The 144179-nt window shown below is 41.1% G+C and overlaps 1 protein-coding gene across 1 annotated transcript; it reads left to right on the top strand.

The window, feature by feature from the left end:
* Nucleotides 1-39731: 39731 nt before the first annotated feature.
* LOC307038800 (uncharacterized protein) lies at nucleotides 39732-119604 on the top strand. The gene is made up of 4 exons (XM_079680476.1): nucleotides 39732-39826; nucleotides 53072-53177; nucleotides 79162-79350; nucleotides 119502-119604. Exons 2-4 carry the CDS (start codon nucleotides 53085-53087, stop codon nucleotides 119580-119582), a joined length of 363 nt encoding a protein of 120 aa, XP_079536602.1. The 5' UTR covers nucleotides 39732-39826; nucleotides 53072-53084; the 3' UTR covers nucleotides 119583-119604.
* Nucleotides 119605-144179: the final 24575 nt, after the last annotated feature.

Genomic DNA, 144179 nt, shown 5'->3' on the forward strand with positions numbered 1-144179 from the left:
GTGTGTGTGTGTGTGTGTGTGTGTGTGTGTGTGTGTGTGTGTGTGTGAGGCAGGTTGTTGCTGCCAGAGAGTTCGGAGAGAGTGACAGACCACCCACCTGCTCTGGCTCTTCCCATTGATGTCAGTTTGCCGTAAGTGGGAGGGCAACTAATGGGATTTCACTATCAGCACCTCAGTGTAGCCACCATGTCAGCTCTGCCTCCTCCGTAGCGCTACGCACAGTCAAGAAAGGTAAAACTGCTCCGATTGCTGAAGACTTACAGTGAAAAGCACACGACGTTCAACACAACATAATGCACCTTTCAAAACAGACACGCAAATAGTGAGCCAGAGACGATGGGGGCGAAGAAATAAACCCACTAGTGGGGGAACTGTCAAGGTCATCACATCACAACCTGTAGGTGAACGGTCGCAGGCTTAGGGAGGAATGGATTAAAGGTAATGTTATTACTTAATCAGGATACAGGAGAAGATAACTGTATTCCCTTACAGTTACATAAAAAAAGAAGTAATGAGATTTTGGTTACATTTCTAAAGATTGGAGATGACTAGCAGGATAAAAAAAGTATATAGTATTTGTTGTAAAGGATCAGACGTTATTTCTTCTCTGCAAACTGTACTGTTCTGTACACTGTAAAAAAAAAACTCGTAAAAAGACGGTCAAAGTACTGGCTGCCAAACAAAAACCCTTAAATTAAAGTAAAATACTTTAACTGAAATAAAGTGAATAAGCCATTAATTTACGGGAATTGTCCTTAAAGATTTTACAGGAAAACACTGTAATTTTACAGATTTATCCTCTCTTTTTACAGTCAATAACCTTTAATAAAAGTACAGCACTAATACTTCTACTGGCAAATACTCTAATTTTACAGATTTAGCCTCTCTTTTTACTGTCAATAACCTTTAATAAAAGTACAGCACTAAAACTTATACGGGCAAAAAACCCGTAAAAAAACGGTCAAATGACAGGCAGCAGCGGCTGCCAAACAAAAACCATAAAATTAAAGTAAAAATACTTTAACTGAAATAAAGTGCAAAAGCAATTAGTATACAGAAATTGTCCTTAAAGATTTTAGAGGAAACCTTCCTCTCTTTTCAAAATCCATTGTCTTAAAATGTTACATTAAAATACCTCAAATAAAGTTCTGATGAGAAAAACAGTTTTTTACATTTTTTTTTAATTAGATTTATCAAACACTAAAATAAATACAGAACCTAAAGTTCTACAGGGAGAATACTTTTATTTTACAGCTTTTTTCTAACATTTTCCAATCAAACAGGTTCAATAAAATGACATCACAAAATGTTCTGCAGGAAACAATTACTCTGAAAACTTAAAATATACAAATATTTGTAGAATTATAGTACAACTAATGAATACAGCATTTAATATTTAAACATCATACTTATAAACAGTAGAAACAAAAAGTAAGTTGAATTTTTTAAGATTACTTTTAAACATTCTCAACTGAAAATAACAGAAATTGCAAAATATGTTCACATTGTCAATTTGAAGAAGCAGTGTGCAGGATTTAGTACGTCTAACATTGGGGATGTAGGTTCCAACCAATGGATAACTTGTTCACTCCCCCTCCTATCCCAAGTTTGTAGGAGAATGAATATTGGCTGCAAAGAACTTGAGGCCCAATCATGTTTCCTATGTCCATTCTGCGCTACTGTAGACGTGGCAGTGCAACCTAGAGGACAAAAAGATCAGAATCAGAAACAGGTTTATTGCCAGGTAGGTTCACACGTACGAGGAATTTGACTAGGTGTCGTACATACATACAAATCAAAAACTAAAATAAAAAAAAGTACACAGATAGGGAATTATATTAAGAACACTAATACAAATATAGTAAGATAGCAATAAAATAAAGCAGTAATTTACATCGAAATAGAATGCAATAAATTATAGAATATAAAATATGTGCAGTAAGCTATATTTAAACATTGCATTATTTACCATCCTGTGATCTCCATTATGTAATGCATAGAGTCTGCGTTGTGGCTGAGCTAAAGTGTCAGTGGGGGGGAGGGCCTTGTTGAGGTGGCGAGTGGTTTTGATCCTGATGGAGAGAGGTTTTGGTCCTGATGGAGAGAGGTTTTGGTCCTGATAGAGAGAGGCTCTGGGCCTGATGGAGAGAGGTTCTGGTCCTGAGGTTCTGGTCCTGATGGAGAGAGGTTCTGGTCCTGAGGTTCTGGTCCTGATGGAGAGAGGTTCTGGTCCTGATGGAGAGAGGTGTTTGGTCCTGATGGAGCACAGCCTCCTGTCAGAGGGGAGGAGGGTGAACAGTTTGTGTCCAGGGTGGGAGGGGTCGGCCACTATCTTCCCGCCTCAGGGTTCTGGAGGCGTGCAGGTTGTGGAGGGATGGCAGATTACAGCCGATCACCTTCTCTGTAGAGCGGATGACACGCTGCAGCCTGCCCTTATCCTTGGCTGTGGCTGCAGCGTACCAGATGGTGATGGAGTATCCTCGGCTGTGCTTTTTTGGTGAGGGAGCTGATGTTCTGCTCCCGTTTGAAGTCCTGGGCGATGATGGTGCCCAGGAAGCGGAAAGAATCCACAGCAGTTACTGGGGAGTCAAACAGAGTGATGGGGGCGGGTGGGGCTGCGTTCTTCCTAAAGTCCACAACCATCTCCACTATCTTGAGAGCGTTGAGCTCCAGGTGGTTGTCCCTACACCAGGTCACCAGATGGTCCATCTCCCACCTGTAGGCAGACTTGTCCCCACCAGAGATGAGTCCGATGAGGGTGGTGTCGTCTGCGAATTTCAGTAGCTTGACAGACTGGTGACTGGAGGTGCAGCTGTTGGTGTACATGGAGAAGAGCAGAGGGGAGAAGAGCAGAGGGGAAAGAACGCAGCCTTGAGGGGACCCGGTGCTGATGGTCCGGGGGTCAGAGACGTGTTTCCCCAGCCTCACGTGCTGCTTCCTGTCAGACAGGAAGTCTGTGATCCACCTGCAGGTGGAGTCGGGCACGTGCAGCTGGGAGAACTTGTCCTGCAGCAGAGCCGGGATGATCATGTTGAAGGCGGAGCTGAAGACCACAAACAGGATCCTGTCGTAGGTTCCTGCTGTGTCAAGGTGCTGGAGGAGGAAGTGATGAGTAAACCATAATGATGGATGTTATTATCAGCAGCTGCCAATAGATCCCCTACATCTTGTATGATGGACCTTTGAAGCAGGGTTACACAAAACACACACACACAAAATTGTAAAACAGTTATTGAGAGCATCCCAAGGGCATTGATCCTATGCTAAACTTCCAGAACACCAACTTTCTAATACCTTAGAGACGACAACTAGCCATTGGCACGAATGTAACGCTTCAGCTTCCTACAACTTTAAAGCTGTGTGGACTTGGCTCTATGAAGAGTCGTTCATATTTTTCTCATTATTTCATAAGTTTAGAAGGGGGGAACATAGTCTAACAACACCTTTTGTTAATTTTACCTCGAGCCAAACTTGTGCGACTTGTTTCTGAAATCCCTTCCCTTAAAGTCAATACATATAATAAAAAAACAGTGGAGCTTACCCTAAAACTAACCACTGGATTGCTTGTCTAACATGACCTAGTCCATAAATGTGTTACGGGTGGGAACCATTAAACGCACTCTCCAAGGCACTGAGTGTTAGCGAAGTACAACTGGGATTTCGAAGAGGAAGATATGCTTGGTCAATTCTTAATAAAAAAGAAAAACCAACAAATGGAGCACTTGAGTTTTCATTAGCAGCCCCTACAGATGTAGCGATTCATTTCAGACAGTTTGAAACGCGAGGGCCGTGATTGGTACGTGATCTGCCCTCGCTCAAGGGAAAACCTCCAGCTTGACTTGAGACCGCCCCCGTGATAGATAAATGTAATTATAATGAAGCCAGCTGCAATGGATCATTGATCCACTAGGGGGTGCAGTGGGGTTCCACACTGGAGCTCATGTGAAATAAAGTCAGATACAGTATGCTGGATGTACAGCGGAACTTTGTTAAGATCCATATGTCACGGATATCATACTACTGTGCTAAATAAGAGACATGTAATCATTCACAAAACATCACCATGTTGTTATTTAACAAAATAATTTTGTTATTCGAAAAAAACGAACGGGAGGAAATGCAGCCCTGCTCTCGGTTTTTAATCCTAATTTAATCATCATCTTCACCACGATCATTTATGTTTATGTTCGCCGAATTGACATGAAATCACTGACACATATGAATATACTGTATTCAACTTCATTAAAACGTTATTAACGTGCCTAAACTCAGTAATTCACCAAAAATATGTATATTTTAATGGAGCTTCGTCGGTCGATCAGGATCCCAAAGTGTAGCGGAGGGATCCTCATCTGGATGAAGGGTGTTATTTTCCCCATAAGGAACAAGTCGCTGCAAATTATCCCGCTTATTACACGGCCACATTCTCAACAAAGTAACGACATGACTCCGAATATTAATTGAAATGCTTTTATGGATTTAGAAAATGTTTTTATTGTTTTAAAAAATAGTTGTGTGTATTGATTTAAATTGACATGCATCCGCTAAGAAAAATAGTCAGTTGTTACCATTTTTTAAACAGTCTGAATGAAACGGCAGCTCTCAGCTGTGTATTTACACAACTAATGGCCCATCAACCACAGCTCTCTCCCCCCCTCCCCCTCTGATCTTTCTTCTCCAGCAGCTAAATTAACAGTAGGTTACTCTGAGTGACCATAGACTGTATGTGACAAGCTTACAGTTAGTGACGTAACAACACCATAAAAGCTGGTGGGTTGAAAGCAATACGGGAGGTAAAAATAACTAGAATAATTGTGATTTATTTATTGTGGCTTTTATGTTTTTAGGTATAAAATGTTATGTAATTCAGGCTTATAGTTCATCCTTCTCTAAAAACCTTCAACAATGACAATATTCATTGTAATTTAATAAATCCTTCCAACACAAATTGTAAAAAATAGCCTACTGTAAGTTAAAAAATCATTTCAATATGTACATCTTCTGATGTAACAACAATAACATTATAAATAGTAACATAGCTGAACATGGTATTGCACATTTAGCTTTGAGTGTTACTGACCTGAGATGTTTTTATTACATGAATTAAGGTGACTGAGGCTTTTTAACATACAGGGATGCAAACTCATCAGGTATGAAAAAGGTGACAAGGATCCGAGCCCCCGGCTCCCCCACCCCACGGAATGACAGAGGATTTTAGCAGTCAGAACAACTAAACCAGCAGTGTTAATAATAACAGAAACGCCAAGGAGTCACATAATAGAAATATATAAAAGCATTTATTTTAAATTGTGTAGCAGTCAGTTTATAATTTTGGCAGCACTGTTGAGCATTTTGAAAATGTATTTTCGTGCCTCTGTGCAAGGCTTAAGTCTTTTTTATCTTTATAGCCACATGGTGTAAAGTAACTAAGTTCATAAACTCAACAAGTACTATACTTGGGCACAATTTTGAGATACTTGTACTTTATTTAAGTATTTCAATGTTTTGCTACTTTGTTCTTCTACTCCACTACAGTTCAGAGGTACATGGTGTACTTTGACTCCACTACATGTATTTAATACCTTTAGTTCAGGGGTGGGGAACCTTTTTCCTCTCAAGGGCCATTTCAATTTTTACAACATCCTTCGAGGGCCGTACAAATTATTGAACTCAACGTCTGCTTAAAAAACTCAAATCACAGCCCATTCATTTCGCGTTTCTTTCATGCTGTGCAAAGAAAAAGCAACCTCTTAATCCAGATATTTGACCATGACCCGCGCATTCATGCACCGTGGCATGACCACCAAAACAGAAAGATATGGACACAAGATGTGAGCAAATGTATTTAGTTTCATATCCATGTGGACATGATTTAAGTGGGGGGTGGGCGGATCTAACCTCACCTAGGGGGGTTTGGGGGCATGCACCACCAGGAAGATTTTTTTTAAATGTTGAGGTTAAAAGCATCAATCTGGTGCACCTTGAGAGTAACATGAAGAGATCTATGGATACATCTCTCAACACCCATATGAAACAGAACTGTAAGCAGATTTTTTTCTTTATGGATATTTTACAAATCACTTCCCTTTTAAACTGTATTCTTGTTTATTAATAACAACTTTGTTTTACTGTCATATTAGTATTGTATACCTGTTTACTTTATCCTCTTATTTTTCTATAACTATAATGATCATATAAAGATGTGCCTTTACCTCACTGGTTGGAGAAAAAGCTTCTTATATTCGTTAGCATAGCTAGCTAACCAGATGCTAATAACAACAACGTTATTGACTGTATGATCAGTATGACAGATGAACAGATCGCCACTGAGCTTTCAACTAAAGACACAGCCACGCAAAAACTGCGGCATGGGTACAGCTCCTTATGGGTATTGCAATTTGTGAAGTCCCGGCCCGGAACCGCATTCTGGTGCTCTCTGTTAGAACTACACTCCCGTCAGACGAGACATATACCACGTGATGACACGTTAGGCTCGTGTTGTGTTCAAGGACCCTGACCTTGGCCAGGAAAAACAAGCTTGTTTAATTATTTTGCGGTCTAGATTTCTTGAATTTTTTTCTTTCTTGCGTGTGTTTATAAATTACCTCGAGGGCCGTACCAAATGGTCTCGCGGGCCGTATACCGCCCGGAGGCCGGAGGTTCCCCACCCCTGCTTTAGTTACTTCACAGATCTGGATTAATTAAGTGAAATATAATCAAGTGTTAAATCAGACTTTAGTTCCACCTGGAGTAAACTCACAAGCTACCCTGCAGTATACAAAGTCATTCAAACTAGCTGCACCTTTACCAGCTTTGAGAACACTTTCATGATCAATCATTATAAAACATATTATATCTATTATTCTGAAATGGACCAATCTGCACAATGACTACTTTTACTGTCGCTACTTTCACTATATTTTGATGATAATACTTTTCTACTTTTACTTGAGGAACATTTTGAATACAGGACTTTTACTGTAACAGAGTATTCCTACACTCTGGGACTATTACTTTTACTCAAGTACAAGATCTGAGTACTTCTACTTTTACTCAAGTACAAGACCTGAGTACTTCTACTTTTACTCTAGTACAAGACCTGAGTGCTTCTACTTTTACTCAAGTACAAGATTTGAGTACTTCTACTTTTACTCTAGTACAAGATCTGTGTGCTTCTACTTTTACTCAAGTACAAGATCTGAGTACTTCTACTTTTACTCAAGTACAAGACCTGAGTACTTCTACTTTTACTCAAGTACAAGATCTGAGTACTTCTACTTTTACTCTAGTACAAGATCTGTGTGCTTCTACTTTTACTCAAGTACAAGATCTGAGTACTTCTACTTTTACTCAAGTACAAGACCTGAGTACTTCTACTTTTACTCAAGTACAAGATCTGATTACTTCTACTTTTACTCAAGTACAATATATATATATACTTATACCACCTCTGTTTATAGCCTATGAAAAAAACTATTAGAAATAGAAGGCTAAAGCTAACGTTAGTAGATAGTGACAATACTTCTAGCTAGCTAGCTCAACGATTCCTTAAATAATATTGCCACAGAAAAACTTTTCAGTTCACATCACGCTCTGCCGCTCCGACAGGGAGCTCTGCTCGGAACACCTGAACGGCCCGTTCTAACAGCTGTTCACCAGCGGTCCAGTCTGTGCCACAGTGACTCCGGACGCACAGTTAATATTAACGAACGCACCCGTAGGTAATGTAGCTGCAGAAGCTAGACCATCATCTCGGAGCAGCAGAGCCTTATTATACATCCATGATCAGAGCCGACAGGCAGGAAGACTCGAGCACACAGCTCGTACTTCATTATAATATATAAAAAAAGAACACCATGCGTGTCATGATGGCACATAACAGCTCACGGCCGCAGATTACTCCGGGTCCCAGCCCCCCCCCATACCCCAAAAATATTTGTATTGCAGATCTACATGAATCACACAAACGACTTATTTTGGATTCAAAACGGCGAATTTCGCCGAAAGGTGACAAGTTTGCATCACTGAACACAGAGCACAACTGAAACATAACATCTGAGATGTAAGAACATAATACACTTTTCGGGGATGCTTGGGATTTGAGGAGTGAGGGACACGGCTTAGAACGGGCGTGTCGCCTGGCAGGACAGGAGAGTGTGTGCACCAGTCTGCCTTGATCTATGAATTCATGTCCGTGACACTCACTGCTGCCCACAGCTGTTTTATAGAAGGAAATTCCTTCACTTCATGAAAGTGTTTTAACCACACACACCTCTACACACACATGACGGGTGTTATTTTCCCCATAAGGAACAAGTCGCTGCAAATTATCCCGCTTATTACACGGCCACATTCTCAACAAAGTAACGACATGACTCCCAATATTAATTGAAATGCTTTTATGGATTTAGAAAATGTTTTTATTGATTTAAAAAATAGTTGTATGTATTGATTTAAAAAATAGTTGTATGTATTGATTTAAATTGACATGCATCCGCTAAGAAAAATAGTCCGTTGTTACAGTTTTTTAAACAGTCTGAATGAAACGGCAGCTCTCAGCTGTGTATTTAACTAATGGCCCATCAACCACAGCTCTCTCCCCCCTCCCCCCTTGATCTTTCTTCTCCAGCAGCTAAATTAACAGTAGGTTACTCTGAGTGACAAGCTTACAGTTAGACACAACACTGTAATTGCAAGTGACCCTCAGTTAGTTGACTTTTATGTTCAACTGCTAAATTCGTTACTGATAAAAAAGGGCTTTTACTGTACCTAATTACCTTAACACTAGAACCGCCAGAGGTTTTTGTATAGGCCTACCTTATCCCGTCAAATCCCACTATTAGAATGCAATTTTTAACAACATAGGGTGCTACATAACACACTTTCAGGAAAAGTCATGGACTGGGAGACTTTAATATTTTATTGAAAAAAAGTTACATTGTACACACACAACACACATCACACAAATTGACCCGATTGGCGGTTCTAGTGTTAAATAAACTCACTAATTAATGAAACCAGTTCAATACGCATTATTCTTATTCTTATCATTCTTTATGAGCGCAGAAATAGTCTTAAAATCAGATCTGTTTTTTGCGCCGCACCTAATCGCTGGCCATTCAGCCACAGACACTGTTCGAAATGGGGGGGAGCTAGGGGGAGCTTGGCTCCCCCGAAGAGGGAGGGAGCTCCCCTGATGGCTGTCTTTGAGATAAATAGGGGGAGCCCAAAACAATTGTGGATATTTGTGTCACACAGATTAGAAATGTTGAGTTTCTGTAAATAACAGTTCTTGAAATAAATAATAGTTATTGTTCATTACAGTTTCTGAATATTTGTTTTATATTTTTGAATATGTCTGGGTGTTGCCATCTGTACGTGGCGGCGCTGCATTCTTACTTACGTTGCTATGGTTATGGCGGTGATGCCGGTGCAGTATTTGCAATGTTCATATTGATATTTTTTTAACTCTGGCTGTGTAATAAAAAGATATGGCAAAACGAAAACAGCCAAGCGTCACAGCTTTTGGATTCACAAGCAAAGAAGCGAAGGAGTCGAAAAATGACAACGTGAACGGAAAACAACTTTTAGTTGGCCGGCTGTAAGCGGCGTTAGGGTCGAGCTTGACAGCTCCACACCGAGGGAGAGGCCTGCCGATGCGGAGCCTGAAGAGGCTTCAACAACGGCCACATCCGCCGGCATAGTGACACCGTCTGTATTAGTAGAAGAGTGTTTTTATAGCAATTGATCGCATCCGCGCTGCTGCGCCAGTCAACAGAGCGTGCGTGTGACATATTTAGTAGCAGGATGTGCTCGGAAAAATAGGGCTCCCCGAAAGCAAATGGGTAATTCGAAAACTGACAGAGCTCCCTCTATACAAATCAAACTGTAGACGGTGTGAAAGCACCTATTGTTTTAAATAATGTTCGGAATGTGACCTGTGAGCCTTCTGAATTACCGTGGGACAGCACATTCTAAACTAAAATGTTCAATCAATAAAGTAACATCTTGTCTTATCTTAATAATATCTTCATATTAATAATAATAATAAATCATACAGTATGTGTCCGAAAGGGAGCAGGAGGAGGCAAACACAAAAATATACTGCATATTAAAGCAAACGATTGTATAGGTTAAAGTATGAGCATAACAAATAAATAAGTGTAATGTAAACATTTACATTATGATTATTTAATATATAAAGACTATATATTACTGAATTACAAGATTAGATATACTTTAGTTGATCTAAAATATTGATGTCTTCAAATGCTCTTCAAAACACAACTGAAAGTCCATGAAACTTGCCTTTCTGTTTTTGTGAATGAAGCGCCATCTCCTGGTTAAAACCTGAAATTGAAAATCTGGCAACGCCCTCTTGGAAAATAGTGGGAGGGCTTAACATTCCTCTATACTGGTCTTTGGCAGGTCGTAGGCAGGAAGCTGTAAGCTGGAGTCCGAAATGAAGTTCTACATCTGTAGCTACAGCTGTGGAGCTTCGGTCAATACCACTAACAGTCTATTTCCTTAAAATGGTACATATCGCTGAATCTATTTTTTCATCTTCAGGTGATTAAATCTGCATAATGTCCCTGTACAATAAGATTCGAGCATTTTGTAATCCAGTGAGGAAATTCAAGACCAGTAAATATTGATTGATTAAACAACACTAAATAACATTTTAGGGTTTTCTTCAAACTCAGACTCTCTGCTGCTTGTCTGATGATCTTTGTTGAACAAGGTCTGATTGTCCTGTACATGTACAATGTGGGGTATTTTGAAATACTTTACTAAACTACATTCAGTGCTTTCCCTACCATAGTCTTGGAGGGGAGCTGCGCCCCGCCAACGGAGCCCCGCGGCCCCCTCCATGAAATTCAAGGTGTTTAAAAAAAAAAAGTATATATATTTTTTTATTATTATTATTTTTGAATACTGTATATATAGCACCAAATTGCAACTAATCTATATCTACGGTCACTTTTCACATTGAACATGAGCTCTTTTATTACGCTTTCATTTTAAGTTGAGTTTAGCGTTTATGACCCTAAGAAACACTGATGCATTAATCAATAACAATAATCCACAGCTCCTCTCTCTGTTCCAGAGGATTTAAAGAATATATCAGCAGTAAACCTAGGGGAAACACTGACATTCAATATTATGTTTGACAAAAGTTAGTTATTACTCACATATCAAAGTCTTTTCATCTGCAAGATGGAAGAATAGCTGGGTGCTGCCTGGAGAGACTGATGAGGAGTCACTGGCTGGCTTCAGCAGCTTTCCACACAAAGCCATCTCATCTTCTGTTCCATAGTCTTCACTGTCCACTGGTGCTCTGTCAAAAGAGTGAACATCACAGCTGTCATGGTAACCCTTTGTTACACAACATACAACCAACATGTGTCAAAAGTGACCCAAATTAGTTTAAATTGTAAATATCTTTGCAGTAAATTACTTCCAGGAATTCCTCAATCAACCTGTTTTTGATCAACACCAATTGTAATTTTCATTTTAACTTTCTTACTTTTTTTAATAAAAATCATGTTTGTATCACTACACTTCTAAGGCACAACATTGGCAAAAAAGTACCCGTATTATTTTCCTATGTTATTTCATGCATGGCTGAGTGTTTCTTTAAATACATTGTTTTTGATTACCACAAATAATTATTTTAATTCTCCCGTTCTTATTGATGAACTAAAATAGTCTATGCCAAGTGTGATACAAATCCAAAAAAATAAAGATACTTTAATGATAATTTTGTTAAAAATAATAATTTTAGCAGAGATTTGGACCAAGCATGTATGATGTAGTAATACAACAACTATTTTAGTTCACACAGTGTGACATTAGCTAGTCATGTTAGCTTGTAATATATAGAGCAAGTTAGCCAAACGTTAGTGGTTAGCAGTTTATGCTATGCTAGCTGTTGGCTACTGAACATTAACAAACTGCAGGGTTCTTACACCTTTTCCAAAGTCAAATTCAAGCACTTTTCAAGCATTTTCAAGGTGCATTTTCAAGCTTTTCAAGCAGCGTACAGCTGTTGTAAATTCCATATTTATATGCACATACTTATACTCAAATGATTATTTCCCTACCTCACATTAAATCAGATGTTCTTTATGCTATAAACAACCAAATGTGTGTTTCGTAATAGCATTCTACATAAGGATGAAAAATTAAAGATAAGAAAACAAAGTTTAATATTGTAAAATGAGTGACCCATATCATATATAGTAGACTGGGCATCCCATATAACCTGGCTGAGCCAATATAAAACAATCAGCCAACTAACTTTTCAATAAATTCTTTATTAACATTTTTAACATTTTTGAGGTCCTTTTAGGGTGGCAGTAAACATACGGCTCTCCAAGGTTAGGACAAAACCATTGAAACACAAAGCTGATATAAAAAAAAGCGTGTGCAGAGATCCTCTTTCTGTGTAAGAGTTTTGGAGGTTTCCAGGGATTTTTTTTCAGAATATGAAACTTTTATTGCCAAAATCTCCCGATAAATACATGTTAGAAGCTTGTAAAGGGAAGATGACAGCTCTCCCTCGCACTAATGCTTTTACGTAGCGATGCTCCCCCCTCCCTCCTGCTGACATTATGAATGTATGTATAGTAATCATAGATAACACGGCAGGGTCCTTTAGTTTGTTTTCATCTGATTTCAAATAAACAAAGTCTTGGCTTTCAGAATATTAAACTTGTTTCGGCAAATTCAGATGATACAACTTTGAAGCTTGTAACGGCATAATTACAAGCGGAGAACGGAGTAACTTTACGTCAAAGCAGGCATAACAATAGCCGGTGTTTCTCGTGAGTGTTTTCCCTGGGAAACTAACACAATACACACAAACGCAAAAATACACAAACACACACACACACACTCGCGAGCTTCCCCCAGACCATTAATACAAACGAAAATATGTTTCCTCCATTAGAAAGCTTGGAATATCCTCTTTCCAACAGTGTATAACTCAAAATGTGTCTTCGGGTCAATGTGACTGATTTCAATGGAGCAAGTTTAGGCACGAAAAATACTACCAGTAGAAATACATTGCTTTTATGTGCTTCATCCTCTGAAAACCACAGGATGGCGACTGTCGCAAATACTGACATAGGTACGCTCCTTTTTATTATTGTCACCTGCATAAGCAATTATCCCACATCGAGTTTGCTAACGTTACTAGCTTAAACAAACGTAACATGCAACGTTAGCCTAATCCAAAATGCTCTACTACGGCTTACCTTTCATAAGACTTGTCAGCGCAGACTCTCCCATCGCGAATAATTGAAATTCTTTGTGGCAAACTGTGCAGAAGGCGAATCGTTGGGTTGATCCTCGTTTTAGCCACAGCTTGTATTTCTTTTCGGATAGCCAACGCTCGTTAAAACAGCAACCGCCTGGCATACTGTCATTCTCTCATTAGAATGCCCAGATCACACAAAATAAAACACTTGCAGGTCGCGCGCATAGCGCGGGAAGGCCGGAGCGGAGCTGTTTTATGTAGAAGTGAAGCAACTAAGGGCGCTCCGACTTCTTTATTTTCTTTTAATCTAAAAAGCGAACTATTCAGTCAGACAGCAATTTATTGTAGAAGTAAAGCATTTACAATTTCAAGCACTTTATCTCAAATCCAAGCACCATTCCCAAAATTCAAGCACTTTTCAAGTCATGAAAATACCTCGTAAAAATTCAAGCATTTTCAAGGATTTCAAGCACCCGTACGAACCCTGAAACTGGATTCCGCAGTAAAAAAGCTGTGCAACTTTACAATAAGATTGGCGACAACACTGTGACACCCTGCTGCACGTTTATGTGTAATCGTCCCGCGTTGGAGACGAGAGGGTGGTGGCAGCACTGCAATAAGCTGTAAGCTAACGTTAGCAGCCATCTTGTTAACCTGTGTAGCCCGATTGTCCCGCGGGTGGGACATCTTGCAAGAAACAGCATCTCAGGACTTCTTAAAATGTAACAACCTATTAATGATGCTTACCCACTTAACGGGAAGAAACTCAGCCAACTGTCGATATTAACCATTTTTAACTAAACGAAACACAAGTCTAACGGCTAACGGGGCTAACGCTACTTTAGCACATAACTGGCAAAAGTCTTTTTTTTTACTTCATGCTATCTGCAAAAATGTATCATATGAAAGCTGAGATTCCACAGATTCCCTTAAAGTATATGTCTCATCACTCAAAACTCACTGAACTAGAAGAAGAAACGTAACCTTAAATACACAATTAAACATTCACAAACTAAGGATTATCTAAATACATGTTTAACTCCATTAAAGTTGCTGGACTCACCAGATCTCAAGTCTTCTGTTCTCTGTTGACGTCCCGATGCTCATATTTAACGTGTAGATGTAAAACTATCCTGATATTAGCCCATAAACTCTCGAGCATACACACAGACAGCTGTAGCTCCAGCAGGAGGAGACCCGCTCAAACTGACATGGAAGTTTCAAATTGGATTGAAAGGCGCGGACAGTGCTCATTGGCAGGTTTTGTCGATGACGTTTATATCAACCAATCAGGAGTGTTGTGGACTCATTCCAATCCTGCTTGTCTTGTCTGCCGTTGTATGGCTGGATTCCATTTCAAGTGCCGTAGCTTTTTACATACATTTTACGTTTTTTTTATTTGCCACTTTTTTTTTACTTTTAACTATTTTAGTATAGCCTACTATGAAAACTACTCTATTTAGTCAAAATCATTTTTGGGTATTTCTGCAATATATTACATTTTTTGTGAAGATGTATACATTTATTTAACATTTTAGAGATGCTTTATAATAAGATTTCTTTGTATTCTACAACAGTACAGAATACGGTTATTTTTTGTTTTTTTACATTAAATTTAAGGTTTTACTGCAACAAAAAAAAGAAAGTTGCCTTCATTTTACATGCAGTAAAAATGATGTGTATTCTATGTGTTTTTACATAGAATTCAATGTAATTTAACATTCAAGACAATTAAACAATGGAATTATCCTGTAAAAAAACGATAATTTCTCATCAAACCAATTTACAGAATAAAACCTTTATTTATTTTAAATAAAAGTAATTTACTGTATTTTTATGGTATTTACACTTAATATAGAAAAACAAGAAAGGTCTGTAAAATAATACAGTACATTTCTGTGAAAAAACATTTTATTTTTTACAGTGCAGTCACTCCTCCGTCACAGTCCACTGTCACAACAGCAGAGCACTTTTAAAGCCTTGCCTCACCTTCTCCTTCCCTCTTTGTGCTTTAATATTTCCGACTTCTTTCTCTGTCTTTCAAAGTTTACAACTATTGTCTGGAAGTTCACACTTTTAGTTTGGTGGCAGTGTTGCACATTCCTTTTCTTCTCCCTCTTCCTTTTTTCTTCCTTTCTTCCTTGTGTGTGTTGCTCCACATCAGAGATGCAGAAAGGGGCCTTTTGTGTCTGACTTTGCCCCAAAGGCAGTCGTCTTGCAAGGCAGATTAATAATTACAGAGTACACAACATCGGGGAAAACAATTTCAACATCTTTGATGTCAAACATAAGAGAAACCAAAATTACAAAGAAAAAAAGGATGACGAGGAAAGGTCTTGAAAGATGGTCTTTCTTTCTGTCTCCGTCTCTCTGCAGTATTTCCTGTTATTGTTGCTTTCTACTGTTTCGCAGTGTATTAAAACATTAAGTAGAACGTACAAAGAGAAAGGCCTCTAACCCCCGAAGGGCCACATTTGTGAAGTGGCATGGCAACTATTCTTTGTGACACTGAAGATGAGAAGGAGCTATATATAATGGGTCATAGGATTTGGTCCATCTGTTTACATGTTAGCCAGTGGCGTAACAAGGTTGTGATTGGCCCTGGTGCAAATATTGTTTTGGGCCCCCCCCCCCCCCCCCCCCCCCGCCATCGCACCAAACATAAGTGCACGCTGATGCGCTCACACACGCACGGACATACACAACCACTCAGAAGCGCCACATGTATAGGCTATCAACAACAGCCTGGCCTCAGACCACCACAGCATGACAACGGCACAGCGAACTAGGAAGAGGATTAAAGCGGTTTCCTTGATGTTTATCTCTGGGGCCGGTAGGCCTACATAGACCGGTTGCTATAATACAGATTTGGATCTTGGCGTCGAGGGTCTCAATAGCGCCATAGAGTCCCCTATCGGTTGGGGCCCTTGGGGGAACTGTTGGACCACCGCCGGGCACAGCCAAATCTAGCCTCTCCTCCTGGCTGGCTGGAGAAGAAGGTTGCACGGATACAGCTTCACTTGTGGAGCTTGATGGCAATGATGGTGGTGAGGCAGCTGAGCTATCATTAGCCTCCGGCTCCATCTGCACATCAACATTGCTAACGTTAGCGCTCGATTTCGAGGACGAAGTATGACAAAAAAAATTACAAATTAATTTAGGTTGCTTGGTTACTTTGAATCGGTCAATGCCATTGGGGCCCCAAAAAAATATATTAAAAAAAAATATTAAAAAAGTATATATATAAAAATATATATATATATATTTTTTGGCATGGGCCCCTGGCCGGCTCTAGGCCCCGTCGCGTTGCACCGGCTGCACCGTCAATAGTTACGCCACTGATGCTAGCGCACATCAATAAGCTAATGTTGTTTAGTGTTGCATTAGGACCAATAGAAACCAGGGCCAAATATAGGAGCACAGCTCTGTCTGTCGTGGCGCTGAGTTATGAGTATGGGCCGTAATTGCAAGGTTGAGGGTGCTCTTTCCTTTTCTTCACTACGAAACTCCCTGTAACTGAAAAAGCCATGGATCATTGGAATGAGGATTTACAGTCTCTCCTGTCTCCTACTTACCAAACCATCACTTTATTTGTCTTGTGTAATACAGAATGATTGGCCTAGGGCGGCATTCCAAACACAGATGATTACTAGCCTTTTAATAATAATATTGAATGAAGATCAACAAATCCCATAAAAGCGACCGCAACCACGACTGACATTCCAACATGTTTCCTGAGAGATCCTGAAAATCCCTTCTGACAAAAAGCAGCCCTTACTTTGGTTTACTTGAGGTTGTGCTTCATACGTGTCTTGGTTGTCCTCGCGTAATTGAAGCTTGTTTTGGGATTATTAACATCCTCAGTGCCTGGATCATCTGCGGAAAAATGTATCAAAACTGTCACAGGGGAGGGAATCAGGACCCAAATGCAGAGTTAAAGAGATGAGTGTCAAAGCAGAAACAAAAGTCACTTTATTAAGTTAAAGCAAATGTGTTACAAATAAACACTTAAAAACTGGGGGAGCAGTCAAGGTCAAACAAACATAAAGGTAGCTGATAAAAACTAACTAACTTGGAAGACTTGGAGGACACAGCTGGGCAGACGAGGGAAGTACAGAATATTTGTTTTGCTCTTCAATCATGGCTATTAATGGCCACAATGTGGAGGTCAGATTGATATAGAGGATCTCTGAAGCATTAGGCATAGTTTCTCTTTGGTGCTGGAACTACAGCTGTGACTTGACAGGTGTCAGTATGGAAAGTGTTGGGTAGTGATACGCAGTGTGCTTTTACCGTGACAGCAGCAGTTGAGGCGTCAGAGCTGAAGGGACACAGAGGGAAAGCCACGTCGAACCAGTGTATTGTGACAGTGTGTTCCGTCTTCTACGGATGACGGCAGATGTACAGTGTTTGCTGCAGACACAACAGCCATCTGGAAGGGCTGTGGCAGTTTTGATGTGTGTTCTGGTTGTTGTTATTCTTTGTAATTGGGGAAATATAAAAACTGTTTTGTTAAATCCTGTCGTATGGACTCCATCTGATTGCAATATGTGACTTAGGTGAACGGGGTCATTGCTTGCTTTGTGAAATTCAAAAATGATTAAGTAAAGCTGGGTCAACGCTGTGTGTGACCTGGTCTATCGAAATCAGTCGGATGTTGCAACCGTGCATTCGGATATAAACAAGGACTCGTGTTTTCGTCCTTTTGCTAGATTTTAAACAAAAAAACTCTTGGCTCTCAGAAAATGAAACTTCTATTGCCATGATCAGACGAGAACTACATTTTTAAAGCTTGTAAGGACAGAGTTTCAGCGACAGCGATCACTGTTCCTCTGATCAGCATTGCTCCCCCCCTGCATGGGATTAGTTTTGTTTCATAAAGATAAAGCAACACATTCTCAGAAAAAAGCAAAACTAAGAGTTAAAGAGAGAAATAAAAATGAATTAAGCAAAATAAATGTAATTTAAAAATTAAAACTATAAGTTGCAAACAAATCATTTGTGTAATCATGTAAACTATAAGTCTTTTTTCTTTGTTTTAACATATCTTTTTGTTTGTAGTTCTCTTGCTTCTTTCTCAATGATCAGACTTTTGCTCTCGCTGCAGCACTCTCTTTTGCGCTCCTTCATTTTTTGTTTTCGTTTCTGACACAAACCTCCCAGGTGGGCGGGACTTTCAGGGGTGCGTCCCCATTGGCAACTCGGTTTTTGAGTGAGCTACCGGTGCAGTAGCTGAGTGTGGATAGAACACCCCCAGAAGAACCAGCATTTCAATTATTATAATGAGTGAAAATATATGTAAGTATTGATAATTTGTGTTGTTTGTGCTGTAATATACGGTATGTTTCTTTATTGTGTTTAGTGAGAAGTAAAGAAAAGCTGTGCTATGAAAGTTAGCTTTTGCTACCTTTAGTAGACCCTCCAGAAAAACGCGATTCTGCGATCGCAGAATTTACCGCATAATCAGCAAAATGGCGCAGATTTTTAAAAGGCCGCATATTTATCAAAAGGCCGCATAATCCCCGCATTTTTCCACACAAAGTTGAGAAGAAAAAAAGTTAACTCGTCTTGACGTGACGTCATCAGCTCGCGCATCACAGAATGTAAACAACACTGTATAGAGTGAACGTGTGGAGCTCACACGATAGAGAAAACACCAAGATGAACAAATCTAATCCATCTCATTTACCGACGAACATTTCTACTAAAGACAGGGCAAAAAGTGGGGGGAAACTATTCTGCACCCCGTGCAACTGTGTGTTGGAGTATAACAGAACATCGACGTGACGACCCACTTTGATTCATTCAAACATTCGAAAATGCTTTCTGCTGCTGCGGACAAGAAAGCCAAACAACTCACATTCACCGAGGCATCAACCTCCAAAACCCTTTAGAGGGCTATTGAAGCTGCAGATAACGAACGAGTAAATGAAAACAGAATGAGGCGGAGAAGTGTGTGTGTGTGTGGGGTGGGGGGGGGGGGGGGGGGGGGTGTGTGAGATTAAAATAGCCCAATTGCTTTTACAATAAATAAACATTGAATGTGTTTAATTGAATAGTAAAAGGGGTTTAACGTTAGTGGCAGGTTGTGTGTGAGAGAGAATAAATAAGACAGCCCAATATTAAAAAAAACATTTATTATTTTTTCCCCGCATATTTAGCATATTTCGCAACTTTCCGCATATTTCGCAACTTCCCGCAATTTCACCGCATAAAATCACATAAAAACCCTGCATGTTTAATCGCATAATCAAGGATTTTAGCCCGCATAATCAAGGAATTTAGCCCGCATAATCAAGGATTTTTGCCCGCGTTTTTCTGGAGGGTCTACTTTAGGTCCATAACAATGCAAGCTAGTAGCCGAACAGCAGGGAGAGTTAGCAACAAAGCTAACAGTGAGTGAGCGTTCAGACACCGGCGCAGACACTCAAACGGACTTGTGTGCCTGACTCTACCAACAGGCTTTCATGATTCTGTTTAGATATGCAAGTATAAGCCATGATAGCTTATTTTATTAACACACTAATTTGATATGAAATGCAATGGAGGCTGAGTTAACTTTGTAGGAAAACCTACCATCCATGATGCCCCTGAGCTGAGATTTAACTTAATATTTTTCATTTCCGAAAACATTTATTTTCCTCTCACATTAACAGTGTGGATCATTGAGACAGCGTGGCGTCCAGAGGTCTTATCCCGTTTTCCCACTTCCTCTGAGGGGACAGCATCAGATCCACGGAGGGGAGGGGGGGCATGAAGAAAGACCTGGGGCCTCATGTATAACGCCGTGCGTAGGATTGACGTGGGAAGGTTGCTAACGTAGTAGAAATCCGAAAATAGGTCCATACATTTTCCGCCACTTTCCGATTCACCAAACATTGCGTACCGACGAGGAAAGTGCGTATGGCACTTCCTACGCCGGTTTCCCTTTTATAAATCACACCCGACTCGAAATGCGGTGCAGCTTTTGCGGGCTTCACGTAATGCCCATTTTTGCCTATAAATAGTCAAAGAAACGCCCTTTCATTCATTCATTTTGACTGACTCTCTTGGTTTATTGTCTGGTCCTTTTCCCTGTATTTTTCCTGTCTATCGTTAGTTTTCCCTGGTGTGTCTAATTTCCTGATTGTTTTCACCTGTCACTTCTTGTGTGTCTCCTTTGCTCATCAGTGTCAGCCCTGCCCCTGATTGTTCCCACCTGTGTCTTGTTACCCTGTGTTTAAATTCCCCTGTCTCCCAGTGTTCAGTGTCAGTTCGTCTTGTCTATTGTCATGGTAAGGTCTATGCTCCTGGTACTCTGGAAAGGTTTTTGATTCCTCACTGCGTGAGCTCATTCATTTTTTGTTCTCTGTTTTTTGTCATCTCGACTAGAGTTTTGGTGGTTACCTTTTTGTTCTTTTTTTGCTGTCCATGGAAAAATAAAGTATCTTACAATACTTTACCTCTGTCTCCCTATCTGCAATTGGGTCCAACATCCTAAGTGCCTGAGTTCTTAACAGAGCGAACTGACCAAAATATGGACCCAGCGGATATGGAAGATTTTGAGTTAGATCTGTTAGATCTAGACTTTTCTCTTCAATGTTCTCATGCTGAGTGGAAAGGAACTTCTTCTAGAAAGGACAAAGAGGCTATTCTCGAGAGGGCACGAATGGAGGTGGCCGAAATGCCTTGGTTGAGGAGTTTGTTGCCGGAGTGGTTACAACTTTTCACAAGTTGTCCTGAGGACTGGTCCGACGCTTCTAACCCTTTCCTCGGATCCGACTACGGTCCTGTTGGAGGTTCACGGAATCTCCAAAGAGCCTCTAGGAGACGCAGGGCCAGGATTCCAGCCCGTGCTCCAACAGCCATGATCCCGGTGTGGGATTCCCGGCCTGCTAGCCCCAGGAATGCTAGCTCCCTGTCTCCCAATTCCCAACCTGGCACCATACGCCTCGTGGGATCCGTCTGAAGTCAACCCAAGCTTCTGCCCCAGTTCCTGCTCCTGTCCAGGAGTCGTATGCTGGAATTCGTCTGGCTCATGGAGGTCCACGGAGCCTTCAGGTGGCTGCTAAGAGAAGGAGTCGCAAAGCCAAGCTAGCAGCCCAAGCCCCAAGAGCCATGGCTCCTGCCCCAGTACAGGCCCCAGCAGCCATGGTTCCGTGCTCCAGTACCATCCCACATAGCCATGGTACCGTGCTCCAGTACCATCCTACACAGCCATGGATCCGTGTTCCGGTTCCTTGCCCAGCAGCCATGGTTCCGGCTCCAGTGCCGGCCCCAGCAGCCATGGCCCCTGCTCCAGAACCGGACCTTACAGCCATGTTTCCGGCTCCAAAACCGGCCAACACAGCCATGATCCAGGCTTCAGCTCCAGACCTTACAGCCATGTTTCCGGCTCCAGAACTGGATCTTACAGCCATGTTTCCGGCTCCAGAACCGGCCCATGCATCCATGGTACCTGCTCCAGAGCTGGCCCATACAGCCATGGTTCCGGCTCCAGCTCCAGCCATGGTTCCGGCTCAAGTACCGGCCCCAGCAGTCATGGTCCCGACTCCAGCACCTCGTCTCCTGTTGGCTCTCCAGCCGACGCCAGCTCCCCGAGTCCTGTCGACGTACCGACCGTCTCAAGTCTCCTCTCAAGTCCCTGCTCGAGTCCCCTCTCAAGTCCCCTCTTGAGTCTCCTCTCGAGTCCCCTCTCGAGTTCCCTCTCAAGTCTCCTCTTGAGTCCCCTCTCGAGTTCCCTCTCGAGTTACCTCTCAAGTCTCTTCTCCAGTCCCCTCTCGAGTTCCCTCTCAAGTCTCCTTACAAGTCAACTCTCAAGTTCCTTCTCGAGTCATCTCTCAAGTCTCCTCCCCAGTTCCCTCTCAAGTCTCCTCGAGTTACCTCTCGAGTGCCCTCTCGAGTCCCCTTTCAAAACACTTCTCAAGTCCCCTCTCGAGTCACCTCTCGAGTTCCCTATCAAGTCTCTTCTCCAGTCCCCTCTCAAGTCTCTTCTCCAGTCCCCTCTCAAGTCATCTCTCAAGTCTCCTCTCGAGTCACCTCTCGATTTCCCTCTCAAGCCCTCTCTTGAGTCCCCTCTCGAGTCACCTCTCGAGTTCCCTCTCGAGTCTCCGATCAAGTTCCCTCTCGAGATCCCTCTCAAGTCACCTCTCAAGTCAACTCTCGAGTTCCCTCTCGAGTCTCCGATCAAGTTCCCTCTCGAGTTCCCTCTCAACCCCTCTCTCGAGTTCCCTCTCAACCCCTCTCTCGAGTTCCCACTCAAGTCCCTACTCAAGTGCCGTTGGAGGTTCCGCTGGGGGTCCTGCCAACTCTATGTCCTATGCCGTTGGAGGCCCCGCCGACTAATCTTCTGCCGGGGTTCCTGCCAACCCTATGTCCTGTCCCGTTGGAGGCCCCGCCGACTAATCTTCTGCCGGGGGTCCTGCCAGCCCTATGTCCTGTGCCGTTGGAGGTCCCGCCGACTACTCTTCTGCCGGGGGTCCTGCCAGCTCTATATCCTGTGCCGTTGGAGGTCCCGCCGACTGCTCTCCTGCCGGGGGTCCTGCCGGCCCTGTGTCCTGTCCCGTTGGGGGTCCCGCCGACTACTCTTCTACCGGGGGCCCTGCCAACCCCATGTCCTGTTTCGTTGGAGGCCTCGACATCACCTGTCTCGCCGGGGGTCCTGCCAACTCCTTGTCCTCTTCCGTCCCACCGGCTCCGGTTCCTGTCCGGTCAACACCGGCCCCCTGAGAGCTGTGGTCCTCGCCCCTCCTCGAACTCTGCCTTGCCCCCGGGCCGTCCGCCCGAGACCCCCTTTTTAAACTCTGCCTTGCCCCCGGGCCGTCCGCCCGAGTTCCCCTTTTTGAACTCTGCCTTGCCCCCGGGCCGTCCGCCCAAGACCCCATCCATGGTCACTGCCTTACCCCCGGGCCGTCCGCCCGAGACTCCTTCCTGGTCCTCTGCCGTGCCCTGGGCTGTCAGTCAAGGCCCGTCCTCCGGACCCCCTCCACCCACCCTGCTGGACGTTTTGGATTTTTTTTTTGTTTAGGGACGTCTAGTATCCATCCCTTGAGGGGGGGGGGGTTCTGTCAGGATTATTATGTCACGTTTCTATGTCTAGTTTTAGGTGTTTTGCTATTCTCCCTGTTATGTTTTCCTCTTGGTTTATTGTCTGGTCCTTTTCCCTGTGTTTTTCCTGTCTGTCGTTAGTTTTCCCTGGTGTGTCTAATTTCCTGATTGTTTTCACCTGTCACTCCTTGTGTTTCTCCTGTGCTCATCAGTGTCAGCCCCGCCCCTGATTGTTCCCACCTGTGTCTTGTTACCCTGTGTTTAAATTCCCCTGTCTCCCAGTGTTCAGTGTCAGTTCGTCTTGTCTATTGTCATGGTAAGGTCTATGCTCCTGGTACTCTGGAAAGGGTTTTGATTCCTCACCGCGTGAGCGCATTCATTTTTTGTTCTCTGTTTTTTGTCATCTCGACTGAGTTTTGGTGGTTACCTTTTTTGTTCATTTGTTGCTGTCCATGGAAAAATAAAGTATCTTACAATACTTTACCTCTGTCTCCCTGTCTGCAATTGGGTCCAACATCCTAAGTGCCTGAATTCTTAACATGCTCGTATCTACAACCTATAGAAATGCAAAACGGCGTCAGTTTAGACGTAATTCTGTCCTCCTGCTTACCGCATCATTTATGAGAAAACATTTCATCACGTTAACACAACATATTCGAGGTTGTTTTAAATAACATATCCATATTTAATTATTTTCTCCCAGTTATGTTTTTGTGTGCACTGAGGAGTCTCAAACAGGCGTTTCTTAAATCATTTTAAGATTGGCTTTAATCAATGTTTGAAAATGAATTCTTATATGATAAATGAGAGGTAACATTTTATTTATGGTATTATTTCAACATATTTCTCTCCATTCTGTCCTTCGACCGGTGTCGCAGCTTCTCATCTCTCCCGTTTTTGTGCTTAGTGCGTACGCATGGGTTAGAGTTTGCGTGGAGGACCGCACGTTTTCCCGTCAAGTTAGTATTTTATAAATCGCAAACATTGCATAGAAACTGCCGTACACCATTTTTTGAGCGTATATGTATATCCTTTTATAAATGAGGCCCCTGCACCATCTTCACCCAAGCTGGGCATTGCTGTTATCACTGGCTCAGTGTAATTTTATTTGGCCAAATGTCTTTACATAAACATTTAATATATTTTATTATTATCCATCCACCTTTTTGTTTTATGTCCTTTTATTTAAAACATTCTTTGAGACTTCATCTTCTGGTTAAAATTACATTTTTTGTATAATCACTCTTGTCTTTATTCTACATGAAAATGTTAGATTCCATTCAAATATGTTTATTCATATCTTCCTCAGACTAGGAATAGTATGTCGAATTTGTAATGCTACATGTACGGTATATCAATTTCTCACAGAATATAGAATGAAACAAGACAGTGTTTATCCATTGTGTATGAATGCTTCAGCTCTTCAGGCCAACATAGTAAGACATGAGCATGTTCCTAATTGTGTTGGTATGCAACCTAGGTCTGTTTAACAAAGCCATTTGTTAAATTAAAGCAGTCTTTAATTGTTTGTCCTAAACATAGCCATATATGCTTTTGCAATGTAACATGTCTTCTTTATATTATGTATCACCTTATACATATACATAAAATACATAGATGTGTTTTTTTAATCTATAAAATAAATAAATGACAGACAGACACTTTATCAATCCCAAATTGGGAAATTATTTAACTGCAGCAGTGTGTTCAGGTATTAAAATATTTAAAGTTGGAATAAAGTATAAACTACACAACACAAGTATAATGCACAGCAATCCATAAGGTAAGTCCGATATGTTCATGAAAACTCCCCAGGAGACACCGACACTAACGTGGCCGAGTGGACTCCGGAGTTTGCTGCATGAGTTGCACTGTATGATCTGTGGTGTAGTGGGCTGTCACTCAAAAACTGAGTAGCCAATGGGGACGCACCCGTGAAAGTCCCGCCCACCTGGGAGGTTTGTGTCAGAATCGAAAACAAAAAATGAGGGAGCGCAAATGAGAAGAGCTGCAGCGAGAGCAAAAGTCTGATCATTGAGAAAGAAGCAAAGAGAACTGCAAACAAAAAGGTATGTTAAAACAAAGAAAAAATACTTTTTTTTTTTACATGATTACACAAATGATTTGCTTGCAACTTATAGTTTTATTTTTGGAATTAAATGTATTTAGCTTGACTCAGTCTTTTTTCTCTTAAACTTAGTTTTGCTTGATTCTGAGAAAGTGTTTCTTTATCTTTATGAAACAACTAATCCCATACCCCTCTCCCTTCGTCTACCTGAAATAATTAATGACAGGCTGATAGTAACCCGGCAGGGTCCGAGACAGAGGGTTTACATCAGATTTTGATTAAAACAAAGTCTTGTTTTTCAGAATATCTAAATATTAACACAGAATTCAGATGATAAATACAGCGCTGAAGCTTTCAAAGTTACAATGACAAGTGGAGAACTGAACAACTTAACGGCAGAGTCATTACAGATGTGTGAGTTTCCTGGAAAATTACAAACATTCGCAAGCACAAATATTTTTCTTGTCACTTTCCCTCATCCAAGTAAAAAAAAAACAATGATCCTCGATGTTATTAGCCCAAAATGAGCTAGCCTAATCGTCGTGATGGATGGAAAGTACACACATAAGCACAATTAAATATTCACACCCGGAAGTATTCTCCTTACTGTTGATTTGACAGTGATATCTCCACTACTCATCAACTCAAAAACACCAGATTACCTTTGTTAATTAAACGACATCGATAGGTTGAAATTGTGTGCAATGCTTTTGTGTTTTTTTCCCCTTAAATTCTGAGAAACAACTTGTTTTCTCTGAAATTTGGAGCGCCAAAGAGACTACACTACCCACAATCCCCAGCTATTGTTGTGAAGACGCATGTCCGCTTTGACAAACCTCGTGATAAGTCAACAAGCTCTGTGATTGGATGAAACATAAATTCATACAAAAAAAGTGACGTAGATTTTACTCATCTATTATTCAAAACCATTATATTTATTCTAACGTAAATTACATGCCAGTGTTTTATCTTTTTATTACTTATATTTGTATACTTTATTTGCTATGAGTTATATCTGAAGCAAATTATGTTTCAATTCCACCCTTCAAAGTAGCATAAATGTGAACTCTCATTACAGGAACAATACCGGAAACAGACGTAGCAAAGGTCCTCAGCTCGCTGATTGGATGTTTTAGCCGCAATGCGCGTTTTTAAAGATATTACTGATTTTCTTTGAATATAAGAATGTAAAAACTGAGTTGAGAGAATAGTCAGGGGATTTGGGTGATGGGAGACACATCTATGGAATCACAATTTCAATAGCTTACAATTAAATGATGGATATAACTTTCTGTCTGTGATGTTTTATAAATCAGATATTAATGTGTAGAAGTAAAACATGAGAAATAGTATAGCAATATCCTGTAAAATTATGTAAAAACATGAATAACACTAAATATCTTCAGATGTTATACATAAGTGTCTACCCTAATAATACATAGTTGTTATTATTAGTATGTGTGTACCTTGTGTGCACCGCCTAGTCGTTAAAGCACGTTATTTAATTATTTTTGCTGAATAATGTTATTTGATGAAAAAAATATTAAGAGTACATACTTTCATAGGGGGAAAGTAGATGATAGAAATGTATAATATAAAAAATTAAGAAGATACTGTAAGTGATCTCTATAAAACAGTTTAGTGCACGATGTACAAAGATATTAATATGAGGATGTGCAAAACAGACAAACTAATTAACCTTTATTAACACATTAAATAATACTTTAGGTTAAGGTCTTCTTTTAAATAAGAAAAAAGCTTTGGGGGTATCTATCTCCAATAAATATTAAGCCTGACAAAGTACTTAACGTCTAATATATTGCTTTCCTGCAATGTTAACTATGTGGAAGCACTTATTTAACTGATATTATACACATTAATTATACTCTTATGTATGTAGATAGTATAAGAAATGTGCAGAATTTGACAGTTTAATGGTGGAGGTATACACACATATTTATAAATGTCTTGTAATGCACTGTTGAGGAACCTGTGACCCAAGTTTTTCATTCATTGCATAACTACACCGTAGTTGTGTATATGATATGTCAATAAACCTTAGAAAATCTTGAAATCTTGAAAGGGATGTGCAAAATAGCAATTATATACAGTCTTTAATTAACTATTAGTAGAGAATAACGAGTAATGAATATACTTTATAGAGATCTGCAGATAAATGTTTAGTCTTCTCAAGCACCAACTATCAAATATCTCTCCTGATTGTTGGCACTTGACAATCACCTTCACTAAATTTGAACTGCATTTTTCCCCTTCGATTCGGAGAAACAAATATTTTTTCGGAGTAAAGGATGGCAGAAGACACTACACTACCCAGAATCCCCAGCTATCGTTTAGGACTACACCATGTGCTCTGTTTGACAAGCCCCGTGATCAGTTCTCAAGCTCTGTGATTGGTTGACCTCCAACTGCATTCCATTCATTCCAATGGCTGGCGTCTATGTCATGTGATCTTCAAATGTCTCCCTGCAGAAAAAAAAAACATGGCAGAACTTCGTTTTATTCTCGGTGGAAAATGCCTGTTTTAAAGTTAGTTAAGGCATGTTATTGAATTTCATTATTTGTGTTATTAGATATTAATAGGATCCCTATAAAGTATATTCATTACTCGTTATTCTCTACTAATAGTTAATTAAAGACTGTATATAATGACTATTGTGCACATCCCTTTCAAGATTTCAAGATTTCCTAAGGTTTATTGACGTATCATATACACAAACGGTGTAGTTATGCAATTAATTAAAAACTTGGGTCGCAGGTTCCTCAATAGTGCATTACAAGACATCTATCAATATTTGTGCATACCTCCAGCAATGTTAACTATGTTGAAGCACTTATTTTTAACTGATATTATACTTATGTATTATACTCTTATAAGATGTATGCAGATATTACATCTCCGGCCTTGTCAGGTGTTGAACAATCAATACATAAAGAACACAGAATTATTCAATATAAAACACAGAATTTGTGTGATTATACTAAATGATTTACAAATAAACACCACTGCATATTTAAAACTGTTACACATGCTGATGTAACGCAAATGTTTCCAACTTGGGATCAATAAAGTATATCTTATCTTAAGATGATCGATGGCTACTGCCATATTTGCAAAATTTGCCTCTGAACCTTGACAAGTGCATATTTCAGGCTTATCAATTAACAACAGGAGGGGTCACAGACATATGACCAGCTGTTAAAGCTTTTCTGACCTTAGCTGGCATGTGGGTATATATATTAATGCTGCCCATTATGGGCACAAGCAATTTTCACCCATTTATTAATTATATGTTTTAAATTTGAGTGTTTCCTATCCCCTAAACCTCCAGGGATGTACACAGTTTAATACTGGCAACTTCTTATTATGGGAAATACGAACACGTCTTTTAAAACTACAACTCCCAGTAGAGACGTGCCATAGATAGAGAACATGTTGCGAAACACAATAGCCAGCATGTGTAGTTCTGGGGACGGGGTGGGGGAGGGGGGGACGGGGTGGACCCGTTCAAATCCAGTTTTGGACAGTCTGCCGTGGTTCCATCCCATTTCAAGTGCTGTTCGACGCACGGCGTAACCCTCGGAGCACACTCTCCAATCACAGAGCTTGAGGACTATCACAGGGTTTGTCAAGCGAAGCAGAGAGAATACTTACTTCCGGGTGTAATATTCTCTAAAGCAAATGAGCTGGTCCGACCCTCGGTCCTGACGGACTCCAACTTGTGTTTATTAATCAAACAAATAAATAAACACAAGGATAATTATGTGTTATTGTTGAGTAAATGGAGATTGCACAGGGGAAAATAACGTATCTAGCAGCGTCCCTTGCAACCACCTTGGTAACAATGAAAACGTTGTATGGACACAATTTCCTGAAGTAATCTTCGTAATAACTAGTAAACTAAAGATCATGTACATCCACTGCACACCTAATCTGAAAAAACAACTCATATTTTTCGCATCAAATGACATCAAAACGCATTTTAATGGCCAAACTAACTTTAAAATAGGCATTTTCCACCGAGAATAAAACGAAATTCGGCCATGTTTTTTTTTCTGCAAGGAGAAATTTGAAGATCACATGACATAGACGCCAGCCATTGGAATGAATGGAATGCAGTTGGAGGTCAACCAATAACAGAGCTTGAGAACTAATCACGGGGCGTGTCAAACAGAGCACATGAGCTGTGTCCTAATTCAGCGGCCGCATCCTCCTGAGGATGCATTCGGAGACCGCATACGTTACTTCCGCCAAACGAAGGCTGTCCCAATTAAAAGAAAAGACAAGACTCCTCCGAATGCGGCCCGCAAATGCAGCCTTCTTTCCCCAGATTTAGAGGATACATCTGATGTACACTCCGCGGTGTACCATATCCCAGGATGCAACGGGTGACGGTGACGAATGAGTTTTAAAAAATATATATGGTTTGTATCGTCCCATCAACGGCTACAACTGGGGTTACGTAATGTAACCCAGCTTCTATGAGTATAGGCGCAGCCCTTTAAGGCTATCGCTATTGGGTAATCCCTCCTGCACGTGTGCAGCACTGACAGATTTAATCCACGCCCACCTATGACGTGGGCCCCACCTCCGGGCTCACTTCCGTATAAAGGAAGTAGGCCCTACCATCTACTCCCACACAAACAGTTTTTCTTCAGCTATTCGGGGGGGCCCGAACCTTAGAGGGCTGCGCCTATACTCATAGAAGCTGGGTTACATTACGTAACCCCAGTTCTATATCGTATAAGGCTTCGCCCTCTAAGGCTATCGCTATTGGGTTAAGGGCGAAGCAGGATGTAGTCTACGCCCCACTGGTTCCGTCCGTTACCAGAAGCACAAAACACACCTACTCAGTTAATAACCCATGTCCATTTCGTCCTGCGTATATGGAGCATCACATTCCCAGGGAATATAGCATTTAAAAAATGAATATTCTCCATCAGGGAACAAGGGTAGGCTTAATTAGGCTACCTGTCGTTTATAAAAGATAGAGACCGAGTCTCCTTAAATAAAACGATCAAGAGAGGGGAAAAAGGGCAGCTCTCTAAGTGCCTACAGGCAGGACAGAGGGCACGCAATTAAAAACCCCGACATTACTCATTCTGACAGGCTATTCAGTACTGAATGTGTCAGAGAGGAATGGGAGACATCCCTCAAATAAAAACGAATAAAAGAACAGGGTGAAGACCAAGATGCAGCAGTGCAAATGTCTTCCACTGTCATTCCTCCGTGCAACGCCGTAGAGGTTGAAACTCCCCTGGTGCTGTGCGCTTTAATGTTCTCCGGGGGATCCAACCCAGCGGAGACATACGCCTGTGACACCGCCTCACATAGCCAGTGTGACAGGTGCTGTGTAGATAGAGGCTGCCCTAATGAGCGCTCTCTATAATGTACAAACAGACGCTGGTTGCGTAAAGCAGCCGTGCGTGCAATATAGCCGGCCAGCGCGCGCACGGGACAGAGGAGATGAGAAGTGGCTTCTTCCTCCGATGTGTGAGGAGGGTGAAAGAAGCCCTTCAAGGTTATCACTCTTGATCTAAAAGAGCTTGTGATCACCTTTGGCATAAACGCCGGGTTCGGGCGCAATACAGCTGAGCTGCCATCTCCTTGGATCTGGAGACATGACGGAGCCACCGAGAGAGCAGACAAGTCACTCACCCTTTTAGCTGATGTCAGAGCTAAGAGCAGAGCTACTTTGGCTGACAAAAACTTCAGGGGAACCTGATCTAATGGTTCAAAAGGAGCTTTACCCAGTGCGCGCAACACTAAAGCCAAATCCCATTGAGGCGCTAAAGCGCGTGACACCGGTCTGAGTCTCTGTACTCCTCGTAGAAAACGTTTTGTCAGAGGGTGACTAAACACCGTGCTGATCTCAAAACCTACGTGGCATGAAGAAATGGCAGCGTTATATATTTTTATCGTCTATAGGCCAAATTCCTGTCCAGCAACAGCTGGAGGAATGACAGCACGTGAGGCAGGGGACACGTAACGGGGTCCAAGCCTTTCCCTACACACCAACGCTGGAACGCTGTCCATTTGGCTGTGTAAGACGCCCTGGTGGACGCGGCCCTAGACCCCTGAAGTACTTACAACATCTTTAGAGAGGCCAAGCCTCTCTAAGTGTTCCCGCTCAGGGACCATGCCCACAAACGTTGGCCTAACATTGGGTGACTGCTGATCGCTCCCTCCACCTGGGAGAGAGCATCCCCCCGCCACGGAATTTCCCACGGTCTCCCTGACAGCATCCGCTGTATGCAGGGAAACCAGGACGCTCCTGTGCGCTCCGGGGCTATTAAGACCGCTATCAGCCGCTCCTCCTGCACTCGGTCCAGGAACCGAGGGATCAGAGGGACTGGTGGGAAAGCGTACAGTAACACCCTGGGCCAAGGTCTGTGCGCGAACGCGTCCACCCCCAGAGGGGGGTGATCCTGCCTTCTCGGGGAGAACCAGAGAGCACATTGCGCGTTCCCGCGTGCAGCGAACAGATCCACCTCCGCTCTTCCGAACCTGCACCATACCTGGGAGACCAGCTCGGGGTGGAGGCTCCAGTCCCCTTGTCGAGGACCTCCTCTGGACATGAAGTCTGCCCCTCTGTTCAGCTCACCGGGAATATATACTTTTCTGACAGAGAGTACGTGTGTGTGCGCCCAGCACAACAGCCTCCTGGCTTTTTCCAGCAGCTGGGCTGATCGTACACCTCCCTGACGATTTATGTATGCTGCCGCTGCCTTGTTGTCCGTTCGAATCAACACATGATGATTCCACAGCAAGGGGGCGAAGTGCCGGATTACTCTCCATATGGCGAGTAATTCCAGCACGTTTATATGAAGGGACATGTGAGACGGCCACTGTCCCCCCACTGCCTGCGACATGCATGTTCCTCCCCACCCTGAGAGCGATGTGTCTGTAAACACCGAGGTGTGTGACGTCACTCTGCCAAGGGGAACCCCCACTGACAGGAGGTGGGGATTTTTCCAGTAGGTCAGATCTAAACCTACGGACAGAGGAATGTACACCATGCGTCTCTTCTGACGCACGGGGTCGATGCGCAGGCGAATAAACCACCTCTGAAGTCTCCTCATGTGAAGGAGACCCAGGGGAATCACCACGTGACCAGCTGACATCATGCCCAACAGATGCATCACGGAGAGGGCTGTCACCACCCTGCCGGGTGTGACGCGCCCGAGGAGAGCTGTCAGATCCTCCACTCTCCGCTGTGAGAGTCGTGCTCTCATGCGGGCTGAGTTGAATGCCACCCCCAGATATATGATAATCTGGGAGGGAAGAGGACAGCTCTTCTCCCAATTGATTATAAAACCCAGGCTTGACAGGTGAGATACAAGTTGTACCGTCTGTAAAGCAGCTTCCTCTCTGGAGCGGGCCAGCAATAGCAGGTCATCCAGATAAAATAACACTCTCATCCCTCTTCTGCGTAGCGGCTCCAGCGATGTCTCCACACACTTTGAAAAAGTGCGTGGAGCCAGAGAATATCCGAACGGCAGTCGATTGAACTGGTACGCTATTCCCTGGAATAAAAAACGCAGGAATTCCCTGTGTTTTGGGATGATGGTTACGTGGAAGTAAGCATCCTTCAGGTCTATGGAAGTGCACCAATCTCCCTGGTGAACACACTCCATTACCTGTTTGATTGTCAGCATATGAAACGGTCTTTTCATTATCACCCTGTTGAATGCTGACAGATCTAGGATGGGTCTCATCCCCCCGGTCTTTTTCGGGATAAAAAAATAACGGGAGAAATACCCCCGATTTTCTTTCCCCTGAGGAACCCTGGAAATTGCTTTCTTTAACAGGAGTCTCTGCAGCTCTGACTGGAGCGCAAGACACTGTTCTTGGGATGACAGGAGCGTTTCCTGAATCCCCTCGAACTGCGGGGGGGGGGGGGGGGGGGGGGTAAGGCAGAGGACCCTGCTGATCAGCCTGCTCATCCATCCGTCCATTAAACATAGCCGCCTCCACTCTGAGCACCGCTCTGAGAGCGGGCGTACCTGTTTTTGTTGTGCTGTGGTAGTCATGGTGACAAGCCATGCCAGAGCCCTTGCCGCCGTTGCATTACATTACATTACATTACATTACATTGCATTTAGCTGACGCTTTTATCCAAAGCGACTTACAATAAGTGCATTCGACCAGGAAGATACAACCTTTAAGAAAACAGAATCATATAAGTACATCAGGTTTCATAGAGCCAAACATTTCAAGTGCTACTCAACTGGCATTTAGAAAGCCAGCCCTTTATTAGTATATAAGTGCTTTGTTAGTAATTCTATCGCTCGAAGTGGAGTCTAAAGAGATGAGTTTTCAGTTTGCGTCGGAAGATGTGTAAGCTTGCCCGTGAAGCAACCCAAGGGGGGCCCCGCCCTAAAGGGCTTTGAAGGGGTCTCCACACGCTGCATCACACACCGGCTCTCAACCTGTCTCTGTTTAGGAGAAGACTCATCAACAGGACCCTGAGGCGGGTTTATGCTCCAACTCGTGGAGGTGTGTGCAGTGCTATTCACCTCGTGCGTAATAGCCGCTCTAGGCTCAATACGACTGTGTGTAGGCACAACTGGAACAGAGAAAAAACCGCGCTGCTTGTTACCCGAAAGGATAGAAGCAGCCGATTTAAATGTCAAGCCCTGTTGTCTTTTAACCGACTGGTTAAATACCGCAGGCTTATACAGCGAGCCTTGCTGTTTTCTAACCGACAGATTAGAAACAGCTGGCTCAAAGGGCGAGTCCCTCTGTCTATTACCCGAAAAGGAAAAAACAGATGGAATATGCAACAAGTCCCGCTGCCTTTTAACCAATAGATTAATGGCAGCCGGCCTGACTAGTGTGGGGGACATGTGAGACACAGTTGCTACAGACACACTGTTGAGATTTGAATCATTTTTATTAATAATCCTCTCTTCCCACATAACCCCCCCCAAAGAGTCATCTTCGGTTCTGTTTCCTCGGAGGTTCTCTCGGAGGAGCAGACCAGGAGCGGGGGTTCTTCCTTCCCCTCCGACTCGACGCCTGCAGATCCTGTCTCTGTGGCGGAGGAGCGGAGACCTGGGACGGAGCCCCTGCAGCTGCCGAAGGGCGATTCTGACGCCGTTGCTGTTCTCGCCGTTGCCCGCGCTGCCCTCGCTGAGACTGTTGCGGGGGCTGCGGGTGCTGTCGTTGCTGTTGCTGCTGTTGCTGAGGACGTTTGTCCTGAAGCCAGCTAGCGTGACGCCTTATGTCGTCTGCCTGCTCTGCGGCAGACTTCATAGACTCCACCATGGTGTGGAACTGTGGCCCAAACAGTCCGTCCGGACTGACTGGAGCCTCCAGCAGCTCCTTTCCTGCACCCTCCGGTATATTCCCATGCTGTAGCCAGAGGTACCGTTGAACCTGTGTCGCCCATGTCGCAATCCACGCCTGCGAGACTGCGACTGCTGCGCACAGGGTAAGAGCAGTACTAGCCGCCTTACCTATCTCCTCAGCCTCCACTGAGGACATAGTTTTAGACTGCTCGGATGTTTCCACCATGGAGTTTGACAGCAAAGCTATATTGTTTGCCGCCGCCGCCGCCTGGAACGCACACTGATGCATGCGGTCAGTCTGTCGGGCGACAAACCGATCTTTGGCGGCAGCCAACATGGGTTGCCGTCCGGAAACCGTGCTGGCCTGCCTAGCCCCAAAGAATGCCGTGAGGTTCGGCTCTAGAGGAGGCACGGTCGGGAATTTCACGTCCGTGAATCCCTCCACTCTCGTGAGGGGCACGTATGTCCCTATCGGAGCTTTCATTGCTCCAGGGTCCCTCGCTGCCCCCTCCTTCCTTATGGCCGGGAAGCGTGGCCAGATCGGGTCACTCCTAACCCTGTGCACCCGGGAGAACACCCCGGACATATCATCCGGCGGTGAGCTCTCCTGAGCTAGGGGAACGGGGAGATTTCTCCAGGCGGCCGCCTTAGATATAATCTCCGGAAGTTCTAGGAGGATCCCGCCAATCGATGGCAACGCCGTGGCGTCGGAGATAGGGATCACTGGATCGTACACCAGCCCTGCACCGGGCCCCATACCTCTCTCCTCCGTCCGGAGGGGAGAGATGATGGGGGAATCACCCGGTGATCCCTGAATGGAGGGGACGTAGTCGTCCGACTCGTGCCCTCCACTCGGATCCAGGAAATCAAGGGCTTTGTCCCCGGAGTACTCCTCCTGGACGGGCCAATCGTCCTTGGCGGCCGCAGCAGCGAGAGCATCCGCTCTCTGCTGTCTGAGGGCCAGCGGGAGACGGGCACAATGCGAGCAAGACACCCCGGGATTGAGAGCAGCGTTCGCATGCTCTAATCCCAGGCAGGACTCACACTGTGAGTGCCTGTCAAAACTCATAATGTAGCCCGTTCCGCATACGAGGCAATCCCTGACACAGCCTTGAATTTCCTGTCCAGTCTCCATTTTACCGGAAAACAGAAGCTTTTTAGGAGGAATGCTTGTTTTTCGGTAAGTAGCTCTTAACAGAACTGTTTTTGCCTGACAATGCTTCTGCAACGGAGTGCTGAAGAAAAGTGGGAGTAGATGGTAGGGCCTACTTCCTATTTATACGGAAGTGAGCCCGGAGGTGGGGCCCACGTCATAGGTGGGCGTGGATTAAATCTGTCAGTGCTGCACTTGCAGGAGGGATTACCCAATAGCGATAGCCTTAGAGGGCGAAGCCTTATACGATATAGAACGGTTTCAGCTGGATTCGTTTTTAAATGTACTCACCCAAATAGTAAACGACATGAAAGAAAAGTAAACCTATTTAATTTGTGTATTTAAATATACGGGCAATTGGAGATGTCTTCTTTATATTAAATACATAAAATAATATGAAGTGAAAATATTTCTAAACCCTGTTTGGTTTTCAAATTGTTGGGATTCATTATAAAGCTAATTTATTTATTTAACTGCTTTTGTTATACAAATCTTACTGCAACAATTTTGTTTTGACAGGGAGCAAGGAGCAGACTGCGCAATTTATCCAGATGCGCGGGGAGAATGAAGCCCTCTTCACGGGGGCCTGTTGCGACCTTGGGAAAATAATTTAAACATACAACAAAATAAGTACAGCTAGATCTGACTCCATATTGAACAGTTTTGAAAACAATTTTGAAAACAGTTTTGAAAACAGTTTGAAAACAGTTTAAAAACAGTTTGAAAATATTTTGCCGAGTGTCAGAAATTATTACCGGCACTTGTGACTGCAGCTGGTTGCTAGGTGACGGGGGCGGCAAAATGTAGGGGTAACTGCCGGTGACGTACAAGGACATGCTCCGTAGACCGTCTCATTTCCTCAGGAGGACCCAGCCTCTGAATTGGGACACAGCTATGGTGTAGTCCTAAACGATAGCTGGGGATTCTGGGTAGTGTAGTGTCTTCTGCCCTCCTTTACTCCGAAAAAATATTTTTTTCTCCGAATCGAAGGGGAAAAATACAAAAGCATTGCACACAATTTAAACCAATCAATGTTGTGTAATTAACAATGATAATCTGGTGTTTTTTAGTCGATGAGTAGTGCAGATATCACTGTAAAATCAATCGACAGTAAGGGGAATACTTACTTCCGGGTGTACAATTCTCCGTTATCCAATGGGAATGGATGCTCACATTGCCTTTAAGGGCAGCCGACACAAACGAATGCCGTGCTTCCATGAGCGTCAAATCCAGCCGCAGATGGGAATACATTGCAATCAGTTGAAAGCTATTTGCGTCCCTTTATGAAGCTGAAGGAGCCTAGGAGCATCACAACTGCACGCCAGGGGACCCTGACCAAGCGTCGCTCCTGGACGATTATGGAGTGAGAGTGTTTTGATAAAGTATTATCTTATCTTATCTTAAAATGATCGATGGCTACTGCCATATTTGCAAAATTTGCCTCTGAACCTTGAAAAGTACATGTTTCAAGGCTTATCAATTAACAACAGGAGGGGTCAAAGACATAAGACCAGCTGTTAAATATAGCTCTTCTATCATGTGGGTATATGAATGCTGTCCATTATGAACACAAGCAATTTTCACCCATTTATTAATGATATGTTCTAAATGTGACACACCAATGTGTTTCCTATCCCCTAAACCTCCAGGAGTGTACACAGTTTAATACTGGCAACTTCTAATTGTGGGTAATACGAAAACGTCTTTTAAAACTCCAATTCCCAGTAGAGACGTGCCATAGAACCTGTTGGGATAAAACGATAAAAACGCTGCTCAAGGTTAATCCATAGGTTAATCCACTGTGTCTGTGTCACTTTGAAATTATTACTGATAATCCATCTTCATATTTATGTCAATAACGGAGATTTCATATTAGTTCGGGGCTCAACTGTTTAACAAGGATAAACTGATTTTTTTAGTTGATGAATACTGCAGATATCATTGTAAAAACAATTGACAGTGAGGGGAATACTTCCGGTTTTACTATGAAAACTTTGAGACCGGAAATACTGTTTTCACCCCAAGCTGTTGCCTGGCAACGCAATGCTATTGATAGTTATGGCTGATAAGGCTTATTACTTATTGGCTTATTAATTATTACTGTTTTTATATTTTAAACCCCAAACCGATGGAAAGACCCCACAGCAACATAGAAAAGACGGTCATAACATGACCCGGCGCTCTAGTTAATAGACAAAATAATTTCATACATAATATTATAAATGACTTTATTTTGAAATTCAGTTCCTGACAGACGGCAAAAAAGCCAGACATTATAAAATTAAACAAATAAATAAAAACAAGGATAATTGTATGTTAATGTTGATTAAATAACAGTGTGTTATTTAGAAAAGAATAACAAATTAGAGGGAAAAAAAGATTTAAAAAAGATTTATTTCAGTATGAGGCTCTGAGCCCCATTTCTTTTCCTCACGTACGGCAAAACAATTCCGACATTCCAACGGGGTTCAGGGGGATTGGCTGTACCCGTAGGATAGAAAGTGACGTCTGACTCAGAGATCGTACGGCTGTGGAGAAGCAGGTGTTGCCCACATTCTGTTACTGATTTTAGGCTAGTTAGCTAGCAGGTTTATTGTTTTGGGTGCAGTCACTTTTGCCTCCACTTGCTGTTCAAATAAATGTTGAAAGAAAAAGTAAATCTGTTAACAGTTCTGTTTCATATGGGTGTTGAGAGATGTGTCCATAGATTTAGTCCCTAATTGTGCTCTCAAAGTGCACCAGATTGATGCATTTAACTTCAACATTTAAAAAAAAAAAATCTTCCCGGGGGACCATGCTCCCCGGACCACCCCAGAGGAAGTGAGGTCCACCACCTGGGCCATTTTCTCAAAATGGTTTCTTTGTTGCAGTAATGAGGTCAGAAAATATATTTTTGCTAAACAAAAACAATATGGATATGATCGGAAAGCTGAAAGTATCCTCTTCCCAACAGTGTATATAATTCAAAATGTGTTTCGGGGTTTAGGTAACTGACTTTTAAATGATAGAGCAGGTCATATATGATGACGTGGAAGGCTCCTGTCATCGTTTTTTTTATGTTCAAAAGACTTTCTTACAAGTAATCATATGTTAAATGGACAATGTTCTGATTCCTCTTTTCTATGGAGATTCTACCAGTTGAGGAAAACTGATTAAATCTTTGCACATAAGCATTAGCAGAGACAGTGTTTGGCCTTGGGTTTATTTTGTTCTACCATGATTTCTGAAAAACAGGAACCGGCTCCTGTTAGAAGTCAGTGCCCATCTCCTTTTGTAATATACTGTAAGAACATTTTGTCAAATGAGCACAAACTATCATGTGGTTTCAATTTAAATGGGTTTACCACAAATAGAAGAATGAGCCAACAGCAAAAATAAGACATAGTGTTTTCATCTGTTCAAATAAAAACCTCACAGCTGTTGGGAACAAGTTGAGGTTAGAGCTTCACAAGATATATCTTTCCATCAACAATGGGGGGGGGGAGTTATTTTGTGTTATGTGAATGGAGTTGCTTGCAGTTATAAATCCAGACATTTCGCCCAACTTCACAGTTCCTCTTATCTCTGCAGAGCATTTAACCGTTCAGTTAATAGTTTACCGCCTGGCCCGAAACTTAACTTAAAGAAGACCTATCATGCTTCATTTAAATGATATAGTGTATGACCATACCTATATAAGGTATATTTATACATTTTATTTTTCAAAATACCAAACAGATAATATTTTAGCCATGCCTCGTTTCGCTCATTTTCGCTCTATTCCAAGCCTGTCTTTGAAAATTCTGAGCAGCAGCTGACCACGCCCCCCTGCAGAAGATGGGGGCATGAGCCGGCAAGAGTCACGTTACCATGTTTGCTGTGATTACAAGTGTGGAATAAACATGTCATCTCAGACCAATGCATGTGTTCAAGCATTTTATCAATTTGATCCAGAAACTGACCCTGAAGCAGCGGAGGTTTTGGCGGAGGTGCAAACATCTCGGTTGCAGCAGGACGTTTCTGAATGGTTAGTTGACAAGCTGTTGTCCCTATTTAATTTACTCTGTTTGTTACGATGCTTGCTACTTATTCCGTTCATATTTTGGCTAATTGGCAAGAATAATGTGCACGGAAGTCTGTCCGTTTCGTTAACATTTGAATAGCCAAATGGACCGTCCTACAGTATATGCGAATGAGAGGTTTAGCAATGCACGTGGCCGTGGCTCATTCCCCTGATAGGTGGAGAGTTGACCAATAAGCGGAGCACCTCTTTGTGACGTAGAAAAGTGTTGAAATCTGGATCCGTTTTTTTCAGATCCGTTGCAGCCCCTTTTTTTTTGTTGAGATTTGGCTAAGGAGGAAAATAGAGAGGGTTGTGTTTTCTGACACTTGGTGAGTTCCCTGGAACACCGGGGACACATTCATGTATAAAAGACGTACAAAGGTGCATTTTGCATGATAGGTCCCCTTTAAATTATATTTAAATTGAAGTTTTCTGAGGTCCTTACGGGCCCGGCGCCACGAGGGGGCAAAAGGGGGCATTGCCCCCTCAGTTGTATTATTTGCCCCCTCACTTTGAGCATCTTTCATCCATCAAAAAGTACAATACATGTCACAATTATTAAATAACTTTAAATCCTTATTTTCCCCCAACACACGTTACTATGTTTGGATAAAATATGTGGGCAGGCAGTCAAGCAACGTGTAAAAACCCCTCAACCCCAAGTGAGCTTGTAGTCTTAATGTTAGCCTGTGTGCTTAGCTGTAAACACAGTCGGATGGGTGACCAAAACGTCCCCGTTTTCCGGGCAGAGTCCCCATTTTCGGTGGCTGTTACCCAGTTGAAACTCCCGAAAATGTTCCCGTTTTTGAACGTGTGTTAAAAAAAATAGAGCAAGGTGAAATCAAATCTTACATGTCAGTAAAAACAGAGTAACAGTGTTGTGCCTGTTTGTAGCGTTAGTGTATTTCTTCTTCGCCATGCATACTTTTAAAACACGGCCATGATGTAAATCCTACATGTCCTCTAAGAAGAATGTCCTTTCTTCTTAGAGGAAGTACAGAAACACGTAACTCTGGATTTGTTTTAATGTTTGAGGTGCAATAAACGACACAGCAGCTTTTTGGCATGTTAAAACTATTATGTTCTGCCTCGCTCATGAGAGTAACAGCTGGCGAAATTACAGCCTCGCCTACTGATTTCAAATGTGTGCTCTAAAATGATATTTATAAATGACTATTATCATTATCATAAGCAAGACAATAAATGGTAAAGATATGTAGAAAATAAACGTATTTAAGATACGTTCATAGGAAACGTAACGTGGGAGAAAATGTGTTTCTAGAAGATATGTAGAAAATAAACGTATTTGAGATACGTTCATAACGAACATAACGTGGGAGAAAATACGTTTCTTGGTAAACGTAATTGAGAATGCAGTTTAGTTCTGTTGGAACGTAATTTTTAGGAGACAGGGTTGCCATAATACATTCTGACGAAAAATGCAAATTATTATGAATACAAATAAAATAAAAGAAGCTTCCCGTGAGTTACTGCAAGCTATAAAGTAGATTTTAATAACGTTTTATAGTGATTGGCTAATGGTTACACAAGCCAAAAAAACACTATGACATCATAAAGTGGCCAAAATCTGATCAGCTCATTTTCAGACAGGTTTTTATATAAATGGATCAGGACAAAAAGAGAGACAATATTTGTTCCTGAAACTCTCACAATCTCTTTACACAGTAGAAAGTAAGAGAGAGAATGAATAGCATAGTATGTATTCTTCTAGATCAGGGGTCGGCAACAGGCGGACCGCGGTCCGGATCCGGACCCAGACGCCGACCTATACGGACCCGGACCTATACACAAGTTATTGAGCCGTTTCCGCTCTACATCCTGAACTCCTCCCTTCGATGCAATGCACTTCCGTTTTGGCGGACTGGGTTTGTTTTGCTAGCTAGCTCCGTTGTGCCGACAAAGCACTGATATCGCAGAGACAAAGAGGATATAACAATTACAACATGAAGAAAAGTGGTTCGGGAACTACGTGTGCGGTAGTTGGTTGCAATCACTCGAGAAAGCACCTGAACGAGTGGTTAGATAGAGAGTGCTACGACCACAAACCAGCACCCAGCACCCACCCATGTTGTTCATTAAATACAGATAAACACAACAAATACTGCATGCATTGTATTTTTTAATATTATATATGAATATTTTCATAGTGATGTAATTGTGTGGGCTGCTTTTATATTTTAATTTGTAATACCTGTTAGGATTAAACATGTGATCTTTCTTGTTGAAGCCATTTCTTTAGTTTCCTCTCAACAATTAATTAATTCAGTGTTATTTATGTACAGTATGAGCTTAATATGAATGATGAACTGTGTTAAAAGAAATTGTAGCACTCTAAGGAACATATGAAATGCAATAATGCAATAACAGTGCAATAATGAAATTAAATTACATCAAACTTTATTTTCACTCAAACAGTACAGGCACATATGATATATTGCACAGCATAAAGAGATCATGTAAATTGTGCATTATGTAAACAACAGACAACTGTTGGCTCCTGTGGGCATGACCTAAATAAGGTAGTTTATTTTGGTTTTATGCTGGGCCACGTCGTCATGTTATCCTCCCAGTTTTGCACTGAATTCGGGTGGGGGAGAGTAACGCCATCTCCAGTCAAAGAAGTAGAATCGTGTTCCCAAGCTAGCATCACTGTTAGCATCGAAATCGCTGTGTTTACACCAGTGCCCGTCTGACTGTTTACATCGGTTTACACCGACAGACGCTGTGCAAAAGACTTCCGGCGGAAATGAAGTGCATTTGTGTAGTGTCATGGCGCTACCCGTGTTTTGGCGCGTAAACTTGTCTATAATCAATACATTAAAAGGGGAATTCAATTTTGACAGGGCGATTCCATTTTAACCGCCGCCAACAGGGGGCGAAAGAGACGAGTGACCATTACAGGGAGAGAAACACAGAAGAAGAGACGAGCGAGCCACAGATAAAAGCGGAGAGGAAAGTGAGTGAGAGAATAATATAGCGATACAGGGAGAGAAGACGGAGAGGAGAATGAACGGGCGTGTTAGCGGCAGACAGGGAGAGACAAATAATTACACATGGCGCTCTCCAAGAAGAGGAAAGTGGACAGTGAGAACAGAGCTTTTAACCCTGAGTGGACGGACTCATTCATGTTCATCCTGCCCACTGAGAGCACAGAACCAGGGTGTCTCATTCGTTCAGAGACCGTGACGCTCATTAAAAGTGCCAAAACGCCACTGTGAGACAAAACACAAAGTGACCAAACATTCCCTCTCAAGTCAGAACTGAGGTCACAAAAAATAAGCAGTCTCAGAGCCCAATATGATAATTCCACCAGGATCAAAAATAAATATAAAAATATGAACTAAATATCGTTCCAGGGCAGGCTAACCAAGGCTAACCAATGAGCACCTGCATGTGTGTATGAGAATGGCCCTGCATGTGTGTATGAGAATGGCCCTGACACCATTTCAGCCCAGATTTAAACTCCTGGCAGGACAAGCTCAAGCTCAATTCTCGCACTGAATTAAAAAAAAGTTAGTGATGGACTGCAAAGAAAGAGAAACTTTAAAACTGTTCAATTGTTTTGATGTGTAAAGACTGGTATTGTTCTATAATTGTCTGAAACTGTTATGCCATGATGTGAAACGGTTAACAAAGAAAAAGGGAAACTCAAGCTGCTGCTACACATTTTATTTATGTAAAATTAAGCACTTTTAAGATGCACACATTTTCAAAAGCTATTTTATTTATTTTCTCTATTTTATTTTTAAATGCAGCCCGAGAGGAACATTACCCATATCCACATTATTCACTGTATATCTGTATAGTTCAATGTTAATTGACAATACATATTGTTTTTTTTAAATTGTACTTTCTTTATTTGATTGGTAGTCAGTTGTTAATTACATGCAGACGTTGATAAGTTTAGATACAGTTTTTAAGCTGTACTTTTTACAGCATCGCACGAAACCAGACTTTGTTTGTGTACACTGACAGAGCTGACTATAAAGCCTTTCAGTTCACATTGAGACATACAGTATCACAAAATGTACCCTGATGGTGCAGCAATAACAGTCAGAAGGTCTGTGCTTCAGATTGAAGTTGCTCCACTGAACACAACACTATACAAACAAAAGATTAACATGTGGGTATGTTTACCCAAAAATGAACCACAACAATATTGTAGAGAAGAAGTCCTCGTTAATTTTGAACATTTTAATTATGCCATTTCCTATAATTTTTTACCACAACAATAACTATGCTAGCCCACAAGGGCAATCATCATATCTGGTGAGAGTTTGTTGTCAAATACACAAATGGAATATGCAGGAATCCTGAAGTCAATTTAACACCTTTAAAGACCTTTTTTAAGACCCTTTCCATACATTTGAAGACCTCATCGATGACCTCAATGCAAGGTTTATTAGAAAAAAGAAACCATTAGAAAGTAGGCCTAGTAGTTGATTTAGAATATAGACTATATTTAGGGTCGATATGTGTTGACTTTACTTTAAAATAGCAGATCACTGTGACCGGATATATGGCGCGTTCACGCCGGAGTACTTTTCCCACAATAGTTCATCAGAACTCAGATATATTTGCGTTCACACCAAAAAGCCCACTGAACTAAATTAGTTCATCAGAACCATTTTTACCCCCTTTTCAGTCCCTGCAAGAGAGCAGGGACTTTCGTGGGAGAAAAAGGTTCCTATGTCTGATTGGCTGGGCGGAATGCAAACCACGCCCCGTAAAACTCCAACAAAGTTTTGTGAAGCCGCCATTTTATTATCTTTGCATTAGCATTATTAGCATTAGCCCAGCGCAGAAACGCAGAAAGACTAACTTATGGCAACACAAAAAAAAACACGGGAGCAGTGGAGATGAGGAGGTGTCGGCGTTTTGGCGATTTACTCGGAAGTCCCCAAGCCGGGGACTTTGGGTGGCAGTATAAGCCGTGAAGTTGTTTGCAGCCTGCCAGTAAACCCAAAGCAGAAGAAGAAGAAGTGACGTCAGCGGCTTCATTTGCCTAATCCTCCCTCAGGGACTTATTCCGGTGTGAACACGACCTGCTTTAGTTCATCAGAACTAAAATAGTTCTGATTAACTAAGTTCTCATTAACTATTGTGGGAAAAGAACTTGGTGTGAACGCCCCTCTTGTTTGGCTTAGTGAACGTGTATCTCTTTCTTGGAGGAGCAGCATCGGCCGGACTCCGCTGCTCCTCTGTGCAGAGAGTCACAGCGGTGTGTGTCAGCAACTTGCAGTCAGGGGAGTCACGGATTGGCTTTCTGGCTATTACTTACAGTAGCGTGGCGTGGAGAAAAAATTAGGGGAAGCCAATAATACGTCCTTTCTTTTGGGATGGGGGTGTGGTGGTCAATGTAATAACATAACCAGATGAGTGATTACAGCACCCGTTATCATTTTACACACATTTGTATCATACAGATGCAGGACTTACACACGCCTGTTATCTAACCAACAGGTCCGCACGCACTCTCCAGCCGAAACTCTAATAAGCATTCATTCACAAACTAAATCAGGAGACCTTTAACGTTTTACGTCCGTTTCGCTCCTTTTTTCCTCGCTGTACACAGCTCCAGTTTGGGAAATGGCCTGTCATCAGATTTTATTTGTTCTTGCTGCTGTAGCGGAAAATTATAAAAGTAGGGCAGACATGTGGATATTATCCGACTGAACAAAACGTGCATTTATCTAACAGGTTCGTTTTCCATTTAACTTATTTCAAGCTATTTTCCCAAATCCTATGGAGAAATCCATTGCTTTTTTGTCGATTTGTCTTATTATAAATACATGAGGGAAACCGAGCGCAGCTTACTTCCGGGTTTTATGACGCGTCACTGCAACACTAAATTGTCGCCTCTGGCTTCCCTTGGCATGGCCCTGACCAATCACAAGTTGGCAGGGGCATGACGTGAGCCTTGTCTGATTGGTCAATCCCTCAATTTTTTTTCACCAAGGGAAGCCAATTTCGGCTGGCCTCCTCTCGCACAGAGAGTGCAATCTACTATTTCACCATAACATCTAGAGGGGCGCTGTTTCACTCTTTGTAAAATACTCAATGAGAATGGGGAGAGACGGGCCGGCAGCAACACCCAACAGAATTTCCGAAACTAAACGAAGTGTTTTTATTTATTCATTGAAATTATAACTACAATCCGAAAAAACAAGGGAAGCCTGGCTTCCCTTGGCCTCCAGGAGAAAACGCCACTGATTACTTAGCATGTGGGACCGGACAGCTTTGATCCCCATCGACAGTGGCGATTCTAGAGTCTGTGGGCCCCTCGAACCAGCTTTCATCAACATCAGTGGCGCCCCAAAACACCCCCCCCCCCCCCCCCCCCCCCCCCCCCCCAGGCGGAGCAAGGCAACGAAACTTAAAATAAGAAGCAGAATTTTACGGCGCGCTATGCGCGCTATGCGTCGTTACTCCGGACCTTCTTAATACCTTGGAAAATGCCGTTTAATTCTTTTTAATAGCCTTAATTTTCGCTAAATTGATTGATCAACTTGTAATACCTTTTAAGACCCCGCGGACACCCTGAACCACAGGGCCCCTCATTTACAACCTTCAAAGGTATGCTGATACACAAAAACAGACCAAGACCCATTTGGTGCTTACCTGACTATAAAACTGTACTGTCCCGTCTGACTTAACTCCAAAAATAAACTCCCCTCCAGACAAGCTTTGTGATGGCACCCTAGGTCACAGGACTGACGTTAGGCAGCAGTGTTGACAGAAAGTGATTGAGTTTACAGACAGTGTGGGCAGCTGTTCACTCAGCAGGTAGGAGCAGCAGTGGAACGGGGGGCAGCAGGTGTGTGTGCTGGCAGGGGGGGGGGGGGGTGCTGACGGGCTGCAGCAGGTGGGGGGAAGACGTTCCAGACCTTGACTGTGAGCGTGCAGACAGACCCAGAGAGATCCTCTTTAACATCACGACCTCTCCTAAACCCATCCTGTCCTTTCATGGACTAATGACAGATCAAGGTTCAAAGCTAAGGTATATTTAATTTCAATGTCCTGCTGCTATTCACTGTTTAACACTAGAACCGCCAGAGATTTTTTATACCTAAAACCGCCACCGGGGTCAAATTGACCCGGCATTAGAATGCATTGATTTTTAAAGTAAAAGTATTGTTTTAAAAAGAAAAATGGTCCTGTGGTATTAGTATTTTGACAAGCAATTTTGTTAAATTGTTTAGTTTATTAACGTTACAACATAGCGTTTAGTGAGGTGGTTGTCGTTGTTGGGTGAAAAGCAAACAGCTGTTTGCTGCGGAGCGCAGCGCGAGCAGTCTCAACACTTTGAAAAATGCTTTGTGTCTGAACCTTCACCGTTACATGTTACTTGTTAGACGCTTTTGCGGTGAATTGTCTCAGGGACACAACAACATGCTGACTGCAGTGGGGTTTGAACCTGTGACGCTCAAACCCACTGCGCTAGCACCACTGACCGTAAGTGTAACAGACAATATCCAAAATTAAAATGTGTTCTGTAGGTTTCATGTCATGGTAACACTTTCTATGAGGAGCATGTCTATGATAAATTGTAAGCATGAAATAATCTTCTTATACCATTTATTATAGTTATAAGAAATTATACACCATAGTAAGGCTATGCAAGAATGAACCATGACACAGTATAAAGCATTTGATTTATAGGGTCAAGTAACATATTCCTTCATAATGTTCTTTGCTCACTGACATTTACAGGATCAATTTACGATTCCCACTTGTACATATATACAAATCCATATCAAATTAAAAATAAGCATGTATGCATTACAATGTTATTCAAACTCTTAGTTTTATAGGAGAAAAACAGTAAAGACTCCATTTATTAGAAATGAGCATATTACGATTTCTACCTGTGTAATGGTCATAACAAACGGTACCATCTTCTTTCGTAAGGGACTTGACAGACAGAAATATTTAATGTTTCCCCAAAAAATTACTTAAAACATAATGGTCTCTAAAATAGAAAATACCCGAAACAATTGTAATTTACATGTTTAATTTGACCACATTATAACTCATTTCAGGTATGTTTATGGTCGATATAGTCATGGTTATTTGCCTACAAAATAGTTGTGACATAAGAAGTGGCCTCTTGAATGTAAAAACAGCCGTCTAATGTAAAATGCTGTATATCCATCATTCTGCACAGTGACGGTTTAACATCCCGGTTAAGTAACATCAATCCGAGTAGGGGGGGGGGGGGGGTGGCCTTTAAAAATGCTGCGTCATTTAAAAATAAACTTGACAAACATTGCATTTTTTCTTTATGCCATTCTACAAACATCATCTGTTTCCAGTTAAAAAGAGCATCAGAAGCATGTATAAAGACGGAAAGAAGTTCCACTTGTGAAAGCTGACATAAACAAGTCGACTTCCAGCGGTTTGGTTGAGATATAATGGGGGCAATGAGGAAATGTGTCAGCAGCGTTAGTCACACTGAAGCTGTCTCTGCTGCGCGGATCAAACTGTGGCGCCGCTGATTGACTGTGAGCCTGACATCCACTTCCAGAAAAACCCAGGCTGTGATTGCAGAACTCCTAGTATTCCTGGTAATGGCTGACGAAGACATTCTGCAAAGACCCCACCAAGGACTTAGATGGGGGGGGGGGGGGGGGGCAGATGATGCCATGCAATCAGATGCATTGAAACAACCTCTGGATTTACAGCTCATGCAGAAGACCTTTGCCCTGGATCATGATGAAGTGTTTCACATCCTTTCCTTGGAAAGAGTGTGAAAAGCAGAAGAGAAAAAAAAGACCCATAAAACTGGAACAAACAACAGCTGCAGCTGCATTCAATTTCCTGTGGCATGCTGTTTCTATCACAAGGTCTTTTCAGATGCACCAATTGAGCGAGGGTTGGGAATGGCCATGAATCTAAACCAGTCGTTCCCTCTACACTCGGCTTAATGAGGGTTACATGTAGGAATGTCAGATCTAACCCCACACCTTTTCCCCATGGGCTTTTTCAGAATGATAAGGAGGAAACAATGCAGTCTTTAAATCATTTTTCTATCTAAAGAAAATGGTCTAGCATGGAATCACAGCCGAACCTTTCAACCGTGTAAAAAAAGAGAGACATTCCCGCTGACATCTCAAACTTCCGAAATCAGATCCCAATCATGTGACCTTCCACACTCTTACTGCAATAACTACCAAAGAAAAGTGGGACAGTGGATTTTCCATCCATGATATGTTCCATCTGTTTGCAGAAAGAGATTGTTTGTGTATGGCCACATGACATTGCTAATATCCCTGCATAATTATTTCAAAAAGCATCCTGTTTTGAATAACATTGTGCTATGAAGGAACGCTGGTAAATAGCAACATACTCCTCACATGGCCCTGCTTTTCCTATTAGAGGTCTTTATATGAAGTCCAGAATCTGTTATTGATCATATCTTGAAGAACGCTTTGTTTCGCTCCTGATGGTGAAACGGGAATATCAGCTGAACAGAGAAGAAGCTGTTACGGAGACGTTTTTGTGTATCCAATGTCCCTGGACCTCATTAGCTCATGTCCTTATTAAGAGTCTCATTGCTATCCCTGAGGGAAGCCTGACATGAGTCTTCCCATGTCCCCCCCCCCCCCCCCCTGCCTAGCCCCTAACCCCCTCCTGTCTCTCGCTCTTTCCCTCTGTTTCTCTCTTCCTTGATATGCCCTTTGAACTCCCCTCAGTCTCCAGTCCCACATCAAAGCTTTGATAGAAGCTTCCTCTTTCCTCTATGGAGGGGAGCTGGCTTCATGTGTATATGAGACTAAAATGGCCAAAAATGTTTTGTCATAATTGGGATGCAGTTGGTATAATAACCCTTATTACATGCTTAGTTGAATACTCGATTCTGATTTGTCAATTCGGACATTTCAGAGTTAAATATGACAGTAGTACAGAACGCTGTTAAGCACTATAATGACAGTTGCTAAGGAGGATCAAGAGAGTGAAAGGAAAAGAGGTTAAAATACGAAGTGCTGGACGTTAGATAAATCAACAGAATCAGACAAGCAAGTAAACACTAACAGGAAAACAGTATGGGCTCTGTAGTGTTTCAGGACTTGTTAGTGGAACAGACTTGGACAGCCACAGAAAAGATCATTCAGAGCTGTCTTCATTTTAAATTAAGACGTTGTGTTGAGTTTTATTTTCTTGGTGGAAGCAATACAACCATTTTCAAGTAAATAAAATAATTTAAATTTATATTACGTGTCATATCGTTAGTTTGTTTAGTATGTGGCTGTAATAAGCGGGATAAGGTGCAGCGAACACCCGAAAGACGTGTTCTCGCGTCGGGCTCGTTGATCACCCACTCGGGTGTTGTTTCTCCAATAATGAGCGTCTCACTGCACAATATCCCTTAGTTATAGAGTGGTGCAGTGACGAGTCCTAAAACCCGGAAGTGAGTTAGCATTTTACCACTTCCGGTTCAATTGTTTCATTTTTATATTTGTGGAGAGACAAAACTTTGGATACATGATGGCGAATATGTCCGCTGTAATGAAAATAAAAGCAGCACAAGAGAAGGAAAGATGTTAAAAGACAGAGCGCCGGATGTTAGAGAAATCAGCAGAAGAAGACAGACGGGAGGTAAACACTTAAGGGAACAGTAGCAGAACAAATACAGGAAGTAAACACTGAAGTGAACAGCAGCAAAAGACAGACAGGAAGTAAACACTACCGGGGACAGCAGAAGAAGACAGACAGGAAGTAAACACTGGCCGTTTCTCAGGTTGCGTTGCAATAGTCCATTTAGCTTAGGAACCTTCCGAACCAAGTGAAATGACCCGGAAGTCCCTCAGCGGCAGCCATGTTAAGTGCCGTTCCAATTCTCTAAATGAAAGGAAAGGAGGTTTCAAACTTCCTTTATAACCTCCTTTAGCTTAGGAACCACTGTACCTCCCTTACTGAAAGGAGAGGAGAAAATGCTGCCCCACAATGCCTTGCAGCAGCAGCATTTAAGGCGTGGAAATATTCGGTCGTTCACGGAAACAACCGATCATGATCACGTCGGATAGTAAAAGTGCATTCGGATTCTCTAAAGTACCGCAGTCTCTTCTCCTAAGTCCTTTTGAATTCTCCTATCCACTATCCCTTAACCCTGTGACGTTTCACTCAGAGGTCAAGGAATAGGAGATAGGGTTAGAATTTAGGAGCTGATTTTTGGATTATCGGAACGCAACCTCAATGTCCAGTACACATGCTGCAGAGCCACTATTTCAAGTGTACTACGTCATCGAGTGGCGCCGAATACTGGGCATTTAAACAACATTTAAACAGTCCTTCGGCGCCACTCGATGACGTAGTATACTTGAAATAGTGGCTCTGCAGCTGCTCTACTCGACATTGAGAAACGGCCACTGTGTGGAACAGCAGAAGAGGATAGACAGAAAATAAACTATATAATGTTTAAGATGTTAGTTTGTGAATCACATGACCACAATCGGGTCAAAGGGTATTGCCCATTGGTATTGTGGGTCAGAAGCAACATGGCGGTAGAAGAGAGTCCATGTATAACGGTGGTGTCAACAGTAAAATAATCTACACATGGTTCAAGAGGTGCACACGGTAAATGTTTCTCATTTGTTAATATACTGTATGTGTGTGTGTTAATATTTAATAGTGTGTTTTATATAGATTTGTATACTCTATATGTAAAGTTATTTTATTTGGTGAGCCACGTTTTGTTGTACTAATGTATTAGCAGTTCATTAATGGATATTACCTAAGAGACTGTAAAGACCCAATGTAAACTCAAATGCAAATGTGTTGTTTATTTTCTTGTAGTTTACATGGTGTCTTCAGAAAAAGAGAGAGGGAAATAAAACATTCAAATGCTTCAGTATGTTTCGTGACCTTATTCTTTTTTTTTTTTAACGTAGCCGTGTAACGAGTGGGATAACGTGCAGCACGGCGGTCAGTAATGAAAAACTAAAATAGAGGGTGATCATTGATCCTGACCGGGACCCTGCCGGTTACTTGTTGGACTTGACAATTCCAAAACCATTCCAAGACCAGCTACTTTTTCATTTCTTTATGGTGTTGTTCTCTACTTGTCCACTATTCAAACGGTTTTCTCAAAATTTCCCTGAGGAAAATACAGGGTTGCAAATAAACAATGAGGACATGTTTCAGTTATCCAATAATTCCCTCTGTTAAGTTTGAGGTTTGGTTTGTAGTGGTTTGCCTTTTTGTCAGTACAACAGGAAAACTATAGCCTCAGTTTCAGTGACCTTGATGGAAGGGTTAGACATGAGCCAAGGAGGAACCTATTAGATATTGGAGAATATCCCAATCACGTGGCAATTATTATTAAAGACACACACCGCAGTGAGGTCTGTGAAACGTGAAGCCAATGTCAACAAATCAGAAGTGTTAGATCTGTTCCTCACATGACCTGCCTTTTCTGACAAGGTTTTTTGTTAAGCCACAAACAACCATCAATGTTGGACATGGTCAACTCTTTAAATTCTTAAAGTCATCCCATTCTGCTGGTTTTAAAAAATGGTTGAATGACATTCAAACAGAGAGGCTTCACTAATTTCATTCAGAAAGAGTGCTTTGGATGTTTTAGGGAGCCTAATTTGACTATTAAGAGGAAACTGGTAAGTATTTTTGGAATATTTGTAGTGGGATAACGTGCAGCACGGCGGTCAGTAACGGTCCTACAAATTCAGTCATCTTTTATTTATGTATCATCATTGTTTTTTGAGAAATTCCATTACCCCTCTTTTTATTCTTGTACTAATGTTGCAAGTGTCATTTCTTTTCTTTCTTTCATTGTCTTATCTCTTAAGTTGTGAACACTAGAAATATATAAAAAATATAAAATCACGTAAATGCAAATAGACCCCATGCTGCTGAATGATTATAAATCTCCACTCATAATTCATTCCCCAATTACAGTATTTACAGCAATAATCAAACACTTCCTGTTGGTGTGTGACAGGGTTGGTGATAGCTAGAGAAGCTAAAAGTGGCAAGTACGCTCACTGAAATATTTATTGTTTTCAAAGGACTTAACACGAGCGAGGAAAACAGGCTCCTCATGCATCTATGTCTGCAGTTATGCTAGTGAGGCTGAAATGCCAACCTCATGTCAGTGCAGCAGAAATAGGTCAAGCCTCACACACACACACAGATAGATGAATTACTCATTCTCTTTCATGGCCTTTGTAGATGGAGGAAGCGGATGCCGATGCAAAAAGATCAAAACCCTTCTGCGCGAGAAACAAGTGTCCTCCCCTCAGCAGCCGAGCAGGAGGGAGGAAGAGTCGCTCAACAGGTTTGTGTCACCGCTCAAACTCTGCAGCCTACCCCCCAAACACCCCCCCCGCCCCCCCGTCCTGTGTCCTTGTCTGCCCCGTCCTGCAAGGTTTTTCTGTTTTTGGAATAATTTTTTTGTGGAAACGTCTATGCTATCAGCACATCGGTTTGAAGCCGCTCTTCCTCTTCCTGCGTCTGTGGAAAACACAAAGAGAAAAATCAATGTATCCTCAAGCCATAAAAAAGTCAATAGCTTTCATAGAATCTATATTTAGTGCGGAGTGATGTAGATATTCTCAGTTCTGCCCGGCTGCAATTTGCCAGATAGATCAATTTCTTCACATTCATTTATTCATCATTCATTATTTCTTGAACTGGTGCTTGATGAATCATACCTCATTTAATGGATATTTTTAACTCAGGCGTGTATATGCATAGATCTAGCCGTGTTTATGGCTAGGAGGTAGTGGTGAAGGTGGTGCTAATGCAAATGTGACAATATCAATTTCCTGAACAGATTGAGCGCTCATACCAATTATTATCCCAGGTTCACTTGTACTTTCATTACATGAGCTATATTACAACCTGGACTTATCTGATATTAGTATCAGCTAATCTTGATTAATAATCTTACCTCATTTCACTCTGTGATTGAAATAAATCATGACTCTGTGTAATATATGCAACAAGATGTTTTATTGTTTGGGGGTAAATGGTTTCTTTTGAAGGAAGATCCACTTATTAAAATACCATCCGAAGCATTATTTCAGTTCCTGTTGACATGTATACAAGGCAGCACCCCCACTTGCATTTAACCAATCACTATCAGAGCTCAGCAACGGGGGGGAGTCCCTAGCAACAGCGCAAACCTCTGGGCAACATAGTGCCTGTACACTCTAAAAACAAATGCCTTGGCTCAACAAAGAAAATCAACGCAACAGTTTGCATCGATGTTTATTGAGTTAAGACAACTTTTAATGAAATTGTCTTAAAGCAACAAAGTTATTGGAGTTAGGGGAGAAGGCTTTTCCTCTACAATCAGGGGTGTTTTTAATTACCACTTACTGAATAATTGGTAGCATAAACACAAGTTTTGAAGTTGATTACTCCAAAAATTAAGTTGTTCCAACTTGTTTTACCATATTATTTAAAAGTAATTTTAAGTTGTATGTACTTAATTACCATCATTGTGAACACACGTTTTTAAGTTGACAACCATTTATAAATTAAGTTGCTCCAAATATATTGTATTCATTAGTTTTTTTTCTTAGCTTTTTCATGTTTTTTCCTTCAAAGAAAGAAATTAATTGATTCCACAACAAAAATATTAGGCAATTCACTTTTTATTTTGAACTGCAGTTGTTTATTTCAACACATGATGTTTCAATCAGGAGAGAATTCATTTAGTTTGAACATTTATTGACACATGCCATATGATAAGGTGCATGAACACCTGAAATCACAGCTGACTGCAGGAGAGAGGAGAACCATTTTATAGTTTGGCTGCAGCAAGTTGATTGGCTGCTGGAGAATGAGGTGAAATGTAATAGGTTAAAGAGAATGCCTGTGATGAGCTGATTATATGCAGCTGCGGAGTGAATGTATATACACCCAGTCTTCCTGAAATAACTTACGCTGAGCTTCATTTAAATCTTGAAAAAAAAGATAAATAACACAAATTTTAATTTCGCCACAAATAATAAATAAACACATTAGCCATATTACCATGGGAAATGGGGACACAGCAAATACATGCTGCCATCACAACGAAGTTAGAGGCCTTTGCATATTTAAAACCAGTGCCAAATATGTAAAATCTGTAAAGTTTTTGTAAAACTACACTAACAAACTCTCAATGGCCACCAATCTGCAGATCACACACATCAATTTTACAAAAGATGTAACAAAGATGTTTTACACTGCCGACAGTCATTATTTCAAACAGTATGAACACATTTAACGCAGAATGCTTGCTCATTCATTTGTTTCCCTCGACCACGATGGTTGCCATCGTATGGACCGGAAACTGATGATGGCGATATTCATGTCCTTTTGAAGCACTTATTAAGCATTATTGATTGGGGTGTGGCCAAAAGTGCAATATGCTTCAAAATGTGACTGACAGAGAGCAGTGCTTTTGTCCTGTGTTTTTACACTGTGCCTGTGGATTTTATTTTATTTCAAGATTTTTAATTACATCACTAAACTCCTTGAAAAGGTCCTCTTCCTTTTCTCCAAGGTACACGACAAGGCTATAGTTCTCTGCGTACTTCAATTGTATTGTGCTCTTTTTGAAAAAGGAAAAAAAGAGAAATGACCTAAATGAATATATTCTGAATGGGTGGGCTATCTACTGTATTTGAATGACTATTTGAAACTATGCGGATCCAACCCGTTTTGTTCTCGTGTAAACGGGGCCTTAACTGTCGGAACTTGTCCAGGCATGTTAAGTGGGAGTGGACTTTAAATCCTTAACTCAAGGTGTAGAACAATTAAGTTACCAAGCCAATTGCATTACTTACTACAACTTGAATTTAGTTTTAAGTCAATTAACGCAGAAATCAGAGTTCAAATTACACACAATATTAAGTTGATGTAATTACCAACATTATTATGTCAACACAACTTATAAATTAATGTTTGCAACTTAAAATGTTTATCTAAATCAATTAACTCACATTTTTATCTTGCAACCATGCATTTAATTAAGTGGAGGTGAAAGGTCGCCTGAATTCGTTTTTAGAGTGTACCGTCTCACAGAACTATTCACAGTTCAAAGGCTGCTAATTTTGGTCAAACAGCAATTTGCCTATACAGTGCAACTGGGCTATCTATTTGAATGACAAAAGATGACCCTCACCTTAAAATGTCCTTTGTATATTTCTATTTGTCTTAACTGTCGGAACTTGTCCAGGCATGTTAAGTGGGAGTGGACTTGAACTCCTTAACTCAAGGTGTAGAACAATTAAGTTATCAAGCCAGTTGCATTACTTACTACAACTTGAATTTTGTTTTAAATCAATTAACGCAGAAATCAGAGTTCAAATTACACACAATATTAAGTTGATGTAATTATCAACATTATTACGTCAACACAACTTATAAATACATTTGTGCAACTTAAAATGTTTATCTAAATCAATTAACTTACATTTTTATCTTGCAACCGTGCAATTTACTTAAGTGGAGGTGAAAGGTCGCCTGAATTCGTTTTTAGAGTGTATCATCTGTATATTCCTTTCTAACCATCAGATTTAACATTTCTGACAGAATATTACTTATTCCCCGCTGCAACGTGAGGCTTTACAGCTGCACAGACTTGATGAGAATGAAAACAAATATTTAGAAACTTTTAAACGAAGAACCCCTTTGATAGGAAAAGGTCCATGAAGGATAGTTTCCATCCAAGTTTTACGTCAGATCTGAAGCCAGTTTATAATTCCTCAGTAATAAGTGTGTCAAATTCTTGATGGAATTCCAGCCAAGTCAAGTTCAGGACATGTAAAGCTTTTCCTACCCTTACTTGATCTCTCCTTCCTGAACGTAAACTGATTGATTTAATGAATTTCTGCCACGCTACAAACCCATCACCACCTTGAGCCTCACACCTCTTGCAGTACTTGTTGTGTAATTTATATGTTCTGGATATTTGAAGAAAGAGACTGGAGACAGCAGTTCATGATTCTGGGTGTTTACTGAAATTGAATACAACACTCTCTTTATAAAGTCACCCATACTGTAGGACATAGCCTTACATCATTCACTTTCAGAATCTGTTCTTTGGACAGTTTGGTCATCATGTTCTTGAAAATAGTAAAAGCATAAATGCCCAGATATACATGTTTACTTAACACCACTCAATACAATATATAGACAAACATTCATAATCTATTCATTTATCAGATAAAGGATTTGTCTTTTTCTATTTGGTACTTAATATTGGCTAATACGAATGTACTTCAGGATACTCTGGGAGTCTTCACACCAGCGCTGTTTGGTCCAAATTAGCCAAATGAGAAAACTCATGACTTTTTCTTAAAGTTTCCGAACCATTGAGTTTTGCCTTTGTGAACGCAAACTCGAACGTTGAAAGATACAAAAAATGTATCATACTCACATTAGTTTAACTCAGGAACTACACCTTTAAATGAAATGAACATGACGCAGGCAGGCATTCTTCAGAGGTTCACAAGTGACATGTAGATATTATATGTCAAGTATTCACATGATGTGAAATCATGTGATACTCAGAACATACTGGTAAATATACTGGTACATTCACATACAGGCAAGTCTGGGTTTTAACAAGAGAGAACATACTTTTCACGTTGACTTTTTTTTTTTAAAACTTCATTGTTTTCATGTTTCCTACCGAATCAATATCACAATTCACTCTTCAAAAGAAATGTTTTTTAGCCTTTAGGTTTGATAGCCATGCAGATAGTTTCTGTTTTATCTGCTGAGGTTTTGAGAACCTCAGAGTATGATAGTTTCAAGATAATGGTAAAAGTAAGAAGATATTATGTTAAAGGGGATTTTACACATCAAAGTCCGCTTGGTCTTGGCGAGGACTGAAAACGTTTTAAAAGGCCTTTTTTTGGAAACGTGGATCCAGAGGGAGCTATGTAAAACGTTGATTGGGGCTTAAGATTACAAGTTGGAAAAATGAAGTCTCGAGTTGTGGAGGGAGAAAGAAGAGAGTCCTCTGCAGCCTGCTGCTCATCTCTGCTGTAGGCTGCAGGCTGGATGCTCATGCTACAACACATCACATCTCTCAAAACCACTGTTCTCTGTGAGTATGATAATGTTTCAGGACTGCAATATTAAATTGGTGAAGTACTCTAAACTAGAACTAGAAAAAGCCCCCCCCCCCCGAAAAAAAACATGAGGCCTTTTGAATTTTTTTCTAAATAAAAACCAGGGACATTTTTTGTTTTGCGGTCCATATCTCATTAAAATATCTAATGTTACTAACTATTAAAGACAAAATGGGGACAATTCTGTTTTAATGTAGGCTAGTTTGACCATTGTAACTGCTGTGCAGACATACTGATAAAATAGGGCTTCTAAGTCATTTTCTTAAATAAACTCACTAATGAAACCAGTTCAAAACGCATTATTCTTATTCTTATCATTATGAGCGCAGTAACCTTAAGGTATCTAATTACTTATTTTTGTAGTATTCCATAACTTAATAACAGAGATGGTCAAACTAAAGTGGAAGAGACATGGCAGAAATCCTACAATGAAGCGGGCAGTGAAGTGTTCTCCCGTATGTGAGAGAGGGCGATCAAGAAAAGAGAGCGAGTGGCCCCGTTGAGGGAGTTTACAGATGAAAAGACACAGAAAGACAGAAGCACAATAACAAATAAGGGTTGTTTTTTTTGTAAATAACCGACGGTGTGAAGAGGAAGTAAAGTCCCCTGGTTTGTCCCCTACTCTAACTGCCAGGAGAAAACTCAAAATCAATTTAAGTACATTTCCGGGGACAGATAGACCCGGGGATTTGCCACCAAAGCCAGGCGGGCATTTGGTATGATCACCATAGCCATATGAGGCCGGAGGGCTGTCCTTTGCTTAAAGCTGTCAGATTCTAAACAAAGTCACGTGACTGGGGGCAGATGACAGCGCTGACAAGGTGTATTTTATCGCAGCAAGACGCCACAATACTAATTGTGGGCTTACCAATCGGCCACAACAGAAACAAAAAAACCTCTTGCTCTCTCCAGAGGGACAGGTCAGCCAAAAAGGGCAGTTGCCCGGGCAACATTAGCCCGTACCTGTGCACGTCCCTGCCCTGCTTCATCTTAATATAGTTCCAAGCTGCAGTCATTTGTGGTCCCAAACTGCTAATAGTATCCCCTTAAATGAGCTCCCATTTCCTCATCTCATCTGTGCCCAGCATGACCCGTAGATAGGCCCTTGTAAATTCTCCCCCCATCTGGCTCCTTTTAAGTCTATGTCAGACTGTCCATAATCGCTCTGTCAAAATGGCATCCCGTCACCACCGCTTGTTATGAGGTAGCACAGAGCAGGAGGCTGAGACATACCAGAGTCTGAGCCAGCCCCCTTCATGTAACATGAGGAAATGAGTTTGTCAGGACTATTTTGGAGTTGCTTTGAAGTCTTATTTTGCCCCCTTTGCCTCCAGGGGGACAGCACAGAAAGCAAAAGCGGGGGCTGGGAGGTACAATGTGGGGAAATCTGCTGAAATGCCCTCAAAACCCAAAAGGCACTGATGTCTTGATCTCATGCCTGGGTGGTTAATGCTCACAGAAATGCATCTCTGGCAAGATTTATGTCATTGTGTCGCATGCACAGTCATTTATTGTGGTTTGATTTTCCTTGTTATGTGTTACTTTGTGCATGCATAAACATGGCCCTAGGAGAAAACTTCATTATCCTGAGGCCTATATCACTCTGTTTTATTCATGCATCGTTTACATTTTGCACTTATAATTTCAAAGACAATTGTAAATATTTTATAGCTTTAAGCCAGTGAGGTAAATTCATTCATGTAGCAGTCCAGTCAAATCTGCATTTTAAGGAAAATACTTTTTTTTTGTTAAAATCAACTGCTGTTGCAAGAGACACTAGATACAAACAATTAAACAGACAGATCATAATCCCAATGCTGCAAAAGACATAATGTTATCATCACATTGTACAAATTCATAGATCAATAGCCAGCAGAGGATCTGTCGATATTAGCCAGGAGCAACGGGCTCCTCTGTGGATAGAAGGGGGAGGGGAATATTCCTTAGGCGGACCAAACAATGATTTGTATCCACTCAAAGGCAAACACAAATGTGCACAAACGCTAGGGACTACCTTAAAATTACTCCACACACTGGGGCATAATGCATTAAAAAGTAATAAGCCCGTAACTATCCCATCAGCAGTTGACCTTGACATGAGTTTTTGGGGGCAGCAAACAGGCCCATCTTCTCTCAACACCCCCATTTGCCTCTATGGAAACAGTCGAACAACAGTGAGAAATTGCAGAGCAATAATGTCAACACAACTTGAATTCACACATGCGCACATGCACACACAGCCCCGTGTACACACAGGCTCTTTAGTGAAGATGGTGGATGCCTCCCACCCCCTGTTGCGTCCGGAGCGATGTTCCTGGAGTGGGGACAGCGAGGGGACATCCCGCGGTGCTGTTTGAGCGTCCTTGCCAGCTCCAGACAACTTCACTATCCCAGCCCTAGCAGGGGGCGATAATCACATCAAGCTCCCCTGACAAGAGGCATTGAATTCAGCTTTGCTCCCCTTAAGAGTCTGGCATCCAGCAGTCTCTCCTGAAGATGCTGCTGACGTTACAATGAGAAGGTTTGTGTTTTCATTTTTTTATTCTGTGCCATTGCTCTTTTTTTTTCCTCCTCCTTTTTTTTCCCGCCGCTCCCCTTGAAATGTATTTAGGAACGATTTGGGATGTCATGTCATGCGAAAATCTGAATTGGCAGAATCGAGTGTTACCGCCATTGCGCTAACTAAGAAGTGTTATTGTATTGGTGCCTTGTGTTAGCCATGGTGAATTCTATACAATATCTAGCTTTTGTCGGACTGTCCTGAGGGATATTTTGAAAAGTTTTCTCGGGAAATCTCTTTTTCATGTATGTCATTTGAAATGTCCGTAGATTGTGTTCTTCAATAGTCCCCATCGCAATGGTCAAAGCACAGTCAATGACTTTACATATGGAATTAAACACAAAATGACAAGAAATGACACACTATCGCTACGTTTACATGAGTACAAACTCAAGCTCTAACCCATACTGGGCGGTGTTTAGAAGAAAGGGATGCTATCACTTTAAGTCCCAAACCATGCTCAATCAATTCCTGCCGGCTCCTCTGGTTAGCAATAGCATTGTTATTTTAGTTTTCAGTTGTCAGCTTTTCTCTATCCATTCTCCATGTAATAGTTTTGTGACGGATATCTCGTAGCACAGTCTGCCATTTCCTGGTTGGAGATGTTTACGTCTTGTGAATGCCCAATATGCTTTAAATAGGGTTATTTCTGGGAAATGCTTTTCACTCATCAAAACTGAAAATAACAAGTACTAAGCGGGGGCATCCATTTTCATCTGAAATCCACAAAAACAACCACACTGGACTGATTTATGCAGCTTTGTGGTCCTGCGAAGCTCATCTGCTACCCAGGGAGCCTGGCTTCCAGCAGCTACACCCCATTCATCACCTGCTTTCAATGGCCACCACCAAGCAGCCTCGGGCTAGAAGGCCAGGTAGGGTGTCGGGTGGTGCACAATGTTTGGGGGATTAGCAATCAAAGGAGTGTGGAGGCTAGGGCCCTCCGTCCCGACCCGGCATTCACTCCTACCAGGGGAGCAGAGCTCCAGCAGTGACCAAGGTCAACGTCTCCAGCTCGGCAGGAGGTAACTGGGAAAGAACCCTGGGAACCAGCCGCATGCTCTCTGCTAATCGCGTGCTAGCAGGCTAGCAGCACAGCAGGAGTCTCACCCACATAACACTCATCTGTTTGTGCCGCTGATAGCATGGCTGACAACAGGATAATGCCTTGCTTTTACTTTCTTCCCACTTTCCCTCTCTTTTCTCTCTTCTTTCCATCTTTTGTTGATCTCCTTGCTCTGTTCAAACCCAATTCGATGGGATTTGGGTTTGTCTTTGAACTAAACTGCTGAGTTAGCAGAACGTTAAACTGCTACAATAGTCTTTTAAGTCAGGCATAAATTGCCCTCAGACTTGAGAAGGATGTTGGTGAGAAGTGTTACATTTACAATGACAAAGGACATTTGAGGATACAAAGTCCATTGTATTTCTCAAGTTTGCCTTAAGTTGCCATGGTTTCGTCTATTTCTTTTGTGAAAATCTTCTTTTTTTTGTTGAGCCTGATAATATGCAGTACTTGCTGAAGAGCAAACTTAGTTTTTTTACACAGAGAAGTCCCGTCTTTGCAACATCTATTGCCTTCCTGAATCTCATGTGGCGGAATAATAATTATGGCCATCGTTTTAAGCTGATTCGACATCCTGTGGTGCGAGACATTGGGTTGAGAAACCCTGATGGGACAGCTGGTTGAAGACTTACAGATTTTTTCGGAGTGGTCCATACATTCTCCGAGATCGTGAACTGGACAGATTAGCTTAGCCCGCTAGGTCCTACAGGGGGAGGCGGACGGTGAGGTAACGATGATGTAAATTGCATCGCTGTCGTATTCAAGTCGGAGGCACGAATGAAGCCTCCTCGCAACCCCACCCTCCCACAAACACACCCCCTGTTGGGATATTGGCAAGTTGTCATGACGACAGGGATGTTCTAGTGATGAAGTCTTGCTCAGCGCTGTCCAATCAGATCGTGGAGCTACAACCGCAGCGTGAACAGGGGAGGACGCACCTATTCCAGTTGCACAATGCTGAGAAAGGACAGGCGAAACCCTGGACCACCAACGGGAAATTGGCAATCCGGGGGAGGCTGTCAATGGGCTGCCATGGTTCGACAATACACAAACAGCGGGGGTCGTGGATACAGGGGCTGCCAAGGTAGGGGGTCTCCATCGTGTCTGAAATTGTTAGAGTCGCGATTCTTTGCTGCTATCAATACAAAGTATTAATGTTTTGTTTATTTCCAATGTTGGCATGCCGTTATTTAACATTTCCAATAATTTGTCTTTCACGCTGTTCCGGGATGTTGGTCGTAGCTATAAGATGGCTTCAGGTGCACTTTACCAAATTGGCAAATAGCTCCTGCAGGTGGTTTTTACAATTTTGAAACAGCTAGCGAGAACTAACACAAAAAGCACGGAGAATGATATGTAAGGAAATGTCATGTAGCGTTAACTTAAATGTAATTTTGTATTCATTTCACTGCGGGATGTGGACCAGCAGTACGAGAAGCTAATATGCAGAAACTGCAGGTAGCTAAGTGAACGAAAAACTCTCCCGGTGTTAGTTTGATTCAGGCCTTTCACTTCAAACCCAGGGGAGGATTTCTCTTTTTATTCCGCTGCTGGCCGACCAAAGGAGAAGCCAGGGCTGTTTGTAGCTCTATGAAAGATGGAGGGCTTGGTGGGGGCGCGCTCTGCTTTTTTCCAGGCACTGCAGGTAGCCATTATGGTCATCGCCCTCTTAAGCGTATTATTTCAACCCATGAAATTGCAGCTGTTTACAACTGACATTCTGTTTTTTCCAAATTTCATCCTGTTCACAAGATAATATTGATTTGCATGTATTTCTTTTAGCAGTTAATTTCAGCACCACAACCTCTTCTTACCCCTCCCTCGCTCAGCTCTAGCCCCTCTATCATGGGGTCTCAGTGGGGCACCATTCGACAAAATGACCCCCAATAGAGGTTGTGTTGTGCTCTTCAAACTTAAGTATCAAATGTAGGTTGTCAGCATGGCAAAACCACTTTTATTAGCTCCTGGCTGGATATCACCATGTTTTTCCTCTCTTTAGTTTGCTATTTTTGCAAATGACTGTTTCAAAGTGAGATGATAAGCCCAGCAGGATGGCTAGGGGGTCATTGTGTTGTTCAAAAGACTGGTGAACCAGTAGTTTACGTTATTTTAAAGACAAGTTCTATATGATATTAAAAAAATGTATGTCTTACTGGACAGACTTTGTCATTATGCCAATCTGCAAATCATTTTCCCTTACTAGATTTATTTACTGTTTGGGTAGTTTTGATAACAGATAATTGGTTTCACATAATGCAGGGAAATTTAGAGCATCAGAGCTGGCAAAATGTTTCATGCAATGTTGGTTGTTCATATTTCAGCTACAATCAATGGGATTAAGTATGAGATGCATAACAGTTTTATGTTGGATGAGGGTTTCGCATTTTGATTCCATATTCAAATTCAAAGTGAATTCAAAGTTATGGAGTCCAGTCATGGTGATACCAAACTTAATGAAAAATATGTAAATGCTTTAATCCAACCCAACCAAATGAACAAACCTCAAATGAAGACATCCTATGGCTTGTGCAGCCAGTTTGACATGAGATATCTAAGCTATTTGGCCTGTACAGATAGTGTATGTTTCAGCAGTTGCCTAAATCAAGGAAACTGGTGACTGGTTTTGTGCTTATAATGCCAAAAGCAGTTAATCCCTTCAAGCTGATTGCTCGACTATTATGTGCGATGGAAATCAGCACTGCCCAGAGCAAAGAGAAAACATGCTGTACTTGTTTAACCTTCATGCAACCCCAAGTCAATTCAAGCTAATGGCAGCCATATTGGGATATATAGAGATTAAACTTTGACAGAGACTTAAAACAGGGTCTTTTAGTCATTGAAGTGTATTCAAGATTTTGTAATAGAGCGTCTCAATGGCCATGAATATCATTTTACTCAGGAATCAGTCATTCACATGTGAAACCAGCTAACTCAGTTAAAAGCTGGTTCTTCACGTCCACTTCCAAGTTGTAGAGAGAGTTGGGGGGGGGTTCCCCCAGCTTTGAAACTACACACCACAAATGTTCTGAAGAGTGTGCGGACTATGATGTCGGATTGTTTCAGAGCGAGAGGGTTTGAAGCAGGGAAACCGCTGAAGTGCGATGATTGCCCTTCTTGTGATGCAGATTAGTAACATGTTGGTGACTAGGGTCAGATGTGGTGAGCTCGGCACATTCCTGTTTACTTTCTGACCTCAAGGCTCGGGAAGATGTTAGAATCATTGTGTTGACTGAATGGTGCGGCTTTAGCATGAATGTTGTGTTGTGTGGAAAGAATCAAATACATGTTTACATGCAGGATAATCCCTCTCCCTAAAAGTGTCATTACAGTTTATTAAATTATTGTTCCTTTTTCAAAGATCCCGCAAGTCCTGTAAATGCTGGCTGAATGAACATGTCAAAGAAGCCACAAAGACCTTGGGGAAAACCAACGCAACCTGTTTGGAATGTATTCATGGCATCATGTAATCAACTGCTGCTGATAAATCACAATGCTGAGAAAGAGAAGATAATAAGCTGATGTTTCATGGACTGCAATCAATCGCCAAAGACACATGTGTCACTAAATGTCATCTTGAGGTTGATTGGACCACCCAGAGGTATCCATTAAAAGCCATGCGGTTTTCATTGAAGAAGTTCTAGAGTTGAACCCCAAAGGCCGTCCCCCCTTCCCACCAACCCACAGATCCAGATCCTGTGATCTATGGCAGGGATCCCCTTTCGCAAATTACTGCGTTTGAACGGCATGGACAAAAAGAATCAAGACCCCTAGACTGCTGCTGTGGAACATGTCCTTCTTAGCAGTTAGCCGGCATTCCTTCCAAGAAGGAACCAGATCTAGAACAAACCATCTGATGACAGTCATACAGCAGACACTTCAGCGTTCACCATGACCCTAGGCTGGAATTGTTTATTATGACAATGTGAAGATGGGGGAAGCGCTTGGTGCAAATTAATTGCCCATCACTTGTCAATGCAGTGCTGACAAACTAGCCCTGTGAAACTGTTTCTCTCAGAAGCCGTCAGCCAAGGACAATGAAAACATCCCATTCCTTCCCCACCTTTCTACGTGTGATTTAATAGAGAGAGACGTGGACCACGGACAGAGCTGTGAGAGAGTGTACAGCAGCGATGTGGTCAGGTTGTAAACACACAGACATGAAGAGGGAGAGCGGGATTACAAACAGGTTTGATCTCCTCAGGGCTGTCCAGACCAGCTGACAGGGGAGGAGGGTAAAAGGGAGGAGGCGGGGGGGTGATTTGGGCAACCAGCTCTCTCTCGCCGGCAGCATTGTCATTTGGGCTGTCCGTATACATCTGAAAGTCCGGTATTGAGAGAAACACTACAATGAAGCAGGAGACAGGCAGACAGATGCACCTGGAGGCTGAAGACTTAGAAAACAGCTGAGACACACCAATTTGTTAATGGCACAATTTTCAATAGAGTCATAATGTTACCCCACTCCCTATCTCACTCTCTCTGTTTCTCTTCATCCATTGTTCATTGTTTTGAAGGCACTGAAAGAGAAGCTACTCTAATTTGTTCATCCATAATGGTCAAAGGAGAGTCCATACAGTACTACCTTTAATGCCAAACAAATCAAATTAGATTCTTGTTATCTTTCCTTTTTAAGAAGGAATCAAAAGCTTGTTTTAATTCCAGTGAAATTGAGTTCCATTTATCTTTATCCACTTGTAATATTATCCTCTTTGTTCATTTCCAATTGGTGTAGGAATGACTAGGAATAGGCAGATCAGGAGATAATGATGGTGGGCCTTTCTTCCAGCGATGAGGCCCAATGTGAGGATGACATGGTTTAAAGAAGAAGAAACATCCTCCCCTAGCCAATTTAGAAAGGAGAATTAAATGTCTAGCATAGCGAGAAAGAGAATAAAGTTCTTCAAGTTAACATCTAATATCATTTGTCGCTTAAAGGCAGATGACTTTTTCCAAAAAGGGTAATTGTACATCTGCAGGAGAAATGTGACCCATTAGGTTAAATCTCTTCTTTGTTAAATTGTTATTATGTGGAAAGGAGGATTTGGTGGTGTATAGTGATTTTAATCCATCTTCAATAGTGTCTGGAATTAAGATGTGAAGCAGTTTTAATAATTCACTGTAATTGTCAGCTCATTACATTGTATTAATCATAATCATCTAATTGCTTTTAAATATTCTTCGTGTTTGAATATTTAATGGTTGCAATTCACCGATTCCCAAAACACATGTAACAATTTATGTAGTACCATTCAAAAGGAATCAGTTGGTACATGTAGCATAGTGCAAGTTGAATTGGCAAATGTTCAGATGATAAAAGACTGAACATACCCAATGTGTATATTAATTAGGTCCCTGGGTAGTAGATACTAAGCTTTAACTCTACAGTAGGTATGCTATCATCACACCAAATGCTGTCCCATCATGTAGTAAAGCATATCTCCCTGTACCAATTCTGTAATATCTGACTTCACAGCCCTTTCGCGTATGCACTTGAATTATCTAGACCTTGCCCAAAGGAGGTTTATGTGAGGACCCAAATGGACATCAAACGGACATTATCCTGTGTAAATTGAGAATGGGATGAAGTTGCTCGTTCTCCGGAGGATCCGATGATGTTTTTATCGGAACTGATGCGAAACAGGAAGAAAACAAACATCAGAGGGAGACAAACAAGGGTAATTTAAACCAACATGCCAACAAAAATATCTAACTGGAAAGATTTAGAAACTCCCGTTGGTAAATCAGAAAAATTCAAGTAACGTAAACATATTTGGTTGCCCAAATACAGTCTCACTCCCTGTTAGTCCAATAGCGACGCTTGGTCAGGGTCCCGTGGTGTGCAGTTGTGACGCGTCGAGGCTCCTTCAGCTTCATAAACGGACGCAAAGAGCTTTCAACTGATTGCAATGTATTTTTTCGCATCGGCCGCGGTATTTGACGCTCAGGGAAGCACCGCATCGGTCCATGTCGGCGGCAGTTAAAGGCAATCTGAGCGTCCATTACCATTGGATAACTGAGGATTTTACCCCCCGAAATAAGTATTCTCCTTACAGTCGATTGATTTGACAGTGATATCTGCAGTACTCATCAACTCAAAAACATCAGATTATCCTTGTTAATTGCACAACATTGATTGGTTTAAATTGTGTACAATGGTTTTGTATTTTTCCCCTTCGACTCTGAGGAGTGATGGCCGAAGACACTACACTACCCATAATCCTCATCTATCGTTTGAGACTACACCATGCGCTGTGCTCGACAGACCCTGTGATTAGTCCTCAACCTCTGTGATTGGTTGACCTCCGACTGTATATATTTAAAAAAAAAAACGTTTCGCAAAAGATAAAATTATACTTTATTCAGCAGTGCTTGCTTTACTCTTTGAAAGTCATCACATAAATGCAATGTAATAAATGGTTCGGCTGTATTATATATTGCATCAGTATCGTATATTGTATCAGGGACAGAGTGAGACTGTGTTGTCCTGTCATGCCTCCTGCTCCCTCTAACCAGGGAAAGCCCCTTTTCTTCACCAAACTGAGTATGTCTAGTTAGTGAGACCTTTCTGACAGTATTTATAGATTTGGTTGACCAAGTGACAAATATAACTTTGGTGCAATCAGCGTAATGTCGTCCCTACTGCTACCTCTTCCCAGAAAACACTAAGTATATCCAGTTAGTGAGACCCTGCTGGCAGTGTTAAGAGATTTGGTTGACCAAATGACAAATGTAACTTTTGTGCTATCGGTGTAATATTGTTCCTTCTGTTAGCTCTACCCAGGAATCACCACATGCCTAAACCAAACTCAGTATTTCCAAAACCTTCAGAAAAGCTAAAACCTTCTGACAATGTTAAGAAAATTGGTTGACTATGTTGCAATCTGTGTAATTTTCAGTTTCCTGCTACCTATACCCAGGAACCACCCTTTGCCTAAACAAACTTGAGTACCTCTAGTGGAGTACTTCAGGAAAGACGACCGTGGGGGGGGGGCCGACTCTGTCGTCCGGTGATCTAACCGCCTTCTGGAAAAAGCTTCACAAGTACGTCGGTACGCAAATGCGCTTTGTGACACAAGTACGAATTTCAGATTGTTTCCGCGCATGCGTACCTGCGTACCAGTTACTGTATGTGCACCTCTGGTTATAGGGAAACTCCAGATTATGTGAAGAACTAAAACCCAGGAATACGAGAACAGCTTATGTGTTGCACATGCAGCCACCATTGTAAGGGGAAATCTGGTTCATGTAAAATTCAGAGCCCATGATGGGTTCATGCATTTAAGCGGCCATGATGGATACCGGCAGAAAAGAGTGGAAGCAAATGACAAATGATGATGTCTTGCCAGTCAGTGCAAGCACACAGCCTCATAGAAACACACACATGGGCATGCGCATACCAAGTTGAGATGGAACATCTGCCAAACACCGGACCAGTGGTTTCGTTAAATGATGAGGAGGGGTCCGGTGAACGTTCTGCTATTCATTTATCTCGCAATGCTGCCCATTGGTTTTAATTATGGTTGGCTCTTTCAAGTTAGTAATAGGCATGCTTCAAAAAGAAAGCTGTCCTTTTTGTGTTTAACCATTGTTTCTGTGGGACTTTGTTTATGTGTGTATGTGTGAGTGTGGTGTGTGTGTGATCTCTGTATGTCTGTCCTTGATTCTGCTTTCCTGTTCATCCATCTGTCAGTTTGCATGTGTACACACATTTTTGTAATTGATGAGCATTTCTTTGTGTGAGTGTGTGCACATTTTAGCGTGTGCTTCAACATGTATGTGTGGAATTGCTCTGCCTGATTTTTTTCTCCAGGCACAGCTGCAATTGGACTGGTTTGATGTGTAACCCAAGCCAGCACTTTAAAGGGCGAGGGGCCTGGACAGACGTGGTCTTGCTAGTATACCAGATGGGGCTTTATGATGAAAAGAGCATAATCCCCATCCAGGCATCACTTCCATCACTTGTGCACTACAAAGCCATTCACATCTTTTTTGTATTGCAAGAAATAATCTCTTTTTTTTCCACTGCAGTCCCAAACAGGGCACATTTTTAAGCTTCTCTCCTCCTTCTCTTGCTTTAACTCCATTTCTGTCTTTATCTTCCCCGTCTCTGTTTCTTCATCCCTGCGTATATCCCTCATCTCTCTCTTTGCCCCCCACTCACCCACTCTCTCTTTGCTCTTGAAGACTTGCAAATGTGGCATTAGCTAATATTCAGAGAGCCAGGCAAGCGATCCCTTTTTATTCACCAGGGCTCCACTGATTGAGCTACAGTTTGTGCATTGGAAATGAGTGTTGCTCTGGGGCTGGCAAACCCCCTGCCTCTGATTGGTATTCAATATACATGTCACTGCAGGACATGCTAGTTTGGGCTTACTATCTCTCTTTCTCTCTCTGTTGCGGCGTGTCTCCCTTTCGTATCCTCTCCTAATTCCAGTCATAGAAAATGCCTTTCTTTGCCACTGTCACTTACAAATTGGACACAGATGCAATTAATAGGCTTGGCCAGGCTCGTATAGTAAATGTTTTCATTTCTGTAGCATTATGTAGCATAGCTTTGACACAGTCCACTATATTTGGATATAGTACATGGAGGCTTTACTTTACAATAACATACCAAATGTAGGCCTTGTTCTAATTTCCCACCTCCTCCCTCAGCACATTTAGTGCATATATCTCTCTTCCATAATTTCAGTAGCAAATGAAATCATCAAACTAAATAATTGGTATTCACATGGCACACTTTTGCATAGTATCTTTCCATAATCTAGTTTCTATTTTTGTGTTTGCCTGCAGTGCATATCTGTATGCAACTCACTCAATTCCCTTGCCCTTTTTGCACTAAGTGATTCAGTTTTTTTTAATCATAAAGTATACAGCATGCAGCAGATCCTCCCTCATTCTTTCTGTTGCTTGTGTTCCTGCTTCTTAGAGCTTCTCTGTCAGCACCAGGGGAACAGAGGATTTCTTTCTGTCGTACGCTTACATCACGCTTGCAGAATATGTCAGGGATTGGACTCACATTTACATGAGGTGCAGTATGCTAAGGAAAACGAGGTGGCCGGAGTGGTGTGTGGTTTAAACATGAGTGAGCTGGGACTAAAAGCATGACGTACACTGGAGCACTGGAGCATCAGTGGTTGGCTTCTGTAATGTTGACGATAGATAGATAGATAGATAGATAGATAGATAGATAGATAGATAGATAGATAGATAGATAGATAGAGCAATATATTAAAAACATAAACATAATATTGTATGCCTAAAAACAGTGCAGAGTAGCTTGAAATTAAATGTAAAATATATCCTGTGTATGTACTGTATGTGCAGATTTTAAATCACATTCAGTAAGAGAGGCAGGAGATTCAAATAATTTACAAAGGCAACACGTTTTTCTTCTCTTCCCCATATACAAAGTAAGCATGAATGAAGCATCCACATATAAACCTGTGTTCAGTCACTGTACACCAGAACATAGTTAGCAGTGTTACTTCAGGAGATATTTATGGGATCAGAGCACACTGCATCTAGGTTTTGGGGCCAGCAGACTTCTGAACACATGGATATGTTTCCAGATCAAACTTCCTGTTCTGAGCTCTCTTTAGGAGAGAGAAAGTAGAGTAGTGTGGTGTTGGTGGTGAGTCAATACTCCACTCCAGTGCAAGACACAATCCCTCCTCTCCTGCTGGAATCTGAGGGCCTATCTGTCGGCTCCTTCTTGTGGGCTGCGTTCCAGATTTGCCTTGGCCCTCCTCCAGGTGTGGGAAGTGAAGTGTAAACAGTTTACAGATCTGCAGTGGCTGGGGAGGGCCGAGGACTTTAGTTGGGAGGAATGTAACCTGAACACCACTTCACAGGGAGGCAGCCCTGCGAGATGGCGCATTCATGCATATTGTGTCAGGGCCTGACAGGAAACTGACCCAGCAGTTCAAGGGAGAGCCGGCTGCTGAGAGCGCCTGCTGACGTCAGTGCTCATTTGGGGGGGGGGGTTCTGCCAGAGGCATGGATGCCGCTTGGCTCTAAGCTGTCCCACCTGATACTTTAGGCTGTTTGCAGCAGTTCTATCATCCGTTAACATCACATTTGTAAACAGGTGTGAGATGCTTATTGTATCCTATCAAGCATCTATGCTACACATTACATTTGAATGTGAATAATCACATGTTATTTGCGTTATGTGATATTTCCATCTTCTCCTTTTTTTGCATTTCCTTGCAAGAATGGAATTACATAACTCACGCACAAAAAATATATTTCTTTTGAAATCGACACCATTATAACTTAATCTCTTATCAATGCTTCATTGACATTGGATACGTGTCTTGAATTGTTCAATGTTCTAACCTCTAACCCAATTTAGTTTAACTTTAGCCACAAAACTTTGTGAAGATGCAACCTAACCCTACTCTGTTTCAGAGAAACCCTAACCCTAATGCAGGCGTTATAAAATCCCATTACAATAAATCTAAATCAAAAGAGACTTATTAAAACAAAACCAACCTTCTAAAGTGAAACAGAAGAAACTGAGACATTTGGGAGTTTAGCACCTAGAATGGGAAATTACTCCAAAAACTGCATTCTACATTTCTTATAATGCAACTCAACAGTGTTTTTTATTAGAGCTACTCAGGGGTTTGGAAAATACTTTGGAAAGGACCTTCCGAAACAAGAGAAGGTGTTATTAAAATGTGTTTACAAGATGAGTGGGACTCTTTATAACAAGAAAACTGAACTACATGTGTGAAATGAATGCTCCTTTCAAAATAATGGCCATGATTTGTGCGTGGTTAAGCAGTTGCTTTTCAGTGGGAAAATAGGGTTTGTCTGATGGTCAGACTGATTATCTTATCTATGCTTTGCTTTAACTAATCAGCGGTAAGTGAAGTGTCCATCTGCTTTTAGTCAATATAAAAGTTTCAGTCAAAGTCTTTCTCAAAGTTCGATTGATTATGTTCTGCAAGTTTGTCTTTTGTTGGTCGAACGCACTTATTGTAAGTCGCTTTGGATAAAAGCGTCAGCTAAATTTGATGTAATGTCATGAAGCATGCATTATTATAGATGCATCAATATGCACTTCATGTTACTTTACACTTACAATGATAACTTATGATACTGCATGGACTATAACAGCATAATATGAGTTGAGGTGGGTATAAGAGTATAGGCTGTCATAATGTATCATCATAAGCCCAATCATTAAAAAAAACTAGTCCATCCTAAAGCCATCCTTATAAATCATATCTATAATGTTAATGATTTATGAGGTAGTTCATCAAAAGGCATTATGTGTGTTTGTCATAAAGCACTCTAAATACATTACATTTTTATACACTATTAACGCCTTTATATAGCAGTGTCACAATTTTGTGTTTCATGTTTCCTGTTTAATTTTGAAATACATTTTCTCCTTGTGTCTTGTCCTGTTTTGCTTCCTGTGTTTTCCCTCCTGTGCCTGGTTGTGTGATTGTGTTCACCTGCTGCCAGCTTCCCTCCCCAGCTGTGTCTTGTCTTGGTGATTAGTCTTGTGTTTTCAGGCCTGTCTTCCCTTGTGTTTTCTGTAAGATCGTCCTCATGGTTTCCTCGGTTTCGTTTCTGGTTTCTTGTCTGCATGTTCTGGATTTCCCTCGTATGCTTTGACCTCCTGTGACCTCAAAAACGTCCCAGTTTGTTACTAGTTTGATATTTTTCTTTTAGTTTGACCATGCCTTCTCCTCCAGATTTTTTGTGTGTAATTTGTACCAGCTTTTATTTAATAAAGCGTGCCATTTGTTTATTCTCTGATACCTGCCTCCCGGGTTTTACACTACGTTTCGGTCCTGCCTTCTTTTACCCCCCGTGACAAGATGTGATCTTCATAGAAAGTGTTACCAATTTCTTCCCAATTTTAATGGATGTAGCTATGCACCAAGCTAGTTATAGGACAAATGACATCCGTTTTTTTTTATCACAAAAGTTACGTCATACCAGACCTTCTCAAGAAATCAGAACTGTGGCAGGCAATTCAGATATCTGGAACTTGGCGTATTAGCAAAGAACTAGGCCAGAACATATTGCAAACTTGAGTTTTATCTCACTGTGGCTAATTCAAATGAGATGTTTCACTTGTGAAAGCATCGAGAAATACATACAAGTAGTATGTTAATTCCTGAGATGGTCATATCACCTGTATTCATGAGCTGGTGTCACATGGTGTGGATGCTTGTTCTGTTGTCTGAGAATGAATTGAGCTGAGCCTGCTGTGGCTGCTGCATTAAACTCAGAGAAGGAGAATGAGGTACTGGCAACAAAGAGCTTTGAGGAAGAAGACACGTATCTCCAAGGACACATACCACCCAGCAGATCAAAGGACCTAGAGGACGTGTTTGATAGGGAAACCACACTGTTTTTCAAAGCGTTGTAGTTCTGCATCTCACTAGCCCACCAAGGCCCATGATAGAAATTCTAATACACCTGCCTGTCAGTTAATTTAAGCCCTGTGCTGTACCTTGGGGGAAGGCCGGCTAGTCTTTAGAGAGCATCTTTGTCCTGCTGCATGCTCCTCATTAATTATCATTCCTCAATCAGCTCCTCAATAACACAGTTTATTGTTTGAGTGTGTTTTTGTGTCTTGTCAACAGTCTCTTGTCTTGGAAGAAGACACTGATGTTTGACAGAGGAGGAGATCACAGTTATCCACAGATTCACTCATATCATCTCAGCCTACCTTTGGGGGTGTTGTGTGTTACTGAGGAGACGTTTGGTTGTCAGTGTTGTTGCATTTGATCATGGGAGGGGGGGGAATTCGGAGTGTGTATCTTTTGTTTGTCTGCATAACAACAGAATATATGGTAGAGGACATGAGAAGGACGTGAGAAGAGATTTAGCTCGATGTTTGAGAGCGATTGTGTACTGAAAAGCAGTATATTTTGCTGTAGACGAATGCACAACACACACACACACACACACACACACACACACACACACACACACACACACACACACACACACACACACACACACACACACACAGACAGACAGACAGACAGACAGACAGACAGACAGACAGACAGACAGACAGACAGACACACACACACACACACCCCCCCACACACACGCACACACACACACACACACACACACACACACACACACACACACACACACACACACACACACACACACACACACACACACACACACAGTCCTGTCATTCCAGAGACACGTCCCCTTCCCTCCAGACAGACAAGAAGTCAACCCTGTCTGTGTGTGAAGTTCGCAGAGAGGACGAAGTGATGGGCGATGGCAGCCGATCTGAGATCAGCCATGTTTCTACACATGGCAGCTGTGGTGTGCAGTGCAAAGTAAACCCCTACACTTGATATTCACAGCTCAGCAGATGATGCGTGTGTCTGATTTATCTTGGCGGGAATCGTATTGGACATATATATTTTCCAGCTCAACATGTCTGTTTAGACAATGACGGGGTTACGCTGCATTCTGCTGGCAGTCCTGACAGATTGTGTCTTAAAACCCTGACAAAAGGTGTCCCATTGCAATGATATCACAGCATGGCTGCAGCTATGGATGATACTCAGGGTTGGGAGGTTTTAAAATTGCTTGCCGATACAATTACTGATTACCTGTTAGAAAGAAAGAAGTTGAAATGTTCTTATTTTGTATTCAAAGCAGGTCACAGTGCGGTGCGTGTTATGCCTTCCAGCTGTGAAACGCTGTCGTTGTCATCCAAGGACTAGAAATCATTTGGCACAGTAATGTTTCCTGATTTGAACTTCTAGCAGCAGCAGTACCCATTTCATTTAAAATAAATTAATCATTCATAAGAAGCCTCTTTTCATGCTCCATGCAAAAATAATATTGTTGAACTGGTAAGTGCACCAAACTATTATGCTTTCCATTTGTGTTATTCTCGTTTTCTGCTAACCACATAAAATAATCGTAATAATTTCCAAGCACTTTGTCATTTTTCAAAGGTGAAGGCGATTGTTTGAGATAATAGTAAAATTGTCCACTAATTATTAACTTAGATTCATTTTACAAGGAGAATGGATCGTCTTAACTAACCAATAAGGTCTAAGACATTTAAATCTGAGTATTTAACATAGTAAAAAACACTAATTTAAAATAATATTTAATAATATTAAAAATATTATATGGTAGAAATAAAGTTAAGTGTCCATTCACATTTTCTAATGTATTAATACTAGGGCCGGGACTCGATTAAAAAAATTAATCTAATTAATTAGAGGCTTTGTAATTAATTAATCGAAATTAATCGCATTTTTAATCACATATAAATATTTGACCTGAGAACAGTGAGAAGCAATTTTTTTCACATGGATTTTAGTATCATGGTTGACACGTCTCATCAACGTTGCGTGGAAGTCGGAAACAGTACCGAAGGAGTGGCAGACCGGGGTGGTGGTTCCCCTTTCTAAAAAGGGGGATCAGAGGGTGTGTGCCAATTGCAGAGGCATCACACTACTCAGCCTCCCCGGCAAAGTTTACTCTAAGGTTCTCGAAAGGAGGGTCAGGCCGATTGTCGAACCTCAGATTGAGGAGGAACAATGCGGATTCCGTCCTGGTCGTGGAACGACGGATCAGCTTTTTACTCTCGCAAGGATCCTGGAGGGGGCCTGGGAGTACGCTTATCCAGTCTACATGTGTTTTGTAGACTTGGAGAAGGCGTATGACCGGGTTCCCAGGGAGTCACTGTGGGAAGTGCTGCGGGAGTATGGGGTGAGGGGGTCTCTACTCAGGGCCATCCAATCTCTGTACTCCCAAAGCGAGAGCTGTGTCCGGGTCCTCGGCAGTAAGTCGGACCCGGGCTGCGCTTTGTCACCAATCCTGTTTGTAATATACATGGATCGGATTTCGAGGCGTAGTCGTGGGGGAGGGGGTCTGCAGTTCGGTGGACTAAGAATTGCACCACTGCTTTTTGCAGATGATGTGGTTCTGATGGCTTCATCGGTCTGCGACCTTCAGCACTCACTGGATCGGTTCGCAACCGAGTGTGAAGCGGCTGGGATGAGGATCAGCACCTCCAAATCTGAGGCCATGGTTCTCAGCAGGAAACCGATGGACTGTCCACTCCAAGTAGGGAATGAGTCCTTACCCCAAGTGGCTGGCACGTCCAGCTGGGAAGAGACCAAGGGGTAGACCTAGAACCAGATGGAGGGATTATATCTCTTCGCTGGCCTGGGAGCGCCTTGGGATCCCCCAGTCAGAGCTGGTTGATGTGGCCAGGGAAAAGAAAGTTTGGGGTTCTCTGCTGGAACTGCTACCTCCGCGACCCGACCACGGATAAGCGGGAGAAGATGGATGGATGGATGGATGGATGGATGGATTTTAGTATACCATTGACTATAATGACTGAATACATAAGCTTAAGCAACAAAACATTGTTTATTTTTTTCAAGGTGGTACTTCACCAAGACCAACAGAAAAGTGCAATTTTTGCCATAAAGTGTAGCAATAGCATAGGAATATAGTACATTTCAGAGATTCAGGTAGCCTATAGGTAGGTAGACCTTCTTTAAACTATAACACTTTGTTTTTTAAGTAAAACACAATACTTTCAAGTACATTCAGAACATTGGAAACCCTGACTATTAGGAAACATCTCTCTGTTGCTTCAGAGGCCATAACAGACTTTGTTGATTTACCAACAGTTGATTTAAAAAATCTAATCAATTTCAGTCCAACTCTCTCAATAACCTTGGCCAAAACAATAAACAGTTCAACATAAAGTGCCAGTTGCACCAACAACGTACTAAATAGTTCAACATAAAGTGTACCATTTAAAATCAAATAAAACAGTGCCAGTGATTGACCTCAATCCCTCCTATTCTTCCAATATCCTGATGAAAAATAAAATCTCTCTGTTGCATAGGCCACTGTTTGATCAACGCGAATTGGGTGTGGGTCCTTGTACTCCGAGTCGGGCTAACGTCCATGCTAGCTTCCACGCTAACTGCTATATGTTTTGCATTGAGTTGATACTTGATGCTTGATGTTCTGCGGTGATATGCGAATTCCTTTTTGCATAATTTGCAAACAACCATGCTCTTATTGACGCTTCCATCCGTCCGTTTTTTAAAACAAAATGTCCTATCCACGGGGCCAACCAAAGCGGTCTCATCAGCTTCTTCGTTCATGTTTGACTATTGTTCACTGTGGTTTGTTGTTCTCTGAAGTCATGAACGTTAGTTGGTGCTCCAGTATAATCGGTACCCCTGAAACTCATCCAGTGAGAAATGTTCCGCGGTGCAAAAATAAGTGCGATTAAAATGCGTTAATTTTTTTAACGCGTTAATTTTTGTGTAATTAATTAATCTTAATTAATGCGTTAAAGTCCCGGCCCTAATTAATACATGTTCCTTCTAATAATACCCATTTCTACCCAGTGTTTTGGTACTCTGATTACCAGTTCTTGTTCAGGAATTGAAACAGATACAGTTTTTGATGGATCCTAATAATAAAGTCCATTGAATGTGAATCTAGCAGTCTGATGATGATCTGGTTATAAACAGTGGCTCTTGCTTGGGGTCCAAAGAGCATTTCGCCCTCTTGAACTGATCACCTCCCCCACGGTTCACTGCCATGGAGTGCAGCACTTCTTTAGTTTCCCACTCTGTCTCTGTGACCTCCTATCTCCAAACCAAATGACCGGTTAGGATATTGAGAGGGGAAATTGCGTGCATTCCTCCATAATCATAAGAGGTATTTAAATCTGCTCTCTAAATAATTGTGTTGTCTAGCCGGGAGCATCCAATGCATTTTTCACAAAATAACTTTCTGCTATTTACATTCCTAAAATATAATGTGGTTTACTTATGCAGCTAGACGGCCCGGACCAAAGTGTTTTATTCCCGGGGACCAAGAGAGGCGGAAAGACAGAGACAGGCGGGGGGGGGGGAGGTTGGGCTGAGAAGAAAAAGTTCAAAGCGTGTGAGGTCAAGCTTGAGGGTCACTCTCTGTGCCTTTTCACTGCCAGCGTGAATACATAACCGCCAATTGACTTTCTAATCGGGAGGGGCCTCATAAAATATGCAGTTTAATAATCACGCTCATCATGGGTCCTTTTTTGTTTCCAAATGTGTTTTGGAGAGCTGTGTAATAAATAATGATGGGGCTGCCCGCTTTCCTTTGACTCTATGTTTCGCCTCTGAAATCACAAATGACAGCCAACCATTTCCCTCACCCACCCCTCTCATAAAAGCCCTTACCTGCTGGATCCCCCCTCTGATTGGATCAAAGCTTTGACCTGTGTTGCTAGGTGACCTTTCCTGATCCCGCTGCTGCCTCCCGAGTGAGGACCCTTGCCGGGGCACCTGGGAATTATCTCGGCAGTGGCTCAGTCGGCGGCTGTCACAGAGCCCTTGTCTTTTTTGATGTCACCTCTGACTCCCCCCTCTGTAGCGAGGCCGGGGAGATCTAAGGCCCCCGCTCTGCTGTGAATAATAGAATATCTCCCCCTGTCTGAGACCACCCCTGTCACCTGTACCCCGTGATGAAATGTTCCCATGCTTACCTTCAGGGGCGATGTTCTTCCTGTCTGTTCCAGGGTATACAGCCAGGCATCGAGGGCCGGCCGCGGGAGAGAGCTGTCGACAAGGTGGGATCAGCTGGTGGGGCCCGGGGGTCCCGGGGGCCGGAGAGCTGCCTGGAGCTGACGCTGACGGATGACAAGGGACAGCTGGAGAAGCAGAGGACTCTTCGCTCTCTACTCAGAAATGATGGACCTCAGGCAAAAGTAAGACACCAATGGATGTAAAGTGTCCTTTCACATTTGTCCAATCACAAACCTGCATATGACTCATTACAATTCACTTGATTTATATGAAGTGTGGCTTTTTATCTGATCAAGAACTTCTTTGATCATGATATTGACTCCATAGTATTCTTATTTTCACAGCCCCCTCCCCCCCAGTCTCATGCCAGTGGTTGCTGACAGACCTCTGGCCTGTTGGGCTAACCCACAGTCATTGGAAAGGGATTCCACGGCTGCTCACAGCTGTGTAGGAGGTTAACACTTTAACATGGCGATCCCTGCGTGTGAGGTTGCCAGTGCCGATGCGTGCACAGATGGACTGATAGATGGTTTTCTAGTAGAGTGTGAGGAACTGTTAGAGAGCTCGGTTTGTGTCGCTGCTGTCACTCATCAGATTCCCCAACCAGAAGGTTTCTCTCTTCCAGTTGCATTCAAATGGTCTTAAAGCATATTTAGGTAAGGGTTCACTCATAGTACATGATATCAGTGATTATGAATGCATCACAGATGATTGCACGGTAAATCAGTGTGCAGGAAATAATGATCATGGCTGTGTGGCCATCAAAGCCGCTGTCCTTATGGAGCACATGTGTGTGTCAGGCATCATCTGCTGTGGATTATTGTGGTATGGGAATGTCTGTGGCTTTATCCGGCCCCCACCATTGTGTCACCATATGTCACCTCTTATATCCTTTTGACAATTATGATATATTCTTTATGATGTGCAGATTATAGAGCGGGTAATTCTGAAACAAAGGATTCAGAGTATGCTTTATTGACCTTTATGGAAAACCTCATCATTCATGAGAAAACTGGAAGGGTACTCATGGAGCGCAGACCACTGTTCTTGGAGCATAGTATATCTATTATCCTTCAGACAAACAAACATACAAACCAAACCCAAAACATGACCACCTTGTCAGATGTTGAAATGTGACCTGCAACCCTACATGCTAGCAATAATTAGATGAGACCAAGAAGAAAAAGTGAAACAAGTTTGACCTGTTTCTAGAAATAAAAACAGGGGGGTCCTACAGTTGCATTCATGGTAGCAACATGTTGCAACTTCACCATGAAGTTGCAACATGCTGGAGTCTGTCTTACTTATTGTTCTCTCTGTTATCTTACATTGCCTAAGTTCTCTAGCTATACCCCCCTCTATCTTCATTTCTACAATCTCTTTCTCTCCTCCATCCTATCTACCAACCTCTCCACTCCCTACCTCCACCCTTCATTCTGCCTCCACCCAAGCCGTTTGGAGATGCATTCGTAATTCCTTGAATGCACACAGAAATTATCAGCACTCTGGCGGCACTTCTTAAAATGGGCTTCTGCCATTGCTGGAGCTTCAGTACTTTTCTCCTCCCCTCCCAAAAAAAAAAAGTCCTGGACAGAGACATAGAGATGAGAGTGGGAGGAAAATCCGCCCAATCCGCCAAACCCAGGAATGTATTTTCATTAAAACAAGTTTGTTTGAAGGGATTGTGATGGTGGAGGAGAGTGAGGCTGTATCAGAAGTGATCAGACCCAAGAGCTGCTGCACAGTGCGACAAGTATTAGAGAAGCAGAGGATGAGGATACATTACACCGGCTGTGGGCACATGTACACGCAGGCTGGGGACTTTATTTGGCTGCAGGACTTGCTAGCAGGAGTTTATCAGCCAAAGCTCCTGTCTGAAATCCCTGCTGTGCTGCTTGTTGCTAGGTAGATTGAGGAATAGTGTTTCTATCTGTAATTGAGTGTAACGCTAACCCTAACCTAACCCTAACCCTTCATGTATGTGTGTCACCTCTAAAGCCATCATCCCTACAGTCGACACATGTCTAGATGTATTTTTCGCCTGGGTCAGTCTCCAGGAGAGGTAATTACCAGACACAGAAACACAGGACTTCCTGGAAGAAGCTTATCAGAATACACTTCCCATCCACTGTCTTAAATGTGACTGGCAAGCTGACTGAATACACACAGCTGCATTATCCCCCTCTACCCGTCTATGATTGGGTACCTGTTTTACTCTCTTCCTATACATATGTTCAGTTTCTCACCTTGTCTGTCCTTTACTGTGACAGTTCAGCAAAAAAAGGAAATCCTAGTTTTCCTTTTGTATAACTATTTTTCAATCTCGAGATGCTGCAGCCTTCTCTCCAATATATAATGGAACTAGATGGCACTATTCTTGTTTGGCTTAAAGTGCTAAAATATATGCATTACAAATATCAACAGACAAAGCCTTTCCCAGATATCAGGCTCAGTTATTCAGAATAATCCACATTCCTTGTTCTGAGCTGTTTCATTAACTATTTTCTTTGTAGCAAACTGCACCTGCCAATTGTATAACCGTGTAACCTTTCAAAAATAAACAATGCCAATTCTCATAAAAAAGAGGCTCATGCTTACTCGTAAGCACATTTAATTTGGTAGAAAGATAACACTGGATCATGATTTACTGAAAAGACACATTGGTGAGTTTAAAAAAAGTTGTGCTTTGACCAACAAAGAAAGGCTCATATGGGCTTTTCTGTATCTTTGAGCACATTTTTTGGTTTTATGTCTGGCAAAGTTACTGTTTTGGTTCAGTCTACACCGCTCACATTAAACTCCCATTAGCAACAGGCAGTTTAGTGAAAATGCATTTGTCGAGCCCAAATGAAAGAGCAGAGGGACAAAGTTAGCAACAAGCTAAAACAGAGGAGCATTTAGCAGCTAAGCTAATTCCTGTTTACTACAACTTATTTTCACTGTTCCGACCATCACGCTACTCCCCAATGTAGTCTGTGACATCCGACCAAGTTACTCATACATACTTGAACAAATATAACAAGTCTAATGTTGGAATTATAACTCAAATCGTCAAAATTAATGTGAGCGCCAAATTGTCTTCACTGAAAGAAGCACGATATATTTTTGTTAGCAGTCAGACAATTGGCATTTATTTAAAATCGTTCCTCGTGTCTTTTTAGCATCTTTGAGCTAATTATTTGGTTTTATTGCTGGCAACATGACTATTTTGGTTCAGTCTGTACCACCCACAACTAAATTGCTTCCATCAGCAACAGGCAGCTGCTTTTAGTGAAAACGCTCAGATAAATGTGCTGCACAAGACCTGCCCCAAACGAAAGGGGAGACAGACGAAGTAAACAACAAGCTAGTGGATAAAGGGGAGCCTTTTGCAGCTGAGGTTATTCCTGTTTACTGCAACTTAATGTCACAGTTCCTACCATCACGCTACTCCCTCATGTAATTACTGAAATCTGTGACATCCAACCAAGTTTGCCATATCTATTTGAAAAAAGTATTAAGGCTTATGTTGGAATTATAACTAAAATGTAAGAGAATAAGTTATGAGTGAGACCTAAATTGTAAAAAAGCTGAATTACCCTTCAACACCCAAGCTAGGTGTCTATGTAAGCATTCGACTAAAGGGCAGTGATATCAGATCCTGTATTTTGGCAGATGCCTCTCTCCCTCTTTCAGTTTCAGCATTTTGTTATCAGTCTCAAATAACTCCCTGAGTGTGTACATCATCACCTATCAGACTGAAACCAGGAATAAATATATCAATCAATATCATTCTGTGGTTTCAGTAATCCCTGGCTAAGTGTAATAGGCTGCTGAGACCCACTTTTGCTGCCAGCTGACTCAGGCGGATGCTCAGCCCCACCAGGCCGGTTGGCTGCTCCTCCCTGGCTGCTCTGCCCTTGATCAGCCCAGGGTGGTGGACGCACATGGGGACCACCCCGAAACTAAAAAGCGCCCATTGCTCCCTTGATCAGCAGGAATGCATGGCTGTACACACAAACACACAGAGGACTGCACATGAGCATAATTACATGTACACAGAACAGGAGGGTTCATCATATGGAGGAATAATATGAATCTGATTTGATGACACACAAGAATACACACAAATATAAATATCTATCCATCACCCAGAGTGTGTACTCAATTACTGAGGCAAAGACGCTGCCAAATAGTTCCACATGCACATATTTCAAGAAGAGACGTCATCAAAACATAAAATATGAATCGTCATTCATTACACACACACACAGAGCATGCAAATAAACAAATACAAATACAATCAAATGGGACGACACAAATACACGTGCAGGGTACCCCTCGTTAAAATCAGTGCCACAGTGTGTGTGTGTGTGTGTGTGTGTGTGTGTGTGTGTGTGTGTGTGTGTGTGTGTGTGTGTGTGTGTGTGTGTGTGTGTGTGTGTGTGTGTGTGTGTGTGTGTGTGTGTGTGTGTGTGTGTGTGTGTGTGTGTGTGTGTGTCCGTTTCTCAGGCCACGGCCGGTGATGAAATATAAGTCAGCACTTTGATGTTGTGATGCTGCTGTAGTCAGTGGGCTGCAATGTGCATGCCAGATGAGTCAGAGCATTCACTCAGTATCACTACCAAATACAGTACAACTCCCGCAAGACACCTCCTGTCAATCTCTCTCCTCCTCGCTCCTTCCTCGGCTGTTGCCATGGGGTGGAGGGCGATGGAGGGCGTTTGAAGGCTGGCGCAGAGAGGGAGGGCCTGGAAGATGGAAGGGTGGGAGACAGAGAGAGAAGGGATGGGGCAGTGGAGGAAGATAGGGATGAAGGAGAGTGAGGAGGGTTAGAAAAAAAAAGATGGAGAATTAGAAAGATGAGAAGGAAAAAAAAGGGGAGGAAGAACCAAAGAAAGGGGACGGTGGATGTTTCTTCTTTTGTTGTTGTTTCCTTAGAAAATGGCTTTCGATTCTGCGCTTGGCTGATAGCAAAGCTACTGGCACACAAACACACATTAAACATGCAAACACACAAACACATGGACTCGTTTTGCTTGCTCTACATTGCAATCACCATGGTAACACAATGTACAGAACACAATCGGGGCGGGATATTTTTAAGTTTCAAAGACATGGAAACAACAATGGGGACGGCAAAGGGAGGAAGAACTGAGGAGAGAGGGAAAGAGAAAAATTGTTACGAGAGACTAAGTGCAAGCAGGTGTGTGTGTGTGTGTGTGTGTGTGTGTGTGTGTGTGTGTGTGTGTGTGTGTGTGTGTGTGTGTGTGTGTGTGTGTGTGTGTGTGTGTGTGTGTGTGTGTGTGTGTGTGTGTGTGTGTGTGTGTGTGTGTGTGTGTGTGTGTGTGTCCAAGGTCACAGCCCAGACCCATCTGTAAGGAGAAAATTAGGGATGGAGGATACAAGTAAAAGGACAGGGCCTAAAACACATGAAAGGCTCATTTCACCCAATTAGAATTTTACACATTTGTTCACTTACCTCTGGCGGTACTTATCCTTGCAGATAATTCTGGTTTTATTTGTCCAGCTTTTGAGAACTTTGAGATTTCTGACTGCACCTCATTATAATGGAGATGAATGCAATGTTCCTGCACCGTGTCTCTATCCCTGGCTGTTACTCTGAAGCATCCACAGACCTCAGCTTGAGGATTTTAATGAAGAGATATTCTCTTTCAAAACAGTCGACGTGTGTATCGGGATGATTATTGTCTTCATAAGCTCTGGAGGGATCATTTGTCTTGTAGGCGTATATGCGTTTATTTATCTGTCGCGGCTAATATGGATACTACTGGACCCATTGCTGAATACATTTTGTGTACGTTTATATGCTCTATATGCTCAAATACATTCCGTGGTTCTCTCAACTTTTTCTATTTTATTGACCATTTTATAACGTCATTGACTTCCAACTCTACTCCTATTGATCGGCTGATTACAAAAGGCCTTTTATTGGCTTTTGTTGTGGCTCAAAATCATCCAATGATAAATTCGGTCTCATTTCCATTCCATATGTTATAATCTATTAAAGTTAAGCGTGCAATGTGATGAATAAATCAAATTTTTTATCTTCTTTATCCTTCTTGACTATAAGTGACAGAGATTGAACTCTTCATTGGAAGGGACCTTTTGTAGTATGTCAAGCGCTTTCAGTTTCATATTGGTATTTTGTTCCTCCACTGAGACATGTCTCCATGCTGCATGTTCATAACGGTCTTTATTTTTCTCATACTGCCTGTGCTGCAGCACCTCTTTTCACCCTCTGTCTGAAACCAGAGTCCAGTCTGCTCTGATTGGTTAGCTGGCCGGCTCTGTTGTGATTGGTCAACCACTTAAAGATGTCCCAATCCTTAGCACGTACAATGTGTTGGAGGTCTAGCCAATAGAAACGTGAGTGTTACATAGTGATGTCACTATATTCTGGAAGAAAACAGACCATTTAAGTGCACAGAAACCTAAATGGCACACGACAGCAAAGGAAAACCCCAAAAGCAAAATAGGGCCAATTTAAACAAAAAAACTTAAACTGAAATGCATATTATCATCAACCATTGACCTTTCTATAGGATGCATGGATTTCAATGACAGGTGTCTAAACTGTCAGAACCCAAACTATCTGCATAGCTTAATTTCAGGTTGAATATAAGTTTTAGATTTGAAGTTGTCCCGGTACAGATGTAGCACTTCATTTCAGACTCCAGCTTACAGCTTCCTGCCTACGACCTGCCTCAGACCAGTATAGAGGAATGTTAAGCCCTCCCACTATTTTCCAAGAGGGCGTTGCCAGATTCTCAATTTCAGGTTTAACCAGGAGATGGCGCTTCATTCACAAATACAGAAAGACAAGTTTCATGGACTTTCAGCTGTGTTTTGAAGAGCATTTGAACACATCAATATTTTAGATCAACTAAAGTATATCTAATCTTGTAATTCAATAATATATAGTCTTTATATATTAAATAATCATAATTATAATGTAAATGTTTACATTACACTTCTTTACTTGTTATGCTCATACTTTTACCTTTACAATCGTTTGCTTTAATATGCAGTATATTTGTTTTATATTTTTGTGTTTGCTTCCTCCTGCTCCCTTTCGGACACATACTGTATGATTTATTATTATTATTAATATGAAGATATTATTAAGATAAGATAAGATGTCTTTATTGATTGAACATTTTAGTTTAGAATGTGCTGTCCCACGGTAATTCAGAAGGCTCACAGGTCACATTCCGACCATTATTTAAAACAATAGGTGCTTTCACACCGTCTACAGTTTGATTTGTATAGAGGGAGCTCTGTGGCTGAATGGCCAGCGATTAGGTGTGGCGCATCATAGGAGATCAGAGCTAACTGCCTGCCGTCAGATTTCATTTAAAAAACAGATCTGATTTTAAGACTATTTCTGCGCTCATAAAGAATGATAAGAATAAGAATAATGCGTATTGAACTAGTTTCATTAATTAGTGAGTTTATTTAACACTAAAACCGCCAATCGGGTCAATTTGTGTGATGTGTGTTGTGTGCAATGTAACTTTTTTTAAATAAAATATTAAAGTCTCCCAGTCCGTGACTTTTCCTGAAAGTGTGTTATGTAGCACCCTATGTTGTTAAAAATTGCATTCTAATAGCGGGATTTGACGGGTTTAGGTAGGCCTATACAAAAACCTCCGGCGGTTCTAGTGTTAAGGTAATTAGGTACAGTAGAAGCCCTTTTTTATCAGTAACGAATTTAGCAGTTGAACATAAAAGTCAACTAACTGAGGGTCACTTGGAATGACAGTGTTGTGTCTAACTGTAAGCTTGTCACTCAGAGTAACCTACAGTTAATTTGGCTGCTGGAGAAGAAAGATCAGGGTGGAAGGGGGGAGAGAGCTGTGGTTGATGGGCCATTAGTTGTGTAAATACACAGCTGAGAGCTGCCGTTTCATTCAGACTGTTTAAAAAACGGTAACAACGGACTATTTTTCAAGATCAAGATCCCTCCGCTACGCTTTGGGATCCTGATCTGCCAACGAGGCTCCATTAAAATATAAATATTTTTAGTGAATTACTGAGTTTAGGCACGTTAATAACGTTTTAATGAAGTTGAATACAGTATATATTTGTCAGTGATTTCATGTCATTTCATGTAGATCTGCAATAAAAATATTTTCGGGGTATGGGGGGGTCTGGGACCCGGAGTAATCTGCGGCCGTGAGCTGTTATGTGCCATCATGACACGCATGGTGTTCTTTTTTTATATATATTATAATTAAGTGCGAGCTGTGTGCTCGAGTCTTCCTGCCTGTCGGCTCTGCTCATGGATGTATAATAAGGCTCTGCTGCTCCGACATGATGGTCTAGCTTCAGCAGCTACATTACCTACGGGTGCGTTCGTTAATATTAACTGTGCGTCCGGAGTCACTGTGGCACAGACTGGACCGCTGGTGAACAGCTGTTAGAACGGGCCGTTCAGGTGTTCAGAGCAGAGCTCCCTGTCGGAGCGGCAGAGCGTGATGTGAACTTAAACGTTTGTCTGTGGCAATATTATTTAAGGAATCGTTGAGCTAGCTAGCTAGCATACATTGTCACTATCTGCTAACGTTAGCTTTAGCCTTCTATTTCGAATAGTTTTTTCATAGGCTATAAACAGAGGTGGTATAAGTATATATATATATATATATATATATATATATATATATATATATATATTGTACTTGAGTAAAAGTAGAAGCACTCAGATCTTGTACTAGAATAAAAGTAGAAGTAGGCCTAATCAGATCTTGGACTTGAGTAAAATTAGAAGCGCTCAGGTCTTGTACTTGAGTAAAAGTAGAAGCACACAGATCTTGTAGAGTAAAAGTAGAAGTACTCAGATCTTGTTCTTGATTAAAAGTAGAAGACGTACTCAGGTCTTGTACTTGACTAAAAGTAGAAGTACTCAGATCTTGTACTTGAGTAAAAGTAGAAGTACCAGAGTGTAGGAATACTCTGTTACAGTAAAAGTCCTGCATTCAAAATGTTCCTCAAGTGAAAGTAGAAAAGTATTATCATCAAAATATAGTGAAAGTAGCGACAGTAAAAGTAGTCATTGTGCAGATTGGTCCATTTCAGAATAATATATATGATATATGTTATAATGATTGATCATGAAAGTGTTCTCAAAGCTGGTAAAGGTGCAGCTAGTTTGAATGACTTTGTATACTGCAGGGTAGCTTGTGGATTTACTCCAGGTGGAACTAAATTCTGATTTAACACTTGATTATATTTCACTTAATTAATCCAGATCTGTGAAGTAACTAAAGGTATTAAATACATGTAGTGGAGTCAAAGTACACCATGTACCTCTGAACTGTAGTGGAGTAGAAGAACAAAGTAGCAAAACATTGAAATACTTAAATAAAGTACAAGTATCTCAACATTGTGCCCAAGTATAGTACTTGTTGAGTTTATGAACTTAGTTACTTTACACCATGTGGCTATAAAGATAAAAAGACTTAAGCCTTGCACAGAGGCACGAAAATACATTTTCAAAATGCTCAACAGTGCTGCCAAAATTATAAACTGACTGCTACACAATTAAAATAAATGCTTTTATATATTTCTATTAGATGTGACTCTTTGGCGTTTCTGTTATTATTAACACTGCTGCTTTAGTTGTTCTGACTGCTGAAATCCTCTGTTATTCCTCATTTTAAAGCCGATATTCTGTGGGGTGGGGGAACCGGGGGCTCGGATCCTTGTCACCTTTTTCATACAGATGAGTTTGCATCCCAAAGCCTCAGTCACCTTAATTCATGTAATAAAAACATCTCAGGTCAGTAACACTCAAAGCTAATGGTGCAATACCATGTTCAGCTATGTTACTATTTATAATGTTATTGTTGTTACATCAGAAGATGTACATATTGGAATGATTTCTTAACTTACAATAGGCTATTTTTTACAATGTGTGTTGGAAGGATTTATTCAATTACTATGAATATTGTCATTGTTGAACGCTTTTAGAGAAGGATGAACTCTAAGCCTGAATTACATAACATTTTATACCTAAAAACATAAAAGCCACAATAAATAAATCACAATTATTCTAGTTATTTTTACCTCCTGTATTGCTTTCAACCCACCAGCTTTTATGGTGTTCTTACGTCACTAACTGTAAGCTTGTCACATACAGTCTATGGTCACTCAGAGTAACCTACAGTTAATTTAGCTGCTGGAGAAGAAAGATCAGGGGGGGAGGGGGGGGGAGGGGGGAGAGAGCTGCCGTTTCATTCACACTGTTTAAAAAACGGTAACAACGGACTATTTTTCTTAGCGGATGCATGTCAATTTAAATCAATACATACAACTATTTTTAAATCAATAAAAACATTTTCTAAATCCATAAAAGCATTTCAATTAATATTGGGAGTCATGTCGTTACTTTGTTGAGAATGTGGCCATGTAATAAGCGGGATAATTTGCAGCGACTTGTTCTTTATGGGGGAAAACACCCGTCACCTTGATCCTGATCTGCCGACGAGGCTCCATTTAAAATATAAATACTTTTAGTGAATTACTGAGTTTAGGCACGTTAATAACGTTTTAATGAAGTTGGCGAATTCGGCGAACATAAACATAAATGATCGTGGTGAAGATGATGATTAAATTAGGATAAAAAATCGAGAGCCGGGCTGCATTTCCTCCCGTTCGTTTTTTTCGGCTAAACATTACATGTTACTTGTTAGACGCTTTTATCCAAAGCGACTTACATACTCAATACTGTGGACAATCCCCACAGGAGCAATTTGGGGTGAAGTATCTTGCCCAGGGACACAACTACATGCTAACTGCAGTGGGGTTTGAACACTGATCCCAACACCAAGGCTCTATCCACTGCGCCATACGCCTCCCTTTAAACAACATTATTTTGTTAAATAACAACTTGGTGATGTTTTGTAAATGATTACATGTCTCTTATTTAGCACAGAGTATGATATCTGTGACATATGGATCCTAACAAAGTTCCGCTGTACATCCAGCGTACTGTATCTGACTTTATTTCACATGAGCTCCAGTGTGGAACCCCACTGCACCCCCTGGTGGATCAATGATCCATTGCAGCTGGCTTCATTATAATTACATTTATCTATCACGGGGCGGTCTCAAGTCAAGCTGGAGGTTTTCCCTTGAGCGAGGGCAGATCACGTACCAATCACGGCCCTCACGTTTCAAACTGTCTGAAATGAATCGCTACATCTGTAAACCTATCTTTTGAAGCCTTTCTTCTTACAGGATCCGCCAAGAATACTCTTTGTTTTGCTAATGTTGATAGGGTTTTCACATTAGAGATTGCTGTCTTTGACTTTGCTGTTACCTCAAACGTAGCTATATGGAATAATAAATGTGTCACAGTTCAACAGCCTTTGGAATAGAAATCTGATGGTGTTGTATCTGTAAGTTACCTGTACCATCTGATCCAACCCTAACCCTAACCCTAAGCCTAAACCCCAATCCTGATTTTTAAAAAAAAAAAATTTTTTAAATGAATGACTGGGAAAGTTTTATTCCAAACTTTAACTTTCATTTTGTTCATAAATATGCTATGTTATAGACAAATACTCAAGGTGATGAATTCTTAAGAATGAATGCATACATAAAGGGTCTTTGAAACCGTCCAAACAATGTGAAGTGAAATTGGCTCGTTGGCATTTCCTCCTCTCTTCCTCTCCCATCATGTGAACTCTTTTTACAGCACATTTGACGATGTCCATGTGTTGCAGGCACACACACCTATATGCATATACACATACCGATATGTGTTTGGCCTAAATACAAGCATGTGTGTTTGTGCGTATGTTTGCCTGTGTGTGTTCTCCCCAACAACAGCTCATCCCTCTTGTCTGGGTGTAGATTTAGCCAGGACAGCTGAGTTCATTTCAGAAGTCAAAGGGGGGCGGAGGTCAGACACTGGTGTAGGTGGCCTCTTGTACTCAGACCACCATCTAGCAGTTGCCAAATGAATCAGAGTCTCGCTGAGTGGTTTGGCGAGCATGACATACCTCCCTCCCTCACACTCTCTCTTTCTGCTTTCGAACCTTCTATCTCTGTCCGTCTCTCTTTCATGCTCTCGCACACCAAGCCAACAGCAGCCCATAAAGCCACATCTGGACCACTTCTCCCCGCTGGACATGAACAACTCTACCACCTTGAAAACCCTTTCCCTTATCTGTCTAAGTATTATTTGTAGAATGCTCCAGATCTACACAATTCTTCTTCTTAAAATGGGTTAATTTAGTGTAGATTATTTGTGTGACTTCATTGCATATTAGACTGCAAATTAAGTCCAGATGTTATAAATTGTTGAGGATTCATGCAACACACTGCAGTTTTCCAACAGTCACACACTCTCGCAGATGAACTGCAGGCCTGTAAATGTGCGTACACATGCCGTACACACCAGAGCTCCTCTGGCCCTCCTCCCAGTAACCGCTTAGTTATTTCACACTTGTTTACTGTTGTTCTGTTTTGTGGTACATTTACGTAACACTTTTCACATCAAAGTGCAGCTGTTTAACACTGTTGCTGAGAAACGACGAGGGCCTACACAGGGAAAATGGAGTACAATGGAGGGGTGGGTGGAGTGGCATGGAGGGCATTGTCTACTGTCCAATATGACATTTAGTCAGGCTTGAAAGCCACTTTCTGCTTATCATCATCAATATTATCAAATTAGATTTTTCTTCCAGTAGTCGTATGGATTACTCTGTGACTTCATACAGACTGCACCCTGGGCCAATCTCAGAAACGGTAGAGCTAGATCTTAGCTCTTCCTACCTATTCCTTTAGAAAATGATTCATATTTGTAAATTAATTGAAGAGTTTATGTCGCCACTCTTCAATAAATGAGAGCTAACTCGGGTCAAAAGCTATACAGTGCCATACCATTGTTCTGAAGGCCCGTTATTCTAAAGCCCCAATAGTCTGATAAATGTCCCCAAAAACCCAGGGATACACACTCTTCCTGCAACAAAAGCATAGGGCTAATTATTTTTGCTGTATTACCTTATTGGACCCTTCCTGTCCCAATAATGTTTCCCCTAGTATGGCAAAGGCATAAACTGCCCTACTCTGTTTCTTAATGTCCTGATATTCTTCTCCTAAAGCTGCATTCACGCTATACGTACAATTTCTCTGCACTGACATTGCCTTTGTGTTCCTATGGAGACACCTTTGGTGATGTGCACTGCTCGAAAATTGGCGCCGAGTGCTGCACTCAAAGTTCAAATTATTTCAACTTTGAGCTTGTTTACTGCTGACCTCTTGACGCCCAATCAAATGACAGCTGAATGAAGGGAAGCAAGCTAGCAGTGGACTTTATCATAGAAACGAAACTGGCTGTTTTCTCCATAAGGCATAGCAAATTGTGTGTTTGAATTTAGCTTTACCCTGATATTCTTACCCTAAAGGCCCAGAGAAGAAAAGGCGTCAGGTCGGCAGAAAAGACCCGACGGTGCGGCGCACACCACTCCGAATAGGGCGTGCCCACGCTCATGTTCGGCCCGACTCCCATTTATTACCGATTTCAGGCCGGTGTATCTGGGCCTTAAAGCTAAAGGCTACAACTAGCTATGGGAATTGTCTTTACTATTGGGGTTTCACGGTGATGGGCCGTCAGAACAATGGGTGGTCCCTGTTTGGCTGAGCTCTGTCAAAAAGTTTCAAATTGGTCAAAGTTACACATAAAAATCAAAGGTTTTTTCCAGAGATACATCTCCTTTGACATACCTAAACACCCATCTAAATTTGCAAAGCAATTACTCCTAGAGGCTATGGTCACACAGTGTCCATACAAAAATGAACATTAGCATTCCATTCAAAGTGCATCCTTGTGTAGATCTGGACTGAATTGACCAGCAGGCAGCACAGAGGTTTCCACAAAGGTCTCCAGATGTTCCTTGCTCCATCAAGCTTGTGACTTCTACCATCCTGATTATTTTATTTGAGTACTGATCCAAAGCGTAGACAACAGACCAGCATCATGTGCAGCTACAGATAGGGCAGGTTGATCTGCTCATACATGCGACTTTCACAATGACGAAATCCCCCAAAAGATAATTTGATGATCTGTGTGTTTTGCTGCCAGGTTAGCCCACCACCTCCACCATCTCCTCCCAACCCTCCTCCTCCATTTCCTCCATTGCTGCGATAACTTATTAATTTCTGTCAGCTGGTTTTCCCTGCCATTTAGAGATACTACCAAATCACATTATGGCTGTCATGGATTATGTGTGCAGGCAATGCATCTTCTTGAAAAGAAAGGGGAAAAAAGATCAAAGATGTTCTTACAATCACCTCTAAGTAAATATGGGAGGTGCATGTGTGTGTTTGCATGCAAAAGATGATTTATTTTATGTTTAGAAAACATTAATGAGCACCCAGGTCTGATTTTCCTACACGGACCACTATTGCGGTAAGCATGTTGTAACTTCCGGTTGTTGTTGTCATCTCCGGGTATCCCGTGTGCCTGTTCTGTTGCTGATAGCTTGTTATCTTAACTTAATCGATCGTTTTAAAACTCTTGATCACGGCAACTGCCTGACGTTGTAATCACACGTTACTACAGCTTAAGCACTCACAAACTCTCCTTCTCTTAGCGACTGTAACTCCACAGTTGCCTACACTCTTTTCGGGTTTGCTAACGGTAGCTACTTTAGCTTGATAGCTAGCCATGGCTCTTTCCCCACCCTCGGGTGCTATTTCCTGCTCTAACTGTCTCATGTTTGGTTACTCCCCTACCTCCTTTACTGGTACCGATACATGTGTTAAATGTAGTATAGTTGTTAGGTTGGAGGCGGGAATCATAGCCATAGAAGCCCGGCTCCGCATCTTAGAAAATAACTCAGCTACAGTAAAGCCCATGTTAGCCGGTGCGGACCGGCAAAAGGTAGCTCCTCTTAGCCGTCCCCCGGCAACTCCCGAGCAGCAGGGAGAATGGGTGACTGTTCAGAAGGGGCATAACGCGAAACCCGCAGGTCCCCACCAACCCGTTCACGTATCTAACAGATATTCCCCACTCAGCGAGACACCCGCTGAGAAGCCAACTCTGGTTATTGGTAGCTCTATTATGAGACACGTGAATTTAGAGACCGAAGCGTCCACAGTCACATGCATTCCGGGGGCCAGAGCGGGCGACGTTGAGGCGCATCTTAGACTGCTGGCTAAAAATAAACGTAAATACAGTAGGATTGTTATTCACGTCGGTGGTAATGATGTTCGTTTACGCCAATCAGAATGCACCAAACTTAATGTGGCGTCGGTGTGTAGTTATGCTAAAACAATGTCGGACACCGTAATCTTCTCTGGTCCCCTCCCCAATCTGATCAATGATGACATGTATAGCCGCATGTCATCATTTCAGCGCTGGTTGTCTTGGTGGTGCCCAGCAAACAATGTGGGCTTCGTGAATAATTGGACAGCCTTCTGGGGAAAACCTGGTCTGATTAAGAGAGACGGCATTCATCCTACTTTGGAAGGTGCAAATCTCATTTCGGCAAACATTTCAGGGCTCTGTGGACTTAATCCATGACAAACTGGAGTTGAGACCAGGAGGCAGAGTCGCAGTCTTACACGCTTCTCTGCGCTCTCTCCTAGGCAGTCATCCATAGGAATCCCGACCCCAATAAAATACCCAATATTAACGGTGTGTGTGTCTGCCCAAGGACAATTTAAGGTAAAACCTAATAGAGGTGTCATACATAATAACCTAATAAAAGTAAATGTAACAACTACTACAGTGCAACAAAACAGGAAGATTAAATGTGGTCTCTTAAACATAAGATCTCTAGCATCTAAAGCAATACTGGTAAATGATTTAATATCAGATTATAATATTGATATATGCTGTCTCACTGAAACTTGGTTGAGACATGAAGAATATGTCAGCATAAATGAGGCCACTCCACCCAGCCATATCAATACTCATATTGCCCGAGGCACGGGCCGAGGAGGTGGAGTTGCAGCAATCTTTGACTCAAGTTTACTTATCAATACTAAACAAAAATTAAATTATACCTCCTTTGAAAGCCTCATTTTCAGTCTTACGCATCCTACCTGGAAAACTTTGCAGCCAATCTTATTTGTTACAGTGTACCGTGCACCAGGTCCTTATTCAGAATTCTTATCAGAATTCTCTGAGTTTTTATCAGCTTTGGTACTTAAAACAGATAAAGTAATTATCGTAGGTGACTTTAATATTCATGTTGACGATGATAAAAATAGCCTTACTGTTGCATTTAACTCTATATTAGATTCTGTTGGTTTCTGTCAGAGTGTAAATAAACCAACCCACTGCTATAATCACACTCTTGACCTTGTTCTGACTTATGGTATTGAAATTGAGCAACTATTAGTCGAACCGCATAATCCTGCTTTATCCGACCATTTCTTAGTAACTTTTGAAGTACTGTTACTAGACTACAAAGCATTAGCCAAAAGCTCCTGCAGCAGAAACCTATCTGTTAGTGCTATAGCCAAATTTAAGGAAGAGATCCCACCAATACTTAACTCGATAGCATGTCTGCATGTAGGGGAGGAAACTTATACAAAATGTACACCACCCCAAATTGATCATGTTGTTGATAGTGCTACAGATGCGCTGCGAATAAAATTGGACTCTGTTGCTCCTTTGAAAAAGAAGAAAATAAAACAACATAGATTAGCTCCATGGCATAATGCCGAAACCCGCAAAATAAAGCAAAAGTCGAGACAACTTGAAAGGATATGGCGTTCCACTAAACTTGAAGAATCTCGTTTAATTTGGCATATTACTCTCAATGAATATAAGAAAGCACTGCGTAAAGCGAGAGCAGCATACTACTCTTCATTAATAGATGAGAATAAGAATAATGCAAGATTTCTTTTCAGCACTGTAGCCAGGCTGACAGAGAGCCACAGCTCGACTGAGCCTTCTATTCCCATAGCACTCAGTAGTAATGATTTTATGTGCTTTTTTAATGATAAAATTGTTACTCTTAGAAACAAAATCAATGACCTCTTGCCTTTGACCAGTATAGTGTTATCAACAGCTCCCGGAAACGTAAGTTCTAATAATATTACACTAGATAGTAAACTAGAATGCTTTTCAGCCATAAACCTTGAACAATTAAATTCAATGATTCTCTCTTCTAAACCATCAACGTGTATTTTAGACCCGATTCCAACTAAGCTGTTAAAAGAAGTTTTTCCATTAATTAGCACTTCTTTATTAAATATTATGAATATGTCTTTATTATCAGGCTATGTTCCAAAATCATTCAAAGTAGCAGTGATAAAACCGCTTCTTAAAAAGCACAACCTCGATCCAGAGGTTTTAGCCAACTATAGACCTATTTCTAATCTTCCGTTCCTCTCAAAAATTCTTGAGACAGCAGTCGCAAAACAGCTGTGTGATTACTTAAGAAACTATGATTTATTTGAAGATTTTCAGTCTGGCTTTAGAACACAACATAGCACAGAGACAGCTCTGGTTAAAGTCACAAATGACATTCTAATAGCCTCTGACAAGGGACTTGTCTCTATTCTTGTCTTGCTCGATCTTAGTGCTGCATTTGATACTATCGACCATGATATCCTATTGCAAAGACTAGAGCACTTAGTTGGCATACAGGGAACTGCTTTAGGCTGGTTTAGGTCTTATCTATCTGAACGCTCTCAGTTTGTACGTGTCAACGATGAATCTTCCATGCAAACCAAAGTTAGCCATGGAGTGCCACAGGGCTCAGTGCTTGGACCTATTTTGTTCACCCTATATATGCTTCCGTTAGGCAATATTATAAGGAATCATTCTGTAAACTTTCATTCTTATGCGGATGATACTCAACTATATTTATCAATCAAGCCTGATGAAATTAATCATCTAAATAAAATTCAAGACTGCCTCAAGGACTTAAAAACGTGGATGACCTTAAATTTTTTGATGTTAAACACGACCAAAACTGAAGTTATTGTACTTGGCCCGAAGAATCTACGAAACAAATTATCTAAAGATATATTAACTATGGATGGCATTAATTTGGCCTCCAGTGAGACTGTAAGGAATCTTGGTGTTATATTTGATCAGGATTTATCCTTTAACACCCACATAAAATCCATTTCAAGGACCGCCTACTTCCATCTACGTAACATTGCAAAAATCAGGCATATCTTGCCTCAAAACGATGCAGAGAAACTAGTCCATGCATTTGTTACTTCAAGGCTGGATTATTGTAACTCCTTATTATCAGGGTGTACCAAGAAGTCAGTCAAGTCGCTTCAGCTGATTCAAAATGCTGCAGCTCGTGTACTAACCAGAGTTAGGAAAAGGGACCACATTACTCCTGTTCTGGCTGCCTTACACTGGCTCCCTATAGAACACAGGATAGAATTTAAAATTCTTCTTCTCGCCTACAAAGCCCTTAATGGGCAGGCGCCATCTTACCTTAAATAACTCATTATACCCTATTGTCCTACTAGGGCATTGCGTTCCAAGAATGCAGGGTTGTTGGTTGTTCCTAGAGTCTCTAAAAGTACAATGGGAGCCAGAGCCTTTTCTTATCAAGCTCCACTTTTGTGGAATCAGCTTCCAGTTTGTGTTCGGACGGCAGACACCCTATCCGTTTTTAAGAGTGCGCTTAAGACCTTCCTTTTTGATAAAGCTTATAGTTAGGGCTGATTAGATTCAGCCCCTAGTTTTGCTGATATAGGCTTAGTTTGTCGGGGGACATCTTACTTCTTCCTTCTCTCTGTCTATACCTGTGTACTCTCATGTTCCGATTAACCCAGCTTCCCCAAATTTCTTTCTTTTTGGTGTCTATATACGCCGGGATCCGGAGTCATGGATGATCCTGCGGTCCTGTGTCATGGATTGCGAGTCCTGGATCTTGAGTCTTGGCTGCGGTCCTGGATCATAAGTCCTGGATGGATATCCTCGTGGATTCATCTTCTTATTATACACACATGCATTCCCAAACATTTGGACTACCTATGTTGCAAATGTATTATCTTTTCAATTTACACACGGCATCTATTGCACGTCTGTCCGTCCTGGGAGAGGGATCCCTCCTCTGTTGCTCTCCCTGAGGTTTCTCCCATTTTTCCCTTTAAACTGTGGGGTTTTCTCTGGAAGTTTTTCCTTGTACGATGTGAGGGTCTAAGGACAGAGGGTGTCGTATTGTCATACTGATATTCTGTACAAACTGTGAAGTCCACTGAGACAAATGTAACATTTGTGATATTGGGCTATATAAATAAACATTGATTGATTGATTGATTGATATGGGGAATGTGTCAATGCAAAAATGCATTTTATTGATATTATACTAAATTTTTTCGCCATGGTGTAGTATTAGGATTATTAATAATTTCATATTTTAAGAGGGATTCTGCTGAGTGCACTCGAACTGCGCAGTTATGCTAGCTGTTGATTGAAATAAACAAGAAATGGACGTTTCAGTCTAAATCTGAAACGCTACAGAAATAAATTCTTATATTTACACATATTTGGCTGCATGTGCTTGTGTGTGTGTGTGTGTGTGTGTGTGTGTGTGTGTGTGTGTGTGTGTGTGTGTGTGTGTGTGTGTGTGTGTGTGTGTGTGTGTGTGTGTGTGTGTGTGTGTGTGTGTGTGTGTGTGTGTGTGTGTGTGTGTGTGTGTGTGTGTGTGTGTGTGTGTGTGTGTGTGTGTGTGTGTGTGTGTAAAGAGGATTTGAAGCTGTCACTTTGTAATTACCTCAGCAAATACAGGCTTGGAGAGAGTTGACTGAAGTTTTCCAGTTGGACAGCCCCGGGAGAAAATGAGAAGTGACAGACCACATAACACAGCGCGGGACGTAAATAACTTTTACCTCCCCCTTCTCTCTCTCTTTTTCTCCCTCTCTTTCTTGTCATATAAACATGGATGATACTTCAAGGATTTTAAAAAAGGGAAGAGGGAGAGATGAGCCGAAATGAGAGAATATCCCCGGCTTTCATCTTTAGAAAAAATCTCTGACATCCTCTCTCACTTGCTTTGATGAAAGGTTTTTTGGTGTTTTATCCTCTTACAAGGTGTATGTATTATAGTCTGTGCAACACACACACACACACACACACACACACACACACACACACACACACACACACACACACACACACACACACACACACACACACACACACACACACACACACACACACACACACACACACGTGTTGGGATGAATACTGGCACACAGTGAGATCCTCTTTCTTACTAGAATGTGCAGCGTTGATCACTGATTTAACACTTGGTCTATCTTCAAGTATCTTTAAACTCACTAGAAGTACTCATCGTTTAAGTTAAAGTAGGGATATCACTGTGTGAAAATACTCTACTTAAGATAAAGGTAATCTAATGTATTAATACCATTAGTAGTACTTTTAGTAGAACGTTTGAATTTTGTGTAAGCATCACAAAGGTTATATTTTTCTTACTGTATAGCTTAATCCATAATAATCCATAATCATTTATTACATTGATATGTCGTATTACTAATCTCTATCCGAAAAATAACTTGAATCTAATGTAATCAAATAGTAATGTGTAATCATAATCCCCCTGCCTGAAATGCCTCCATTAGACTCCTTTGTTTACATCACTATGTAACACTCGCACTTCTATTGGCCAGTGCTCCAACACATTGTACGTGATAGGCTGAGGGGCGGGACATTGCCGACAAATCTCTACGCGGTTGAACAATCACAACTGAGCTGGCCAGCACACACACACACACACACACACACACACACACACACACACACACACACACACACACACACACACACACACACACACACACACACACACACACACACACACACACACACACACACACACACACACACACACACACACACACACACACACACACACACACACACACACACACACACACACACACACACACACACACACACACACACACACACACACACACACACACACACACACAGCTCATCCTTTTCAAGCCTCCTGCCTCTGGCTCTCCACCACCAGTTGTCTTTCTCTCTTCCTCCTCTCTCTTTCTTCTCTCTCTCTTCTCACCCTCCTTGCTCCTCTACCCTGCTGCCTGGCTGCAGTCCAGCTATAGATTGTTAATTATGGTTTGTACGTGATGCGCCGTCTTGCCTCCAAATACTACAGCAGTGTTCTTTGGCAGACATCAAAGTGTGGATGTTTCATTCCATGGGGATTAGTGATGGTGCTGTGTGATAATGCCCCTGCCTGCTCGCTGAATTAAATGCCCATGGCTGGACGCAGGTAGTGGGAGCCTAAGGAACACACACATTAATAGCTTCAACAAGGAGAAAATATGCAGAAACATGACACAGGAAGTATACTTATGTGACAAACAAAATAGGAACACGCTGCAAAGAAAAAAGCCTGATTACACAAAAATAATCACCCGTCATTAAACTGCACATCCAAGCCAACTCACATTCCTTTCATCTGTCTTCTCTGAGAAAGAAAAAAGCTGTATGTTGGCCCACAGAGATCCACAGCACATTGACTGTCCTTCACTCATCTCTCATCTCACACCCCCGTGGCAAATTGGATTTTTAAACGGCCCGTTTTTTATCATTCCCGCGCACATATAATTGACTCTCTCTGTCTGTCAGTCCTTCATTCCCTCTGTCTTACCAGCAAACTTGATAAAACACGAATCGGTGGAAAAAAAGAAACAGAGAAAGGAAAAAAGAAACGGTCTCTATAGCAACTCTCGCCATGATTTGTACAAAGGACAAATGACAAGTGTTTAAAGGGCTGCGGGGCGTTTTAATGCTGTTTTGTTTTCTTTCGTCGACTTAGAAGGTCTCAGGAGACGGCAGGAAAAACAGCCATGAAAAGAAAATTATAGAGACACACAGAGGGAGAGCAAGAGAGCGAGAGAGAAGCTCGTCCTTGGTGATCAATGCATGTTCCATTGTCTGTTCTGTTTCTTTGTCCACAAGGACGAAGGAGAGGAGGCGTATGATGCATATGAACAGTGTGGAGGCCCCTCACACCAAATGCCCGACACCAGCTGGGTATAAAAGTACTGCTGATGGCGTATAGGTTTGTCAGAACATGTCTGTGTATGAAGATGTCGGCACTTGTATTTTGCTGTAAATGTAATTTTGTAATGTTTGCCATTTCTACATGTAATGCAATTGTACTCACCACAGGTATTTATTAGATCTGAGAAAACATTGGTGAAAATAAATAGGACAGGGCGAGAAACTAAATGGTTAGAAGATCGGACATGGTTATTATTATTATTGGTTGTTAGAATTATGTCAATTTAATTTGTTCCCACTTTTATTTTTAAATAAAGTAGTTAACCATAGATTTGCTAATAAAAGCTCATCACAAATATAGTGTTATCGGTCATATAGTATATAAAAGAAGTGAACGTAGTGGCCGCGTAATCACCTATTGGTAAGTTTGCTAGCTATCTTTTTTTTTTGGAACCAAAAGTTGTGTGGAGCTAAGTAAAACAGAACAGAAATAGAGATTTTAAGGTGAACAAAAAGTTACAATTAACTTTCTTGACATAAAGACACTGTGTAAAGGTTACATTTCTACCAGGAAATCATGGGCAACACCGTGGTAGTGAACCTGTCAATTAAAAGGAAGTTCTGCCTTAAAGCATACACTCATTTGTCGTGTATTGCACTCTAAAAAGGAGCATTATTAACACAATGAACATCATGATGTAGTGAAGAACACTTGAAACTAGTGAATGAGACTATACACGTATTAGAAACATGTTTACTAAGGTAGAAGTATGCAAATATTCTCGTAGACTTGTATACAATCAGACTTTTTTTTGCAACCTGTAGAATCGCCCCCCCACTGGCCATTAGAATAATGCGTTTAAAGCCAAAGATACTATATGTCATAATAATGAACATTGACACCAAGTAATAACAAATTAGAAGGAAAAAAAGATTTTAAAAAATACAGATTTCAGTATTCTGAGGGTCTGAGCCATTTATTTTCCTCGCGGATGGCAAAAGTCCGACATTATACAATTTAAAATAATCGTGGCTTGATATTGAGTAAGAACATGTTTTTATGAATCACACAGCTTCCGGTCTTCCACGACCCGACCGGACAGAAAGACGTGGTGCAGGCACAAAAAATACATACATAGAAATACATACATACGTAAATACCCAGCTAGCGGGTAACGTTCTCACAACTTTGGCTAACGTTACCTAATGAGGTTTTAAAGAAACGCTTTAATCTGATGTTCAAAGAACCTTTTTAGGATGTTTATTTTTTCAAATAATGTTCCTATAAGGTTTAAGGTTAACTAAGACAGCGTTTTAACTGCAATATTCAGAGGATGTTTTGAGGATGTTATTGAGGCCTGAGATGACAGAAAGTTTTTTTATAAAACGTTCCTTTAATGTGATATGTTAACAAAGGTAGAACGTTTTGCTTGCAACATTCTAAGGATGTGTTTTGGACGTTGTTGGGTAACACATTAAAGATGTTCTTTATAAAACGTTTCCTCAATGTTACATGATAACAAATGAAGAATATTCTCCAAGCAACATTCTGAAAATGTTTTCAGGATGTTATTGAGGCCTGAGATGACAGAAAGGGTTTTTATAAAATGTTCCTTTAATGTTACATGATAACACATGAAGAACATTCAATGACAATGAATAGGACGTATAAAAATGAATTTATGCATGCCAATATTCACTCAAATGCACTTATAATCACACTAAGGTATGTAGGCCCACAGTATTCCTAATATCGTATGTGCAAAATATCCGAAAATAATCAAACTTTTTTCTGACTATAAAGGTTGTGTCTCGTGTGTAGGTTCTAACTCTTAGATAAGCTCTCTGACTGTGTGTGGCTTGTGAGGGCTGCGTACAAACAGTGTCCGCTGTTTATGCATATTGGATACAAATCGTTATTGCACTCTTTAGATTTGAGACCGACAGACATATAGAGGAACGGACCGACTGTTACTGCCCGTCCCTGAAACCCCTGTTAGTGTTTGTATGTGTTTGTTTCTACTATAGAGGTTTCTCAATACTCAAATTTCCCCTCCTCGACTCCTCGACTCCTCGGTCCTCCGGTAGTGACCCGGAAATGAATTTCAGCGCGCCATTTTGAAGGACATCTAATTTCTCTAAATGCACTTCGAGGAGAGCATCGAGGAGGCTCTCTGGAGGAGCTCTAACCGAGGAGACACTGATGCATCCTCCACGGATGCATTTCCGGGAACGGTGGAGGCGTGACGCACGGCCGGACTTATCTCAGCCAATGACAGCTCTGCATGCATCCCTTGGATATTATTTTAGGAACTGCTTTCATCGCAACGCGATGTTTACAGTGAGAACACCTGTGAGGTCCGTGCAGAAAGCAGAGCAGTGTGTAAAATATATATCACTCAGTATAACAGGCCTACATTACTTTCTGTATTTGTTTGCTGTAGTTTAGTAGATATCTACAAACAAAGAGTCAATATTTTACTAAGACCATTTAGTGCTTCACATAATAAAATACACAACGGCTGTAGCCTGATTATGCTTTAGGAGCAGTAGGTGTGTGTGGTACAGTGTGTAGGTGTGTGTGTGTGGTACAGTGTGTAGGTGTGTGTGTGGTACAGTGTGTAGATGTGTGTGTGGTACAGTGTGTAGGTGTGGCGGACAGACGGGTCTCAGTTGGTTTGGTGTCCTATGCTTACTTTTAATACTTGTACAACTTTTGGCCCATAATTTGAATTCCCCATTTCAGCGACCAGAGAGAGGGGAGAGGGGGGGGGGGATAAATCCAGTCTCTGATTGTGTTACGTTATTATGAGAGTGCTCTCATACTTGTTTGATTCTGAAATTGTATATATTTATATTTTATATGTTTGTGTGTATATGTCCGCATCTGTAGCCTGTTTTTGTCTCATTATACCGCACTGTCAATGTATTAAAAGTAAATATATATAAGTCGTCATGAACACATCTGTCCATCAGAGTGCTGCTGTGCCTTCTGTCATCATTAATGGACGTCTCTTTAAAATTACCGCTCAGAGGAGAGGAGTTCTCATTTCTCTAACAGCCATTTCTCTAACTCATCTTCTTATTACAGACACATGCATTTCCTAACATTCGGTCTATATGCTGTATAATGTATTATCTTTTCAATTTACACACGGCATCTATTGCACGTCTGTCCGTCCTGGGAGAGGGATCCCTCCTCTGTTGCTCTCCCTGAGGTTTCTCCCATTTTTTCCCCTTTAAAACTGTGGGTTTTCTCTGGAACTTTTTCCTTGTACGATGTGAGGGTCTAAGGATAGAGGGTGTCGTTTTTCTCATACTGATTCTTTACAATCTGTGCTGTTGTATATGCTGTAAAGTGTCTCTACTGTAGGCTATTTTTTATTATATGTACAGCACTTTGGCTCTACCAAAAATCGTTTATAAATGTGCTATATAAATAAAAATTGATTTGATTTGATTTGCTGCTTCCACTCCTCTCTCCTCAATCAATCAATCAGTCAATGTTTATTTATATAGCCCAGTATCACAAATGTTACATTTGTCTCAGTGGACTTCAGAGTTTGTACAGAATATCAGTATGACAATACGACACCCTCTGTCCTTAGACCCTCACATCGTACAAGGAAAAACTTCCAGAGAAAACTCACAGTTTAAAGGGAAAAATGGGAGAAACCTCAGGGAGAGCAACAGAGGAGGGATCCCTCTCCCGGGACGGACAGACGTGCAATAGATGCCGTGTGTAAATTGAAAAGATAATACATTTGCAACATAGGTAGTCCAAACATTTGGAAATGCATGAGCAGGGCTCGACATTAAGGGCTGCCCGATGGCCCGGGGCCATCTAGTATTTAGCTCGGGCAATGAAGCCTCACCTGCTGGTTGCCCGATCGGGCAATCTATTACAGATGTAGCGATTCATTTCAGACAGTTTGAAACGCGAGGGCCGTGATTGGTACGTGATCTGCCCTCGCTCAAGGGAAAACCTCCAGCTTGACTTGAGACCGCCCCCGTGATAGATAAATGTAATTATAATGAAGCCAGCTGCAATGGATCATTGATCCACCAGGGGGTGCAGTGGGGTTCCACACTGGAGCTCATGTGAAATAAAGTCAGATACAGTACGCTGGATGTACAGCGGAACTTTGTTAAGATCCATATGTCACGGATATCATACTACTGTGCTAAATAAGAGACATGTAATCATTCACAAAACATCACCATGTTGTTATTCAACAAAATAATTTTGTTATTCGAAAAAAATGAACGGGAGGAAATGCAGCCCGGCTCTCGATTTTTAATCCTAATTTAATCATCATCTTCACCACGATCATTTATGTTTATGTTCGCCGAATTGACATGAAATCACTGACACATATGAATATACTGTATTCAACTTCATTAAAACGTTATTAACGTGCCTAAACTCAGTAATTCACCAAAAATATGTATATTTTAATGGAGCCTCGTCGGTCGATCAGGATCCCAAAGTGTAGCGGTTATTTTCCCCATAAGGAACAAGTCGCTGCAAATTATCCCGCTTATTACATGGCCACATTCTCAACAAAGTAACGACATGACTCCTAATATTAATTGAAATGCTTTTATGGATTTAGAAAATGTTTTTATTGATTTAAATATAGTTGTATGTATTGATTTAAATTGACATGCATCCGCTAAGAAAAATAGTCCGTTGTTACCGTTTTTTAAACAGTCTGAATGAAACGGCAGCTCTCAGCTGTGTATTTACACAACTAATGGCCCATCAACCACAGCTCTCTCCCCCCCTCCCCCCCTGATCTTTCTTCTCCAGCAGCTAAATTAACAGTAGGTTACTCTGAGTGACCATAGACTGTATGTGACAAGTTTACAGTTAGTGACGTAACAACACCATAAAAGCTGGTGGGTTGAAAGCAATACGGGAGGTAAAAATAACTAGAATAATTGTGATTTATTTATTGTGGCTTTTATGTTTTTAGGTATAAAATGTTATGTAATTCAGGCTTATAGTTCACCCTTCTCTAAAAACCTTCAACAATGACAATATTCATAGTAATTTAATAAATCCTTCCAACACACATTGTAAAAAATAGCCTACTGTAAGTTAAGAAATCATTTCAATATGTACATCTTCTGATGTAACAACAATAATATTATAAATAGTAACATAGCTGAACATGGTATTGCACATTTAGCTTTGAGTGTTACTGACTTGAGATGTTTTTATTACATGAATTAAGGTGACTGAGGCTTTTTAACATACAGGGATGCAAACTCATCAGGTATGAAAAAGGTGACAAGGATCCGAGCCCCCGGCTCCCCCACCCCACGGAATGACAGAGGATTTTAGCAGTCAGAACAACTAAAGCAGCAGTGTTAATAATAACAGAAACGCCAAAGAGTCACATCTAATAGAAATATATAAAAGCATTTATTTTAAATTGTGTAGCAGTCAGTTTATAATTTTGGCAGTATTGTTGAGCATTTTGAAAATGTATTTTCGTGCCTTTGTGCAAGGCTTAAGTCTTTTTATCTTTATAGCCACATGGTGTAAAGTAACTAAGTTCATAAACTCAACAAGTACTATACTTGGGCACAATTTTGAGATACTTGTACTTTATTTAAGTATTTCAATGTTTTGCTACTTTGTTCTTCTACTCCACTACAGTTCAGAGGTACATGGTGTACTTTGACTCCACTACATGTATTTAATACCTTTAGTTACTTCACAGATCTGGATTAATTAAGTGAAATATAATCAAGTGTTAAATCAGACTTTAGTTCCACCTGGAGTAAATCCACAAGCTACCCTGCAGTATACAAAGTCATTCAAACTAGCTGCACCTTTACCAGCTTTGAGAACACTTTCATGATCAATCATTATAAAACATATCATATCTATTATTCTGAAATGGACCAATCTGCACAATGACTACTTTTACTGTCGCTACTTTCACTATATTTTGATGATAATACTTTTCTACTTTTACTTGAGGAACATTTTGAATGCAGGACTTTTACTGTAACAGAGTATTCCTACACTCTGGGACTATTACTTTTACTCAAGTACAAGATCTGAGTACTTCTACTTTTACTCAAGTACAAGACCTGAGTACTTCTACTTTTACTCTAGTACAAGATCTGTGTGCTTCTACTTTTACTCAAGTACAAGACCTGAGTGCTTCTACTTTTATTCAAGTACAAGATTGGAGTACTTCTACTTTTACTCTAGTACAATATCTGTGTGCTTCTACTTTTACTCAAGTACAAGATTTGAGTACTTCTACTTTTACTCTCGTACAAGATCTGTGTACTTCTACTTTTGCTCAAGTACAAGATCTGAGTACTTCTACTTTTACTCAAGTACAAGATCTGAGTACTTCTACTTTTACTCAAGTACAATATATATATACTTATACCACCTCTGTTTATAGCCTATGAAAAAAACTATTAGAAATAGAAGGCTAAAGCTAACATTAGCAGATAGTGACAATGTATGCTAGCTAGCTAGCTCAACGATTCCTTAAATAATATTGCCACAGAAAAACTTTTCAGTTCACATCACGCTCTGCCGCTCCGACAGGGAGCTCTGCTCTGAACACCTGAACGGCCCGTTCTAACAGCTGTTCACCAGCGGTCCAGTCTGTGCCACAGTGACTCCGGACGCACAGTTAATATTAACGAACGCACCCGTAGGTAATGTAGCTGCTGAAGCTAGACCATCATGTCGGAGCAGCAGAGCCTTATTATATATCCATGAGCAGAGCCGACAGGCAGGAAGACTCGAGCACACAGCTCGTACTTCGTTATAATATATAAAAAAAGAACACCATGCGTGTCATGATGGCACATAACAGCTCACGGCTGCAGATTACTCCGGGTCCCAGCCCCCCCCAATACCCCAAAAATATTTGTATTGCAGATCTACATGAATCACACAAACGACTTATTTTGGATTCAAAACGGCGAATTTCGCCGAAAGGTGACAAGTTTGCATCACTGAACATAGACAGAGCACAACTGAAACATAACATCTGAGATGTAACAACATAATACACTCTGCGGGGATGCTTGGGATGTGAGGAGTGAGGGACACGGCTTAGAACGGGCGTGTCGCCTGGCAGGACAGGAGAGTGTGTGCACCAGTCTGCCGTGATCTATGAATTCATGTCCGTGACAATCACTGCTGCCCACAGCTGTTTTATAGAAGGAAATTCCTTCACTTCATGAAAGTGTTTTAACCACACACACCTCTACACACACATGACGGGTGTTATTTTCCCCATAAGGAACAAGTCGCTGCAAATTATCCCGCTTATTACACGGCCAAATTCTCAACAAAGTAACGAAATGACTCCCAATATTAATTTAAATGCTTTTATGGATTTAGAAAATGTTTTTATTGATTTCAAAAATAGTTGTATGTATTGATTTAAAAAATAGTTGTATGTATTGATTTAAATTGACATGCATCCGCTAAGAAAAATAGTCCGTTGTTACAGTTTTTTAAACAGTCTGAATGAAACGGCAGCTCTCAGCTGTGTATTTACACAACTAATGGCCCATCAACCACAGCTCTCTGCCCCCCTCCCCCCTTGATCTTTCTTCTCCAGCAGCTAAATTAACGGTAGGTTACTCTGAGTGACAAGCTTACAATTAGACACAACACTGTAATTGCAAGTGACCCTCAGTTAGTTGACTTTTATGTTCAACTGCTAAATTCGTTACTGATAAAAAAGGGCTTCTACTGTTCCTAATTACCTTAACACTAGAACCGCCTGAGGTTTTTGTATAGGCCTACCTAAACCCGTCAAATCCCGCTATTAGAATGCAATTTTTAACAACATAGGGTGCTACATAACACACTTTCAGGAAAAGTCACGGACTGGGAGACTTTCATATTTTATTGAAAAAAAGTTACATTGCACACACACAACACACATCACACAAATTGACCCGATTGGCGGTTCTAGTGTTAAATAAACTCACTAATTAATGAAACCAGTTCAATACGCATTATTCTTATTCTTATCATTCTTTATGAGCGCAGAAATAGTCTTAAAATCAGATCTGTTTTTTAAGTGAAATCTGACGGCAGGCAGTTAGCTCTGATCACCTATGATAAATGCGCCGCACCTAATCGCTGGCCATTCAGCCACAGACACTGTTCGAAATGGGGGGGAGCTAGGGGGAGCTTGGTTCCCCTGAAGAGGGAGGGAGCTCCCCTGATGGCTGACTTTGAGATAAAGAGGGGGAGCCCCAAACAGTCGTGCATATTTGTGTCACACAGATTAGAAATGTTGAGTTTCTGTAAATAACAGTTCTTGAAATAAATAATAGTTATTGTTCATTACAGTTTCTGAATATTTGTTTTATATTTGTGAATATGTCTGGGTGTTGCCACCTGTACGTGGCGGCGCTGCATTCTTACTTACGTTGCTATGGTTATGGCGGTGATGCCGGCGCGGTATTTGAAATGTTCATATTGATATTTTTTTAACTCTGGCTGTGTAATAAAAAAATATGGCAAAACGAAAACAGCCAAGCGTCACAGCTTTTGGATTCACAAGCAAATAAGCGAAGGAGTCTAAAAATGACAACGTGAACGGAAAACAACTTTTAGTTGGCCGGCTGTAAGCGGCGTTAGGGTCGAGCTTGACAGCTCCACACCGAGGGAGAGGCCTGCCGATGCGGAGCCTGAAGAGGCTTCAACAACGGCAACATCCGCCGACATAGTGACACCGTCTGTCAGTGGCGGCCGGCCCATAGGGGCACTAGGGGCGCCGCCCCACCTCTTCCCACATACAAAAAAAAATATTTAAAAAAATCTTAAATTAAAAAAAATATATAAAAAAATATATATATTTCAAAAATATATATATTTTATATTTTTTATTTTTAATGAACAAGGTAAATATCACACAATTGGTATCAATAAAATGTATAATCTACAATAAAATCTTGTTTAAAATTGTGTTACGATGTCTGAAGTTACTGATAAGTCACATGTTTCCTGCCTGGCCTTGCCCTTGGCATTAGTTTATCATTACGGGGCGCTGCCCCCGAGCCAAACAGCAGCAACCAGCACGTTGCAAAAGTCTCAATAGTAAACTGTGCCGCCGAAACATAATTTCAGCCAATCAGCGCGGTCAAATATTTTTGTCACGAGAGCGCTCACGTTGGCGTCCACGTTGCTTACGTGCGTTGACGTGAGTTGTTTTTTAGACTCGTGAGGAACTGGGGTAGTATCTATAGCAGAGGTGCCCAGTACGTCGACCGCGGTCGGGGGCAATGCTGGTAGATCGCGAGTCATTCATAAAAATAAAAAATCCAGCTCCGTTAAAATAGACAAAACAGCTTTTGATTCCTCCTCCCTTGGCCTCCCTGCCACTTAATTCAGGAGTTTACTTGATTGACAGAAAAAGCGACCTATTGCTTTCCAGTCTGTTAACCCAGAATGCAAAGCGATACAAAATCAGTCAAGTGCCGGGAGAGACAAACAACAAAATGAGTGCGGGAACGAGCAAAAAGCTAAAGACATACCACTTCCACACAGAATGGGAGGGAGAATCTTTTTTTGTGATGTCACATTCAAAGGTTATTTGCCTTATTTGTAAAGCAAGCGTCGCTCTGCCAAAGAAAGGTAACGTGGAGAGGCATTATCGGAGTGTTCACAAGGCATATGACAGCGACTTCCCTCCGAGTAGCGAGTTGAGAAAGAGAAAGGTCATGTATTATTGCTACACAAACATTATCTCTTAGTCTTAGTGTCACCAACTCGTTTCTAACATGCAAAAAGACAAACAAATGCGTCTATGGTCGGTGTATTTTCTATCTTTCCAATCCAGAAGAGATCTCTCTCTCCCCCGTCTGTTTGCAAGGGGGCGGGGCAGTTTACACACACGCAGCTGCTACATGCAGCAACACACGGAGGAGATGGTGGAGAGAAGCGCTCCAAGGTGTGGTTACATGTTACCCGTCTTGAGGTGGACAATGCTCGTCACCAAAAGTGTTTAGCATGTAAGGGCGGTAACACGAGCAATTTGTCTAAACATTTAGCAAAAGTGCACCACATTCAGACGGAGGAATGCACCGGGTTCGACTGTCTTTCTCGTAGCTCTGTAGCCCCATCCACGAGTGACGTTTCCACGTCAGGTGTTATGTATGCGAGCAGCAACACACGGAGTTAACTACATTATACAAACATGGGTTAATGATTAGACTTAGTAACTGAGTTATTTATTTTGTTAAAGTTTCAGCTATTCTGTTTACAGTTCTGTCATCACATTATTTAATACGATTTGTTAAAACATTGTTGTTTCTTTTGATGTGAAATATTATTTATTTAATTCAAATAAAAAGCAATGTTAATTTTGTTCACAATTTGTTCAGTTAATTTAATATGTATTTTTGAATCAAGTATTCATCTTTATTGTCTTCATTGTTAGTTTCCACATGCCTAAAACAACCTCAAACTAAATCTAAAAGTTGATGGCTAAATAAGAGCGTTTGAGAAATTGTGCAAGGCACACAGCAGTAGTCCGAATAGTCAATTAATCGTTTCATTAATCTATAGATTAATCGATAATCAAATTAGTCGTTTGTTGCAGCCCTATTGTAGTTATCCCATGTAAAAATAAAACGTGTTATTCAGCAACCCTTGCAGTTTGGGATTTTATTTTTGGTTGGTAGACCTCGGTTAGCTGGTCATTTCAAAAGTAGCTCACCAGCCAAAAAAGTGTGGGCACCCCTGATCTATAGTAACGTAGTGTAGGCGGAGCCGTGACGTCATCTTCAATGAGCTCCCCAGAAAAACAACACAGCCGTTAGCTCTTAGCATTCAGAGCTCACAGCTCTTCATATCTGTTCAGAAACTAGACAAAAGTTAAACAAGTACAAACCACATACTGTCTGTTTCATGGCGAATACAGTCGCTGGTTTATTTATGTCTGTATAGGCCGTTGTTGTGAGTGTGGACGGTCGGAGCATTTACAACGTTAGCTTAGCCAAATCTCCATTAGAAAACATGCATTTTAAAAGGTTTTTCGCCTTCCGTCTGTCTGCAGACTTGTCAAAGCCTTCATTCATGGTTTTTACTATCCGGTATCAGTATGTTGTTACTTCGGCATCATTTTGAAACGTGTATTACAATTAAATCACGGTCAAATATGTTCATCTTGTTGTAGTTGTAGCCCCCTTGACAGCGATTCTCTCTCTAGTTTTAGACTGCGGTCAAGCCAGCCTCCACTCGGAAAAATACCTTTTTTAAAAGACCTTTGGGGACAGGGATTATAGCTCATATATGAGACTTCAAAGGTATTTTATTTTGAAACTACATCAGAATGTCCTGATTTCTTCTGAGTGACTAGATGGGATGTCCTGCTATCACCCTGAAGTGAAATGAGTCTTTGATACTGGACAGTTTTTGTTTTATTCTCATCTAAACACAGAGGGATGATTTTTTTTGACTCTACCGTAATGCATAGGATATTCGCGCACCGCAATATCACGTGAGGGCTGGCTTGACTAGGTTTTCCCGAGTGGAGGCTGGCTTGACCGCAGTTAGTTTAGCATACTCAGCCCGACTCAGCCTGGTTGTTCCTGGCCCTAGAACCACGATTTTATGGGGCTATTACATCACCAGAAGTCCAAATTTAAGGGGTCATTTCTCCCAAAAAAAAGGTTTTTACTCACTATATCAACAGCTCCACCAAAAATATTTTCCACCAGCCGCCACTGCCGTCTGTATTAGTAGAAGAGTGTTTTTATAGCAATTGATCGCATCCGCGCTGCTGTGCCAGTCAACAGAGCGTGCGTGTGACATAATTAGTAGCAGGATGTGCTCTGAAAAATAGCGCTCCCCGAAAGCAAATGGATCATTCGAAAACTGACAGAGCTCCCTCTATACAAATCAAACTGTAGAAGGTGTGAAAGCACCTATTGTTTTAAATAATGGTCGGAATGTGACCTGTGAGCCTTCTGAATTACCGTGGGACAGCACATTCTAAACTAAAATGTTCAATCAATAAAGTAACATCTTATCTTATCTTAATAATATCTTCATATTAATAATAATAATAAATCATACAGTATGTGTCCGAAAGGGAGCAGGAGCAAGCAAACACAAAAATATACTGCATATTAAAGCAAACGATTGTAAAGGTTAGAGTATGAGCATAACAAATAAAGAAGTGTAATGTAAACATTTACATTATGATTATTTAATATATAAAGACTATATATTATTGAATTACAATATTAGATATACTTTAGTTGATCTAAAATATTGATGTGTTCAAATGCTCTTCAAAACACAACTGAAAGTCCATTAAACTTGTCTTTCTGTATTTGTGAATGAAGCGCCATCTCCTGGTTAAAACCTGAAATTGAAAATCTGGCAACGCCCTCTTGGAAAATAGTGGGAGGGCTTAACATTCCTCTATACTGGTCTTTGGCAGGTAGTAGGCAGGAAGCTGTAAACTGGAGTCCGAAATTCAGTGCTACATCTGTATGCCAGCAGCTCGCGGATCCAGTAATGAGTGACCCGACAGTAAAACTAAACATATCTATAACTAGTTTAGGTAGTTTGAGAGGTAATTAAAATAGCTACGTGTGATATTCTAACCTGAAGTGTGTGTTTTGTCCGCTCAATGCTGCATGTGATCATGCAGTGCTGCGTGTCGACTCGTCAGCAGCAGCTGATCTCTCTCTCCCGTCAGATTAGACTTCACTCGCGTTTATGTCCATATTGATTAGATCTAGCTAGTTCTAGCTAATGAAAGGACTACCTGCTAATTAAAAGACACCTAAACAATAAATGTCGCTATGCAACTGGGTGAGGCCACAAAGTATAGCGCAGCATTATGCATTTGTTTACATGCCCACCGGAACCCCGAGGCATTACCAACAGATCAACGCACAATCAACCGGTACAGGACATCTCTTTCTCCACATTAAGTGTTAGACATTAGAATTGACTATTCTTGTCTGTCACATACTCTTCTTGTCTGTCACATAAGTGGCGCAACTGAAGCGGTATTGTGCTAAAGGGAAATTATTGTGACCGAAGAGATTTCGATTTGCCGGCCAACGGGAACTCTGACGTCGCCATTTTGTATGCTTCGCGGATGCGCTCGGCTCCTCTCGACTGCTGCTCGGGTCTGCTCGGTCAGCTTCCGGATGAGGAGGCATTTGTTCGACCAACTTACAGTTCCGTAATTTTCGGACTATAAACCGCGCCTTTTTCCCCATTTTTCGACCCTGCGGCTTATATAACGGTGCGGCTAATCTATGGATTTTTACAGCTAACGGCCACTAGGGGACCTCCTAAATCTATGGATTTTACAGGTTACAGTCCACCACCTTTAACTCTATGGGCTCCAGCAGGAAAAGCTGGAGGCCGGAAAAGAGTGAGACAGGTAGCGCGCAAATGTAAAAGTGGACCCGAGTGTGGTACGAGAGACAGAACGAGAGCAAGACAGACAGACATTACGAGAGCGAGACAGTTTGTCCCCGTACCACTGGTTGAAAACCACTGCTGTAGATCACTGCCGGTACGTGCGGTGGGAGCGCACCGTTTAAGTTTGTAAGTTGAAAAGTTTGTGTGTCTGAAACGCTATGTGATACAGTACAGTTTACACAGCACAGTACATGTTCTGTAGCTACTATTGCACTAAATGGTAACACTTGAATACGTTATGCAAATATGCAACTGGTTTGTTGAAATGTTAATAAAATGGGAGCTTCCTCAAACAGCCATCTCTTTCCCGACAATCCCCTCTGTGCACGAACCCTTACATATGGTAATTAAACATTAAAACACCTGCGGTTTATCGTCCAGTGCGGCTTATATATGTACACATCATTCAATTTAGCTGCTGCGGCTTATATTCAGGTGCGCCTTATAGTCCGAAAATTACGGTAGATAACATTACAAACATTTTTAACAGGGGCCATAATAGTGTACATAATGTTTGTTTTGCCAGTAACAACTGAATGTAATGTTTTCTACTTTTTTACATCTGATGAAGGCATTTGCCTTCATCAGATGGAAAGTATCTTGACCAACAACTTAAGTATTTATTATAGCTATGCAGGGTATGCAAGCGAGCAAACACAAACAAGAACAAACAAACAAGTGAAATGAAGAATAAAACTGAAATTGTAAAATATAATATTGTGCTGGTTCATCTCATAATTCAGTCTATAGAATGCACCAGACAGCATCTAAGACCTGCAAAAATCTAAATGTTCTAGGGGGAGGTCCCCCAAACCCTTCGTGGCATTTCGTCCGCATGCATTTTTCAGGGCAATCTCTATTGGGCTCAGGGCCATCTGTAAATTAGCTTAGATGGCCCACAGGGCCATCTCCCAAAATCCTTAATGTCATGCACTGATGTGTGAATAATAGGAAGATGAATCCACGAGGATATCCATCCAGGACTTATGATCCAGGACCACAGCCACGACCCAAGATCCAGGACTCGCGATCCATGACACAGGACCGCAGGATCATCCATGACTCCGGATCCCGGCGTATATAAACACCAAAAAGAAAGACATTTGGGGAAGCTGGGTTAATCGGAACATGAGAGTACACAGGTATAGACAGAGAGAAGGAAGAAGTAAGATGTCCCCCGACAAACTAAGCCTATATCAGCAAAACTAGGGGCTGAATCTAATCAGCCCTAACTATAAGCTTTATCAAAAGGGAAGGTCTTAAGCGCACTCTTAAAAACGGATAGGTTGTCTGCCGCCTGAACACAAACTGGAAGCTGATTCCACAAAAGTGGAGCTTGATAAGAAAAGGCTCTGGCTCCCATTGTACCGGCGCTGTTAAACACGACCCATTTGGTCGTGTTTAACATAAAAAAAATGTAAGGTCATCCACGTCTTTAAGTCCTTGAGGCAGTCTTGAATTTTATTTAGATGATTAATTTCATCAGGCTTGATTGATAAATATAGTTGAGTATCATCCGCATAACAATGAAAGTTTACAGAATGATTCCTTATAATATTGCCTAACGGAAGCATAGTGTGAACAAAATAGGTCCAAGCACTGAGCCCTGTGGCACTCCATGGCTAACTTTGGTTTGCATGGAAGATTCATCGTTGACACGTACAAACTGAGAGCGTTCAGATAGATAGGACCTAAACCAGCTTAAAGCAGTTCCCTGTATGCCAACTAAGTGCTCTAGTCTTTGCAATAGGATATCATGGTCGATAGTATCAAATGCAGCACTAAGATCGAGCAAGACAAGAATAGAGACAAGTCCCTTGTCTGAGGCTATTAGAATTTCATTTGTGACTTTAACCAGAGCTGTCTCTGTGCTATGATGTGTTCTAAAGCCAGAGTGAAAATCTTCAAATAAATCATAGTTTTTTAAGTAATCACACAGCTGTTTTGCGACTGCTTTCTCAATAATTTTTGAGAGGAACGGAAGATTAGAAATAGGTCTATAGTTGGCTAAAACCTCTGGATCGAGGTTGTGCTTTTTAAGAAGCGGTTTTATCACTGCTACTTTGAATGATTGTGGAACATAGCCTGATAATAAAGACATATTCATAATATTTAATAAAGAAGTGCTAATTAATGGAAAAACTTATTTTAACAGCTTAGTTGGAATCGGGTCTAAGATACACGTTGATGGTTTAGAAGAGAGAATCATTGAATTACATTTTTTAAGGTTTATGGCTGAAAAGCATTCTAGTTTACTATCTAGTGTAATATTAGAACTTAGGTTTCCGGGAGCTGTTGATAATACTACTACTACAAAGGCAAGAGGTCATTGATTTTGTTTCTAAGAGTAACAATTTTATCGTTAAAAAAGCACATAAAATCATGACTACTGAGTGCTATGGGAATAGAAGGCTCAATCGAGCTGTGGCTCTCTGTCAGCCTGGCTACAGTGCTGAAAAGAAATCTTGCATTATTCTTATTCTCATCTATTAATGAAGAGTAGTAGGCTGCTCTCGCTTTACGCAGTGCTTTCTTATATTCATTGAGAGTAATATGCCAAATTAAACGAGATTCTTCAAGTTTAGTGGAACGCCATATCCTTTCAAGTTATCTCGACTTTTGCTTTATTTTGCGGGTTTCGGCATTATTCCATGGAGCTAATCTATGTTTTATTTTCTTCTTTTTCAAAAGATCAACAGAGTCTAATTTTATTCACAGCGCATCTGTAGCACTATCAACAACATGATCAATTTGGGGTGGTGTACATTTTGTATAAGTTTCCTCCCTTACATGCAGACATGCTATCGAGTTAAGTATTGGTGGAATCTCTTCCTTAAATTTGGCTATAGCACTAACAGATAGGTTTCTGCTGCAGGAGCTTTTGGCTAATGCTTTGTAGTCTAGTAACAGTACTTCAAAAGTTACTAAGAAATGGTCGGATAAAGCAGGATTATGCGGTTCGACTAATAGTTGCTCAATTTCAATACCATAAGTCAGAACAAGGTCGAGAGTGTGATTATAGCAGTGGGTTGGTTTATTTACACTCTGACAGAAACCAACAGAATCTAATATAGAGTTAAATGCAACAGTAAGGCTATTTTTATCATCGTCAACATGAATATTAAAGTCACCTACGATAATTACTTTATCTGTTTTAAGTACCAAAGTTGATAAAAACTCAGAGAATTCTGATAAGAATTCTGAATAAGGACCTGGTGCACGGTACACTGTAACAAATAAGATTGGCTGCAAAGTTTTCCAGGTCGGATGCGTAAGACTAAAAACGAGGCTTTCAAAGGAGGTATAATTAAATTTTTGTTTAGTATTGATAAGTAAACTTGAGTCAAAGATTGCTGCAACTCCACCTCCTCGGCCCGTGCCTCGGGCAATATGAGTATTGATATGGCTGGGTGGAGTGGCCTCATTTATGCTGACATATTCTTCATGTCTCAACCAAGTTTCAGTGAGACAGCATATATCAATATTATAATCTGATATTAAATCATTTACCAATATTGCTTTAGATGCTAGAGATCTTATGTTTAAGAGACCACATTTAATCTTCCTGTTTTGTTGCACTGTAGTAGTTGTTACATTTACTCTCCTCGGTTCCCCTCCTCAGTCCTCCGCTCGCATCTCCTGAGGGCGGCACCAAGTTTCGAGGAGAGGAGTCGAGGATAGGAGTCGAGGAGGGGAAACTTGAGTATTGAGAAACCTCTTATTGTCTCTCTCTCTGCCTGCTGGTCTGCTCTACACGGCTGGGAGCAATCTCCAATCAACCACACCTGCAACTAGTGATGGCAGTTTGACACTGAAGCTTCGAACGGAGCTTCAACCCTGGACTTCCTATTCCATAGAAGCAGTGCTTCGAAGCTTGCTTCAAATCACGTGACATGTGACGTCCGAAGCAGCAACTGCTTCAAATCACGTGACATGTGACGTCCGAACCAGCAACTGCTTCATTTCCTGAATGAATCAACTCACTGGATCGCCGTCCAATCAGGTGATTCAATGCACTGCCTCGTCTCAATTCTGACAGGTGACAGGTTGAAACAGTTTCAAATTTGAGCGCTTCAACACTTTATAACCGCTCTAAACAATGCGCAATGTGTGGGTTGTTGTCGTAGTTTGCATTGTTGCTGTTGAGTTGTTGTTGGCATTGCATTTGAATTGGATCATTATAGAGCAAGCCAGGAAGAAAAATAGGTCGTTCTGGCTCGTGAAACACTTCGAAATGTGGAGAAGTTGTGAACAAAAAGACAATTAGTAATATAAAAACACTTTGATGGTCTAAGGAATTGATAGCCCAGTGGATAGAGCCGGCGGCCAGGATGCGGCGATATCTTCCGCGCAGCTGGTTCAAAGCTCGGAATAGTTAAACTTTTAATCATTGCTTTTCAACTTTAATACTTTAATAACTGATAAAAGGCCCTCTCCGCCCAAAAAAATGTCAAGCACTCTCTAGTCTCTTCTCAATAACCCAATACACACTATTATCAATCTTTAATTGCAAATAGAACATGATATTCAGTCTTAGTGTGTGTGTGTGTATCGAATATTTTTCAAGGCAAAGATGCGTTAAACCCACTGCAGCCTTGCACTTCACCAGGAGAGGTCGCTGTAACTGAAGCTTCGAGAAATTAACCTATTTCCGACACAATTGTCCAAGTGGTTTGACGCTTCATTCAAAGCTTCATTTTGCCATCACTACCTGCAACCTGCTCATCAGCCACACTATGAAAGCCTGCAGCCTGCACTCATTCCCTGCCGGATTGTTGCCGTGAACGGTTTGTTGCGTGCCGCTCTAGCTTTTTACCAGCATATTCTTTAACAACTTTGCCTGCTTTGCCTCACACTCATTGTTATGTCTCTCCTAGGAGGAATCCAAGGCCTTCCACACTTCCAAGACCAGTCAGGCCTCTCCACCCTGGAACAACTGTTTCCCAGTGCTGCCATAACCAACCTCCACTCCCAGTTCCCCTTTTCTAATAAACAAATGTTACTTTCACCAGCTGAATCCAATTCATCCTTTTACATGTGTTAATAGTCAAATTCCAATAGTTAAGTAAACTATCAAAATCATCCTAATGACCACAATGGTCAGTAATGTAAAAATATTTTTGTAAATTGTTACCACAGAACATTTGCATAATGTTTTAAACATAAAGCATGTTATCCTTCTCTGAAATAAGAACATTCTGGCAACATAAACAAACTTGCAGCTGAAAACATTTTAAGAACAGTGGGGCATAATGTTCTAACAATGTTATCAAAAACATTTTAAGAATGTTTTTAGAGAACGTTATCCTACCTTTCAGAAGAACATTCTGGGAACCAAAACAAAATCTTCTGCTGAAAACGTTTTAAGAATAGTAGGGCATAATGTTCTAACAATGTTATCAACAACATCTTAAGAAGGTTATCACCAAACATTTTAAGAATGTTTTTAGAGAACGTTATCCTACCTTTCAGAAGAACATTCTGGGAACCAAACAAAAACTTCCCGCTGAAAACGTTTTAAGAATAGGAGGGCATAATGTTCTAACAATGTTATCACCAAACATTTTAAGAAAGTTTTTAGAGAACGTTATCCTACCTTTCAGAAGAACGTTCTGAGAACCAAAAGAAAACTTCCCGCTGAAAACATTCCTAGAACAATGAATGTAACATTCTCAGAATGTTTTTAGAACCAACAATTTCTAGCTGGGTACCCGGGGGCGGGGGCTCCCGCAACATCTTGCAAGAAACAGCGTCTGAGGGCTTCTTAACATTTAACAAACTATGAATGTGTCATACCCACTTAACGGGAAGAAACTCAGCTACCTGACGATATGAACAATTTTTACCGAAACAAAACACAAGTCTAACGCCGAGCCTCTGAATTAGCACTAAGCGAAAGAGTGCTAACGCACTTAGCACTTAACTCACGGTAGAAATATGTTATACTTCATCGGTTCTGCACAAACAAGATATCACCTGAAAGCTGAGATTCCACAGATTCCAATGGTATAAGTATCATCACTCCACGACCAGACGAAGGCGAAACCAGACAACACACAACTTCGCTTTGCGTAGCCAAAACGGCAAATACGTCTTACCTTTGCTGTTTTCTGATGAAAGTTGTGTTCAATGGCATTAAAACGCATACAAATGCTGCTGAAGGTTAATCCAATCTCTCTGTGTCACTTTGAAATAATTACTGATAATCCATCATCCTATTTATGGCAATAATCATATTTTTCATATATAGAGTGTGACGGAGCTTCCGGTTTTGGACAAACTGCGTGCGCATCACTCTCAATCCTCAATGGTAATGTTTAGATGGATTTAGGAACTTCCCCTCGATTCTATAGAGTGGCAAAGTCCCTCCCCTTCCGGTGCACCTCCATGGGACCTTATTTCGGAAAAATTATGTATTGAAGTCAATGGAGACAGAAAGATTATCTTTCGATCCCGATTACACATATGTTGTTTTTCAATTTAAAAGATAATTATGCAAGTCAAAAACAAAATAATGTGTCGTAAAACTGTGAAGTAACACATTTTTTTGTGTGAAACACTCAATGAACTATATCTCTGGTCTCGCACAACAACACACGTCACCAAGATGGCCGTCACTACTATCTTGCCAAAAAAAGGGATTGACTACCCTCACTGTCACCACAATGAAACACGTCCAGAAGAATGTCATGCAAAGCTGCCTCCCTTCCTTTGATTCTCTCTGAACTGCCTGATCTTTTTAATGTTTAATGTCAACCATTTGTGCAGATAGCATGAAGTAGAAAAGATTGCCGATGCTAATGTAGCGTTAGCGTTAACATTTCTCCCCCGGGCTTAAATGGTGTATTAGAGAATGATCCAACCCAGACTCACAAAAACGTGTAATAACTACGTTGGTCCACAACTTGGGACGTAGTATTTCTACAAAAACGCCTCTGAAATTATAAGATCCCTACGTTTTTTTTCACCATTCATTTCCAATGGCTGGCGTCTATGTCACGTGATCTTCAAATTTCATGTCCAATCTATGGCAGACATTCGTTTTATTCTTGGTGGAAAATGCCTATTTTAAGGTTAGTTTGGCCATTAAAATGCATTTTCATGTCATTTGATGCGAGAAATATGAGTTGTTGTTTCAGATTATGTGTGCAGTGGATGTACATTATCTTTAGTTTGCTAGTTATTATGAAGATTACTTCAGGAAATTGTGTCAAAACGTTTTCATTGTTACCAAGGTGGTTGCTAGGGACGCTGCTATAGATATTATTTCTGTTATGTTACATTACATTACATTGCATTTAGCTGACGCTTTTATCCAAAGCGACTTACAATAAGTGCATTCGACCAGGAAGATACAACCTTGAAGAAAACAGAATCATATAAGTACATCAGGTTTCATAGAGCCAAACATTTCAAGTGCTACTCAACTGGCTTTAGATAAGCCAGCCCTTTATTAGTATATAAGTGCTTTGTTAGTAATTAAATCGCTCGAAGTGGAGTCTAAAGATATGAGTTTACAGTCTGCGCTGTTGTGTAACTGTTTAATGGTGTTATCTTTATTGCTACCCCCTTCCCCGTCAATGTATAGTGTTGGTCCACAGCGCAAACGTATTAGTTTAACAAAATCCGCATGTCACAGTCTGCTTTCTCACTCACCTATTTTCTGCATTAACATTCCTTAGTCACCTGGTAGTCACACCCTGTCTCTCTCTCTCACTCTGTTACACCCATCAGCTCCATTAGTATTTAGGCCCACTTCACTTTCACCTCAGTGCCAGATCGTGCTTTGCAGCATGCCAGTCTTTCCCGCATTACCCTCCAGATTGCTCTCCCGGTTTCGACCCTACCTGTCCGTGACCAGCCTGCCTCGCCTGCTCCCTGACCCGTTCTGTACCTGCGACTCCCGTCTTGCTTTCTCCTGGAACCCTCGCCTGTCCCCGACCAGCCCTTTGCCTACTATCTGCCGTTTTGTCTCCTACCAGCCTATTGCCTTCAATAAAGCTGGTTACCGACTATCCCTGGTTTCCTGTGTGTTGCATTTTGGTTCTCAGCTCGTTTGTGACACCGCATCTAAAATTGTGGCATAGATACGTTATTGTCCCCTGTGCAATTCTCCATTTACTCAACATTAACACATAATTATCCTTGTGTTTATTTATTTGTTTGATTAATAAACACAAGTTGGAGTCCGTCAGGACCGAGGGTCGGAGCAGCTAATTTGCTTTAGAGAATATTACACCCGGAAGTAAGTATTCTCTCCGCTTCGCTTGACAAACCCCGTGATAGTCCTCAACCTCTGTGATTGGATGTTTGACTATGCTCCGAGGGTTACGCCGAGCGTCGAACAGCACTTTGAAATGGGATGGAACCACGGCAGACTGTCCAAAACTGGATTTGAACGGGTCCAACAGCTTAACAGCTAACGGGTTAACAGTTGGTCTTATGTCTGTAACCCCTCCTGTTGTTCATTGATAAGCCTGAAACATGCACTTGTCAAGGTTCAGAGGCAAATTTTGCAAATATGGCAGTAGCCATCGATCATCTTAAGATAAGATATACTTTATTGATCCCAAGTTGGAAACATTTTCGTTACATCAGCATGTGTAACAGTTGTAAATATGCAGTGTTGTTTATTTGTAAATCATTTAGTATAATCGAACAAATTCTGTTTTTTATATTTAATAATTCTGTGTTCTTTATTTATTGATTGTTCAATACCTGACAAGATCGGAGATGAAAGACTTGGGTCGCAGGTTCCTTAACAGTGCATTACAAGAAATCTATCAATATGTGTGTACCTCCACCATTAAACATAGTCAGCACATTTCTTATACTATCTACATACATCTTATAAGAGTATAATACTTATGTATAATATCAGTTAAAATAAGTGCTTCAACATAGTTAACATCGTTGGAGGTATACACACATATTGATAGATGTCTTGTAATGCACTGTTGAGGAACCTGCGACCCAAGTTTTTCATTCATTGCATACACCGTAGTTGTGTATATGATATGTCAATAAACCTTAGAAAATCGTGAAATCTTGAAAGGGATGTGCAAAATAGTCATTATATACAGTTTTTAATTAACTATTAGTAGAGAATAACGAGTAATGAATACACTTTATAGGGATCCTATTAATATCTAATAATAAAAATAATGAAATTCAATAATGTGCTTTAACCACTAGGTGTCCCTTTATATCAGCTGTGCACCGTTAAGGTGTAAATACAGCCTATTTACCAATTGGATCAAATATAAAAGTCAGCCGAATTAGTGTTGATACTGCGAGAAGACGTATTGTGTGAAAATAAATGTAAGATCTTGTTTAATTGCTGATATATTTAAGATCCACCTCACATTTTCCGTTTTGGTGGCAGTTCCTCATGTTTGTCTAGAAGTCTTCTCATCAGGGCTCTATAAATAGAGAACTACGGCAGATATGTAATATTTAATGCAGCAGAGCCGTGTATTACACTGCCGTTATGACTTTCAAAGAGAAAAGCAAGCTGGGAATTATTTTATTTAAAAAAATGTTTTCGGTCGGTTTCCGGTATTTGTTTATTACGATGCGATGTGAGATGTGAGGCTGGGTTGGATAATTGCACAGGGAAAAATAACGTATCCATGCCACAATTTTAGATGCGGATTTTGTTAAACTAATACGTTTGCGTTGTGGACCAACACTATAAATTGACGGGGAAGGGGGTAGCAATAAAGATAACACCATTAAACAGTTACACAACATAACAGAAATAATATCGATAGCAGCGTCCCTAGCAACCACCTTGGTAACAATGAAAACGTTGAATGGACACAATTTCCTGAAGTAATCTTTGTAATAACTAGCAAACTAAAGATCATGTACATCCACTGCACACATAATCTGAAATAACAACTCACATTTCTCGCATCAAATGACATCAAAACGCATTTTAATGGCCAAACTAACCTTAAAATAGGCATTTTCCACCGAGAATAAAACGAATGTCTGCCATAGATTGGCCATGAAATTTGAAGATTACGTGACATAGACGCCAGCCATTGGAAATAAATGGATACGTTTTTGTAGAAATACTACGTCCCAAGTTGTGGACCAACGTAGTTATTACACGTTTTTTTGTGAGACTGGGTTGAATGATCACACCGGTGGGACAGTACTCTTCAAAGGGTTCACGAAATATGACAACTACTCTTACTGTTTAACATTTTGGGTTACTTAATGTTACTTCATGTTAAGGCTAATAAAAATGACAAGGCTAAGACTGTAATGCTAACTATGCTTGCTACTAGCTAGGTAGCTAACTTGATCCAGCCACTCCTGGTCCTTTCATCAGACGGGAAGCGAAAGAACGAGCAAGACCCATTGCTGGTATGATAACAACCTGGTACTAAGCACACAGGCATCTTGTTAGAGTTATTTTATCTTAGCTATCTCTTATTTAGTGGAGGGTAAACAATTGTGACATCACTTACGGACTCTGGGATTTTTAGTCTTTCTAGTTGCGTATTTTTCATAGTCTTATATTTCAACAGTTTTACAACAAACTGTGACTTTTTTTACATGGAAATTATTTTTTAAGATTGACAAACATCATATGTGTAATTCATGACACAATTCAAACGGGATCGAAAGATACGTTTTCCCTCTTCATTGACTTCAATGCATAATTTTTCAGAAATAAGGTCCCATGGACCGGAAGTAGATGGGTGTGACTTCGCCACTCTATAGGCGCTTTCACATCGTAGTACTTTTCCCAGTATTGTTCCGATAGTTCTTGAAATGTTGCGTTCACACCAAAGAAATCCGGAGCTATTACTTAGTTCATGAGAACCTTTTCACCCCCTTTTTAGTCCCTGCTAGAGACCAGGTACTTTCATGGGAGAAAAAGGTTCCTTTTTCTGATTGGCTGGGCGGATTGCAAACCACGCCCCGTAAAACTCAGAAAAGTTTTGTGAAGCCGCCATTGTATTTGCTGGCATTAGCATTATTAGCATTAGCATTAGCCCAGCGCACCAACGGAGAGAGAATAACTTATGGCAACACATACAAAAACATGGGAGCGGTGGAGTGATGAGGAGGTGTCGGCGTTCTGGCGATTTACCCGGAAGGCTTCAGTAGAAGCTGCTGGGAGTCCCAGGTTCTACTGAAGCCAGTTCCCAACTCCGGCGATTTCCGACCGGGGACTTCGGGTGGCAGTATACGCCGTGAAGTTGTTTGTGGTCTGCCAGTAAACCCAAAGCAGAAGAAGAAGAAGTGACGTCAGTGGCTTAATTTGCCTAATAAAATGTAGTTGATCAGAACTCTTTAGTTCTGATGAACTAAGTACTGGGAACTAAGTACGGCAAAGTACTTGGTGTGAAAGCGCCTTATTAGCTCTAACGGATAAAAATGGTTAAAAAACGGTGTCAATCACCAAAATCGACCAATGGGTTCCAGAGAAACGGCAAATACACCCAAATACACACCAAATGACACCAGAAGTGGGTTTTCTTTTCTAAACCTCTCTAAAAATGTCAGATTTCACTTGTTTTGCATCAATATTGATACAGGGTACTTATTATATGGTATAGTTTTGATTCCTGTAGCTGTTTGTCTACTATCCCATCATTCAAGGGTGGTTTTCACTATAAGTAATGTGTTTTTTTTGGACGGAAACTATAATTAAAAATGTTTTACAATGTTCAATCTAAATTTACTTTAAAGTAAAAACATCTATATTGATTCTGACTTTTTTACATCTAACTCACAAGTGTATCATTGCTTTTTTAAATTTTTTTATCCCTTTTAGAAGTAAATATATATTAATTTGTTCTGGGCATGTCATCTTCGAGCCTGAAACCTGAAAAACAGGCTCAAGGCTTAACAGGTTAAGATATTATTGTGAGGAAGTTTGTCTATTTAATGATTTGCAAGATCTTTCCGTTTTCATTTTGTGTTTTTCTTTTAGAAAAGGGGTTCCGAGGCAGTTGATAGAGAATATGAGCGGCCTTCTTAACTGTTACTGACTGTTTCTTGCTATTATGCACTGTGATTTCATGCTCTGATCTCAGTAAAAGTACAACAGGCCATATGCAATAGAAATGATTGCCAAAACTACAAATAAGACTTGTAATAAACTGGAAATAATCCAAGATAAAGGGTAATCATGTGATTTTAAAATGGAAATGTGCAGGGCCCCTCTTTAAAAGGGGTTAAGACAAACATAATAAGAACCAAATCCCAATAAACCAAAACTATGCTTTAAATCCAAGAGCTGGTTCTCTATTTATAACCTTGTGTTGGAGGCGATGACAGCCTCAAACGGTTCAAAGGTTGACACTCCTCTCCTGTAACAAAAAATACACAGCACAAGACATTTAACCCTGTTATATGATCCTGTATAGCCAGTAGTAAAATACCCTAGTTATATAGAGCAAGTGTGCCTTGACTAGTGATGTGAAGCAGATTTTCTTCTAAGAAGGAACATGAACATGGAGCCAAAACTCTTGCCTGAATAAGATAAAAACGAATAAAAGAGAAAGCTTTGAGCCTGTTAGGCCAAGTTAGAGCGACTGTGGAAGGGTAACCTGCATCATTTATGTGATTACTTCTGCTCTTCAAGGGCTTTAAAATGTGTCTTGCTTACTGACAACACTGTAATCCTCCGCTCTGTTTGTTGTCACGACATCCATGTCTGACATGCTTCTGCAGTTTACAGGATATCATTCAGACTCACTTCCTGCATGGTGACACAGATATTAATATGTACAGGGTTGGGTTAGATTACTTTTGAGTGCAGTCAGTTACTGAATTGCATGGCAGTTAATTAGTAACTTAATCCGTTAAATTGCAAAAGTGTTTTCTCTAATATTAATACATTTGGGTAACTTCAATATCAAAGGTTGAAAATATTGGATCTAATTGAAGTTGTACGAATATAATTGTTTCTATTGAAGGAAAAACTCCATGTGTATAATGTGTATTCTACGACATGTGAGACAGGCTTTAATGAGTTTAGCTATATCTTGAAAAAAGTTTACCATAAAAATACGTAAAATTCAGACGAGAAAATGCTGATAATTGTTTTAGTTTTTTTATCCTAAAAATTATCAACCAATAGTCCACAAAGTCAGAACAATCTAATTGCAAAAATGTAATCTTGTCTGGTTCAGTTACTTATTTTTGTTCTGCTGATGTAATCCCGATTACATGTAATCCGTTACTACAGAACCCTGTATATGTATGTGGTTGCAGCCGTAGTTTGCCTAGACACAGACAGCCGGACAAACAGAGAGGAACACCTCAACGGAGACAAAGACGTGACCTTTATTTCTCCTTGTGAACTGGTTTGACAGTACGAGGTGGTGAAGGAGAGAAAGGCACAGATAAGGCTCGCCACAACAAGAGGAATGCAGGGAGTCTGAGAGCGATAGCGAGAAAGGCGAAGATAAAAAAGGCCATACAGGACAACAAAAAGAAACACCGAAAAAGAAACTGTGTTAGCAGCCAGACAAACAGCCCGCTCCACCTGTAATCACCTCCTGCAGGTCAGCCTCCACTCGCCTCAATCACCCACTAACACTGAGCCAGGCCATCACACAGCTATCTCTCCTACCTCCCCTTCCCTCGTTCCTCTTCTTCCTCTTTACACACAGAGAAAAGACCTTGATGTTTTTCCAATAATTGGCAGCAGAGGTTGAGTTTTTTTTTTCTCCCCCCGCTCCCCCCTCCCCTCTTTCTTTTTTCTGTTTATCTTTTTCTCTCTTTCTTTTTTGTTGCTCTTCCTCTGCCTTTAGAGATGAATACTTGGCCCGGGATCAAAGGCAGACCCCAACCGGCCACTCTGGCGACCACAAAGGGGCGTTGGGCGCTGGCTGGGGGCCACAAAGCCAGGGACACGGCCATGCAGATGGGGCAGAGCCCTCCCCCCCCACACACACACACTCCTGTATGCGAGAGGTCAGTGGCTAAAGTATCAGAGTGCTTCCTGTCAGGTGGTGCGGACTTGTGCGACTGACTCCCTTTTGTTTCCATAGCCCTGTGTCCTACAATAAAACATGGGTCAATATGAACATTTCAGGTCACAATTATCTTACGATGATAAGATTGACAATCTCATGGACCATAGATAAAATAGAAGGAAACATGTGGGTGTGTTCATCTAAAATGATAACGCCTTATTTTTTTATCAGGTTGTATTTGTTACTTCTTGATAGCAGGCTATAGAGCCCACCCAAGTTATTTAAATATTGCCATCAATTTATTCTTAGTGTTTTTTAAGTTATACATTGCAATTAAGTCCCATCACGAGTTCCCATAAACCAAACTGCATTCTCAATTAGGAAAGAAATATTTCCCCAAGGCTTTCGGTCGCCATTTTATAAACAAAACTACTTGATTAAGGCAACCAAACTAAACTAAAAACACAAATGTGCCGAAACATGCAAATTGCAAAACATCTTCACTAAGTTGAAGAAACATGCGCACCGAAAAAAAATGCTATATAAACTATACGCTGCAAATAGAAAAACATGGCGGAAAAGGGGAACCCTAAAAAGTGATGCGCACAGCTGGGACAGGAGCGCTTGTTTCAGGCATATTAAAGTTGACCAACACTCATAGTTGGCACAGTCAGTCTCTTTCATAATTGTATGTTTTTCGTGAGCATGTTTGCGAATCTTTCGTCAAGTTGGTAAATAATTTTCCTTATTTGCATGTGTTTTGGCATATTTGTGTTTTATATTAAAGTAAAAAGTGTAATCTATATGTTTAACAGGACTCAAACACCTGTTTTATGATTGAAAGTCCCATGTTTGTAACATCCACTCATCCATCGCGGAGTACAATTAGAAACGTATTAGTGATAAATCATAAACAAACGTAACCTGGAATAGAATAAGATTACCCTAAAACTTGAGTGACAATGTCATTTTGTTAATGATAAGGATGTTTTTACGAGACTATACCGGTTTCCATCTGTCTTTTTCCTATGACTGTGTTTCCCTCAGCTGGTTTGTTTACTTCCTGCATTTGCTCTGTCTTTGTTGTTTCTACACTTATCACACACTCTTCTTCTCTGACTTTCAGCGTTCTCCTTTGCTGCTCCACAGTGCAGATCGGAGGGAGACTGGCGACCCGTGCTGCACCAATAGAAGCAGCTGAGGTAAACATCTTGCCCCCACGGACAGAACTGTGTTTAAATGTTTGAGGAGACCCGACTAGAGTTTAGTCAAACACATCCCTCTACCCTCAACAGCCCTTGTTTAAATATATAAGTGTTGCAGCCAATTCCGAAGTCACCGAGGCCAGAACAAATAAATTGAGGTGGAGAACACAAAATGTGGGATAGATAAAACAAATGAACAAGCCCTCGTAGTCCAAATATATATGCAACACCCAGTCTGCTTTTCAACTCTTTCAGCTGACACGTTAGCAGAATTTCTCTGAGGACAGAAAGGATGATGTTACTTATCAGTACAGGGTTGTTGGACTCGCAGGACAGAATAATTGTGATTCCCTTTACTGTACTACAATTATAGCAAGTGATTTGAAAAAACAAAGTGAGAACTTGCAATATAATTACATAAACACATATACACCCATATTGTCAAGACATACCTTCTTTAGATCAGGAATTACAAGGGTTTTAAAGGGGTCATATTATGCTCATTTTCTGGTTTTATATTCATATTTTGCTCCTCTACTTTGACATGTTTCCATGTTTTAATGTTCAAAAAGCTCTTTATTTTTCTCATACTGCCTGTGCCGCAGCACTCACCCTCTGTCTGAAACCAGAGCCCAGTCTGCTCTGATTGGTTAGCTGGCCGGCTTAGCTTACCCCTTAGCCTATCACATACAATGTGTTGGAGCGATAGCCAATAGAAATGCGAGTGTTAAGTAGTAAGTTAACAAAGGACTACAATGGAGGCGGTACAGGGAGAGAAACTCCCTCTGGAGGGAACTTTGGGAATTCACCCTTTGCAGACCATTTAGCAGGCAAATAATAGGGCCCCTTTAAAGTTATCAACCCAACAGTGGCCATTTCTGCTTCCTGTAACAAACTCCTTTGTTTCTTCTTCTAAGACTCTTACTATCCGGACCAACTTAAAGAAACAGCAACAGCACAGCAAAAAACTTTGCCAAAATGTAAATATTCTAATATAACTTAAAAGGGCACAACATAATCTTTAACTTAGTCCAAATGTCTGAAACCAGTAAAAACATGCAGGATGTATAGGAGCAGATTTGGGGAGAGAAAAAAAGACAACAGCAGTATTTTTCCACACTCTGCATGCTGTCATGCATGAATCCCCGGCTCCAGCCATATGTTTAAGATTAGATGTACTTTTTTGTTAGACGAGAACACAGTCAACAACGTTCTGCTGCTTCCCCGCTGGTCATGAATCAACTGGGCTCTGTCCACACCCTCTCTCTGTGCTCCTAAATTCTATTAAACACATGATTAAAGCCATCACATCAGTGAGGAATAACACAACACTCATAGTTTCAAGGAGTCCAAGGATCATATTCTTCTTAATGTTATATGACACACTGTACAGTATGTGTGTTCATTTATGGCGATGAGGTCAAATTGAAGGCTCATATGTTATGAAAATGTTTTTCTCTATATATTTAAACTAACCTCTTCCTCTAAAACAGCACAATGCTAGCTTCAAAACAATATGCAATGTGGTTTTCATTTGGATTGAAGCCTCTATGAAAAGCAATTACACATTTATAAAGTTATACTGAATCCTCCAACTTTTGTATTGCAAGCTGACAGCAATTTAATATGTCAATCAATATTGTCATATTACTAAGACTTTATAGAGGGTGTGCATTTTGTCACCGTGACGTCAACCATTTTTGTTTTTCCGAGCCAGAAGTTACATTATTAGAGGGTGGAGACATTTTAAAAGAGAACATATTATGCTGATTTTCAGGTTCATATTCGTATGTTGTGCCTCTACTGTGAGCCATTAGAAGCGGAAGAGTTACAAAGTGTTCTCATTATGTTAAGAAAGTAAACAAAGACTCAAATGGATGCGTTTCAGGCAGGAGAGAAAGTCCCTCTGGAGGGAACACTGGGATTATAGCCTTTGCAGACCATTTACATGCACAAAAACCTATACAACACCCACACTTCAAGGAAGGGAAACCCCCAAAAAGTCAAATAGGGCCTCTTTAAGGTTAACGAAATGTTACAATTACATGAAAACTGAACTGAACACTGTGGAACTGAAAACACTAAGACGAAAACACTGAGAATACCCTGACTGGTCAATACTGTGGTAGCAACCTGTCGTTTAATTTATTATATATAGGATCACCATTTACAAAAATGGATATCATGTTGCGTTCAACAACACCTGAATCTAGCAATTGAGACCATTAACTTTTTAGGAAAATACTTACCTATTTAATCAATCTAGAGAAAGTAGGGTCATTTTCTCATAGATTTCTATGCAATCAGACTTGCACCCAGTGAACCAGTGCTGGCCATCAGAAAGAATGCAGGTTAAATAATCTTATGTCTTTTTAGAGTTGATGTCTGACATGTTAGCAAACAATTGCAACATTAGCATCCATTTGACACCATCGTCTGTCCACATGAAAAATGACATGTAATTTGTAATATGTATGCGTGTTATAGCTCCTTTTTTGTCAACAAGTACAACAAAAACATATCTTTCTCTAGTATGCTAAATGATCTACTACGTCTACTAGCTAGTTGCTAACTAAGTCTGTGTGCTGATGAGTGCTGGGCAGGTATTTCAGTCAGGTTTATCAGAACCTTTTTTCTGCTGTAACCAACTGAAATATGTATGTGTTGAGTAGATAGTGGTATTTATCTGTGGCAACAACCCCTTTTTCATAGCATGTAATGACTTAATCCAAAGTTTAAACATCATTTTTGATCAGTGCACACTACAAACATTGATTCCCTTCTCTTCCTGTGCAGCCACATTCCCAGCTCATTAAATATTGACATTTGTACAGCACCCGATGGTATCTGTGTGATAAGGTTCAGACTTTAGACCAAATCCAACGTACAAATCAACAACAATAAGACGGACTGGCCAGAGGTTTGGTGACAAAGACCACGTAGGGAGAATAAGACAGTAAAGATGGACAAATGGGTCAAACAAACACGGTACTCTCACCTTGAGACCAATTGTTGTGTCCCGTATGAAAGCAAAGGGTTTTCCTAATATGTGTAAACAAACTGACCTGCCAGCTGAAGATTCACAGGGTTATGTGTAAGATTTGATATCATTGTTGAAATAAAAATGGAAGATTTTCTTTCTTTTTTCTGAATTTCTTTTTGCATTTTTGAACATATCATTATTAGAATCAGTTCAAAATAAATGAATCAAAGCTCGATATGTTCCATTAAGGACGCAATGGTTGTATAAATATACATTTTATAAGTTGTATGCATTTTATATAAACCATCTGATCCTTACAAGTCTAATATTACTAATAGTCCGAAATTTGGATTGATGCCATATGTTCATAATCCTTTTTTTCGGTCTCAAATAAAAAAACACTACTTAGAAAATGTTTTTTAGTTGCTTTCAAAATACTTAATCAGAGGACCACCGTGTGAAAAGCATAGGTTTCTGTGAGTAAATCAACAGTATGCAGTTCAGGTAAAGCTAACCTCCTGCCGCGTAGAGGTAAATAAAGCCAACTAAATAAAACAACATGACAGACTTAGTGTGATCATTATGGAAAAAGCAGTTAGCTCCAACCCAGATAATGACCCACTTAACACAGAAAGTTTACTAATTAAAAGAGCAGAGATAAATGATAATGTTGTTAGCTAAATAGGGTCAACTGATTGGCTGTTTAGCTGTTGTGGTAACTTCTTGGCTGTAAGAAAATTATGAGCAAAGAAGTCTGATGTTGTTTTTCTGTAATAATGGGCATTATTTTCACTTTTATGTGTTCCTCCTACAGAGAAAATAGGCCTGATCTCTCCCTTTGTGGTTGCTCCAACTGCTCACTTCCACCACCCACTCAGTACATTTTCCCAGGCAACAATGTTCCTCCAAAGTTTACACACAATAAATAACGATATGCCCAAAGCAGTTAGCAATGGCCCCACTCTCCGTTTCCTGGCTGGAGTTGAAATGAAATGGTAATTTTGACTTGAGGAGGATTTCAAAGGGATGGCCTCTACTTTTCATCTGGGTGCATACCACGAGCTCGCCGACACATTCACGCTGGGATTTGAGCAAGAAAAAAAAGGAGAGGAGAGAGAGAAAAAAGAGCAGAATTTTAAGTTTTTCTATGAACTTCCTTCTTTCTTTTTTCTGCCATCTCTCCACAGAACACGAGATGTAACGTTGCTGAGTTCTCTCCCCCAGATGGACAGCATTTATATAAACAACCATCCCCGGTTCAGGGAGCATTTGATTGATGTGTCATTGTCTAAAGATTGTTTCCAGGCATTTGAATAGATAATTCAGAACTTTTGATGTAGACATTTCTCTTCAAAGGTCAGTTGTGGGGGAAGAGCAGGGGTGTCCTCTATCTCCCATGCTATTTTTGCATCCAAGGCTCCAACTAGCCTGACGGCTTTTCACAGGGGAGATTGACTGACGCTTGAATCGTCCTTCATGCTCAAGATTACAAGGTGGTTTCACAAAACCCCATCTGAGATCTGCCGGCTATCTCTATTATGCAAAGTACCTTTGTCTCAAACAAAATAACCTAACACCGCATTGATGTGTCCTGTGCCTATTTGTTTTCTAGGTCGGCCTACGGTCTTGCAGTGACATTGGACCGAGACCAAGGATGCAGCGGAAGGATTGGCCAGGAACTCCATTATCTCAGCAGCAAGGAATGAGAAATGGAATTAAAGCATCCAAAACAAGGTTCCGTCACACATCAGCCTCAGTGGCTCCTATCCTCCCATGTATATAATATCTTACACCGCACAAAATCCACTCTGAAAACAGACTCCTACTTTGTGCCGTATCTTATTTCCTACATCACATAGCTGACCCAGCAGCCAAAGCAATATCGAGGGTTCTCTTTCCCTGAGTCGGCCGATCACATTCCATTGTCAGTTAGCCCAACACACTCTCACTCCATAATCGTCCAGGAGTGACGTTTGGTCAGGGTCCTGTGGCGTGCAGTTGTGACGCTCCTAGGCTCCTTCAGCTTCATAAAGGGACGCAAATAGCTTTCAACTGATTGCAATGTATTCCCATCTGCTGCGGGATTTGACGCTCATGGAAGCACGGAAATTTGTTTGTGTCGGCTGCCCTTAAAGACAATGTGAGCGTCCATTCCCATTGGATAACGGAGAATTGTACACCCGGAAGTAAGTATTCCCCTTACTGTCGATTGATTTTACAGTGATATCTGAACTACTCATCGACTAAAAAACACCAGATTATCCTTGTGAATTACACAACATTGATTGGTTTAAATTGTGTGCAATGCTTTTGTATTTTTCCCCTTCGATTCGGAGAAACAAACATTTTTTCGGAGTAAAGGATGGCAGAAGACACTACACTACCCAGAATCCCCAGCTATCGTTTAGGACTACACTATCTGCTCTGTTTGACAAACCCCGTGATTAGTTCTCAAGCTCTGTGATTGGTTGACCTCCAACTGCGTTCCATATGAAAAAAAACTTTCGTAAAAGATAAAATCATACTTTATTCAGCAGTGCTTGCTTTACTCTTTGAAAGTCATCACATGAATGCATTGTAATAAATGGTTTGGCTGCATTAAATATATTACACATCTGTCGTAGTTCTTTATTTTTATTTATCTACAGAGATCTGGCTCAGAATAGACCGGAAACTATTCTTTTACCCTTCAGTTTGAATTTCACAATAAAGTTAGTAGTAATATTTTGTTTTGATATTATTGTTTTTTATTAACTACTAGACCGCTGGGTCATGTTAAGACCATATTTTCTGTGTTGCTGTGGGTTTTTTCCATCGCTTTTGTGTTAAAAATATCAAAACAATAACTAAATATATCCGTCGTAAACTAAACCAGAAACAGCAGTATATTTTATTTTGTTAACACTGTAAACTTGACAGCTTTTTAACCCAAACCACCTACTGGTTAAAGCACGTTATTACACGTTTAGAGTAATGCAATGCAGGTAGATTGTGCTACCTGCTTGAAATGGGATGGAACCACGGCAGACTGTCCAAAACTGGATTTGAACGGGTCCACCACGTTCCCCCTCCCCCAGCCCGTCCCCAGAACTGTACATGCTGGCTATTGTGTTTCGCAACATGTTCTCTATCTATGGCACGTCTCTACTGGGAGTTGTAGTTTTAAAAGACGTTTTCGTATTTCCCATAATAAGAAGTTGCCAGTATACTGTGTACATCCCTGGAGGTTTAGGGGATAGGAAACACTCAAATTTAAAACATATAATTAATAAATGGGTGAAAATTGCTTGTGCCCATAATGGGCAGCCTTAATATATATACCCACATGCCAGCTAAGGTCAGAAGAGCTTTATTTAACAGCTGGTCTTATGTCTGTGACCCCTCCTTTTGTTAATTGATAACATTACATTACATTAATTGATAAGCCTGAAACATGCACTTGTCAAGGTTCAGAGGCAAATTTTGCAAATATGGCAGTAGCCATCGATCATCTTAAGATAAGATATCCTTTATTGATCCCAAGTTGGAAACATTTGCGTTACATCAGCATGTGTAACAGTTGTACAGTAAATATGCAGTGGTGTTTATTTGTAAATCATTTAGTAGCACACAAATTCTGTGTTTTATATTTAATAATTCTGCGTTCTTTATTTATTGATTGTTCAATACCTGACAAGGCCGAAGATTAAATATCTATATACATATGTATAATATCAGTTAGAATAAGTGCTTCGACATAGTTAACATTGCTGGAGGTATGCACAAATATTGATAAATGTCTTGTAATGCACTATTGAGGAACCTGCGACTCAAGTTTTTCATTCATTGCATAACTACACCGTTTGTGTATATATGTCAATAAACCTTAAAAAATCTTGAAAGGGATGTGCAAAATCGTCATTATATACAGTCTTTAATTAACTATTAGTAGAGAATAACGAGTAATGAATATACTTTATAGGGACCCTATTAATATCTAATAATAAAAATAATGAAATTCAATAACGTGCTTTAACCACTAGGTATCCCTTTCTATCAGCTGTGCACCTTTATGGTGTAAATACAGCCAATCTACCAATTGGATAAAATATAAAAGTCAGCCGAATTAGTGTTGATCCTGCAAGGAGACGTGTTGTGTGAAAAGAAATGTAAGATGTTGTTTAATTGCTGATATATTTATGATCCACGTCACGTTTTCAGTGTTGGCGGCAGTTCCTCATGTTTGTCTAGAAGTCTTCTCATCAGGGCTCTATAAATAGAGAACTACGGCAGATATGTAATATTTAATGCAGCCGAACCGTGTATTACAATGCCGTTATGTGATGACTTTCAAAGAGAAAAGCAAGCACACTCGGAATAAAGTATTTTTTTTTTTTTTTTAAATGTCCGGTATTTGTTAATGACGATGTGATGTGAGATGTGAGACTGGAATTGCACAGGGGAAAATAACGTATCTTTAGATGCGGATTTTGTTAAACTAATACGTTTGCGCTGTGGACCAACACTATACATTGACGGGGAAAGGGGTAGCAATAAAGATAACACCATTAAACAGTTACACAACATAACAGAAATAATATCGATTGCAGCGTCCCTAGCAACCACCTTGGTAACAATGAAAACGTTCTATGGACGCAATTTCCTGAAGTAATCTTCGTAATAACTAGCAAGATCATGTACATCCACTGCACACATAATCTGACATCAAAACGCATTTTAATGGACAAACTAACTTTAAAATAGGCATTTTCCACCGAGAATAAAACGAAGTTCGGCCATGTTTTTTTTTCTGCATGGAGAAATTTGAAGATCACGTGACATAGACGCCAGCCATTGGAATGAATGGTGAAAAAAAACGGGGGTTTGTCAAACAGAGCAGATGGTGTAGTCCTAAACGATAGCTGGGGATTCTGGGTAGTGTCTGCCATCCTTTACTCCGAAAAAATATTTGTTTCTCCGAATCAAAGGGGAAAAATACAAAAGCAATGAACACAAATTTAAACCAATCAATGTTGTGTAATTAACAAGGATAATCTGGTGTTTTTTAGTCGATGAGTAGTGCAGATATCACTGAAAAATCTATCGACAGTAAGGGGAATACTTACTTCCGGATGTACAATTCTCCGTTATCCAATGGGAATGGACGCTCACATTGCCTTTAAGGGCAGCCGACACAAACGAATGCCGTGCTTCCATGAGCGTCAAATCCCGCAGCAGATGGGAATACATTGCAATCAGTTGAAAGCTATTTGCGTCCCTTTATGAAGCTGAAGGAGCCTAGGAGCGTCACAACTGCATGCCACAGGACCCTGACCAAACGTCACTCCTGGACGATTATGGAGTGAGAGTGTGTTGGTTAGCCATGAGGGAAATGTCCGGGCGACAAAAACAGGGTGTGAAATAAACAAAACAAAAAAAAGTGGCGTCTTCATTATCTCGTAGCTGCGCGGCCGTGAGCGAGGCCAGGGTTAATTGCTTTTGATTAGACGTCAGTACGCATGGCTGAGTGACCGCGCAGATCTCACTGAGGGGACCACAGAGGGAGAGGAGGGAAGCATGAGGTCGCTCACACAAAAGGATGTGAAATCTGTGTCAAGTGTTCCTCCTCGGTGGGTTTAGCTACTCGGGAAGCAAATAAGGAATGTAGATGAGGCAACATGTGTTTAATCTGCCTCTGTGTGTGAACGCTGGACGCAGTTTGCTAGCTGTTACAGTGTTAATTAGGAGTTTAAATTAAGGTAAGAAAGGGCTCATACCATGAAGAAAGAGGGTTTCCATGGTGATGAAAGAATTCTCCAATATGCTGTATTATTTTTGTTATCCGATGTATCTTGTTTCTGCAGATATGAGCGTCCTTTAACAGTGGTCAATAAGTCCTTGCTGCACATTATCCCATCTTAAGCTTTGTTAGTTAGTTAGTTTCCTAACGAACGTAATGTAACAGTTGTAATGGTTGTAGCTTTTCTCAGACGTGGAGGGATACTGACTTGTTGTGACTTGTTGTGAAAAATCAACCAATCAGATTGCTTGATTTGACTTGTCCGTTTTATAATGGTTAATAATTAATTCTTATATCAAAAGCTTTTTTTGTGATGTATGTGTTCTGGTCTCTCTAGAATGAAATATCTCAGCAGTGAAATAATGTTTTTTAAATTAGCACAGATCTTGTAGTACCAGCGGATCAATGCTAGTGAGGTTTAACAGTGTTTCCGGGGGGGGGGGGTTGTTTTGAATTTTGATTCCCAAACGGCTCTTCATGTTACCACAATTTACCACGGAGCCTCAGTTTCGCCACTGCGAGGCTCTGGTGCTCGCAGCTCACACGCATAGTCCACTAAAACCCCCCCCCCCCGCTCATCGCGTCCAAATCGCGCACGTTCCGTGTTGTCCTGTAGCAGGCACCTTCGATGTCGGGGAAACAATCTTCAATACTCCGAAAATAATCCCACCAGACTCCTTTGCCCCTCCAACAGCGGGATGTCCTTGTCCTTTTTCCTTTTCGTCATTTCAAGCAATAAAAACTCTCTATCTTCTCTCGAATTATTAATATTTTTGGACGCCCTCGGCTCGCGTTCAGGGCGTCCCGAGCTGAATAAGGGGGTCAAATGACGGCAAGACGGCCCCGTGGCGGAAACGCTGGGTTTAGATATACAGTACTGAGTTTAACTCCAGCGCCACCACTAGGTGCAGTTTTCCCTGAACCTGTAAACTATTTTGATAATACCGGATGTGTTGGCACAAAATTGAGCAAACATTTTTCTTTAATCTAAGAGAATGAACACATTTTCAAGATAAACTCTAATGACTTTAGGAACCCTTTGACTTTATGGTATCATCACAGGGTCACAGTTCGAATTTGCATAACAATTGGATTTATGATATACATTCCTTACTAATGTCAATACAATCAGCTTCAGCTGCACTTTGTGTTAAAGGCTAATTAGCAAACGTTAGCATGAAAGAATAAGATTGTGAATGTGTGCTAAAATGTGCTGCTCAATATCAGTATGCTATTGTCATTGTTACTCTGTTGATGTTAGCATTTAGCAAAAGCGCCATGTGACTAAATATACTGTCACAAAGCCACAGACATGGTTGTAGGTGTCACGAGTTCTATACACCATCTTAGCTGTTTCGGATTTGCATGTGAATAACTATCTTGTTACTTTGGATCCTGCCTTCCTCCTGGCCCTCAGCTCATTCTCCTGACCTGCTACACATTCCCTTGTTAGCCTCAAAGTATATAACCCGCCTCAAAGTCACGTTTTCTCTCCAAGATCGTCTTGTGCGTACTACAGCCTTTAGCTCTACCTGTTAGTGACCCCTCGCTGCCTTGTTTGGACCCCGAGTATACATAAGAGCAACCCATCAGGGTACGTTCCCTCTACGTCACGACGTCGCCCCTTTTGGGGAGTAATCCTTAGTTGTTATTTGACTGGCTGGAAATACAGATTCGGACGTTTTCACGTGTCACAGCAAAACATTTAGAAAACTGTGCATTTTTGTACAAGGAGCCCAATTACTATGATCAGTCAGGCAAACAATTATACACTGTCATTGGAGATTGATGTTCGACGTTGAAGAGGATCTTTGACTATTGGCAGGTGGCAAGACTTTAAGAGAGATTTCCTTGGCTGGTCAGGGTTTTATATTTGAATGCAGCATCTCCACACACTATTTTGAAATGTAACAGTTTTCTTTACGGTTGACCTACAGTATATTAGTATAATAATGTAGCAGTGAAAAAGTGTTTCCCATATACATGTAATAAATGACCGGTTCCCTGAAGTCACAGAGAAGGAAAAGTATAGAACGTCTGAATTTAGGATCTTTATTGTTGCTTGACGTGCAATACAGGACAGAGCTGCTTTAGGCACGATCAAAAAATAGTTTTTGTTGGGCGCAGATGATTTGTTTTTACCGGAAAGGGGGCGGGACCGTCAATTTGCCAGGCATTGACATAGCGCTGCTCTCATCTATTCTGCCTGCCTCTGATTGGACGTGTCTCTCTGATTGACAGATCTTCTGGTTTTGACCCTGGTTTTTCCACCACCATTGAACAGTACAATAGGAGAAAAAGTTACACTCTGGAAGAGAGAGATAAGAATTAATTATAGGTGTGTTTTTGCTTTCAAGGGATTCAAATAGTTTTGCCTGTGTGACGTCAGGCATTTAGCAATTATTTTAAAAGTTTTATCATCTGTAGTCATTGCTCTTTTTTTCGTTTTATTTCTTTAGAGTGAGTTTTAAAAGATCTGTTGTGTTAGCTACACCTACACTCTCTGGCAGTCCAAATACTGACTGGAAAGTCGCCACAAACACCCGGTTCTTTAGACTGTAAATGCATTTCAAAAACATTCAACAGTAAACCATTTAAAGACCCACAACTACTGTGAAATTTGAAACCACCATCACCAACACTTAGACTGTTGCTGTAACGGCATGTCGCCATCATCATGCCTCTGTTTTTGTGTAATGGATAAACAAGTCCCTCGGTCAACCCTGGCTTATATGGGTCTTTAATGCATGATTTGTATCAGCCTGTAGCCAAAACAAAATGACAATAGAGGTGGTTTAGACCGAGGCAAGAATGACAGACAGACAAAGGAGGGCAGGACGTTGTAACCTTCACACCCTTCGCAGAGCGAGAGCTAGCTTTGTTTACATTTCCAAGATCAAAGGCTGCAATGCAAATTCCTGCAGCTTCCACAATGCCATTTGATGTTTCGGAGACAAATTATTGTGGTGATTACAGAAGCTGTACACAACCGGTGGAGCAGGCCAAACAAGGGTCCTTGTTGTGACTCTCAATTAGTGGTGTGACATCTCAGCACCCACCGTCTGAGAGGCATCCCACAACAAGAGAGGCTGTTTGGGCTGATAAAGTGATTTGGCTTGGTGGGCCCTTTCATCTGCACCAACAGTGGGGTATTTGAAGCTTCTGGGTATTCTCTGTGCACATCCTCACACATCCCCTTTATTGTGACAATAGTACTACTGTGTTCAGTGATTCACAGAGGCTCTAGCCTACTGCACTGTGAACAACTTCAGCTCTGTCAATTGTTATTTAGAAGTGTAATGACATTAGGCTGACTTTTATCCAAAGCAACACATATACACTTCAGTTTGTAAACATGCCCACGTGAGTACTTTGCGGTAAGAACACGTTGATATGAACCACTTTGATGATTATTTTCTGTACATTACTTTTTATTTGAGCGGGTGCTTTTGTCCTAAGTGACCGACAATAAGTGGAATCAACCATAAATATACACATTCAGAAAAACAAGGATCCTAAATATTTATTTGCTTCAAAAAAGCCAAACCATATTATGTTTTTTTTCTAGTCCACTACGGAATTTGCGTAGACTTTTTGAGGTCCTGATTTCAAAAGGAGTAACAGTATTGATGGACAAGCAGTAAAACAACTCTGCGCTTACGTTGCCGTTGTGTTATGCATATAGCACTTCCGCCTAGATGGCGACATCGATCTCTCCGCCTGCGTTGCGCATCGCTCTAAATTGTCCCGAACCAGTCAGTTAAATAGCTATATGTAGCAGCGCATGCTAGCAGACGAGGGAACTATAGAAGCTAAACATAACTAGCGTTTTTTCCTCAAGGCTCTGCGCCCGACCTAATGGTTAGCAAAGAGAAAATAGCATATTGTGTGAATGCACTGAGATAATTAGTTAGTTGATTAATTTGTTCTATTTGATCTGTTAGGCATTATGTCTCACCATGAACAACCACTGCTTTGCTAGCACTGAATTGAATGTGTAGAGAATGAGGTCTTTACCCACCAGTGCTATTCGACTAAACATTTGTTTAAAAACTAGGGTTACTCCTACAAGGAGCTTTTTCACCATTATGCAGCCAGGTAGAGGAAAAGCTGTGTTTTTGTTGAGCAGTACCTGGTTCTGTAGGTGAAAGTAAAATGCCGGCTTTTTGGGGCACTTTGAAGGAAATACACATCATGCACATTATTATATAATCTTTACTCGGAACAGCTTTTATATAACACCATTAGCGGGGTTAGGAGGGTTACTTTGTAAATGTAATTAGTTACTGAATACATGGCTCTGAAAGTAATATGAATACAGTTACAGTTACGTGTCTTAAAAAAGTAACATATTGAGATTACTTTTAGAATACTTTTGGAATACTTTCTTTTTCCATAACAGATGGGTATGTTTTGGTGAACAGGAGACACGTATTTGACTGTTTTAATGGCTTATCGAAAGCACAACACAAACTTTCTGGAAAGCGCCCTCTCATTTGCACCCCACATAAAAAACATCACCCGGACTGCATTCTTTGTACTGTCTTAAACCTTTCCTTAGGATATGTTATGAATTGTAAGGTGTCCTTGGGTGCTTTGAAAGGCGCCTCTAAATAGAATGAATTATCATTATTATTTATTATTATTCTTATTATCTCAAACGATGTAATAACTTTTTTAACTTTTTTCAGTCACTTGACCAATGCATTCAACAGCAGCAGGCCATTCACTTTGATTTCATCCTGTTATGAAATGTCATCATTTCGACAATAAAGAAATGCTACATTGTGGTGACACGATTTGGGACATTATTCACCGTTGGGAATATTGTGATGCAACACCGACCCGTTAGTGAGGGTACCGGGGTTGGTGCCATTCATGCTAGCTTGAGTAGCAACAAGCAGATGTACTTACCTTGTCTTCTTTCTAATGGATAATAAAGTGTGGAGTTCCATACTGAACACACCGCCTCTGACTCCCTTTCATCGGCTCTACAACATAAACGTTATCTTGTACATTTTATCGAACCATCTCCGTTTCTAACTTTCAATAGATTGACATGAGATCTCTCATCTCTCTCTCTCTCTCTGCGCGCGCGCGCGCCCGCTCACAGACACGCTGCAGCTCCGTGCATTGCACACAGATCTGCCGGTAATGAATATTACATTTTGTGAAGAAACTTTTCCACCAATAATTCCAATAAGTATTCCAAAATGTATTCACTTCAGGTTTACGAAAGTAACTATAATCAGATTATTCGTTTTTCAAATGTAACGCGAGCTGAATACAGTTACTTGATTTTTGTATTCTGATTAAGCAACGCCGTTACATGTATTCCGTTACAACCCAACCCTGACCATTAGTAATATTCTCATGTTGTCTGAATATTCAAAACACCCAGCCTTCTCTGAAGTTGACGACGGCAGCGTTGTTTTTTTGTTAGTGTGTTATTGAAATCCGCAGCCAGTTGAAAGCATCACTTTGCCTGTGGGAAGGACATAGCAGCAGAGGATCAGGTTCAGCTGTATTTCTGATAACACTTTGGATTCTGCAGGCACCAGTGACAGCTCTGATGCCTCGGGTTTGATTGCGTCTCTTTCATGTCTTCCTTCAGTATAAGCAGCGCGGTCGGGGTGGAG

Source organism: Notothenia rossii, assembly GCF_949606895.1.
Source record: "Notothenia rossii genome assembly, chromosome: 1".
Classification (NCBI taxonomy): Eukaryota; Metazoa; Chordata; class Actinopteri; order Perciformes; family Nototheniidae; genus Notothenia; species Notothenia rossii.

Bases quoted from the DNA above. Each gene is read 5' to 3' on its own strand.
- LOC307038800 (XM_079680476.1), top strand. From the start codon at position 53,085: ATGCCGATGCAAAAAGATCAAAACCCTTCTGCGCGAGAAACAAGTGTC. The intron at 53,178-79,161 runs GTTTGTGTCACC...TGTCTGTTCCAG, and splicing joins GAGGAAGAGTCGCTCAACAG to GGTATACAGCCAGGCATCGA. The intron at 79,351-119,501 runs GTAAGACACCAA...TGTCTCTCCTAG, and splicing joins ATGATGGACCTCAGGCAAAA to GAGGAATCCAAGGCCTTCCA.